This window comes from Oryx dammah, unplaced genomic scaffold (assembly GCF_014754425.2).
Source record: "Oryx dammah isolate SB20612 unplaced genomic scaffold, SCBI_Odam_1.1 HiC_scaffold_29, whole genome shotgun sequence".
In the NCBI taxonomy this organism is placed as follows: domain Eukaryota; kingdom Metazoa; phylum Chordata; class Mammalia; order Artiodactyla; family Bovidae; genus Oryx; species Oryx dammah.
The window spans coordinates 91,273,690-91,414,400 of record NW_024070213.1 but is presented as its reverse complement, the minus strand read 5'-3'; the positions used below and the strand labels follow the sequence as shown (position 1 = coordinate 91,414,400).

At 46.5% G+C, this 140,711-nt stretch overlaps 5 protein-coding genes and 1 long non-coding RNA gene across 31 annotated transcripts in view; 4 read left to right on the top strand and 2 right to left on the bottom strand.

Annotated features, from left to right (window-relative positions):
• LOC120858364 overlaps window positions 1-1,177 on the top strand; it is a 1,597-nt gene extending 420 nt beyond the window's left edge. Inside the window, exon 2 of the long non-coding RNA XR_005719846.1 lies at window positions 913-1,177. This is a non-coding gene — a long non-coding RNA (uncharacterized LOC120858364). The remainder of the gene's footprint in view (window positions 1-912) is intronic.
• The window catches only part of COPZ1 (COPI coat complex subunit zeta 1), a 20,109-nt gene extending 4,115 nt beyond the window's left edge, over window positions 1-15,994 (bottom strand). Inside the window, exons 1-6 of one of the 5 annotated variants that reach the window (XM_040234385.1) lie at window positions 15,926-15,967; window positions 13,259-13,315; window positions 4,208-4,276; window positions 2,867-2,985; window positions 2,139-2,230; window positions 935-990 (exon numbers count right to left, since the gene is read on the bottom strand). In XM_040234385.1, coding sequence (XP_040090319.1) covers window positions 935-990; window positions 2,139-2,230; window positions 2,867-2,985; window positions 4,208-4,233 — 293 coding nt within the window. In that variant the 5' untranslated portion in view covers window positions 4,234-4,276; window positions 13,259-13,315; window positions 15,926-15,967. Of the gene's footprint in view, window positions 1-934; window positions 991-2,138; window positions 2,231-2,866; window positions 2,986-4,207; window positions 4,277-13,258; window positions 13,316-15,925 lie in introns of all 5 variants that reach the window. The other 4 variants (XM_040234384.1, XM_040234383.1, XM_040234382.1 and 1 more) reach the window with 4 other exon arrangements.
• A 27,240-nt stretch (window positions 15,995-43,234) lies between these two features.
• On the top strand, window positions 43,235-50,460 carry NFE2 (nuclear factor, erythroid 2). 5 transcript variants are annotated; one of them, XM_040234344.1, is made up of 4 exons: window positions 43,235-43,463; window positions 46,445-47,365; window positions 47,780-47,948; window positions 49,174-50,460. In XM_040234344.1, exons 3-4 carry the CDS (start codon window positions 47,835-47,837, stop codon window positions 50,182-50,184), a joined length of 1,125 nt encoding a protein of 374 aa, XP_040090278.1. In that variant the 5' UTR covers window positions 43,235-43,463; window positions 46,445-47,365; window positions 47,780-47,834; the 3' UTR covers window positions 50,185-50,460. The 5 variants fall into 5 exon arrangements, with proteins under 5 accessions (XP_040090278.1, XP_040090276.1, XP_040090277.1 ...); XM_040234342.1 differs by having other exon boundaries at window positions 46,438-47,365; XM_040234343.1 differs by lacking the exon at window positions 46,445-47,365.
• Window positions 50,461-52,216: 1,756 nt separating this feature from the next.
• On the bottom strand, window positions 52,217-59,012 carry HNRNPA1 (heterogeneous nuclear ribonucleoprotein A1). 5 transcript variants are annotated; one of them, XR_005719826.1, is made up of 12 exons: window positions 58,488-59,012; window positions 57,820-57,936; window positions 57,408-57,554; window positions 57,062-57,272; window positions 56,875-56,967; window positions 56,697-56,789; window positions 56,388-56,462; window positions 56,035-56,193; window positions 55,330-55,485; window positions 55,018-55,083; window positions 52,569-54,785; window positions 52,217-52,356 (listed from the first exon to the last, which is right to left on the bottom strand). XR_005719826.1 is itself a non-coding variant. In XM_040234346.1 (10 exons), the coding sequence occupies exons 1-10, from the start codon at window positions 58,500-58,502 to the stop codon at window positions 55,028-55,030; spliced, it is 1,122 nt and encodes a 373-aa protein (XP_040090280.1). In that variant the 5' UTR covers window positions 58,503-59,012; the 3' UTR covers window positions 55,017-55,027. The 5 variants fall into 5 exon arrangements, 1 of the variants encoding a protein (XP_040090280.1); XR_005719827.1 differs by having other exon boundaries at window positions 52,569-52,644; XR_005719828.1 differs by lacking the exon at window positions 56,035-56,193.
• Window positions 59,013-59,132: 120 nt separating this feature from the next.
• On the top strand, window positions 59,133-93,756 carry CBX5 (chromobox 5). 9 transcript variants are annotated; one of them, XM_040234380.1, is made up of 6 exons: window positions 59,170-59,306; window positions 59,473-59,569; window positions 75,866-76,044; window positions 80,289-80,475; window positions 83,707-83,804; window positions 85,459-93,756. In XM_040234380.1, exons 3-6 carry the CDS (start codon window positions 75,908-75,910, stop codon window positions 85,607-85,609), a joined length of 573 nt encoding a protein of 190 aa, XP_040090314.1. In that variant the 5' UTR covers window positions 59,170-59,306; window positions 59,473-59,569; window positions 75,866-75,907; the 3' UTR covers window positions 85,610-93,756. The 9 variants fall into 9 exon arrangements, with proteins under 9 accessions (XP_040090307.1, XP_040090312.1, XP_040090314.1 ...); XM_040234375.1 differs by having other exon boundaries at window positions 59,171-59,306; window positions 83,704-83,804; XM_040234377.1 differs by lacking the exon at window positions 59,473-59,569 and adding an exon at window positions 71,282-71,435 and having other exon boundaries at window positions 59,198-59,306; window positions 83,704-83,804.
• Window positions 93,757-127,624: 33,868 nt separating this feature from the next.
• On the top strand, window positions 127,625-134,837 carry SMUG1 (single-strand-selective monofunctional uracil-DNA glycosylase 1). 6 transcript variants are annotated; one of them, XM_040234351.1, is made up of 3 exons: window positions 127,625-127,664; window positions 128,985-131,493; window positions 132,506-134,837. In XM_040234351.1, exons 2-3 carry the CDS (start codon window positions 131,203-131,205, stop codon window positions 133,031-133,033), a joined length of 819 nt encoding a protein of 272 aa, XP_040090285.1. In that variant the 5' UTR covers window positions 127,625-127,664; window positions 128,985-131,202; the 3' UTR covers window positions 133,034-134,837. The 6 variants fall into 6 exon arrangements, with proteins under 6 accessions (XP_040090285.1, XP_040090288.1, XP_040090290.1 ...); XM_040234354.1 differs by having other exon boundaries at window positions 127,631-127,664; window positions 131,192-131,493; XM_040234356.1 differs by having other exon boundaries at window positions 127,633-127,664; window positions 131,245-131,493.
• Window positions 134,838-140,711: the final 5,874 nt, after the last annotated feature.

Sequence of the window (140,711 nt, the reverse complement as noted above, 5' to 3'; positions counted from 1 at the left end):
GGGAGGTGAGGAGGGGCTGAGTGCAAACTCTATTTGCACTCAAGCTCTGACAAGCCTTCTAAGACTCTCCTTGCTTCCTCCCCTCCCCCAGCCTCCTTCCCCAGCTCTGCTCAGGCCTTGAAAAGGAGCCCAACTAGGGGGCTGGGAACCGCCAGGGCCCAGCACCCACCAGCCTCAGATCCGGTGGTTGGTGCACATGGCCAGTCACATCCGTCAGTTTGACTCTTTCACTAGATCACTGAAATGAAGCCTATTCATTCACCTGGCTGAGAAATAAATCATCCCCTTCCTGAGGAAATCTGAGCCATTCACCCTGCTGATTTTGTGGGGCTGAGAGCGCCTGCTGTTCTGCTCTGTCTGGATGGATGTCTGTACTGGGCTCACTGGGGAGCCCTGGATGCTTTCAGGAAAAGTATCTTATATCTCTTCTACGGCCCATCTACGTGGGGAGTAGAGGATGGCGGGGAGGTAGATGGGGAGGAGAGGGTAAAAGGCACATTCTTCCTGTTCTATAGAAGGAACAACTAAGGGCCACACATGAAAAATTAGGAGTGGTGCCTCCATTCCCAAGGTGCTGATGTCGTATCCGGGACACTTCCCGATGCATGCCCTTTCTCTATCTTGAATGTAAAGAATGAAGCCCAGGAGAACACTGTGAGGTGCTTGGAGCTCTGACAGAGCCATGGCAGGATGTGACAGCAGACAGAGGCAAAGATTCTGCTCTCTCCCAATCCTTTTTCTCAGGAGAATTATTCCACAGGAGTAACACACTCCCCCATCCAGTCCTCCCCATCAGTGTAAATTACTCTGAAATAATAAGCCCAATTTCTCAAGGTAAATCAACTCCTTGCAGCCTCTGTTGAGCCCCCACAAATCCCTGGGCCCGAAGAATAGTGACTCTCTCCCAAACAGATGTCAAGAATGGCCTGCTCACCTCAGCATCTGGCTCAATGAGTCGAAGAGGCAGTTCAGAACAGTCATGAGCATCAGCTATTTGGAGACAGAAGAAGCAGAAGGATAAAGTTCAAGGGCCCGAAAGCTGCTACCTGAAAACAAAACCCTCTAACTCATTAAGGATCAAAAGACACAAGCTTTCACAAAAGACCAACAGCATATGGTAGAAGTGAGAGTAAAACAGGAAGACGACAAAAATAAATTCTGCTTCATGATCTCGTAATTTGAGGTCTCTCTTTGACCAGACTGTTCAAACAGAACTTTCCTGTCAGTCTTTTGCATGTATTTCCCAACTGTATATGTGTTACCCTATGTCTTAGAAAAATCATTAACCAAGCAATAGCTGAAGGTGGTTGTCCAGACAGCACGGACTTTGGAGTCAGACAGATCTGGACTTAAATCCTCGCTGAAACATTTCTAGATGTGTGACCCTGGGAAAGTTATCAGGTTGAACCACATGAAACAGCCACTTCTGTAGTCCAACAGTGGTCAAATGTAAGTAATGTCATACAGTTCCTCAAGGTTTAGTTTAATCATCTATCAAACGAGGGCACTAGTGCCCAAAACTCATAGAAGTGCTACAAGGTTTAAATAACAATGCATTCTACAAAGCACTTACAGCAGTAAGAATTCAGTAAGAACTGGTTTTCTCAAACTGTGACTTTTGCCTCAAATTATGTGGAGGCTTATTTTTACTTATCTATTCTCCTTAAAGTTGTGACCTGAGGTAAATAGTTTTTCCTACATATGGCAAGCAGGTTAGGGCTATACCCAGTCTTCAAAGAGCCACTCAGACTATATGGCTTCAATATGACCCGGAGTATTGCCTAATTGGCCCAAACTCAGACAGGTGTGCCTCATTCACAGGTAAACCCTGGTCACAACTCAGAAATCCATCTTAAAAACACTATGCAGGGAAGGCCATTGATACTGTATGTTACTGTGTTATCAAAACATAGACGGTGTGTCCTACGCAGACACAGAGAGAAAGCTGGGAAAGCTTCCATTCCAGGTTGATTTAGTTGCTCGGCCATGTTTGTGAGGCTGACATGGATCTCGGACAACTTCATCAGCCAGTCAGAAGCCAAAGGCACACGGCAGTCCTTGGGCCCAGAACCAGTCACAAGGGCCTGCCAGCAGTTCAGGAGGTGAGAGCAGAGATGGCAGAGTGTGGGGATTCTCACCTCATTTTCATAGGAGCTGCCGATCACATAGAAATAGAGATCAATACTGCTTTTGTATACCACTGTCAGGCCTTCCAAGAGGGCAATTTCACCTGTGGGGATGGGTGGGGGGAACAAAGGTGGAAACAGTGGGTGCTCTGAGACTTAGAGGTAGGGTAGAGGGACTCACCGTGAATTAGTATTCAGCTACGTGGGGCTGACGGAAGGTGGGTCTTAATGGCCCCCAAAAAGACCGAAGTTGACCTGCCTTTTCTTTTCAGGTGATAACAGAAGGCAAGTATAAATGGGGGAGTCTAAGCATCTTCTTCTCTAACTGCTCCCCGCCCCTACTACCCTTATTTCCCTCCTTGCATATGAGACAGGATACTAGTCGATCCTTCGGAGGTGAAAATGCAGAGCGGTCACCTTTACAGACTTCCATTTACCTGCCCTAATGGATGCGGTACAATAAGCAGAGCTGCAGTTAAATTTGTCAAGTGAGGCTCATAAATCCAGGGACTAGACAGGTAGCTAACAGCCAACCTTCTAGCACGGTATTCCCGCGTGAGGTACACTCACCTCCCCATTACATTTCTAAAGAGTTTATTATATGAGGGGAGGAGGAAAAAAAGAGAAAAAGGAGGCAGAGTCATTTTATCCTTGCTCCACAGTCCCACTGCTGCCCCCTTCCCGCTGTGGCTCCCCCCTGGCCACCCACCACGGGGAGTAGTGAAAGGAAAACGACCTACTGTCAGTCCGATGGGTCTTGTTGAAAATGTTCTTCTCAAAGGCCTTTTGCTCCTTGACACTGGGGTAGGTGTCGTCATAGTACTGGTCAGAGGGAAGGAGATGGGTTGGGCTGTTAGAGCTAGAAGCCCAGGATGATTAGTGACTGTTTTGCCCTGGGTCTTGGATTTCTCCCCTTCAAGGGATGGGGTGAAGAGAAATACTGACAGGAAGAAGGGAGAACCATAGAGGTAGGGAATGAGCAGTGAGTAATCGGATAGAAATCAAACTTTTTAAGGACCCTGCTCTAAGCCACCCTACCTCATGGTTCCCAGGTTGGAAGGGCAAAAGGCCTAGAAGCCCTGTGAGGAGGCTCTGCCCCATCTGTACACCAGGGCAGCAGCCCTGAGGCCATCCCCAGGTACCAGGTCAGGGAGCACTGCTAGGGAACACAGAAGGCACCAGCCCTCACTCACTGAGCAAAGCTGAGGAATTGGGAAGGGCTGCAAAACTCTCCTCCATAGAAGGATAAGCTCTGCCTGGGCTCTCGGCTCTCTGCTATTTTAGCTTCCTTTCCAGCAAACTCAAAGAAGCGGGAGGCAAGCTAGCACACCATGGAGCCCACTCCCAAGCTCTCCCTGGCACGGGGGCGGAGATGCAGGCTGCTAAATCGCTCTGCTCTTTAGGGGCTAATCCGTCGCAGTCAGCTGAAGACCTATGACAGGTCTGGCATTTAGTAACTGGATAACTGTTTCAAAAGGTGTCCTGCATAGTTACATCCAATTACAGGGAGGAACAGCTGGTGAATTCTAAACTAATCTCTACCTGCTGATTGATTTATGCGATGCTTGCCCGGAGTTAATACACCAGGGACAGAAAAAATTTCTCTAGGAGGGGGAGAATATGGAGAGAGAGGAGAGGGGTGTCCTTCCTCTTCTCTTTCAATGGATCCAAAGTTAAAACATTGGACCGGGAAAGTCAGGAAGTAGCAAGCTTGGTGGTGACTGCGGATGTAGGGCTGGAACCGTGGAACTACACGAGAATTCCCTGGAAAAACTCAGGCAGGATGATGGGGTAGAAGGAAAAGGACAGGGGTGATAGGCCTAGGCAGGCTGCTGCTTACATCCATACACTTCTTTGTTCAGAAACCAAGCTTTTTTCTCTTCTGATGTTGATGACAAAGTATAAGGATGGGTGGATAGGGAAGCAGGGCAACTAACAGATAGGAGCAGTTTAGGTTTTATCTGGAGTAGTCAGATAGAAGAATTCTCAAAATTATTTGTGGATGAATAGGAGTGAATGGGGCCAGTCCCAAGATCCAAAACTCTGTCTTGCTTCTCAACTAATCTGAAAGGGAATCTCACCTTGGCAAAAAGTCGATCTCCATCATTGTCCAGAATCAGGATGGCTTTGACGGTATACAGGGAGGGTTCCTGAAGAGATACGAACACATCTTCAGTCCTGAAGGCTCTTGCCACCACTCACAAACCAGATACCTTCTCCTAATCCTACTGGGGCTGCAATGGGTTAGAGATGTCTCTGTATGTCCCCATCCCAACCTGGTTAGATTTTGACATTTGCCACTGAGAATGACTGAGAGACAAATGAACTGAATTGAGGGAGGGGACTTTTCAACAAAGGACCCAGAGCAGTGCCAGAAAAACAATTTCTATGAGCCAGACTCACAGAGGGCTTAATCAAAGTAGGTCATGCTGTTATTCCCAAATATTATGCTATAGTTATTTTCCAAATTACTCTCCCTCCTCCTTGGTCTCCCATGCACAGGTGGGTATAGAATGTGACCAGATTAATTAATAAGCACTGCACGGGGCTATAGGAAAACAGGGTTGAATGCCCTAGTGTACTTGGAAGTTGCTGCAGTGGCAATGCAGAGGCATAAAGCAAGCCTTCCCTAAACCACCCACTCACTGAGCAGAGGGGAAGGAGCAGGCATGCGCACATGTACACACTCACACACAGACACACCAGTTCTGAATGCAGCCCAGGGAGACATCCATCTTCTAAGACTTCTCCTAGGATCCCAACTCCTCTACTCTACCCTGACCACCACCACTTAACTAGCCAAGACAAAAAACAATCTGAATTTGGGGTCGTTAAGAAGCAGTAAGAAGAGGCTCCATCTAAGAGACACTGTGAAACCTGTAGATAAGGAGCAGGAGAGGAGTGGTCCTTCACCACCAAGAATCAACCTTTGAGGAAACTGGCTCTCATTAAGAAATCAGGGACTTCTCTGGTGGCCCAGTGGTTAAGACTCCATGCTTCCACTGTAGAGGGCACGGGTTTCTCTCGGGTTGGGAAACTAAGATTCTGCATGCCACACAGCATGGCCACAAAAAAAAAAAAAGAAAGAAAGAAATCAAGAATCTCAGCCTTAATGGTTACACTCAAACTCAAAGCATATCACTTTGTAAAAGCTCCTCCACTTCTGCAACTTCCAGGGAACCAACTAACACGAAAGGAAGAAGAAGGGAAGGGAGGTAGCGGTACATGTATGAAAGTGTTAGCAGGCACACAGTCCTTGACTATCAACATTACTTACCATGCATATCCTTTCCTGTGCTATGAGACAAGGCTGATGCTTTGCTACCTCCATTTCCTGATCCTACTTAGGAAAACCCACAGCTCTCACAGGGCCAAACATATTCTCTATTTTCCAAGCATACATTTAACAAAGACCCAAAGGTGAGGAGGAAAGAATCGCTGCCAAGGATCTGTAGCTTCTACCAAGGTAAACTATTCTATGAGGCTCCAGGAGGTTTATGGTTCCAAGCAAAGAACCAACCTGAGCTCAAGGAGTTAAGAAGGAGAGGAAAGGGAACCCAGTATTTTGAGAACAGAGTGATGAAGAATGTAAGCTTTCCCCACTTGGATTCTTGAGGACAGAAAATTTTGTTTCATTCATTGATTTATTACAAGTGTCCAGAATAATACGCATACTAAATTCTCAATATTTATTGAATGATTATGAGAATAAATGAAGTTTGAGAGTAAGGTAAAAATTTATTGATGCAATAAGCATCTAGGGGATTTCTCTTATAATTAGGCTTCTGCATACAGGTAGATTTTTTGGTGTGGCCCTTTTGGGTGACATTACTACCAATTCATCCTCCTCTGATGAACACTCCTTAGAAATGCCCATGCTATACACATTACTTTCTGGAATACTCTCTCAAACTAAGGGACTCTGTATAGCAAAAGGAAGTCCTCTAGAGTCTCATCTAAAAGGTCACAAATACAGCAGCTTTCCCAACTCCTAATTCCCCACAGAATGATCTTCCCATAAGCAGGCTCAATTCTGTAGCAACCTGGATCCTTGATTTACCAACAGGGAGACACTCAGGGGAATGAGTTTCCTTAATGAAGGAAAAGAAGTCCATCAGGAAGGGAATTCAGAAGAAATTTTTCCCACAGCCTCTTCCCTGGAAATCTTTGGCTCTGTTCAGGCTATCTGCAACCTTAGAGAGCTTCCCAATGGCTTAAACGGGCATTGATCTGGCACAGGTAACTCGTGCTTGCAGCCACAGAGTCTGGCATCTCTAGAAAGAACCGGATCCCAAAGCAGAGGAAAACGGTTACGGCCATCAGCCAAGTCAGAGAGCCAGACAATCCTCTGTGGCCAACAGGGAAAGAGAGTGCCTAAAACAACTGGCAAAGAGGGGACAGACGCCTGGGTCCTGCTCCCGGCTCTTTTCAGTGGCTTCCTAGAAGGCGCCATCAAGGAAACCCCAAAATAGAAACATGGATCTTCCTGGGAAGGATAAAAGACAGGGCAAAGGCAGGGGAAGGAGAAGACCAGATGTGACTGTAAATCTGAAAGGGGTAAGAAGGCACTAGAGAAAAGGCTGGTCATTTCAAACTTCCAAAGGAACGACCACTCTAAATAAAGCCAAGAACTTGGCCAGAGCTTCCATGCTGCTTTAGTTCTCCACTCGGCTAGAGCCAGACTGGCAGCTTCTCCTTTACTTCTCCTGCCACCTCCTGACTACAGCTGGTTCCACTTCAGCCTGGGGCCTTTACCTCTCAGGAGTGTGTGTGTGGGTGGGGAAGGGGTGGGCAGGGGAGGGCCTGAAGTTCCTCTCATATCATAAAACCAGCCTGTTTAAAGGGCCCAGAAGCCACTCAGTTCAGTTCAGTCGCTCAGTCGTGTCCAACTCTTTGAGATTACTGATAATGTAATTTCATTTTAAGTTTTTCTCAAAGGGCAAGTTTATAAACAACTCCCAGCTACTGAGAAGCAGCATTCCTGGACAATGGACTAGGCCTGACCTTGTTAACACATTAAATGCTAATTATTGAGAAAGACCCTACACGCTTAGGGACACGTTCAAAGGATTTTTAAAGGCCTGTTCTTCCCTCCCACTCCCAAATGGGCAGCTGCTAGAAAGCTTTCGAGACAAAGTTCTGTGATGCACTGACTTTCAGAGAGCCACAGCCTGAGTGTATAACAGAACTTCACCTCAAATGCTAATGGTGACTGGAAATGATATACAGGCAGATTGGTCTGTGGGAGGTTGGGTGGCTCAGATTTTCATGTCCCTTTTTATTATCAAGAAAACTAGACTGTACTCCTCAGGAGAGCTGAAACAACACCGACAAGCAAAGAGACTGCTACAAACAAGTCTTTGATCTCAATCAGAGGCTTCTGAAGCTTGGTGAAAAACATCAACATCTCCTGGTACCCCCTACCCCAGCACACAGAGGACTAGAAGGGAAGAGTCATTCCTAGTGCTGCCCCCTGTGGGTCTTCAGATGACCTGCAGCTTCTTCAGGACTATAATTATTAGCAAAAATATTCAAAAGGCAGCGCTGGAGAAAAGCTCTTATCTGTGTATCTTTTAAGTCAAACTAGAAGAAATGGGGGCCCTGAAAAAGCATGGAATTAAGTCTGTTCACAATGTACAGTAAAAGGATACTCTGGGATAAGATCATGATTATGCCACCAGAAGAGGACCAGGGTAGTGTTTAGAGCAGGCAGACAAGGTATTTGGGGGTTATGACTACTTTATTTGATCTTTGGTGGGGGCAGGGGGGGAAGGCAGAAGGGAGGGAGCCAAGAAGCCTTTGTGGAGTTAAGAGGATGAGATCCACAAAGATGAAAGGACACAAGTAAAAAAATCTGGTCGAGATTTCTAGAAAGTTCTTCATTCTCTACTTATAAAGAAATCTTTAAGGCCATGCCAGAAAGTAGTGCTCTGGCTTGACAATAGGTCTCAATCAACTAGAAACAAGATGCTCTTTCCTTAAATGTATTTTATAAAGTAAAACCAAGACTATAAAAAAACTAGGAGAAATTTCTAGATACCACTCCAGCTCCACATGGCTGAGCAGGTATTTTGCTCCCTGATTCTGTGCCAATTTCTAAAATGAAAAGCTCCTCTAGGTTTGAAGGCTCCAGTTTTCCAGCCACAAGCCTAGGGACTTCAGATGAGAACTAGCTAAAGGTTTAGCCAGAGAAAAACCGCTTTCACATCCTACCCAAGGGTTTACTTAGATGCAGACAACACAGCTCAGGAAAAAAGAGGAGCCGCAGGTACCACAGAACATTCCCCAGCCGATATGAGACCAAATGTTGGTTATTAAGAGGAAAGTGAACCCAAGTGTCAGGAAGGAAGAACTGATGGCAGGAAGAGCCACCCGGAAAGACGCCTCCAATCTGACACAGAAACAAAACATAAAAGCACGGTCACTGGAAGTCTGCCACTACAACAAAAAATGTCTCTAACTCCTAAAATCTTTTATTACAGTCTGCATCAGCCATTAACTCAAGTCCTACCTTTCTCTGGGAGTCAGCTTTCTCACAGGAGAAATGAGAGGCCTGAGTTAGATCAGTTAAGGTTAGTAACTTTTTTGAGTTACATTAGACCTCCTTCGATAAGCTGATGAAATCCATGGACCTTGTTACCAGGAAAACACACATTCACAAATTTTGATGATTTCAAGGAGTTCATAGACCTAGATTTAGAATTACATGAGATTCTCTCTGAAGACAAAAAGACGGTGTGGAGAGGGGAGAAAAAAAGGAGAAATGAGTGATACTTTTGTAAACCACCCCCTCGCCTCTGCCAGGCACCAAATAAACATGTGTGTGGCCTTCATAAATAAATGATTGAGAAAACTAACACAGCCAGCAGGGGGAGCTAAGGTCAGCACCACACCCCTCCCGCTTTCAGTGAGTAAATCCAGCAGCTCTGAGACAGGCAGGACAAAGATAATCAGGTCCCGAAACTCTTCAGGAATGCAGTTTCAGGTCCCTTCTTAAAAGTCTGAAAGCCCATCTGCCAGAGAATTTTTTGCACAGAGGTTACACAGTCCCTAATTCTTCAGCTATTCTGGAAATGAAAGAATTACAAAAATGAGAGTCAAAAGTGAGGAGTACTGCTATGAAGAGATGAACTGAACAAGCAGAAATCAGAGTACTCCTCAGGTGTGAAATATCTGAACCCTGAGAGCAACATTAGAACTTCCTGCTTGCCCCGCTGGATAATCCAAGAGCCCTCATTTAAATATCACACAGCAAAGGGAAAACTCAAATGGGGCTAGATCTATTTCTGATGAGTCCTTAGTCATGATTTGTATCGTGATTTATTCCCCCAACCCGTGTGCTCCTGAAAACAAAAAGGTAGTCTCTGAAAGACTGAACTGACAGCCTCTGTGTTCATCTTTCAAGCTACTTGCTCCCCCAAATCAACCCTGAGACAAAATTGCTATCTTCTCCCCTAGTTTCAGCCTCCCTCTAAAAACTACACAAATAATAGAAAAGAAGCTAGAGAAAATTGGTAGACAGAGCTATCCAGGCCAAATGGCTGTAGATGGGGATGCCTATCTTAATAGTGAGAAAATTTTAAAGCCAAATAAGGAGACCAAGGTTTCATCTGCAGCATGTAAGACTTAGATTACACAATAGGAAAGACTTCCTGAAGAGATGGGGGTGGTCAAACATCAGAAGAGGTGACAGGCTTGGGAGTCTAAGAACAGAACTCCCCTAATAATCTGATCTGAGAGAAAGCATAAACTGTATAGAATCAGCAGAGAGAGATGTAAGAGGCTCTGGCCAGTACGGGGATCTCATCATGCGCATGGACTCAACCTCCCAATCCATCTTCATCAAAGCTGTCCATGGGCACGCTGCCTTCCATCTTCCTAATTACTCTAGCATAAGTGGGAAGGTAGGCACTGATTCTTTATCCCTGTTCCATCCTTTATTTGCTTCTCGGTTTTCTTGTCAGTATCCTGACTCTAACCAAGTCACACTGACAGAGTAAAGCAAAAAAACAGTAGCAAGTATCTAGCTGAAAAAGAGACCCTAAATCTGCCACTAGGCTCCCTCAAATATCTGGATAATTGCATTCATCCTCCCAAGGAAGACCTGGCTTCTCAGGGGTCTGGCTTTCTTCACATGGAGGCCCCCTCCTCCTCCTCTGACCATGTGACAGCTCCCCTAGACCTCTGATATAATTTATACCTTGCCAGGGACCAACTCTTTCCCACCACTGTGAAGGAGAGGGAAAAAATATATATAAATACGTCGGAAATCTATAACGAGGTCTTCTTGGAGGGCAAGACATGGGGAGAGTTAGAAGCAGCGTCAATTGCTCTTTGGGGGTTTTAGTTCAAGCCGAGGTCTGCTTCCAGCAATCAACCATTAAAACAAGCTGGCCAGAGTAACAGCACAGTTTATTCTGATCATTTAATTTGAAGTGTCAATAAATTAAACTTCAATCAATTAAACTAGGTGTGCAATAACCCAGATGGACATCCCGACACCAACATAATCACAATAAAAATTTTTATGGCTGCCAGGGACCTCACCGGGGGCAGTGCTGGCACTGCTCACGCCCTAGCTGAGAAATATATCTCCACAGTGCAGGAATGAGGAGATTGCTTCTCCTAACGAAATGGACCAGCCAGGCACCGGCAAGGACGCAGCTGGGAGAGGGGCACAGGGGACTGCCAGGAATGAGATGGGAGTGCTTTGGGGGCTTAATGTAATTGATACCTTTGCCCAGAGCAGGGGAAGGGGGCATTTAGGCCAAGTACCTCTACTGTTAGTGCCAAAAGAATTTAACAAAAGCCCCATTAAGATGATTCAGGAAGCGAAGGCCACAGAGCAATATGAGCCTTTAAAAGTCATTGATGTATTCTGCATAGTTTCCTCCTCCAATATATATGCATACTCCTGTGTGCACTCTGGATTCCCTGATTACTGAATGAGGCTTCGAATTCAGGATCTGGTCATTGTTTTAGGATAGAAATTTACAAAAGGGAGAGAAAGAATAGAATTAAGAAGTGTAGTCCATAAAGCACTGGAAAAGCTCTCAGAAAGTGAATCCAGAGAGGATTAAGAAAAATGAAACCTATGAGGAAGATTTAAAAATCTGGACTGCTAGAGTAATTCAGTTTTGATGAAAAAAGGGTACAAGAGGGAAGGTGGAAGGGGATACGTCATTATCTTTTAAGATTCCAGAGGTTATTAATGGAGAATGGTGACCTGCAGAGATCCCTCTCCATTCACAACTAACAGAGAACCAGCAGAAAACAGCAGGAAAGAGAAAGCTGTGTCAAGGCCAGGAGCATTAATATCAAGCACTAGGAATGGAAGGAGATGAAACGGTCTCTTTCCTTAGAAAAGAACCTGAGAAAAATTAGACAAATCTGCTTGAAAGGTATGAATGGACCACTTAATTCAAGAAAGAAGCGTGGCCCATTGTCAAGTACATAAACGAAGGGAACCTATTAGCATCCCCAACTCAATGCACCTGCTGTTGTTGCTGCTGTTCAGCCCCTCAGTCGTCTCCAGCTCTTTGCAGTCCCACGGACTGCAGCATGCCAGGCTTGTGTGTCCTTCACTATCTTCCAGTGTTTGCTCAAGCTCTTGTCTATCGAGTCCGTAATGCCATCCAACCATCTCATCTACTGTCGTCCCCTTCTCCTCCTGCTTTCAATCTTTCCCAGCATCAGGGTCTTTCCAATGAGTTGGCTCTTCATATCAGGTGGCCAAAGTATTGGAGCTTCAGCGTCAGCATCAGTCCTTTCAGTGAATATTCAGGGTTGATTTCTTTTAGGATTGTCTGGTTTAATATCCTTGCTCTCCAAGGGACTCTCAAGAGTCTTCTCCAGCACTACAGTTCGAAGGCATCAATTCTTTGAAACTCAACCTTTTTCACTCTGCAGCTCTCACATCTGTATGTGACTACTGGAGAAACCATAGCTTTGACTATATAGACCTTTGTCGGCAAAGTAATGTCTCTGCTTTTTAATACACTGTCTAGGGTTTTCATAGCTTTTCTTCCAAGGGGTAAGCTTCTTTTAATTTCATGGATGCGGTCACCATCTGCAGTGATTTTGGAGCCCAAGAAAATAAAGTCTGTCACTGTTTCCATTGTTTCCCCATCTAATTGCCATGAAGTGATGGGACTAGATGCCATGACCTTTGTTTTTTGAATGTTGAGTTTTAAGCCAACGGACCTGAGTTTGAGGAAACTCCAGGAGATAGTGAAGGACAGTGAAGCCTGGTGTGCTGCAGTCCAAGGGGTCACAAAGAGGTGGACACAACTTAGCGACTGAACAACAACTGGTATTTAGAAAGCGCCATAATCAGATCAAATTTCAAATGATGGTCCTTTTTGACACCTCCCCCCACTCTACTTTCCCTTCTCCTCAGTATCCGATGGCTATGTGTCTTGTAAAGGTGAAGACTGAATATACTTTGATCAGATTTTCCCAGAGGGCCAGTCAAACCAGGAAACAGACATGTGAGAAGGAGAAGCCTAAAAGAACTTTAGAAGAGGTCTGCCTTCTCTAAGAAGTGGTTTGTTAAATACTGGTAGCTCAAACAGTAAAGAATATGCCTGCAATGCAAGAGACTTAGGTTCAATCCTTGGGTCAGGAAGATCCCCTGGAGATGGGTGTGGCAACCCACTTCAGTATTCTTGCCTGGAGAATTCCATGGACAGAGGAGCTTGGCAGCATACAGTCCAGAGGGTCACAAAGAGTCAGACACAACTGAGTGACTAATACTTTCACTTTCATCCAGATACAATCAACATTTTAGCTCAACAGGAAGCTCAGGTAAAAGTCCAGGGAACTCCTTATACTTTTCACAATGAAGATGGTGACCCAAGAATTAGAAGATGCCACTGAGCAGAGAAGGGGATGAGATAAAAAGGAACAGTGAGAAAGGGTGATTCTGAATCAGATGGAACTATATTTTGTAGATCAGAATGTGAGGGTAGTGAGAAGAGAAAAATTTAGGGAATACCACCTGATTCTCAACCATGGTTCCACAACTGAAACACTGAATACTGAAAATTATTTAATACTATTTTTTTACTCCTCCCAAAGATAGTATAAAACTAGTGACACTGTGTATACAGAGAAATTAATTCATTACATACAATGATGTCTTACGGCATTAGGGCTTAATTCTCCCCTGGAACTCCACTTGAGAAGGGCTGGAATGGAGAGAAAGATACATAAGTCCTTAATTGGGGGCCCAAAATATATTGAAGATAGTAAAGAGCACACACATACAAAAATGTTGGGAAGCACAGACAAAGAGGAAGGAAATTACTAATATGATATTCTAAGAACTCTGGTGACAAAAACTTGTATTGGTACTTTGAAAGTTGGTACTCTGTATCTAACTAACGTTTTATATAACTGATAGTTGAATGTGCAATTTGGCATACTGAAGAGGAGGAAAGCACACGATAATAAGAGAGAAATACTAGGTCTGGGAGGATTAGGAGTCAAAAACTAATCCTGGTTTTGACTGTGCTTACTCGAGGAAGCCCTTTTCCCTTAATCTTTGTTTCCCCTTACACATCACATAGGTTCCTCAGGACAAAGAATCAGTAAGGTTTCTAAAGCAAACTTCAGGGATACCTGATCAGGTCAGCAAGGATCTGTGAATGAAGCATCTTAGGTAAAGATTAAAATGGATATAAGGAAGAAGCAGGTCAAAACAAACTTCATTATGGAAGCAAAGATTAAGAACTGAAGTAAGAGAAAATGTGAGAGGGAGAGAGACTTTCACATATAACTCAGGTCACTCTACACACAGATCCCTTGTTAAAAGGGCTCCTGGAGTATCATCTTCCTCACTCCTTTACCTATAAGCAGGCTCCCTTCTAAACAGAACTAAGGGGCAGTCTAAAATTTTCTTAAAACTTCCAAAGAAACCAATTCCCTAGAATTCATCTCAGTCTGTTAACTAGTTAAGAACATTGGTTAACTGGTTGGTACAGAAAATATCTTTAGTAAGATTTCAAAGCTTTCTACCTAGACTTAAACAAACCATATTTTTGGAAGGAACTAGCAGAAAGTGAAGAGGAACTAAAAAGCCTCTTGATGAAGGTGAAACAGGAGAGTGAAAAAGTTGGCTTAAAGCTCAACATTCAGAAAATGAAGATCATGGCATCTGGTTCCATCACTTCATGGCAAATAGATGGGGAAACAGTGGAAACAGTGTCAGACTTTATTTTTTTGGACTCCAAAATCAGTGCAGATGGTGACTGCAGCCATGAAATTAAAAGACGCTTACTCCTTGGAAGAAAAGCTATGACCAACCTAGATAGCATATTCAAAAGCAGAGACATTACTTTGCCAACAAAGGTCCGTCTAGTTAAGACTTCGGTTTTTCCAGTGGTCATGTATGGATGTGAAAATTGGACTGTGAAGAAGCTGAGCGCTAAAGAATTGATACTTTTGAACTGTGGTGTTGGAGAAGACTCTTGAGAGTCCCTTGGAGTGCAAGGAGATCCAACCAGTCCATCCTAAAGGAGATCAGTCCTGGGTGTTCATTGAAAAGACTGATGCTGAAGCTGAAACTCCAATCCTTTGGCCACCTCATGCGAAGAGTTGACTCACTGGAAAAGACCCTGATGCTGGGAGGGATTGAGGGCAGGAGGAGAAGGGGAAGACAGAGGATGAGATGGCTGGATGGCATCACTGACTCGATGGACATGAGTTTGGGTAAACTCCGGGAGTTGGTGATGGACAGGGAGGCCTGGCATGCTGTGATTCATGGGGTTGCAAAGTCAGATACAATCGAGCGCCTGAACTGAACTGAATCCCTGTATTTGCCATCTTGAAAGAGGGATATTGAAACCTGTTATTCTCTTTAACCTGATGAGGATTTGGAGGTGTACATATGAAGAGCTGAAGAGGGGTAAAAAAGGAACCTAGAGTTCCTTAAGGAAGAAGCTGGGAGTTAAATTCCTACACATTACACATACATATATATGTTAACAACCCCACATTTGAAAGGGGTGGGGCACTTTTGAGAGAAATGCTCAGTTCTAAAGAAGAGGTAAGAGTATTTTATTTTTTTGAACAAGCAAAAAGGATTATATGGACAGGGGAGGTAACACACCTCTTTAGTCACCAAAATTCTTACATAACCAGAGAAGAGTTGGCATCCCAGATCCTACAGTAGTAAGAATTCCCAAAATTTAAATGAACCGGGAAAAGGAGAACAGAATAAGAAATCTGAAAAAAGATCCCACAATCCAACACTAACTCTTATCAGGTATTCCAGAACTCTAATGGAATACTGATTCCTTATGATGACAAAATCTACATAGTAGGAAATCGAAGAAGAAAATAGTTTTTTTTTAAGGTCTACGACAGGGAATTATCAACGGAGAGTTGCACTGTGACAAGTTTTCTGTGATGACCAACACCTGCACTCTATTCTTACAATTTGAGGCGAGTTTGGAGATTTGGGGGAACTCAAATCACAGTATCATCCACAATGCACATAATCAGAGAGAATCTGAAGGACCCCAATCCAGTACGCTTATGATCCTCCGTGTCCTAAGGCCTCCATGTGCTCCCTTCAACTTTCCACCAACTCTGCCCTATCCCCGGCACAGCTTCCTACTCTAAACCGAGGCTTTAGCTCCGGCACTAGGCCACAGGCCTATTCCAGGGACCTGCAAAACGTTCGGACCCCGAGGATTACCAGGAACTCCCCTTTCTACCCCCTCCCACTCAGGCTGAACCCCGACTCCCGGCCCCCCTGAACAGTGCAGCATCTCGGGTGCCCCTCCAGCTCCTACCAAAATCAGCGCCTCCATCTTGCCCCGCAGCTGGTGCCGACGTGGAACCACAGAGGCAACGCCGCCTCTGATTGGCCCTACGTCCTCATTAGATCCCGCCTAGGATGAAAGTTATTGGACGCCCAAATGTCATCTATTATTTTATTGGCCAATCAGTGTACTAGTTTGCTTAGCGGAAGCAAGATGTCCAGCCAGAAGGCGCAGGTATTTGATTGTCAGTTTAAACATTCAATAAAACGACAAAACCTCAAGGCTGAGTGGAGAGGGAAGGTCAGAGGGGCGGTGTTGTTTCCATGGGGAACAGAGGAAGCGATTGTTAATTTTCAATTGGCCTGGCGGAGGGCACATGATATCGTCAGCCGGATTTAGTAACTTTAATTCGCACTCCCTTTAGGGGGAGCTGTGTCCCTTTGGCCCTTAACACTGGCGGGTCTTGATGCAATCCCACCGGAATCTTCATTCCGGAGCCTCCATTGGGTCCCCCGATGTCCAAGGTAGCTTTGGCAAACACTACTAGCTCTTCCTTCAGATTCGCTCAGATCACTTCAGCATACACAAAGTCTGCACAGTCATAAAGTAAAGCCACAAGATGACAAGTGTGTTACTTTGATAAAAAGAAGGCCGCTAGAGGTTGATTGCTAACAATAACAATCTACCCTAGGTGGAGTCCCAGACTTTGCTTGATCCAGGGAAGGACAAGAAGCTAGTGAGTTTTCTAAAAGCAGATTTTCTTTGGCCCGCCGTGAAACGGGATTTGAGAGCTTTGGATACTGAGGGACACAGGAATAAAGGGTCCAGGATAAGGAACGATGTAGGGAACAGGGTATGCGGTTTTCCAGTAGGGACAAGCCCTTGCAAAATGAGAAAAGAGAGGTTTACTGAATGCAGAGATTTCACAATAGGAAGGGATTTTGATGAAGTTTAGCTTTCCTCACCCTTCAATTTCTTGGTCCCTGACGTTTCGTAGGTCAGGGACACCTTTATTTGCCTTATATGTGTGTTAGTTGCTAGTTGAGTCCAACTCTGCAACCCCATGGGCTGTAGCCCACCAGGCTCCTTTGTCCATGGTATTCTCCAGGCAACAATACTGGAGTGAGTAGCCATTCCCTTCTCTGAGGAATCTTCCTGGCCCAGGGATGGAACCTGGGTTTCCTGCATCGCACTTGAATTCTTTACCATCTGAGCCATCAGGGAACCCCTTATTGCCTTATATTGTCCTTCAAAGGTTTTTGTGGGTTTGGTTTTTTTTAATTCCATCTCTAACAGTTATGTCTTTAGTAGCTCTCCAAAAAGAGTATCCAAACCCAGGAGTTTTTCTAAAAATTTCAGAGCAGAGTCAGACTGCCTAAGAGAAAAGTATGCTGTTGCTGCTAAGTCGCTTCAGTCATGTCCGACTCTAGGGGACCCCATAGATGGCAGCCCACCAGGCTCCCCTGTTCCTTGGATTCTCCAGGCAAGAACACTGGAGTGGGTTGCCATTTCCTTCTCCAAGAGAAAGGTATAGAGCAATACAAAACAAACTACAGAGCTAACATATGCTATGAAAGAAGGTGTATGATTTTTCTGGTAATGTCCCAGGTGACAAGCCCCAAATCTGGGAGAAGCAAAGGTTTAGCCTTTGTCTATTCCTATGTGGAGTCATTCAAACATTTAGCATTGTGCCTGGAATCACAAGATAGTCTTTGGCTTGGCAGTTTAATGATATTACTAACATTTACTGACCAAGTACTATGTGCCAGGCACATCTACATCTTTAACTACGTTATTTAATATATTTTTAAGAAACTTATAAAGTAGCTGGTTACTACTCCCATTTTACAGATGAGAAAAGTGGAGCTCGGAGCAGTTAAGTAATTTGCTTAAGGCCATACAACTATTAATTGGTAGCCATACATTTGATCAGGGGCTTTTGATGGCTCAGTGGTACAGAATCTGCTTGCAAAGCAAGAGTAACAGGTTCAATCCCTAGGTCAGGAAGATCCCCTGGAGAAAGAAATGGCAACCTACTCCAGAATCCTTGCCTGGGACATCCCATGGACAGAGGAGGCTGGTGGGCTACAGTCCATGGGGTCACAAAGAGACGGACACAAATGAGTGACTAAACAACAGTGCATTCGAGCACAGGGGGTCTGGTTCTAAAACCGTGTTCTTACCCGCTATCCACTCCTCTGACCTGTAATACAGCCTTTCTTGTAGCCTAGTTCTACCTAAAGTAGCCTACACCAGTGCCAGATGTTCTCTAGGGACCAAGAGGAAAACTATGTGATGTGGTTGGTTTGTGGGAGGTGGCTGACTCCTCTTTCTCTGTGGAGTAACTGACAAATTTTAACAGTTAGCCATTGTTGCAGAAAATGGCTGATTCTTAGCTCTCTAGCCTCTTGATTAACTGTGCTGTGGAGGGAAGACACCTGGCTGGATGTGAGTCATTAGTTTTTGTCAGTGACTTTGTCTTAATAAAGTCCTTGTATCATCTCTGGACTATAGCTGCCACTTTGGAAAACGAGGAGGCTCAGACCAGAGCTTTTTAGGGTCCAACATAGCGGTAAAGTTCTATGCCCATAGGCCTTTGTGGTCATTCCTGTTCCTGCTTCCTCTCCTCTTCTTCACCTGGAAAACCTTCAAGAACGAATCAAATGGAAAATGCATGTTGCCTGCCCCCACACTCTCTATTTATAAGCATATAAAATCATGTATATATGGTTACAAACAGTTTATTTAAAATATGTGGAGGAAAGGACTGGAAGTAAATACACCAAAATGTAACCAGTGGCTCTTTTGAAGTGCTAGGACTTTTTTCAATGTTTCTGTGTTTTCCAGAGACATCAATGGCATTCTAGTGGTTAAGACTCTGGGCTCCCAATGCAGGAGACCCGAATTCTATCCCTGGTCAGGGAACTAAATTCCACACGCAGCAACTAAGAGTTTACATGCCAAAGCTAAGACCCGTCATAGCCAAATTAATTAATTAGTTAATTAAAATATTGGGGAGTGGGGGAAAGACTCCACTGCAAGGAGCCAGGGTGCCATCCCTGATCAGAGAACTACGATCGCCTAAGTCGAGTGGTGTGGTCAAAAAAAGAAGTTTCCATGTTTTCTGCTAAGTCGTTTCAGTCATGTCCGACTCTGTGTGACCCCATAGACGGCAGCCCATGAGGCTCCCCCGTCCCTGGGATTCTCCAGGCAAGAACACTGGAGTGGGTTGCCATTTCCTTCTCCAATGCATGAAAGTGAAAAGTGAAAGTGAAGTCGCTCAGTCGCATCCAACTCTTAGCAACCCCATGGACTGCAGCCTACCAGGCTCCTCCGTCCACGGGACTTCCCAGGCAACAGGACTGAAGTGGGTTCCCATTGCCTTCTCCAAGTTTTCTAGGTGTCCTAAAATGTGTGGGTGCTATTTTAAAAGGAGAAAAATGAGCTATTTTATGTTTTTAAAGGGCAAAATCAACATCCTCTCCCCACATAGCCTTGCATGATATCCCTAGGTGAAGTTGAACACTTCCTCCTTGCCGCCATCCTTGGCTCTGGTCATAGTCATGTTGTAATGCACGCGTGTGTCCGTGTGTGTGTGTGTTAGTCACTCAGTGAGTCCAACTCTTTGCGACCCATGGACTGTAGCCTGCCATGCCCCTTTGTCCATGGAATGAATTCTCTAGTCAAGAATAACTGGAGTGGTTTGACATTTCCTTCTTCAGGGGATTGTCCTGACCCAGGGATTGAACCTCGGTCTTTGGCATTGCAAGCAGATTCTTTACCGTCTGTGCCACCAGGGAAGCCCTCATGTTGTAATACATCAGTCCTACTCACCAGACTTGCCACCTGAGGCAGTGGTTTGTCCCATTCATTTTGTTTTCTTAGCATCTAGTCTTCAAATGGTAAATACTCAGTGTTTACCAAATAGAATGAATATTTGTGAAAATGCAAAAAACAAGGTTGAGTGAGCAAGGTCAAAGGGGAGTTTACAATTAAATGCTGCTGGTAGAAGCACAAGCTGGAATCAAGATTGCCAGGAGAAATATCAGTAACCTCAGATATGCAGATGACACCACCCTTATGGCAGAAATTGAAGAAAAACTAAAGAGCCTCTTGATGAAAGTGAAAGAAGAGAGTGAAAAAGTTGGCTTAAAGCTCAACATTCAGAAAACTAAGATCATGGCATCTGATCCCATCACTTCATGGCAAATAGATGGGGAAACAGTGGAAACAGTGACTGACTTTATATTTTGGGGCTCCAAAATCACTGCAGATGGTGACTGCAGGCATGAAATTAAAAGACGCTTACTCCTTGGAAGGAAAGCTATGACCAACCTATTCAGCATATTACAAAGCAGAGACATTACTTTGCCAACAAAAGTCCATCTAGTCAAGGCTATGGTTTTTCTAGTAGTCATGTATGGATGTGAGAGTTGGACTATAAAGAAAGCTAAGCGCCCAAGAATTGATGCTTTTAACTGTGGTGTTGGAGAAGACTCTTGAGAGTCCCTTGGACTGCAAAGAGATCCAACCAGTCCATCCTAAAGGAAATCAGTCCTGAATATTCATTGGAAGGACTGATGTTGAAGCTCAAACTCCAATCCTTTGGCCACCTGATGCTAAGAACTGACTCAATGAAAGATGCTGATGCTTGGAAAGATTGAAGGCAGGAGGAGAAGGGGACGACAGAGGATGAGATCACAGACTCAATGGACATGAGTTTGAGTAGGCTTCAGGAGTTGGTGATGGACAGGAAGGCCTGGCATGCTGCAGTCCATGGGGTCGCAAAGAGTTGGACATGGCTGAGGGACTGAACTGAACTGAAGGAGCACAAATATTGAGAAGGAAATGATCCCTGGGGATTTGGGATTGAGGTCTTCAGGAGAATTTCAGTGAGGTGTTCAGGATTTGGGGATGAGGTTTTCAGGTGAGAGTTCAGGAGAAAAGGAGCTGTTGAGTTAGGACTTGGTTCATTTATGCATTGATGGAGTGGTAAGTAGGGTTTAGTGTGAATAAAGGGATAGAGGCTAAAATGTGTAAGAAATATTTTTTTCACTTTTTGAATTTTTAAATTTTAAAATAAGGTACTTCTTTGGTGGTCCAGTGGTTAAGAATTCACCTTCCAGTGCAGGGGATATGGGTTCCATCTCTGGCTGGGGAAGTAAGATCTCACATGACGTGGAACAAAGAAGCCTGAGTGCAGCAGCTAAGACCCAGTGAAGCCAAATAAATTAATTATTTTTAAATTGTAAAATACATGAAAATAGTTTAATTTATTTTTATTCATAATGTAAAATTTGCCATTTTAACCATTTTTAAATGGTTCAAGTTCAGTGGCATTAAGTATATTCACACTGTTAAACAACCATCACCACTCTCCATCTCCAGAATTTTTGTTATCACAAACTGAAATTCCTTAGCCATAAACCAAGATTCTTCATTCTCTGTCATTCTCCCTCCCCAGCCTTTGGCAACCAGTGTTCTACTTTCTGTCTCTATGAATTTGACTATTCTAGTATCTTATATTGGAGAAGGCAATGGCACCCCACTCCAGTACTCTTGCCTGGAAAATCCCATGGATGGAGGAGCCTGGTGGGCTGCAGTCCATGGGGTCGCTGAGGGTCGGACATGACTGAGCGACTTCACTTTCACTTTTCACTTCCATGCACTGGAGAAGGAAATGGCAACCCACTCCAGTGTTCTTGCCTGGAGAATCCCAGGGACGGGGGAGCCTGGTGGGCTGCCGTCTGTGGGGTCGCACCGAGTCGGACACGACTGAAGTGACTTAGCAGCAGCAGCAGTATCTTATATAAGTGAAATCACATAATATTTGTCCTTGTGTGTGGTTTATTTCACTAATATAATGCCTTCATGGTTGTGTAAATCTTTGAGGGGTTGATTTCATGGGACAGAAGATTCTAATAAAGAAATAAGAGAGGTCGGGGATGAAACTGGAAAGGTGCTTTGTGGCCAGATTGTGAAATACCATGAATGCAAGCCTAGATAGCTGATGTAGTAGGAACAGATGATTGTGGGAGTTGGGACTGTTATGCTCTTTGGGAAGTATTAGGGCAATATCCTGTAAAATTAAGCTTGGACGCATCCTTTCCTAGACAACTAAAAACACTGCCAGCACACAATGATATATACATAAGAAGGCTTATTGCTAAATTGTTTATAATGGTGAAAAAATTATTCTGTCAATAGGGGAATAGCTGAACAAATTATTGTATACCAGGACTGTGGAATAATATGCAGTTCATAAAAATGTATGTTAGAGCTATTGCATTTACCTAGAGAAATGCCAATGGCATGTTAAAGGACAAACATAAGTTGTGGGACTGCCATGGTGGGCCAGTGGTTAAGACTCTGAGCTTCCTCTACAGGGGACTCAGATTCCATTTCTGGTCACGGATCTCACATGCTGCTCAGTGCTGCCAAAAGGGAAAAAAAAAATTGCAGAGGAATTTCTGCGGTATGATTCCATTTTGTTCACTAGAAAAGTAAGTCATGAATAGCTATGTTTGTAAATCTTTCTTCCTATTTATTCACTCATTCAGCAAACATTTATTGAATGCCATCCGTGGACCTGCCATTCATTCTGGGATACAGAAAAACAAGCATTCCTGCCCTCATGAAACCTGCATTCAAGTTGGGGAGGAGGAGCAGACAATAACCAAAGAAATAAGTAAAGTATATAGGAAGTTAGGTAGTGATAAGTGTCATAGAGAAAATTAAAACTGAAAAAGAGGCTGGAGACAATCCCACTATGGTGCATAATTTGGAGTAGTACCACTCACATTTTGGAGATGCACCCTCACTTTTTTAATAGCCATATGAGTGGGGGGCACACTGTGAGTCTTGTGGGATCTTAGTTCCCTCACCAGGGATTGAATCTGTACCTCTTGAAATGGAAGAGCGAAATCTTAACCACTGGACTGCCAGGGAAATCCATGAAGTGGTGTTTCACTGTGATTTTGACTTGCATTTTCCTAATGACTAAGGCTCTGAGCATCTTTTCATGTGCTTATTGGCCATTTGGATAATTTTATACAAATGTATTCTACATCCAAGGTAAGAAATAGTGACTGCGCTTTGCTGGAGCAGCCGTGAAGAGATACCCCACGTCCAAGGTAAGAGAAACCCCAGTAAGACCGTAAGCACTGAGAGGGGGCATCAGAGGGCAGACAGACTGAAACCACAGTCGCAGAAAACTAGCCAATCTGATCACACGGACCACAGCCTTGTCTAACTCAGTGAAACTAGGCCATGCTGTGTAGGGCCACCCAAGACGGGCGGGTCATGGTGGAGAGGTCTGACAAAATGTGGCCCACTGGAGAAGGGATGGCAAACCACTTCAGTATTCTTACCTTGAGAACCCCATAAACAGTATGAAAAGGCAAAAAGATAGGACACTGAAGGATGAACTCCCCAGGTCAGTAGGTGCCCAATATGCTGCTGGAGATCAGTGGAGAAGTAACTCCAGAAAGAATGAAGGGATGGAGCCAAAGCAAAAACCAACACCCAGTTGTGGATGTGACTGGTGATAGAAGCAAGGTCCAATGCTGTAAAGAGCAATATTGCATAGGAACCTGGAATGTTAGGTCCATGAATCAAGGCAAATTGGAAGTGGTCAAACAGATGGCAAGAGTGAACATTGACATTCTAGGAATCAGCGAACTAAAATGGACTGGAATGAGTGAATTTAACTCAGGTGATCATTACATCTACTACTGTGGGCAGGAATCCCTTAGAAGAAATGGAGTAGCCATCATGGTCAACAAGAGTCCAAAATGAAGTATTTGGATGCAATCTCAAAAACAATAGAATGTTCGTTTCCAAGGCAAACTATTCAATATCATGGTAATCCAAGTCTATACCCTGACCAGTAATGCTGAAGAAGCTGAAGTTGAATGGTTCTATGAAGACCTACAAGACCTTTTAGAACTAACACCCAAAAAAGATGTCCATTTCATTATAGGGGACTGGAATGCAAAAGCAGGAAGTCAAGAAACACCTAGAGTAACAGGCAAATTTGACCTTGGAGTACAGAATGAAGCAGGGCAAAGGTTAATAGAGTTTTGCCAAGAGAACGCAGTGGTCATAGTAAACACCTTCTTCCAACAACACAAGAGAAGGTTATACACACGGACATCATCAAATGGTCAATACCAAAAGCAGATTGATTATATTCTTTGCAGCCAAAGATGGAGAAGCTCTATACAGTCAGCAAAAACAAGACCAGGAGTTGACTGTGGCTCAGATCATGAACTCCTTATTGCCAAATTCAGACTTAAATTGAAGAAAGTAGGGAAAACCACTAGACCATTCACGTATGACCTAAATCAAATCCCTTATGATTACACAGTGGAAGTGAGAAATAGATTTAAGGGACTAGATCTGATAGACAGAGTGCCTGATGAACTATGGACGTAGGTTTGTGACATTGTACAGGAGATAGTGAGCAAAACCATCCCCAAGAAAAAGAAGTGCAAAAAAGCAAAATGGCTGTCTGAGGAGGCCTCAAAAATAGCTGAGAAAAGAAAAGAAGTGAAAAGGAAAGATATACCAGTTTGAATGCAGAGTTCCAAAGAACAGCAAAGAGAGATAAGAAAGGCTTCCTCAGTGATCAATGCAAAGAAATAGAGGGAAACAACAGAATGGGAAAGACTAGAGATCTCTTCAAGACAATTAGAGATACCAAGGGAACACGTCATGCAAAGATGGGCACAATAAAGGATAGAAATGGTATGGACCTAACAGAAACAGAAGGTATTAAGAAGAGGTGGCAAGAATACACAGAAGAACTGTACAAAAAAGTGCTTCATGACCCAGATAATCATGATGGTGTAATCACTCACCTAGAGCCAGACATCCTGGAATGTGAAGTCAAGTGGGCCTTAGGAAGCATCACTACAAACAAAGCTAGTGGAGGTGATGGAATTCCACTTGAGCTATTTCAAATCCTGAAAGATGATGCTGTGAAAGTGCTGCACTCAATATGCCAGCAAATTTGGAAAACTCAGCATTGGCCACAGGACTGGAAAAGGTCAGTTTCCATTCCAATCCCAAAGAAGGGCAATGCCAAAGAATGCTCAAACTACTGCACAATTGCACTCATCTCACATGTTAGTAAAGTAATGCTCAAAATTCTCCAAGCCAGGCTTCAACAGTATGTGAACAGTAAACTTCCAGATGTTCAAGCTGGTTTTAGAAAAGGCAGAGGAACCAGAGATCAAATTGCCAATATCTGTTGGATCATTGAAAAACCAAGAGAGTTCCACAAAAACATCTATTTCTGATTTACTGACTATGCCAAAGCCTTTGACTGTGTGGATCACAATAAACTCTGGAAAATTCTGAAGGAGATGGGAATACCAGACCTGCCTCTTGAGAAATCTGTGTGCAGGTCAGGAAGCAACAGTTAGAACTGGATATGGAACAACAGACTGGTTCCAAATAGGAAAAGGAGTACGTCAAGCCTGTATATTGTCACCCTGCTTATTTAAGTTCTATGCAGAGTACATCATGAGAAACGCTGGGCTGGAAGAAGCACAAGCTGGCCAATCAAGGTTGCCAATCAAGGTTATATCAATAACCTCAGATATGCAGATGACACCACCCTTATGGCAGAAAGTGAAGAGGAACTAAAGAGCCTCTTGATGAAAGTGAAAGAAGAGAGTGAAAAAGTTGGCTTAAAGCTCAACGTTCAGAAAACTAAGATCATGGCATCTGGTCCCATCACTTCATGGCCAATAGATGGGGAAACAATGGAAACAGTGGCTGACTTTATTTTCTTGGGCTCCAAAATCACTGCAGATGGTGACTGCAGCCATTAAATTTAAAGATGCTTGCTCCTTGGAAAGAAAGTTATGACCAACCTAGACAGCATATTAAAAAGCAGAGACACTACTTTGTCAACAAAGGTCCATCTAGTCAAGGCTATGGTTTTTCCAGTAGTCATGTGTGGATGTCAGAGTTGTACTATAAAGAAAGCTGAGCGCTGAAGAATTGATGCTTTTGAACTGTGGTGTTGGAGAAGACTCTTGAGAGTCCCTTGGAATGCAAGGAGATCCAACCAGTCCATCCTAAAGGAGATCAGTCCTGGGTGTTCATTGGAAGGACTGATGTTGAGGCTGAAAGTCCAATCCTTTGGCCACCTGATGTGAAGAACTGATTGATTTGAAAAGACCCTGATGCTAGAAAGATTGAAGGCAGGAGAAGAAAGGGAAGACAGAGGGTGAGATGGTTGGATGGCATCACCGACTCTATGGACATGAGTTTGAGTAGGCTCCGGGAGTTGGTGATGGACAGGGAGGCCTGGCATGCTGCAGTTCATGGGGTTGCAAAGATTCGGACATGACTGATTGAACTGAACTGAACTGATTTAAGACATTTACCCATTTTTTAATTGGATTGTTTGTCTTTTTGTTGGTGAGCTCTAAGAGTTCTTTATATACTCCTGATAATAGACGCTTATCAGATATATGAGTTGCAAGTATTTTCTACTATTTTGTAGGATGTTTGAAACAGATTTTAAGATAATTGATTTGACAACTGTGTGTACAGGAAAGATTGGAGGAGAAATGAAAGGCAGAAGGACCAACTAGGAAGCCATTGAATTTCTTCAAGTTGCAATAAACCTGCAAAATAGTAACAGTAGGATAATGCACTCAAAAGATTGTGTACCACAAGTGAAATAAGGAAAAGTCAAAGTGTAATGGATGCGATCAGCCTTATTAGAAGTAGCAAATAACCTGATGTAGTTTCAGGAAAGCATAATTCTATCAATATATCTAAAGCTCTAGCAGCCTAATCACTTAAAGTAAAATGGCTGAAGCCCTAACACAATCAAACTCTAACCCAATCAATTATAATAAAATGGCTGAAGCGAACAGAAACAGAATCAATTATATTAACTTGGCTGGAGCTGAAACCCAATCAGTTGAATTGCACCTTGTCTTCCTAGAAAGGGTAGATAGTCTGCAGAGAATTCCCTCTCTCCAACCAAAATTTTAAAAAGTAGTCACTATTTCTCCTGTGATGTTTAGGGAGGAACATTCCCTGTTTGGCCAAGAGAATATCATATATTTACAAAGGTGAGAGATGCAATTCTATTAGCCATCAAAATTATCCAGCTAATTTGAATCACTTGTTCACTAAACAACTTCTAATTATAACATTTGACTTCCAAAATTGTAAACTGTTTTCATCAGTCAATAGGATTGCCTAGGCTACTGTAAGTTCTATGTCAAACTATATAAATCTATGTAAAGTTTTCATTCCAATCCCAAAGAAAGGCAATGCCAAAGAATATTCAAACTACTGTACAACTGAACTCATTTTACACGCTAGCAAGATAATGCTCAAAATCCTCCAAGCTAGGTTTCAACAGAATGTGAACCAAGAACTTCCAGATGGATTTAGAAAAGGCAGAGGAACCAGTTAAACTGTCAACATCCACTGGATCATAGAAAAAGCAAGCGAATCCCAGAAAAACATCTACTTTGGCTTCATCAACTACACTAAAGCCTTTAACTGTGTGGATCACAACAAACTGTAGAAAATTCTTCAAAAGATGGGAATACCAGACCACCTTACCTGTCTCCTGAGAAACCTGTATGCAGGACAAGAAGCAACAATTAGAACTGGACATGGAACAATGAACTGATTCAAAATCGGGAAAGGAGTACGTCAAGGCTATATACTGTCACCCTGCTTATTTAACTTATATGCAGAATACATCATGCAAAATGCTGGGCTGAATGACTCACAAGCTGGAATGAAGATTGCTGGGAGAAATATCAACAACCTCAGATATGCAGATGATACCACTCTAGTGGCAGAAAGTGAAGAGGAACTAAAGAGCCTCTTAATGAGGGTGAAAGAAGAGAGTGAAAAAGTTGGCTTAAAACTCAACATTCAAATAACTAAGATCATGGCATCTGATCCCATCAGTTCAGTTCAGTTCAGTTCAGTCGCTCAGTCATGTCCAACTCTTTGCAACCCCATGGACTGCAGCACCCCAGGCTTCCCTGTCCATCACCAACTCCCAGAGCCTACTCAAACTCATGTCCATAGAGTCGGTGATGCCATCCAACCCTCTCATTCTGTCATCCCCTTCTCCTCCCACCTTCAATCTTTCCAGCATCAGGGTCTTTTCAAATCAATCAGTTCTTCACATCAGGTGGCCAAAGGATTGGAGTTTCAGCTCTAGCATCAGTTCTTCCAATGAATAATCAGTACTGATTTCCTTTAGGATGGACTGGTTGGATCTCTGCATTCCAAGGGACTCTCAAGAGTCTTCTCCAACACCACAGTTCAAAAGCATCAATTCTTGGACACTCAGCTTTCTTTATAATCCAATTCTCACATCCATACATGACTACTGGAAAAACCATAGCTTTGACTAGACAGACTTTTATTGGCAAAGTAATGTCTCTTCTTTTTAATATGCTATCTAGGTTGGTCATAGCTTTCCTTTTAAGGTGCAAGCGTCTTTTAATTTCATGGCTGCAGTCACCATCTGCAGTGATTTTGGAGCCCCCCAAAATAAAGTCTGTCACTCTTTCCATTGTTTCCCCATCTATTTGCCATGAAGGACCGGATGCCATGATTTTAGTTTTCTGAATGGCAAAGAGATGATGAAAAAGTGGAAACAGTGACAGATTTTATTCTCTTGGGCTCCAAAATCACTGTGGACGGTGACTGAAATTAAAAATCATGAAATTTAAAGATTCCTCTTTAGAAGAAAAGCTATGGAAAACCTAGGCGACGTATTAAAAAGCAGAAACATCACTTTGCTGACAAAGATCCATACAGTCAAAGCTATGATTTTTCCAGTAGTCATGGATGGATATTAGAGTTGGACCATAAAGAAGGCTGAGTGCTAAAGAACTGATGCTTTTGAATTGTGGTGCTAGAGAAGACTCTTGAGAGTCCCTTGGACTGCAGGGAGATCAAAACAGTCAATTCTAAGGAAATCAACCCTGAATATTCATTGGAAGGACTGATACTGAATCTGAGCTCCAATACTTTGGCCCCCTGATGCAAAGAGCCAGCTCTTTGAAAAAGACCCTGATGCTGGGAAAGATTGAAGGCAGGAGGAAAAGGCGACAACAGACGATGAGATGGTTGGATGGCATCATTGACTTAGTGGACATGAGTTTGAGCAATCTCCAGGAGATGGTGAACGATGGGAAAGCCTGGTGTGCTGCAGTTCATGGAGTTGCAAAGAGTCAGATGTGATCCAGCAACTGAACAATGAACAATGTAAATCAACTGTATGGCTTATGTATTATCCTCTATTAAGTTTAGTCAGCATGAATGGGCTCTCCCAACATGAATTAATTGACCAAAATCAACTCCTGGGCAAGGAAGCTGAGGTTTGGATCATCATAAAGAAGTCAACAATGTTTCTATCTCTTGTCACTCTAAGATCACTGTATTTCATGTACTCAGCGATATTGAGAGGGATTTTTTGTTGTGCTTTTACGTTCTTGGAACCAGAGACTCAGAAAACTGATTGGAGTTGCCTTAGACACAGTTCACCTAAACTGACTGAAGCTGAAACCCAATCATTTGAATTGTACTTTGTCTTCATGGGAGGAGACAGTCTGCACAGAACTCGCCTTCTCAACAACAACAAAAAGCTGTAAATATTTCTCCAGTGATGTTTAGGAAAGAAGATTCTCTGTTTGGTACATGAAAAGATGCTCAGCATTGCTAACTATTAGAGAAATGCAAATCAAAACTATCATGAGGTATCACTTCACACCAGTCAGAGTAACCATCATCAGAAAGTCTACAGATAATAAATGTGGGAGAGGGTTTGGAGAAAAGGGAACCCTTCTACATTGTTGGTGGGAATATAAATTGGTATATCTGCTATGGAAGACAGTATGGAGGTTCCTTAAAAAACTACAGTTGAGCTAGTTAGCACATATATTTCTGCAATCTCACTCCTGGGCAAATATCCAAAGAAAACTATAATTCAAAAAGATACTGCACCCCAGTGCTCATCACAGCACTGTTTACAATAGAAAAGCCAAGACATGGGAGCAACCTAAATGTTTATTGACAGATAAATGGATAAAGAAGATGTGGTACATAAATGCAATGGAATATTACTCAACCACAAAAAGAATGAAATAATGCCATTTGCAGCAACACGGATGAGAGATTATCATATTAAGTGAAGTAAATCAGACAGAGAAAGATAGTATCAGTTATGATATCACTTATATGTGGAATCTAAAAAAATGAGACAAATGAACTTATGTACAAAACAGAAATAGACCCACAAAGAAAAAAAACGTATGGTCATCAAAGGGAAAAGGAGGTGGGGGAAAGGATAAATTAAGAGTTTGGAATTAGCATGTACACATTACTATACATATTAATAAAACAGATAACTGACAAAGACCTACTGTATAGCACAGGGAACTATATTCTTAAAAATAAAGAAAAAAATTTAAAAATGAATAAGGGAATTCCCTGGTTGTCCAGTAATTAGCACTTTCACTGCTGTGGCCTGGGTTCAATCCCTGTTAGGGAACTAAGATCTCACAAGTCTCTTGAAGCCAAACACATACACACACACACACACACACACACAGAAAATGAATGTAATTCTATCAGCTGAGCACTTTAACTCCAAGCCCAGGGCTTGCTCTGCCTCTTGCTAAAGCAATCATAGACTGCTTCTACTGCAGCCACTGCAGAATGGGAAACAGTACAAACTGTGGTAATCACAGAGAGCAGTGTTGACAGCTCCAGCTGTTGGCTAGATATGTGGGCACATGCCCTCCACAGGGTGACTGGTGAGGACACGTCACTCAAGTCTTGGGTGCTCAGTGAAGCAGGTCTTAAGGAGACAACAGAAGAAGGTAGCATCTTTCTGACCTAATAACAGTCTGGCTTTGTCTCCGATGTATAGGAAGTGTCTCCCCAGCATACAGCTATGATGAAACGTAAGACCACAAAGATGAAGCTTCCTAGGGTTTCCTAGGGTTATATTGGAGAAGGCAATGGCAACCCACTCCAGTACTCTTGCCTGGAAAATCCCATGGACGGAGGAGCCTGGTAGGCTGCAGTCCATGGGGTCGCTAAGAGTCAGACACGACTGAGCGACTTCACTTTCACTTTTCACTTTCATGCATTGGAGAAGGAAATGGCAACCCACTCCAGCGTTCTTGCCTGGAGAATCCCAGGGACGGGGGAGCCTGGTGGGCTGCCGTCTATGGGGTTGCACAGGGTTAGACACAACTGAAGCGACTTAGCAGCAGTAGCAGCAGCAGGGTTATATAGCTGCTGCTTTCATCCAAGAGAATGGGTGAGGAGTTCTACCTGGATGAACTCTTAAGACTACCACCTTGTGATTCAGCCCTGCCTCTGAATTATTTTATCAGTCTTCTCAGGACTGAATCCCTACAGTTGGCTGCACTTTGCTATGGAACAGAATTGAATTTTGCTATGCACCCAGAGGAATCTAATTTTCTCATCTTTTCAGAGAACTGAGAGGGGATGGACTTACTTAGGAACAGGGGTACTTCTTTCATTTTAATGATGTAGAATGTCAAGCATGTAGGTAGATGCAAGTAAGCTGGAGGATTTCGTATTGGAAAAATAGGGAAGTCTCATCAGATTACATCTATTTTATCAATGAAATATAGGCAAGGTCAAAAGTGGAGGTGGTGTTAGAGATTTTAAAAGAGAGAAAGCTTGAAATAGTTATTAAACAGAGTAGAGTAGGAAAGAGAATTTACAACACACACACACAAAAAGAGGAATTTACCAGGTAAATATAGAATTAGTTGGCAACTAGTTGGAATTTGGAGGCATAAATTTGAATTAGTTGAGTTTTAGGGGCATAAATTTGAAATATACTACTTAATAAGATTCTGGAATTTCCTCCATCAATATATATTTTTAAAAATATGTATTATTTATTTGGCTGTGCTGAGTCTTAGTTGCAGCATAAGGGATCTTCAATCTTCATGGTGACATGCAGTATCTTTAGTTGAGGTATGTGGGATCTAGTTCCCCAACCAGGACCGGAACCCTGGCCCCCTGGCCCCCCCGCCCCTCCCCCCATCCCCACATTGGGAGCACAGAGTCTTAGCCACTGGACCACCCAGTAAGTCCCTCTTCCATCCATATTTAGCTGCCCAGGTATAGATGTAAAGAAGCTGAATCATTGGATTTAACCAAAAATGTTTTGTTTTGCAGGAAAGTTCAATGGAGAGTGAGAGGGGCAAGGAAGTTTACATTGAATGCAAGTTTATAGATCTGGATATGAAGGGAAGTGGACGGATTACTTTAGAAATAAAATTGAGGTACTTCCCTGGTGGTCGAGGGGTTAAGACTCCACATTTCCAATGCAGTCAGTGCAAGTTCGATCTCTGATTGGGGAACTAAGATTCCCCCACATGCCTCATGGCATAGCCAAAAAAAATAATTTATTTTTTAAATAAGTAAAGTTAAAATTAAAAGATAGTACTAATGGTTTATCGGTCCTTGAGGCAGGAGGCTATTAGGATGGGAGGAGGAGTGTTAGGGTCTGAGAAGGAAAGGCAGACGGTAAACAGAAGATGATTCTTTCCTTTTTTTTTTTTTTTTTTGGCTGCTCTGTGCAGCTTGAAGGATCTTAGTTCAAACCGAGGCCCTGAAAGTGAAAGTGCTGAGTCCTAACCACTGGACCACCAGGGAATAAGTACTTTCAATTTCAAAGGATTTTCTCTGCATTGAATTGCTCCAGCTCTATCTCTCTCTCCATTCTCAAAAAGGGAAGCTGATAGTTGGGGGATGATGGGGCCCATGAGCCCTCCACCTTCCTCCTCATGGACATCTCATTCTCTGGCAAGTGATCTCGTTGAGGGGAAAAAAAGAGACTGCAGACACCAGCCTATGGGCATGGTTTTAGCTGCAACCAGAAAGAACACAGACAATAACCAGGGAAAGTGGGAGGCCCTGGTGTGGAAACAGCCTTCATAGGAAGAGCTTTCAACACAAGAGAATTTGGGAAGTGATCCAGAGACAGTGGGGCTTCCCAAGTAGCAAAGTGGTAAAGAACCCACCTGTCAGTGCAGGAGACACAGGAGACTCGGGTTCCATCCCTGGGTCGGGAAGCTCCCCTGGAGGAGGAAATGGCACCCACCTCCAGTGTTCTAGCCTGGAGAATCCCATGGACAGAGGAGCCTGGTGGGCTACAGTCCAAGAGTCAGACATGACTGAGTGACTGAGCACAAAGCAGCAGACACTGAGCAAATTAGACAATGCTCATCCTAGTTCTCCAGGGGATATTCCTGACTCAAGGATCGAACCTGGGTCTCCTGCATTGCACACAGATTATTTAACGTCTGAGAGCTTGCCTGAAATATCAACAGGAAAAATAGGTAGGTTCCAAAGTATCACCAAAAGCTAGGGAATCCAAAACCTACTTTATTAATGCAAGACCACAATTTAATCCCCAGGCAGGAATTTAGCAATTTTTTCCCTTTAATTTAAGCAATGAAGTGAAGTGAAGTGAAGTCGCTTAGTCGTGTCCGACTCTGTGCGACCCCATAGACTGCAGCCTGCCAGGCTCCTCTGTCCATGGGATTTTCCAAGCAATAGTACTGGAGTGGGTTGCCATTTCCTTCTCCAGGGGATCTTCCCAACCCAGGGCTCAAACCCAGGTCTCCCACATTGTAGACAGACGCTTTAGCGTCTGAGCCACCAGGGAATAATTTCCCTCAAATGCCATTTTATTAGATGTCATGCATGCTTACTAAAAAGTTTCATCCTTAAGTATATATGTATGATCGCTTTTTACATATCTTAAGCTATTTAGGGAGAAGGCAATGGCACCCCACTCCAGTACTCTTGCCTGGGAAATCCCATGGATGGAGGAGCCTGGTGGGCTACAGTCCATGGAGTTGCTAAGAGTCGGACACGACTGAGCGACTTCACTTTCACTTTTCACTTTCATGCATTGGAGAAGGCGATGGCAACCCACTCGAGTGTTCTTGCCTGGAGAATCCCAGGGACAGAGGAGCCTGGTGGGCTTCCGTCTATGGGGTCACCCAGAGTTGGACACGACTGACGCGACTTAGCAGTTCTCCATTACCATACACAAGATACGGGGACTCAAAAGGACGACAGGGGAGGGAATCCCAGGCCACCCCCGTCCTGTCAGTTTTGGCCAGAATAGTCACTCCAAGAGACGAAGCAATTTGGGAAACACCCTTAGTGCTCTCAGGGGAGGTCAGCCAAACCTGCCCCAGGGTCCTTGGAGGGAGAGGACTATCCCGAGAACTTTGATAGGCAGCTAGACTCCTGGCAGGGAGGGGGCCCTGGGCTTGGTCACCACGACCTACCCTACTTTCCCAGGAAAGTTCAGGAAACTACCCCTCTACCCAGATCTCCTTTAAAAATACCCTTGGACTCCTAGACTCTGTAACTGATCAAAACTTTATAGACTTTTCCCCCACCACTGTGTATTTACACATCATGTTTCTTCTTCCCAGAATGCTGTCCCCTATTTTTCTCCCTAGAAAATTCATATTCTTCTGTTTCTCAAGACTAGTTGAAAGGTTACCTCCTCTCTGAGGCCTTTCCTCTGAGGCTGCTTTTCCTTTGCTCCCCCTGCCTGAAATGTAACTTTGCCATTCTTACTTCACATCACCGTTTATCTGCTTATATATGTGTCTCCTGAAGGCAAGGCTCATTCCTCAGTTATCTTGGTATCCTTCAAATGTAGCAATCTGTTAAATACTCTAAAAATATTTGTTGAGTGGGTGACAGTATGCTGTACTCAGAAATAGACACCTTGAGATATATGTATAAAAGACAAAACATGGGACTTCCTTGGCAGTCCAGTGGTTAAGACTCTGCCTTCCAGTGCAGGGGGCACAGGTTCAATCCTTGGTGGATTTCACATGCTGTGGAGGATGGTTTAAAAAAAAAAAAAAAAACATAAAATGCAACCCCTCACAAGAAGTTTACCTATTAGTTAACAATAATTTAATTTAATATATTTAATATTTATTTTATAATAATAGATGTACCATATATGTGCTATTTAATAGTGTTTATTATAGCCCAGGCATTGAATCACCAAATTAAACATACATACCCAGTTGTTAACTTCTCACAATAATATGTAAGATAAGTATTGTAATTATCCACAAATTACAGATGGATAAAATTAGGCTCAGAGAGATTAAAGAATTTGCTTGAGATCTCAAAGTGACTGTCAGACCCAAGGTTTGAATGAAGGCATTTCTGACTCTCAAACTTGTCTTCTTAACCATTATACTATGATGCTTGAGACAGGTTTTGTATAATACAGTTTTCAGGCATGCGTGCTAAGTTCCATTAGTCCCTTTGTGACTCTGTGGATTGCAGCTCACCAGGCTCCTCTGTCCATGGGATTCTCCAGGCAGAATACTGGAGTGGGTTGCCAGGCACTCTCTAGGGGATCTTCCTGACCCAGGGATCAAACCCACGTCTCTTATGTCCTCTGCATTGGCAGGTGGGTTCTTTACCACCAGCACCACCTGGGAAGCCCCCTAATATAGTTTATATTATCTCTATTACAGAATGATACAACAATGCACAAAATCATATGGTTCAAATGGAAAACATTTATATGAGATTATTAATTCTCTGGTACATAAAGTAATTGCAAAAGGAGTTAGACAAAAAAATATGGGTAAGGGTGAATAGCCCAAGAAAGTGGCGTGGAGACAGAACTTGAATGAAGCTGGGTCTTGGACAGTGGATCAGAGGAAGGGATCCAACATTAAAGTCTTTCTGTATAAGCACTATATGTACATTTTCTTATATCCCTCACAAGAAGCTCACTTCTCTCCACTTACCAAGGGGAAACCAAGGCTCAAGGAGGTTATATAATTTGCCCAAGTCTGAACTTCTAAATGTGAGCTGAAACTCAAACCCAGATCTCTCTTCCACTCTGTACTGCATCTGGTTGGTAGAAAGGTCCAAGGAGAGCTTTCTGGTGCAAGAGAGCAGGAGGAGCAGAGAGAAGAGGCTGGAATGAACAGGATGCCTGCTTGAAGGAGGAAATGAATAATCAGGCCTCAAGCCTTCCATCCTCTGAGGAGCAGAGGGTGGGACTTCCCAGGAAGCTCCGCCCACTGCAGAGGATTGCAACAGGGTGAGGTGAGGGGGAGGGTTCTGGGGTTCCTGGAAGGTGACTGAAGCACACAAGGCTGGCACTATGCCCATTGTGTGGCTAAAACTGGCCCCGCCCAATAGTGCTGGGGTGGGAAAGCCATGGCTCCAGAGCTGGTTCCTGAAAGTCTACCACCCAGCCCCCCAGACACTGCTGCATTCTAGTCCTGGTTCTCTCCCAGAACCAGACTGCCTCCTGGTTTCAGCTCTGTTCCAGGTATCTCGCCACCAGAGTCTGACTTCCAGATAAGTAGACTCTTCTCAATTCCCAAGCCTCTGAGACACTCTGGTTTCCAGGTTTCTAAGCTTCTGAAGAATACACATGCTAACGCAGGAGACACAAGAGATGTGGGTTCGATTCCCAGGTTGGAAAGATTCCCTGGAGGAGGACATGGCAACTCAGCCCAGTATTTTTGCCTGGAGAATCCCACGGACAGAGGAGCCTGGTGAGCTATTGTCCATAGAGCCACACAGAGTCAGACACAACTGAAGCTACCTAGCCTCGCCTGTCATTCCCCAGCCTCGCTTATTGATCTCCTTTAATCTTCCCCCATACTCCACTGAATAGGTATTATCATCCTTATCTCCATTTTCCCTTGTAAAGAAACAAGGCTCAGGAAGGTTGAGTTGCCCAAAGTCATGTAACCAGTGAATGCAGGGACTCAAGATCTGAACAAAAACAACAACATTCTACTTACTCTACACCACAAAAAGGTGCAGAAGTCAAAGATCAATACCGAAATCAGCTTGATTACATTCTTTGCAGCCAAAGATGGAGAAGCTCTATACAGTCAGCAAAAACAAGACCAGAAGCTGACTATGGCTCAGATCATGAACTCCTTATTGCCAAATTCAGACTTAAATTGAAGAAAGTAGGGAAAACCACTAGACCATTCAGGTATGACCTAAATCAAATCCCTTACAATTATACAATGGAAGTGACAAATAGATTCAAGGGATTAGATATGATAGACAAGAGTGCCTGAAGAACTATGGATGAAGGTTCGTGACATTGTACAAGAGGCAGTGATCAAGACCATCCCCAAGAAAAAAAAGGCAAAATGGTTGTCTGAGGAGGCTTTACAAATAACTGAGAAAAGAAGAGAAGCTAAAAACAAAGGAGAAAAGGAAAGATATACCAGTTTGAATGCAGAGTTCCAAAGAATAGCAAGGAGAGATAAGAAAGCCTTCCTCAGTGATCAATGCAAAGAAATAGAGGAAAATAATAGAATGGGAAAGACTAGAGATCTCTTCAAGAAAATTAGAGATACCAAGGGAACACGTCATGCAAAGATGGGCTCAATAAAGGACAGAAATGGTATGGACCTAACAGAAGCAGAAGATATTAAGAAGAGTTGGCAAGAATACACAGAAGAACTATACAAAGAAGATCTTCATGACCCAGATAACCACGATGGCATGATCACTCACCTAGAGCCAGACATCCTGGAATGTAAAGTCAAGTGGGCCTTAGGAAGCATCACTATGAACAAAGCTAGTGGAGGTGATGGAATTCCACTTGAACTATTTCAAATCCTAAAAGATGATGCTGTGAAAGTGCTGCACTCAATATGCCAGCATATTTGGAAAACTCAGCAGTGGCCACAGGACTGGAAAAGGTCAGTTTTCATTCCAATCCCAAGAAAGGCAATGCCAAAGAATGCTCAAACTACTGCACAATTGCACTCATCTCACACGCTAGCAAACTAATGCTCAAAATTCTCCAAGCCAGGCCTCAACAGTATTTGAACCGTGAACTTCCAGATGTTCAAGCTGGATTTAGAAAAGGCAGAGGAACCAGAGATCAAATTGCCAGTATCTGTCGGATCATTGAAAAACCAAGAGAGTTCCAGAAAAACATCTATTTCTGCTTTTTTGACTATGCCAAAGCCTTTGACTTTTTGGATCACAATAAACTGTGGAAAATTATTAAAGAGATGGAAATACCAGACCACCTGACTTGCCTCCTGAGAAATCTGTATGCGAGTCAAGAAGCAACAGTTAGAACTGGACATGGAACAACAAACTGGTTCCAAATCGGGAAAGGAGTACGTCAAGGCTATATATTGTCACCCTGCTTATTTAACTTCTATGCAGAGTACATCATGTGAAATGCCAGGCTGGATGAAGCACAAGCTGGAATCAAGATTTCTGGGAGAAATATCAATAACCTCAGATATGCAGGTGATACCACCTTAATGGCAGAAAGTGAAGAGGAATTAAAGAGCCTCTTGATGAAGGTGAAAGAAGAGAGTGAAAAAGCTGGCTTACAACTCAACATTAAAAAAACGAAGATCGTGGCATCCTGTTCAATCTTCACAGCAAATAGATGGGGAAACAATGGAAACAGTGACAGACTTTATTTTCTTGGGCTCCAAAATCACTGCAGATGGTGACTGCAGCCATGAAATTAAAAGATGCTTGCTCCTTCAAAGAAAAGCTATGACCAACCTAGACAGCATATTAAAAAACAGACGTTACTTTGCCAACAAAAGTCTGTCTAGTCAAAGCTATGGTTTTTCCAGTAGTCATGTATGGATATGAGAGTTGGACTATAAAGAAAGCTGAGCGCCCAAGAATTGATGCTTTTGAACTGTGGTGCTGGAGGAGACTCTTGAGAGTCCCTTGGAATGCAAAGAGATCCAACCAGTCCATCCTAAAGGAAATCAGTCCTGAATATTCATTGGAAGGACTGATGTTGAAGCTCAAACTCCAATCCTTTGGCCACCTGATGCTAAGAACTGACTCATTTGAAAAGACCCTAATGCTGGAAAGATTGAAGGCGGGAGGAGAAAGGGATGACAGAGGATGAGATGGTTGGATGGCATCACCGACTCGATGGACATGAGTTTGAGTAGGCTCTGGGAATTGGTGATGGACAGGGAAGCCTGGCATGCTGCAGTCTATGGGGTCGCAAAGAGTAGGACACGACTGAGTGACAAGTGAACTGAACACCACACAACATACTCCCCTCTCTAGATTTAGAATTAAGCTCCAGGGGTTATGCTGGACTATTCTGGACTCATCTATCAGCCTTCATGTGTCTTAGGTTAGGTGTAGGGCTCTGCTACCCGGGAATAACCCACAGATGCCAGGACTGGGAACCTCAGTCCTCTCCAACTCTCTGGACCCTTGAGAGCCACAAGCTCTTTAGACCTGATAGTGGGGCTCAGTGTCCTGACTCCTGAGTCAATCCTCTTAGAATTCTTTTATATGGAAAGGAACCTCTTCAGAGACCTTTTTTTTTTTTCATCCTATCCTCACCCAAACTGGAACACAAGGAAAAACCAGTGGATGGCTTAGGACATCTGGTTCCACCATCTGGTCCTCAGTTTATATCTCCCTTTCCTTACTTGAGTAAGAGGGGCCTCACTATTCCCTGGTCCCAGACCCCCTCCAACACCTCCCCCAGCCATCCGGGGTAACCGCCAGGCTCTGCAGCCTAGGATAACGCCCAGCCCTCCCTTGCACCCTGTGGCTGCCTCCCCTTTCCGTCTGTTGAGAGAGGAAGCCAGGGGGTGGCGGGTGCAATCCTGCAGGGCACTGATAAAAGGGCCAGCCCTGCCTCCGCCCCCTGGGGCCACTGCGGTCAGCCCAGCAGGCAAGCAGGCCAGGCAGCCAGCTCCCTCTGGGACCTGTGGCCCTCCCCTGGTTTCACCTCTACCCACCCCACCCTACTCGGGAAGCTGGTTGCATAACCCGGTAGGGTGTTTGGCAACACGGCTGTGGCTTGCCCTGATGCTGATGGTGGTGTGCACACGCACTGGGGTGAGGGTGGGGTGAATTGACCAGAGGTGACAATAAGACAGCCTTTTGTGGGTGCATGAGCAGCATGGATGAAGAACAGTATAACAGTAAAGATATGTGGCCATGTTTTTCTCCACTCTCTGTCTCTGCCACTTTGGCTGAAGCAGGAGGATCTTGGGGCTAGGAAAATCTTAGGTATTCTGCCTTGCCTAGCTGCAGGCACTGTCCAACCCATTCAGGCTCCTAATACCCTGTTAATCTTACATCAAGCAAAGGAGATTTAAGATAGAAGGAGGTTGACTCTAGACAGCAGGAATCTGAAAGGAGGGGACTAAAGGAACCATCCACACCCCTGGAGGGCTGTAAAGAGTGTTCTGGGACTGCCCTTGAGGTACAATAGATAGGAATCCGCCTGCCAATGTAGGGGACATGGGTTTGATCCCCGCTCTAGGAAGATCCCACATGCTGCGAAGCAACCAAGCCCATGTACCACAACTACTGAGCCTGCATTCAGAGCCCAAGAGCCACAACTACTGAAGCTCACATGCACCCAGGACCTGTGCTCTGCAATAAGAGAAGGCACTGTAATGAGAAGACCACACACCGCAGAGAGAGCAGCCCCCACTCTCTGCAACTAGAGGAAGTCCGTGTGCAGCAACAAAGACCCAGTGCAACCAAAAATAATAAATAAATACATTTTAAAAAAAAGAATGTTCTAGAAGCAGAACACAGCCTGCTAACCACAGTAACAGCCTCTTCCTACGGGAGGGGAATAGGGTGAGGTGGGAGAGATATCCTGGCCAGCCGCCTAAATGAAGGCTGTCTGTTGACTTAGCTCAGCCTGTACGACCATGTCTGTCCCCGAAAACAAGTAAACTGCTTCAAACATGTCTTTGACTAGCACATGGGATGAAACACAACCTCCCTAGTCTGACTTTTAAGACTTTTACATCTAGCCCCAGTCAATCTCCCCAAGCTTATTTTTCACTACTTCCTACCCCACACTCCACCCTAGGAAACCCTGAGTACTCTTCTCGGTCTGATGCCTCTGGGCTTTCACACCTCAGCTTGGAATACCCTTCTCCCCTCTTTTCCTGATGAACCCTGAATCATTCTCCACAGCCCAGCTCAATTGTCACCTCCTCTGTGAAGCCTGCTCTGGATTTCCCCAACAGCAGTTCAGCTCCATAGTACCCTTTTTTTTTTTTTTTTTTTATGTTGATAATTTTTGAAGTCTTTATTGAATTTGTTATATTGCTTCTGATGTTTATGTTCTGGTTTTCTGGCCACAAGGCATGTGAGGTCTTACCTCTCCAGCCAGGGATCAAACTCGTACCCCTGAACTGGGAGAAGTCTTAACTACTGGCCCTCCAGGGAAGTCCCTCCATAGCACCTTATATAGACCTTTATTACTGTATCTGACTCTTTGTGGCCCCATGGACTGTATTCCGCCAGGCTCGTCTGTCTATGGGATTTTCCAGGCAAAAATACAGGAGTGGGTTGCCATTTCTTTCTCCAGAGGCTCTTCCTAACCCAAAGACTGAACCCGCATCTCCTGAGTCTTCTTTGTTGGCAGGCAGATTCTTTACTACTAGCGCCGCCTGGAAAACCCCAAATTCCCTGCGTAGGCTGTTAATAAGGACACAGACTGTTCTTATTCATCTTTGTGTAGTTCTGGAGTGGGAAACATAGTAGACCCACAACAAATATTTGTTGAATGAATGAATGATAAGTAGACACTCCATAAATATCCATTCATTCATTGGATAACTTGTGTTATAGTTGTATGTGCGATGCCACAAATAGTGTCCTGAACAGGTAGCTTTCATTCAGCAAATGTTTGTTGACTATCTGATACCATTGACTATCTGACAACCTGATACCATTACTGAGTCAGACACAAGTATGACTATCACTACCTCTCATCCCCTCCAATGGGCCCAAATAAATACATAAACTACCTGAATACTCATGTTTGTGACCCAGATTCATACCCAGGTCATCAAGAGATTCTGAACCTGCATGTAACATGCAATGAAGCCATGAGTCACCTCCTGCCCCACACAGATCATGCATGCAAAATTATGATCTGCTGGGGTAGGGATTCAAATCACTGAACTATAGGTTTGGCATGGGTGTTGATCAAACCGACACACACAGGCTGCAGGTATCACATTGCCTCTTGAGTTGCTTGGTTGTGTTATTGGGTTGGGGGCATCCTGAGAGAGAACTGGGGTGGCTGACATAGTACTGTAATGATGGGAAACATTTGGAAGACTCCCAGAAGCTATTCTTTACCAAGTGGGACAGAAAGTTTTCATTATTTTAATAGTGAACACAAGCCTATCACAGAATGCTGGCTGAATGCCAGTCCTGTCTTAGGGTAGTACCTGACTACCTCCTCAGTCAATAACTGCTTCCAATTTAACTTAAACATCATAAGAAGAAAAAAAAAAAAAAAATAGAAAAAAGTGCAAGCTGCAGCTGTAAGGAGTGAAGCTAGACATAGGAAAGACTTTCCTTAGAGCTGAAAGCTACTAAAAGCTAGGAGGAAGCCAGACTTTTCTCCTAGTCTCTGGAGAAAAGATCTGTTTGGCCTGGAACTTGGGTTGTGGCTTGGAGACAAACGGATGAATGAGTGACTTCCAGGGGTACTTACTGGCCTGCCCCAGAGCTGCTGTGAATGCTGGGGTGGACCTGACACCCTACACACATGTCCTGTTCTGTCCAGAGTATGTGACTGCCCTGTGACTGGGGTGACTGCCTGGAAGAAGGACAGAGGGCATCTAGGGTCCCCTTTAAGGCGGGTGAATAATGTCCCTGCCAGGCGGCTCCCCCCCAACCCCAACTCCCCTCACACACTGACAACGAACCTGGCCCAAGAAAGAGGCCTTTGTCCTAGGACATCTGAGGCTGCAGGGGGAGGGGAGAAGGCTACAGGTGAAAGGACACATCAAAGCGGCTGGGCCCTCCTCCCCTGAAAGCTCCCCTACCCCTTTCCCAGAGCCCAGGCTTTCCTGAAAATAAAAGCAGTGTCCCGGAGGCCTACCTGCCTAACAACTGGGATGCTAGACATCTGGTCCTTTTCTCCAGCTGCTCTCCACCTTGCCAGGACTCAGTTTCCCTGACCTGAAGAGAGTCAAAGGGGCAAAGGGCAGGAGGTTACAACTTGTATGAAGTTTAGAGGTCGCTCTGCCGCTTGCTTAGATCATCAGGTTGGAATTCATCATACGCATGGGAGAAACGCAGAGCTGGCTGGACTCCTGGGCTCACACGGAGGGCTGGGAGCCATGTGTGCCCCACTCTGGCCGGGAGCAAGTTGGGGGCGGGGTGTGGGCAGAAACCACACCGGGCTCAAGTTTCCTCTCTTGGCCAGAAGGGGCAGGAGGAGAGGAGGGCCACGGGGAAAGGGGAGGGTTGGAGGAAGGACGGAGAACTCAGGCCGAGGGCTTCAGAAAAGAGGCTGGTGTGCCGGCCCCGGAGCTCCCCGCACTCCACACTGGGCGCTCAGCGATGGCCGGGGGGCGGGGCACGGCCCTCCGCGGCTCTCAGAGGTAGCAGGGATCCTCACCCAGGAGGTGTCAGCCCAGGCCGGCCTCATCTCTCTCATCGCTCTCCTCACCTCGCTGGGACCCTGCCACAGGTGCTTGCGGGGCGGGCGGGGAGGAGGACTGCAGCGGATCTGGGGACAGCCCGGGGAGGTGGAGGAGGCAAAGGGAGAGAAGAACCAACTCGCAGGGCGATCCTAGGAGGTCGCAGACCTTACCAGACTGCCCCTGGTTGAGGAATTTGACAGGTGTGGGAATTTCTCTGGGAGACCAGGGCAAAATGCTATGGATGGGGACCAGACAGTGGTCCCCAAGGGACGCCTCAGGGGCTGGGGAGTGAACCTGAGTAACCCTTGGGCAGACTGGCTGTCGCTGGACTCTCAGGTATGCAGTACCATCCTTTCCCCTGCTCCATCCCATCACGCTGCCCTGTCCAGCCATCTGGGGAGGTCTAGGGGAAGTTGAGGAATCTGAGACAGTGGACACCTGGATCGCTGAGAAGTGTGGTTGCACCAGGATGGGCTGCTAGAGCTTGGAGGTGCTGAGCTCTCTCCTCCCTGTGCGCCTTCTCTTCTCCGGGCCTGGGGCAGTAGGGATCAGCTGGAATTGGGAGGGAGAGGAAGGCATCCCACCGCTTCTGACTGGAAATCTTGGGAGCTGAGGAGACAGACGGCTGGGGACAGTGGCAGAGAGGTCACCTGTCACAGCTGCTGGAGCTGAGATTCTCTATCATTGGGCTTCCTAGGGACTGAAGTTGGGGTCTAGTGACTGGGTGATGGGACGGCAGAAGCTCATCCCTCTCTCCCTTGTTCCCATGCACCTGTTTGAGTCATGTGTGACCCCACATATCTTACTGTGCTCATATCTCTCTCTCCACACCCTCAACTCCCTCTCCCTCCCCATGGCTCCCTCCACCCGCCCCCTTTCCCCTCCATTCTGTTGCTTTCTCTCAATTCTGTGTGCCTCCCTCTCTTTGGAGGTTCTTTCTCATCTTTCTAAGCTGCAGGCTGCTCACCTATCACTCCACACCCCAGGTTTTACTGATCCCTCCCCATCCTTTCCCTGCTTCTGTTGACACCTGGAGGGGGGAGGGAAGTCTACTAAGCCTCAGAACAGAGTCCCAGAGGCGAGCCCTCTCTCTGGCTCTCCCCCTTGTCAAGGTCTTAGAGACCTGGGGCAGCAGATGGGGCCAAATACCTTCCTCTCCACAGCATCCCTCCCCAGATGGTCCTCAGTCTGTATCCTGAAACATAAAGCTCCATGTCATTCTGTGTGTACTCAGGGATTGTGATAAACTCTCTTTGGGTAAGCCAGAATGGTTTAGGATGAGAGTAAAGAGGGTGGATTATAGTCCCTGGAGATGGTGTCCATCCTACTTGATATGCAGTGTTGGGGAGCAAGATGGTGTGTGACCTCAAAGTGTGGGCTAAACTGGAAAGTGAGGACCATTTGCTGTGAAAGAAAAGGGACGCAGGGGGGCAGGCTGCACTTTCCCAGGACCTCTTCAGTTTCTGTACCCTCTGTGATGTTCTATTTGATCTGATTCCTTCTCCCTGAGCTATACCACTGGCTGCCAGCTCCCTGGCCTGTCTTCAGGAAGGTAGGCTCCTAAGACTCAGAGGGGCCTACAGCTGGTGTATAGACCACCACCCATCTCTGAGTGTCTAGAGACACTCACATTACTCCCTTTTGGCCTGGCACAGACTTGTACCAGAGAGCGGATTGGAGTTGATCCTGAGGTTCTCCTTAACTGCCTCTTTCCTAACTTCCTGTCTCCCCTAGTGACCCTTCTGGATTCTCATTTCCCTGTCCTAGGGTAAGGGGAGGATTAAATTCCTGGTCTTTATGAGAAGGGGCTGATATCGAGTTTCAGAGACCAGGGCAGCCTAGAACCCAGCCTTGCCTGGATCAAGGTTGTGAAACGAGAAGTCTGGAGATTACTTGCCAGACTTTCTGGCTTTGTGTTCTTTCAAGTAAATCCATATGGTTGGACTGGTTAACAGTTTTCAAAGTACAGTGGGCCTCTGGCACAGAAACACCCACCAGGCCACTTGTCAAAGTGCTGATTGCCAGGTACCTGTACCTATGAACTCAATTTTGATGGATCTGGGGCGGCTTTCAGAATTCTGTGTTTTCACAAGCACCCCAGGTGAATGCACCCACAATAAAGTCTGTGATTGCTTGAGCCAGATACAATCTACTGTAAGGAGGTTCTCCAGGTCCGTCTCCATTTAATGGCAGAGAATGAATAGGAAGCAATTTCCCCCAGATCATGCATGTGGAATGCCAGAGAACCTGGTCTCCTGCCTCCTAGGGCAGGATCTTTGTATTGCACCTAAGAGTCAGATCCGGGAAATTATACGGAGGGACAAAACGGGATGTGTGTGTGTGTGAGAAGGACTATGAGGCAAGAGTCATTGTCCCTGCCCCCTAAACCCCTTCTCCATTCACTTTGCCTTTGGGCAATTTCCGCCAGAACCTGGGTGGAGAAGGTGGGGTTCCGGTGTTGAAATGGCATCCTGGACAGACATAAACACCCCGCCCTCTGCCCACTGGCCAAGGGCCTGTGCCAACTCCCAGCTCTAGGGATGGCCATGTAACAAGGTGGGGCCAGGCAGGGACTTGGGGTGATCCTCCTTCGAAAGGACAATTTGCAGCTCTCATGAATTTTGTGGTGAGTCAGAGTGGATTCCATATTAAATACCTGTGATGGGCCATCCTTGTGGTGATCTAAGGTCATCCAACCCTATACTCTGTCCTTCTGTAAGTCTCCCCCACTCACCCAGTCTGCCTGCCTTTACTTCTACAGCAAACATAGGGTACAGTGCGTGGCCCTAAGAGATCAGGGGGCCCCTGCCAAATCTACTTGGAGTGTCTTACCAAAGGCAGGGAGAACAGATGAGGGTGAGATGGATGTCAGGGAATAGGGAGGTGGAGTGAGGAGAAAGGGTGACAGAAAGGAGAAGATGAAGGCAGGGCTGAGGGATTGCTGAGAATGTTGAACTGTCCAAGCAGAGAGGGAGGGACCTCCAAATTCAACTTGCCTCACTCCCTGGTTTTACAAATGAGGAAACAGAGGCTCAGAGAAAGGCGACGGCTTGCCCGACATCTTGCTGCTGCGCAGCTCTGCAACTCCAGCCCAGATCCAAAGCAAAGGGGCTGGAGGGGAGTGAGTATTCAAGTCTCTAAAGAAATATTCCCTAGAAGAGAAAAGAGGCCGAGATTCCACAGAAGGAGCTGACTGATGCTGACTGCCAGTAGAGTCTCGGCGTAGCAAGATGTGGGAGCAGGACTGGGAAGGCGCCTGGAAGGTGGGATGGCAGGAGAGTCAGCAACTCTAAGCACCAGACCTGACTCTGCTATTTAGCAGCTTGAGTCTCAGCTTCAGAATGGACCTTATAGGATCTTTGTGAAAATCAATCTCATAAATGAGTGCCTATAGACCCCCAGGCTCAGTTCTCAACAAATGCCAAGTAAGTCTTTGCTGTGGTTATTGTATGACCTGCTTTGTGGGGTAGGGTATAGCCAAGAGGACCCTGCAGGACACAGGGCAGAGGTCCAGTGTCTCCAGAGACCATTCCTCCTCTGCTGCCTGCCGCTGATAAACCTCTTATCTGGCCCAGGCAGGGGAGCCCAGGACCAGGATAGGAGGCGAGGGCAGGGCTGCTATCAGCCAGCAGGCCCGGGGCCTATCTTAGAGAAAGGGAGGGGCTGTCTGCTTGGCTCTTCCCACAACACGCTCCTTGGGGATCCCCAAGCACTCACTCTCAACTTGGAAGGAAAAGACTGAGATCCTAAAACTGAGGGCAGAGGAGGAGAGCAGGAGTGATCCCTGAGGCTGCTGCAGGAGACAGGAAAAACAAAACCACGACCCCTAGATGAGGTGGCTTCTGTCCTGGCCTGTGATACAGTCCTGAGGAGTTCAGCAGCAGGGGAAAGAGAAGCCATCTTATCTGAAAAGTAGAGCTCCCAGAGGAACTGCCTACAGCCATAGCAGGTGAGGTAGAGATAACACAGCAAAGAGGCTTTCTAGCTTAAGGAGTTGTTGATGAGTGCAGCATGAATGAGGGGATGAGGCGTCTCCCTCCCTCAGGTGAAGCTGGAGGGAGCCGCTCTGTGCATGCGTGCGTGTTCAGTTGCTCAGTCGTGTCAGACTCTTGGTGACCCCACGGACTGTAGCCCACCAGGCTCCTCTGTCCATGGGATTTTCCAGGCAAGAATACTGGAGTGGGTTGCCATTTACTCCTCCAGGGGATCTTCCCCACCCAGGGATCAAACCCAAGTCTCCTGCATTGGCAGGTGGATTCCTTACCACTGCGCCACCTAGGAAGCCCAGCTGCTCAATGAAGAAGGATAAAACTGCTGACCCGTGGCAGTAGAGGCCCTAACCCTTGTTTCTCCTTTGATACAGGTTGCTGGGACCATCTGGGCTCTCGGGACCTTGGACCAGGCCCTGGCCCAGTAGGATGTCCCCGTGTCCTCCACAGCAGAGCAGGAACAGGGTAACACAGCTACCCATTCCAGAGCCAGGTGAGATGGAACTGACTTGGCAGGAGATCATGTCCATCACTGAGCTTCAGGTAAGCCAGGTAGGGGGGAACAAGGTGGTGGGGGGAGGGAAAAGCAGCGAAACAGGGAGTCTGGCTGGGATTGAGGCCCTGGGTGTGCGTGGCAGGGGGTGGCGCTGGAGCAAGCAGAGCCCAGGGTCTCAAGATGGAGATTTTCTGGACACTAAAAAGAAGGGCTGGAGTCGGAAGAGATCTGGAGGGAAGGCCAGAGTGTTGAGGGGGAGGGGTGCGGATGAGCAGGAGATAGCAGTGGTGGGAAGGAAGGATCTGATTGGGGGTGCAAGCTCTCTGGGCAGCCACTCTGCTCATGTCTCTCTACCTCACCTCCTGCCCCGCCTTCCCTTCTTCCCTTCTTCACCTTCCTCTGTTCTGCCCTCTTCCAATCCTGCCTGTCTTCATCCCTCATTTCCTTCCCCTGTCCTCAGCAGCTGGGCCCCTTTCCCTCAGGTAGCAGAGCTGTAGTTCAGGGACCTCAGGAAGGTGGGGGGGGGAGGGGTCAGGCTATGCCGGGGTCCTTTCCTCCTGCTACTTGGACAAAGGGGTGTCTGTTGGTCTAACAATGATGCCTTTGTCCCCAGCTGGGCTGGAGCAGGATGGCTCCCTGATGTGGGTTGGGGGCCCTGTTCTCCTTGGCATGTTCTCTCCTCCTCTCTGCACCTGGGCAGGGACAGAGGGACTGGAGGGGAAAGGGCAGAGCTCACGGTGGCTCCCCGAAGTAACTCTCTGCCCCAGACCTGGCACTGTGCCCACGCCAGCCTGGGCCCTCAGGATCTGCCCTAAGCTCTCTTCCCACACAGCAGCTCCCTCTGCTGGGCACCCGGGGCATGGCCAAGGTCTGAACTTGACCCTTTGACCCTAGATAATGGCAGCAGGAAAAGGGTTCCAAGGGTCATCGTGGAGTGACTCCTTGTCTTCCTGAAGGAAATAAAGGGACAAGAGACATCTCAAGCCAGTAAGAACTTCTCCTGAAGAGGAGGGGATTCCACAACTGTTGCGGCGTTAGGTAGTCCTTTCTGAAGTCTTACTTCAGCGAGTGCCCTTCCTGTTTAAGCCACTTTCTTCATGAACTTGCTCTGTCACAACTTTGCCAGAAGCTTTTAATGATTATTAGCAACTTTCTGTTCCCTTGTGATTATCTCACTGGTTCTTTCAGTGGGACTCAGATTGGTTCTGAGAGAGAGATGGTTTCTTCTCTTCCTCAGCCCGTCTACAAACCTCTTCGTGTCTTTTCTTGCAGGGTCTGAATGCTCCAAGTGAGCCATCGTTCGAGCCCCCAGCCCCTGTCCCATATCCAGGGCCCCCGCCACCTCCAAGTTACTGCCCCTGCTCTATCCACTCGGATCCTGGCTTTCCCCTTCCTACACCACCTTATGAGCTCCCGGCACCCACGTCTCATGTCCCAGACCCTCCGTACTCCTATGGCAGCAACATGACTGTACCAGTCTCCAAGCCACTGACCCTCTCGGGCCTGCTCAGTGACCCCCTCCCAGACCCCTTGGCCCTCCTGGACATTGGGTTGTCAGCGGGGCCATCCAAGCCCCAAGAAGACCCAGAATCTGACTCAGGATTATCCCTCAACTATAGTGACGCTGAATCGCTTGAGTTGGAGGGGACAGAAGCTGGCCGGCGTCGCAGCGAGTATGTAGAGATGTACCCAGTGGAGTACCCCTACTCACTAATGCCCAACTCCTTGACCCACCCCAACTATGCCTTGCCACCTGCCGAGACCCCCTTAGCCTTAGAACCCTCCTCGGGCCCTGTGCGGGCCAAGCCCACTGCACGCGGGGAGGCGGGGAGTCGGGATGAGCGGCGGGCCCTGGCCATGAAGATCCCCTTCCCTACGGACAAGATTGTCAACCTGCCAGTAGACGACTTCAACGAGCTGCTGGCGCGGTACCCGCTGACAGAGAGCCAGCTGGCCCTGGTCCGGGACATCCGAAGGCGGGGCAAGAACAAGGTGGCCGCCCAGAACTGTCGCAAGAGAAAGCTGGAGACCATCGTGCAGCTGGAGCGGGAACTGGAGCGGCTGGGCAGCGAGCGGGAGCGGCTTCTCCGGGCCCGAGGCGAGGCCGACCGGACCCTGGAGGTCATGCGCCAACAGCTGACGGACCTGTACCGTGACATTTTCCAGCACTTGCGGGATGAAGCAGGCAACAGCTACTCCCCTGAAGAGTATGCGCTACACCAGGCTGCTGATGGGGCCATCTTCCTGGTGCCCCGGGGGACCAAGATGGAGGCCACAGACTGACCTGGCTGGAGGGGGTGGGACTGGTGATGGGGGGTTTCCTTCATTCTCTTCTGATAAAGGTCCTCCCCATCCATGAGGCCCAGGGGGAGCTGAGTTCTGTAGACCAGGAGGGGACCACAGTGGGAAACCTGGCATTTGGAAGGTCCGAGGTGTGTTCAGTGAGGCTTGCCTGGAGGCAAGGATGTGAGGGGAGGGCTGGAATCTCTCTTCAGTGGTTCAGTTTTCTAGGTCTCCAGTCTGGATTGAGCTTTGGTATATAAAGCACTCTATAGAAAATAGCCTTGTGCTGTGTCTTCTCTCTCCAGGGAGGGTGATGAACTGCGGAGCTCCTCAGAGCTCACTGCCTGGGGGTGGTGGGGAGGGTGTTGTGCTGAGCTTGCTTCTCTCTCTCCCGACTGTAGGAAGACAGGACACGCAACAGTTGGGCCTGAGCAGTGTCATCTACCACTTTCAACCCCCTTCTGAGAGCCAGAGGCCATGATTTGAGAAACCCCATCTTCTTGGGTGACCCCCTATTTATAAAGCTAGGATTGCTGCTGGAGCTGGCTAGACCCTCTGTAACAGGTTCCTGAGTGTTAGGACTGAAAAGCGTGGAATGCCCACGGGACAGGCCTTTCTTGGTTGAAACAAGAGAATTGGATTGGAACCCAACTTTCAACCTAATATTGGGAAAGACAGTATCTTAAGTTGGCAACAGAGGATGAGGTGGTTAGATGGCATCACTGGCTCAAATTCCAGGGGTGGACAGGGAAGCCTGGGGTGCTGCAGTTCACAGGGTCTGAGTTGAACACCACCGAGTGAACAAGTTTTAGAGGATTTCACACCCAGGACTGGGTAAAATTTGCTCCACAGCAACACACCATGTGCACTGTGGTTAAATCATCCATCTCCCTGGTTAGATGTTACCCAATTCTTGTTTTCATGTGCTGCACTTCCCCCACCCCCTACTTCCCCTTCTAGATCCTTGAAGATCTAGGGCCTTTTGCTAGTAAGTTTTTTAGTACACAATGAAGTTTCAAACTCCCTCCACACCACCCCTTTGTCCTGTTGCTTGGATTTGGGGCAGTTCCCAATCTTCCTGATCACTAGATTACATAAATTACCTCTTTGGAGTATTTTGCTTCTATTTAATACATCTATTCCATTTCACTAGAGAAACCTTACTTCCAAGTTCTTGATACTCAGTTTTAAGACAAAAAATCAGCAGTGATTGAAATAATAATGCCTACAGATTCAAGAAAAGTTGGTTTCCAGGGAATGAAAACTTCCTAATGGATCTGAAGAAGTCCAACTTGTCAACTTTCTTAAAAACTTAGAAAATGTGGGGTCAGGTAGTTTGAGATAGCAGAATGAAGATTTTTTTCATCCAATTCAAACCCACAAAAATGGTAATTCAAGCTAATTTAGACATTTATTCAACAAACTATTTAATAGGCACCTAATAAGCTCAAGGTATTGTTCTAGGCACTGGAGATACAGTCAACAGGAGACACCTCTTGTGGAGGTACACTGTGGTGGGAAAGATTCTGACACATGTATTCATCAGTACTTCAGGTGAAAGATGGAAGGGTGGGTCACAAGAATTGGTTACTTCATGTAAAAGAATGGGAAATTTCCTTACTCATAATTCTGGTTAATAATGGACCCGATGGATTCACAAGCTTTCTTTTACCAAGGATGGAAACAGGATAGAGAAAAATACAAGCACTTGCTGAAAGAGTTAAACTACTGCTTTCAAACACATTTTTAGGCTTATTACCTTTGCAAAGGTGAAGTACCTCCTTTAGTCTTGTGGCTTTTTTTGAAGCTGGAAATAACTGACCGGTAAAAACTTGTTCATTCCTAGAGGAGGTCCACTATGCTCAAGAACACTAACAAAGAATGAGGGTACAATTCTGGTGTACCAGACACCTGGCTATCATTAACTCCTCTATTTCCCATTCTCAAGCTTCATCTGGTAAAGAACAACCAGCAGCATCAAGTTACTTACCATAAATATCATGAAGGGAGACAAAGAAAACAAGGCACAAAACCAAGTTAAATGCATTTTATTTTTTTTAAGTTCATTCACAAAATTGAATGATTGATTCAAGCTGCACAGCAGGTAGTAAATAACTGCATGGCAGTGACAAGCACCAAGAGGCTCGGATAAAGGTCCTCATAAGGATGTTTCTGCAAAAAGGAAAAAGAGAAGTACATTAAGCAGATGAAAGAGTCTACAATCATCCATTCTCTTCACTGAGAATCCAATTGTTTTAATAGTGTTTGCTGGCTAGTCTATTAGGCACATAACAGATGAAGCTATGAGACCTTTCTAGTCTATGAGGGACAGCTTGTCATTTTTCTTTGGGAATATTAAGCATTGCTACTTTATAAAAGCTTACCTTTTTATCCATGAGCTTGGACTGAAGGTTCTGGATTTTTTAAAGAGTTGGTATGCCTGTGGTAGCAGAGTCCTCCCTAGAAAAGTAAACAGCCTTTAGAACTAGCTTTTTTTCAGACAAGTTCCATCTCAGGCTAACCCCCCACCTCCCACTAACGGCCCACCCAACCTCCCACAAGCATTTGGGGGAAGATTCTAATATTACTTTGAGCCATTGTTTTATGAAAATAGGTCAAAGGAAGGTAAGAAATATAGAAATTAAAGGGTAAATATATATATCACAGTAGAGGTAATTTTTAAAAAGTGCTCACTTCCTTCATTTGGGAGCCACCAAGAGTAGGGTGTCAATTTAAAGCAACTCAGTTCCAGAAAAACCAAGTTCAGCTTAACTGGACTAGTTTTGGCTCAATATATTAAGGAAAATGAGAAGGCTGGATTTTAGAGAGCTATATGGATGTAAGTAAAATCTGTTCTTACCTATCAGCATAGCAATAAAACCTTTTCTCCTGGTTCTGACTGCTAGTCCTAAGAGTCAGGTGTGCCTTACTCTTGTCTGCCTCCTTCCTTGCGATGGTCACTGAAACTTCACTCTCCTAGCTTTCATGGAGTGCCGTGGCCTGCCCCTGGCTTATCTGTACTCCACATACCACAAGTGTCTACTCTCAGCTGTAGAGTGTCTGGGCTCGGAGCCATTCGCGCTATACTTGCTAGCAGTTCCTAGTAGCTGAACATCTCTCCTGGATCTTTAAAGGCATTGTCACGAATCCTGAGGTATCTGCAAACTCCCTCAATAGTTAAGGTTCCACCTGCCATTGCAAACTCAGCCAATATCAAGCCCATGGAACTATTACCCATGCTTTCCCACCCACCTCCACCTCCCACCCAATCCCACCCCAACCCTCCCCAAACTTCCAGGTAACACACCCATGGGATGGAGTACACAATCCTAGTGGTAAACAAATATCTATACTACTAGGTACAATGGCACTGAAATTGAGGGCTCAAAGGAAGCTAGGTACAAATAACAATGATTGGATAATAACGTTATAAAGGTTTTAAAAGTCATTTTCTATACAAGCAACATTTTAGGATGGTTGTGTGATCTTGTGCTGTATTTAAAGGAAAACTGCAGTTAGCACATATTTAAGTAGACAGTACAGTTTCTCACATGAAATTTTAATCTCCATATAGTTAAGTGGTCAATCCATAAACCTCTAAAGACCCACCCCAACCAGGACAGAAACTGCAGTTTTCCTTTAATGTAAGCCTGTTTTTGTGTTGAATAAAATTCTTAATGGCACTAGTCAGTTTTAAAAAAGGTCTTCCCCCAAACTTCTAATTTGTGGATTTATGAGGTGGCATTAGCCAGCAGCTGGTTTCTATTCTCTGGCAGAGTTTTGAACTCGAATTGATAGAAGCATTCAACATCAGGGGTAGAGGGTAGGGAAGGTCCAAAACTCTGCCAGTCCCGAATCCATACAGTTGTCATTCCATTCAAGAGGGTATTAAATCTTTTATTGATTACACATGATAATGGATGATACACAAGCTTCATTCCCATCTATAACTTTATCTGGTACCATAATTCAATTTAGATATATTGCATAGGGTGTGCCAACAATCATTAATAACCAAAAATAAAAAATAAAAAAAAACTCCATGACTTTGCATGGGTGACCCTTTTAATGGTGAACTCCAGGTCACAACACAGTAACTGTCAGTTCAACTACACCAAGGTTCTGAAGACAATAGCTTCTCCACCAAGCAGGTTGTAAATAAATTTCAAATGAACCTGGCATCACCCTGAAGGAATTCTAACTTCACACTGTTGGGGTAGTTTACCAAAATGGCTTCAGAGTAGACTAACTTTACACAGCACATTAAAAAAAAAAAAAAAGACATTTATTCAGCGTCATGATCAGACTATTACATTTAGCAATCAACAGCATGGGTGCAAAAAAAAAAATCTACATTAAAACCCTTTGTTGGAATGCTTTACACTTTCCACAGAACAGAAACTAAAATAACCTGTTATACAATTAGTCACAAGTACAGTCCTCGAGTTTTTTGCCCATACACATGAGTATTGTCTAAAACATGTCTTCTTTGTAGCAGCTAGGCCCTGCCACCACTGTGCTTGGCTGAGTTCACAAATCTGTTGTAACCTGTAGCTTCCCTGTCACTTCTCTGGCTCTCCTCTCCTGCTAAGCTTTGTTTCCTGTTGAACAATATGGAATAAAGTTGTTAATCTAAACATATTAAGACTCAAGGCTACAATCCAATAGCAAGTTGTTTCCCACAAATTTTGCTGATCTGAATATTAACTTAATATCCACAATTTTACTGTAATTATAATGTTAACTATGTTGCACTGCTCAGCTATATTAGGGTTACTGGGTTCATTATAAATTACAATTAAGAGAGAACAACAAAAAAAGGTGTTCACTTACCTGGCAGTAATTAAAACCTTCTGCCACTGCCATAGCTACTGCTGCTGCTGGAGCCACCATAGCCACCTAAGAACGAAATTGATTCTCTTCAACTTTAGAGGTACGAACAGTAACGATGTTTTTTTATAGTTGGGGCTTAACCTATTTATATTGCATAAGTTGACAATCACAGGTTGCGGCTCACGTGATTTTCCCAACTCAAACTATTTTAACTCAGTCATTTTCCTCAACGTTTTAAATTGTCAGCGTTTTGGTTTCTACATTTCCTAAACAGTATTAGTTTAGCCCTCCAATACCACATATATACCATACCTTGGTTTCGTGGTTTGGCAAAGTATTGGCCTCCACCACCATAGGGGCCAGAACTTCTTCCTCCAAAGTTTCCTCCTTTCATGGGTCCAAAATTTGAAGACTGATTGTTGTAATTGCCAAAATCATTGTAGCTTCCGCCACCTCCAAAATTGCTTCCTAAGAATGGAAAAGAGGACCTTTATATGTTATTCAGGGAAAATGAGAAATCCTAGTGTTCAGAGTAAAAAAGTTGCTTGATCTGCCTTGCTCCCAAACTTCTGTGGCTCCAATTTCAATTATCTTTGTATTTCATGTGCAAGGCATTCAGTTGAATAATCCAGTAACTAAAACTTCACCCAACTCACCATGGCATAACAAAAGGTATACATTCTCTTGCCTTTTAAAGCTTTTACCCAGCCAGGGGCACAGCAAACACATGCTGGATACATCAACTAAGCGCCTAAGACCCCAAGAGTTAACACTAAATCCTGCTAGAAGCTAATCTAATTCCAATTGAAGACACCACTATCCACTTAACCATCTATCTATTTGGGAGTGAGGCGGCCCCAGCTTAAAGCTAGGAGGAGGTAGCATTGCAAGCCCATTAACAAAAAGTACCATGCAGCACAACACACAATGCTTTAAGACCATCAAATCCTCCTAAGGATAAACTCTAAAAGGCTAATCTAGCTATTGCACCAAGTACTTGGATCACTGGATACCTACCACTACCACCGCCAAAGCCGCCTCCGCCTCCACCGTTGTTATAGCTGTCATAGCTGCCACTCCCGCCATAGCCACTGCCCTGGTTTCCATAACCCTGTCCACCACTTCCATAGCCTCTGCTTCCTCCAGAGTAACCAGGGCCGCCTCCTCCATAACCACCTACAAGAATACAAGTCTTCTCAATAAGACAAAAGTATTCAGCAGTCAAATTCTGTGCAAGCATGGCTAAAAGCCTGCTCACAACATGCTATTAGATCATAGTTGAGCTTATCATGCACTAGGGTTTTAGTCTCTACTAACCTATTCTAAAGGTTGCCAAAAATTTTTACCTGTGGTTCTTTAACAAAACTTACCGTCATTACCAAATCCATTATATCCATCCCCACTGCCACCATATCCGCCACCACCACGGCTGCCACCAAAGCCACCTAGAAGAAAGTGAAATTTAAAAACCAGGTCTAAAGTACGTGGATTGCATACAAGTTACCTTATATTAAGGATAAATTTAAGGAAGCATTCAGTTAGAACTATTCCCATATGTAACAGTTACTGGTTAGAGAGAAGCCAGGACTATATTTGGATTAAAATGTAACTTTCAACAAGTGATCAGGGGGTCAGTACTATTTTACCATTAACTATCAGTAAATTATAGCCAAACATACCTCGACCACTGAAGTTTCCTCCACGACCAAAGTTGTCATTCCCACCAAAACCACCTCCACGACCGCCACCAAAGTTTCCAGAACCACTTCGACCTGAAGAATCAAGATGAAGTGTTAGGCTGTACAGAGTATAATTATTCAAAATTATGTTTACAGTTTAGTTAAGTAGCAAACTCACCTCTCTGGCTGGATGAAGCACTAGCCATCTCTTGCTTAGACAGGGCTTTTCTCACTTCACAGTTGTGGCCATTCACAGTGTGGTATTTCTGAACTAAACGATTTTGAAAATAAACAGATCATCTCAGAATTCAGTATACAGCATAGATTTCAGAACCCTTAACAAATGCCAGCCACCTGATACTTACTGACAATCTTGTCTACGGAGTCATGGTCATCAAAGGTTACAAAAGCAAAGCCTCTCTTTTTGCCACTGCCTCGGTCAGTCATGATTTCAATTACTTCAATTTTCCCATACTGTTCAAAATAATCTCTCAGGTGATGTTCTTCAGTGTCTTCTTTAATGCCACCAACAAAAATCTTTTTCACAGTTAAGTGGGCACCAGGTCTTTGAGAATCCTGATGTAAGAAAAATTAACGTTGTATTATTGAAACCTATTTAAGTGAGGAATATTAAATCTATTATACCCCCACATGTAAAGTCCCCCTAGTGGAAATCCTCCAAATGACTAATGCGAGGAAAAAGGTACTTACTTCTCTTGAGACGGCCCTCTTTGGTTCCACAACTCTTCCGTCCACCTTGTGTGGCCTCGCATTCATGGCCGCATCCACCTCCTCCACCGTGGCGTATGTGACAAACCCGAAGCCTCTGGAGCGCTTGGTGTTTGGATCCCTCATTACCTTAAAATGTTTAATAAGTGTTAAGACCCCCGAAATGGTTGATTTTCTACCTAAGGTTAACAAGAAACTTTATTACCAACCTTTTATCTCAAGTGCTTCCACTTCCCACTAACCATCTGCAGTAAATTAGTTGGGTGCTTTTTTACTCAGTTAAAGGCACTCCATACTTACAGCTACCATCCTATTCGCATTCAAACAGTAACTGCAGCAACTTAAGCCAAGGAAACCAACTAGTTCTACAGCCCTCTGTCTCTTCGAGTCTTACCACACAGTCTGTGAGCGTTCCCCATTGCTCAAAATGGCTCCTCAGACTCTCATCGGTTGTTTCAAAGCTCAATCCTCCGATGAAGAGCTTCCGCAGCTGTTCGGGCTCTTTGGGAGACTAGGAGTGGAGGAGGGCAAGAAATAAGTAGGGCTATAACGCAAATCATCTTTCAGTTGCAAAAAACAAGATAGCAACGTACGAAGCACTTATTGTTCCTTTGGGGCGCAACAAACCACGTGCTTCTCCCCTCTGGGGGGGGGGGCAGTATGTTGGGGGCTGGGTGGGCTCGGAGGCCCCGAGCGCATGCGTCCCTTACTCTCCCTCCGACGCACGCGCAACAAAAGGACGAGGAAAGAGAACTACATGGCCCACATTCGTCTGTAGCTACTCTTTTAAAAAGCAACTCAGTGGGACAAGGTAAAAAACAGACTAAATGTGCCTAAGTGTTTTGCAAGGGGCACCGAGCAGGAGTGATTGCTAAGGGTCGCAAGACAGCAGCCTCATGGCGACGAGGACAAAATGGCGACCTCAACTCAGGAGGGGGAGGCCCGGGCAGCGATCGAAGAACCGTCGACAGGACTGGGGCAAACAGCCAAACAAACTGCACCCTGCTAAACTCAGGAAAGGAAGAGTAAAGGCTATTCAGCTGGAGAGAGCGTCTTACCCACCTCTGATTTAGACATGACGGCAGTGGAGGCGGGGAAGACTTCAAAGATGCTCTCTCGGCGGCGTCCACGGGCAGAAAGGAGTAACCTCAAGAACGTATCTGCCAGCCTACCTTCGGCCTCCCATTTTTATCCCGCCTCCGCGCTTTCGGCATTGGTAGACTCCGCCCCCGAATAGCTCTGATTGGATATTTGAAACAGCTTTCCCCTACCATTGGTCTCTGGTGCTGCATTGCTGTGTTACGTCATCCATTTGGGCGTCCTACGCAGTCTCCACCCCTCGGGGTCTATTGGCTCTCAAGTAATATTATTCTTAACTAGAGTGATTGGCTAGTAATTCAATCATTCATGTTTGAATGTACTTAAGTTATTTAAAGAAACTTTTTAATCCTCTACGGCCTTAATTTTATATTCAGTTTACCTGGCAAACCATGATTAATACTATGCCTCAGAAAAGCAGTTAGCAAGTTACAATATTTTCTTTTTTTGACAACGACTGCCTGCTGAGCGCATGTGTAGGAAAATGGCGAGTTTACGCAGGCGCGTAAGAAGTTCCGTTTGGCGCTAGGAACACGTGAAATGGCGGGCAGAAGACGGCGGCCAACCTAAGGCGCCTGCGTAGTGGCGGGAGTTGGGCCCCTTTTGCGCAGGCGTAATGGGCGGGGAAAGGGTCCGGTCTCAGGATTGGTCGCGCAGGCGCAGGGAAGGATCCGTTTTGGCGGGCGGTTGGCGTTGCGCAGAAGGCGGCAGCGGCGGTGGCTTGTGGTCTCGCCACAGAAGAACAGGGGAGACGTTAGCGTGAGTGATCGGTCTCGATCCCGGGTAAGTGGCGGACAGTCTTGCCTACGCGTACGAGGTCTTGAACCGACTCCAATCGGTCCCGTTATTGTGTGTAATGAATGGACCGCGGGGTGGGGGATCGTGAAGGGGGAGCGGTGGGTCCACCCAACCAATGGAAGAACAGGGGCGGGATGTTTTATCCCCGTAGGTTCTGTGGAGCTTTGCAGCCGAAGAGTTTGACTGGCGAGTGTATAGGCCAATTGGGTCTGCCTTTAGCTGCCGACTGACCGGTCCTTGGGCCATCGGTATGTAGGAGGAGGGCTTGCTCCTCCTGAGCAGCGGCTCACTGAGCCAATGAGCACGAAGCGCGCGGTAGGTTGGGCTCCTCCGAGAGGCAGCGGTTTGACTCCAATGGGGGATGCGAGAGTCGAGCGCTTAAATGGATAGACCAAATCTGGAGCCAGTAGGCACACAGCCTATTGAAAGCGCTCGGGCTGACTGCCCAATCAGCGCTCCAGCAGAGGGAGGTCTTAGATTTGGGGATGCGAGGATGAGGAGTCACTGCCTGCGATGGCGCGTGGGGGTGGGTATTTTATCCGCAATGATTTGAACGAAGCCTTTGAGCTTCCAGGCCACACACTTATCTGGTAGGGAAGCTGTAAGTTTGGTCCTGAATGCTTGAATTTTGGCCCCACATCGCTACATCCCACAATCTCACATTTTTAGGTTGGGGGTGGGGTGGGGACAAGAAATGTTTTTTGACTTTGAGAACTTCTTTACGAAGACTGACTTGAAATATTAGAAAGTGTAGGATAAATCTTTGTACTGTTGCGGAGAGGTACCCAGGAAAAGTCAGCATAATAGTAATAATGCATATTTCCACGGACAAAGATTTGTAAATCCATAGAAAAAGTTTTGGCAAGCTAACATAACAAAGGGTGTTAACCTCCCGGGTTACAGTGGGATGGAGACAGGTTGGATCTCCAGTGTTTAAATCTTTGCAGGGGTAATAATTTGTGATTAAAGTTAAATTTTAAAGCCAATTGTTTTTGTGTTTTTTAGTTACAAGCAAGTACTTCTCACCACCTCCTTACACCTCAAAAAAAGTGCTGTTTTTCTGTTAAGAACTAAGGTGACCCTCGATTTTAAAATGCAAATTTGAAAAGGTGACTCAGTACTTGCTAGGCATCCTGCTAAATGTTTTACAAGCATTGCCCGTGTCCCCAAAGTCTTAAGTTCTCTGAGGATCTTTTCTCTGCATCTGTATCTCTCTCTTTAAGCCATTACAGATCTCCTAAGCCTTTTCTGCTGTTCCTTTAAGGATATCTGGATTTAGATAAAAAAAACAAGTTACTTAAGGAGGCTAATACTTAGGATGTTGGAGATAGGACTCATTCATCACCTGGGTGGGTTTTTTTTTGATTTTATTTCCTTCAAAGTATTTTATAAGTAGTCCATATCATGTTGGAAATGGCCATTCTACTCTCCCCAGTATATTTTAGTAAAACATTTATTTAAATTACATATTGACTGTATCAGAGTCTATACTGCTCTATTATTTACTGATTTATTGTCAAAGAGAAAATCTTTAAATATTGTAATAAATTCAGATACACATGAAGTACTGCTATGAGTAGAGACTTTTGTGATATACAAAAGGAAGATGATTTTAACTGAGCTTATTGTGAACAGAGGAAAGATTTTCCTGTTTGGCACTTGCAAAAGGAAAACCTATTTTGTACTTGCTTGTAAGCTGTTAGTAGGTATTGTGATAATGTAACTACTTCATTTATAACATTTATAAGAACTAAAGTGATACAGATTAAGGGTGAAAAAAAAGTGAAAGCTTTGGTTGGTCAGTCCTGTCTGACTCTTGCGACCCCATAGACTGTAGCCTGCCAGACTCCTCTGTCCATGGAATCGTCCAGGCAAGAATACTGAGAGTGGGTAGCTATTCCTTTCTCCAGGGGATCTTCCCAAACCAGGGATCGAACTCGGGTCGCCTGCATTACAGGCAGACTACCATCTGAGCCACCAGGGAAGCCCCATCTGTCCCTGATTTATTTAGGTTTGAAAGGAATACAGTCTTGATCTACTACAGAGTTTTTCAGTCTCAGTGATATTGACATTTTGAGCCTGATAAACGCATCTCACCTCCCCCACACCTCTTCTTGTGACAATCAGAATGTCACCAAATGTCCTTTGAGGGAAGGGTGCAAAATCTCCACTTGAAAACTATTGATCTGAAATGACAGATGGTAGAATCGATCATCTTGTCAAAATCTTTTATTTGACCAGTTGGAATTTAGAAGATGGGTGAAGTGTTCAGGAGGTGTTCTTTAGTGAATGGATCACTAAGTCCTTATGATCATCTCTTCACATGTAGAGCATCACTGTTTGATTGGATAAAAAGAAAGCTACATTAACATTTTTACCATTTGCATTTAAACACTGATTGCATCTTGTGTCTGGCTTCCTAAAATAATGGCAAATAAGTGTTTGGAGAGGTAGACTTTGCTTCAGATGCTTCTTACATTCTCATCTGACTTAATCCTCTTTCCTTTAAAGTTTCACTATACAAATAGATACGCAAAGCATTCTGACATTTTCTCATTTATAGTACTCTTTCATTTTTTTAAAAACACAGGTTGATTTCTGCTGAACTGATTTTTCAGCTGTTTAGAGACCCATACTTTGGGGGAAAAGAAATACTGACTTGAAGAACAGGTAATCCAAAACACGCCTGCCTAGGTTACTCTGAGTAGATTCCTTTCATCTCTAGCCCTGCCTACTTTGGTCTATAAACAAATTAATCAGTGATCCTTTATTTGATGTTTTTTAATAGTATATTTTTATTTGAAAATTTTCAGAATTTGTACCTAGACTTTTTGGTTTACTATGATGTGTGAATAGAAGTTGCTTGTTCTATTGTAAGTTCTCTTACACTGTCATAGTTAATAGGTCTGATAAACATTTCTCTCTGGTGGGGAAATTTTGGTGAGTAGTTTTTAATTGAAATCTGAGACTATCATATTGAAAATCGTAAGTTTAGACTTTTATTTCTTGCTTTTGGAGAACTTGGTTTGATTGTTAACTTGTACACTCTGTTAACAATACGAAATGCTGAGTCTGTGTTAAAAAAATTTCAGACACTTGTGCTTAGAACTTACAGGCATATCCTGTTGCATCCAAACATAAAATGATTGTTATCTAAAAGGAAAATGAAATCCAATAGGTAGAAAGTTTCTTTCAGATAGGCAGTGAGCAGGATGATAACTGAGGAAAGACAAAGACAGAGCATACCTTTGAATTGACTGGATTTTTATATATCTAGGAAAGTTCTGGTGATTTTCAGAGCCCTTGACAATATTTCTGGAAAAGAGAGAACGGTATCCAGGATACAGAGGTTTCTGAGGAAGACTAGTATTTTTTGCTTTTACCGTTTATTTAACCACATAGCATAATTTTTATATCTTATTGAAATAGCTTATATCACATCTCCTGGTAAAGCATTTTTTTCTTGTCCTTTTACTTGGTCTGTTTTTATTTCCATTCACCTAACATGAAATTGGGCCTAAATGCCCTGGATGTTGACTTTAAAAGCAATAAATTAATAGTGCTAGATATAATTTATAACTGACTCAGTGTGGCTGATATTTACACATTGTTATTGATGACCTTAGACTTTGGGCAGTTGTCTTTTTTTCTCTGACATAAATTGATTTCCCTTCCCTCCTTGTAGAGGATGGCTTTAACTGATCATTGTACTAATGGGAAGGAGTCCAGGTCATCCTGAAAAGAGTTGGCTTGTGCAGAGTCCAGGACGCAGATTTGTTGGATTTCTGTAAGCCACTTGAAGCCACATATTCATTTCTGATGACAACTTTGCACTTGTGTTGGCAGAACACCCACAGTGGCAACTGTTGCCTGTGTTTAGTCTGCCCGGGAGCTCTACCAGCTAGCATGTTTGGGGGAAAACCTGCACCGTTCTTGTTGGCAGCTATGTAAATATTCGACCTTTCTGAGTTTGTCTTCTCAGATCTGCCATCCTTTTAGATAAATTGCATCCTCTGATTGCTTCAGTTTACCTTTAAAATGAAAGATTAAAGGATTTAGGCATTCTTTGGGTCATTTAAAGCACAGTTCTTTTTGCATCAGTAATTAGTTTTATAAATGTTTGGTTTATTATTTTTAAAATTTTATTTCCCCTGTGTCTTAGTTTCTTGTGGCTGCAATTACCACAAACCTGGTGGCTTCAAACAACAAGAGTTTATTCTTTCACAATTCTGAAGGCCTGAAGTCTGCAATCAAGGTGTTGAGCCGGTTCTGGAGGCCCTAGGGGAGAATCCCTTCCTTGCCTTTCTAGCTTCTGGTGGTTGTCAGTTTTCCTTGCCGCCTCACTCCCTGCTCAGTCTCCACTTTGCTTTCTCTGTATGTCTCTCTCAGAACTCCTGCCTCTCTTAAACAGATATGTGTGATTGCATTTAAGGCTCACCTCATAATCTGGGATAAATTTCTCCTTTCACTTCTTTAAAGCACATCTTTTGCCATAGAAAGTAATAGTCACAACTTTGAGGGATTAGGTCATGGATATCTTTGCCGGGGGAGCGGGGGGCCATCATTCAAACTACTGTACCCTGCTTCTTTAATCCCTATCCAAATAAATAATTACCTAATTCAGAAAAGAAAAGGTTATTTTTTAAAATGAGGAGCACGTGGTGAGGAGAGTAGGCAAAGGCTCAGGAAACTAAAAGTGAGCCATTTCTTTGGTCCTTAGTTTCTTATGGAAGGAATTGGCTAGGTGATAACTAATAGTTCTCTAGCCCTAAAATTTTTTATGAAGTGACTCCTACATTGTCTTGGGAGTTTATTTTTGAAGTCAATTTTAAATGCAAATCAAGAACTCGTTCTTATATTTTGGGCTAATATAGTCCAACTGGTTTTCTCTAGAACTTGAGAGACAGAAAACTGAGTTGTTGACTGGTTGTCAATTTCTCGGGGTATTAACACGTGATAACAAACCTGTACTTGTGTGTGTTTTTCTAAAACGAGTGTAATAGACTAGCTGAACCACTTTTCAGTCATTCTAATGAGGCTGAGGACTGGTGTAGTTTGAATTTCCTATCCAGGAAGAATAGTTCATCAAACTTAAACACTTAGAATCAATTTTACCTCATTTAAGATAAATTTTTTTTTTAAAGAGAGGGGAGTAAGCAGAATTTTAAGGAAAAAAAGGGACAGATTTTTCTACCTGAAACTAGGTCATGGACCTAGATTTTAATTTTTCACTTGCAGTCTTTTTTTTCTTTTGGCTGTGCGGCATGCTGGATCTTAGTTCCCTGCAGTGGAAGCTCTTAACCATTGAACCTTCAGGGAAGTTCCAATGTGCAGTCTTACTCTTCAGACTTACGGAGTGCCTGTTCCCATCGTGTTTCACTGCTAGGAAGCACACCAGAAAGCATGGGATTGCGATGGTGTCATTGAAAGGACTGCTTCAAGATTGAGTTTTATAACACACTCATTATTTATTTCTTCCGTGGAGTGGAGGAACCAAATTGAATTCAAGTGTTTCTCTGATTGTAATCTACAATTCTTAGAATAAAACAAGTTCATATCTGAGCCAATGGGCATAATTATGTCGGAATAAAATGCCCTCTACAAAGAGGTCAACCCGACAGGCTGGGAAATCTGTCTTTGGTTTCTGAGGCACATCCTTGAACTCCATGTGCCTCGTTTCGCATCCCTAAATCAGTAAGACTCGCTCACCTCACAGGGAGTTGTGGAGGGTAATATACTGCTAATTTGTTCAGTATTTCACAACAATAAATTATATCTAGTAATCTGATAAACAGAGGCAAGTCTCATTTATGCGTGTAGTTGGAGACAAGGATAGATAAAACTTAGAGATAGTTCAGAAAATTCATTAAAGTTAATTTTAACTACTTCTGTTATCAAACATTTTATCCTTTGTTTCCTGTGTACTTTCCAAAGTGTTTTCTTGTTCTTTTTCCATAACAGACATGAGGTAAGTAGGGCAAAGAGTTAACACTAATGTAGATGATGAAGGGATCAATTCATCAAGAGGATACAATAATTCTAAAATTTACACAACTAATAATAAGCATCAAAATACAAGAACGAAAACAATAGAACTAAATAATACACGCTTGCAATTATATTGGCAACTTCAACACCTTCTTTTAATTTAAAAAAAAAACTGAAATAATGTGTGCTCTGGGGTCAGTCATGTCTGACTCTGCAACCCCATGGACTTAGCCTGCTAGGCTTCTCTGCCCATGGCATTTTCCAGGCAAGAATACTGGAATGGGTTGCCATTTCTTACTCCAGGGGATCTTCCCAACCCAGGGATCAAACAGAGTCTCCTGCATTGGCAGGCAGATTCTTTACCACTGTGCCACCTGAGAAGCCCATTAATAGAACAGGTAGACAGCAAAGCAGTAAAGACGTGAACAGTACTGTCAGTGAGCCTGATACGTAGACATTTATAGGATATTCCACCCAACAGTAGCAGAATATACATTTTTTTCAAGTGCATAGCAATATTTAACAAGTCAGACCATCTGTCATAAATCTCAAAAGGATTTGATTATACAAAGTATGTTTTCTGACTGTAATGGAATTAGAAATCAGTAACTGTAAGACACCTGGAAAACACCCCAAATAATTGAGACTAAACAATATACTTCTGAGTAACCCATGGATCAAAGAAAAGATCACACACAAAATTGGAAAATATTTTTAACTGAATAAAAATGATGACATAACAAAATGTGTGGGATATAGCCAAGGCAGTGCTTAGAGGAAAATTTATAGTATTAAATGCTTTAATTAGAAAGTTTGAGATCGACATGGACACACTGCTATGTTTAAAACGGATAAACAAGGTCCTACCATAAACCACAGGGAGTGCTGATAGATGTTACCTGGCGGCCTAGGTGGGAGGGGGTTTGAGGGGAGAAGGGCCACATGTAGATGAAGGGTTGAGTCCCTTAGCTGTTTACCTGAACCTATCACAACATTGTTAATCTGCTATACCCCAATACAAATAAAAGGTTTTTTTAAAAAGGTGGAAAGATCTAGAGTCTTTCTATCTTAACCCAGAAAAAGGGACAAGAGTGATGATGTTTAAGGGTACAAAGTTGTAATAAGTAGTAAACTCTGAAGACTTAATGCAGGACTTCCCTGGTGACACAGTGGATGAGAATCCGCCTGCCAATGCAGGGGACGTGAATTCGATCTCTGGTCTGGGAAGGTTCCACATGATGCCCCACGACCTCTGAGCCCATGCTCTAGAGCCTGCAAGCTGCAACTACTGAAGCAAGTGTACCCGAAGCCTGTGCTCTGCAAAAAGAGAAGCTCGTGCACCGTGGTGAAGAGCAACCCCTGCTCTCCAAAACTCGGGAAAGCCCCCACACAGCAGTGAAGACCCAGTGCAGCCAAAAATAAAATTATTTTTAAAAAATAAAACAGACCTAATGCATGGTATCATGAATGTGGATAATACTGTACTGAAATTATATACTGTGACAAATATCACTGAGCTTTCTACCATATTACAATATATGAGTATCAGAGATACACATGCTGTATACCTTAAACTTACAATATTACATGACATTCATTCAATTTAAAAAAATCAAGCCCACAGTGAGCAGAAGAAAGGAAATGGTGAAAGTGAAAGCAGTGACTAGTTGGTGAAGTATAAAAACCAGTAGAGAAAAAAATGAAACTGAAAGTTGTTTTTTTGGGAGAAGATAATGTAGTGAGCAAGTTTGATCAGTGGAAAAAAGACACAAATTACATCAGGAATAAGAGAAGGGATATCACTACTAAGCCTATAGACACTGTAAGAGTTATAAGGGAGAATTATGAACAATTATGCCAGTGCATTTAATGTCTAGGATAAAATGAATGGCTTCCTTGAAAGATTACCAAAGCCCACTTCAGAAGAAATTAACCTCACTATCTCTGTGTATTAAGGAAATGGAATTTGTAGTTAAAAGCCTTCCCACAGAGAGAAACTCTTGGTCCAAATGGCTTCACAGGTGAATTTTCCCAACTTCTATGGAAGAAATAACATCAATTCTACACAAACTCTTCCAGAAGATAGAAGTGTATTTTTAATTTCATTTACTATCGGACATTTAACTTCTCTGCTGTATGTATTTAAAAGTGTTTTCTAATTTTTTTATTCCCCTACAGCAGACCTGTGAGATAAGCAGGGCAAAGTGCTAACACCTTAGGTTAAGTGACCTGTCTAGTTCAACTTTTCAGTGATCTAGTTGGGATTGGACTCCTATTTTATTCCTAGTTTTGATACTGCGACTGTTAACTAGTTGCCCTTTTAGTAGCTTTTTTTTTTACAACAGCCTTTGGGATGGTGCTAGCCATTTCTGACTGAACCAGGGAGAGACTTGGTGATAACTTCAACTTAGTTCATACGTTGAAGACGGGCTTAAACTCAGTGCTCATGCAACATTTGACACTTACTGGCTCTCAATAAATATATAACCAACCAGACAATTTTAGAGCAAGGGTCAGTATTACTGTATCATCCTTTTGGCATAGGCTCTGAGTTGGGATGATGGTTGGAAGCTGGACAAAAACATCTTATTTGGCTTAAGCAATGTGTCAGAATGCTCAGTGGAAGAGCTGGGTGGTCTGAGATTGGCCATCCCTTAAGCCATTTATCTGATGGTGGCCTTTCTTTGCATTTAACTATCAATATATCTAAAGTGTAGAGCACACATTTATGATATTGTAGCGTAGTAACTCACACTTATATGTCAATAGAGACACTTGCAAAGATGTACAAGGTTCAATAATTTCTGGTGTGGGTTTGTTTCTCCTGTCATCACCCATTATGTATTTTTTTACAGCTTTTAAATTGCCACAGAGAGAAATTGGTCAGGATCTTAATAGATGGCCAAGGAGCTGCCAAGTATGAGATGGGAAAAAGTTCAATACTGGGTTGATTTTATTTATCTAAATTGTAGGCTGTGACTTCAATATAATTCATGTTGCTAATACACCAAGGTAATGGCAGAGCACAAAACTATGCCATATGTTGAAGGAATGCTCTCTTTTACTCCTGGAAGTTTTACAGTCTGAGATATCTTTCTTATTCCAATTATATAAAAACTTCTTGTCCGGATGTGTTAATCAGATTTTAGCATACTGATTTAAAGTCTAATACCATCTCAATAGTTACATTAGAGATTTTAGTTTATGGTTATGCAAATTAATTTTTATGACTCTTGAATGTCTTTGCTAAACTAAGACTGTGGTAGCATGTAAATTGTTAGGCATGGTAGAAGCTCTTTCTTCAAATAGAGGATATGTTGAAATGACCTGAAGAAGCCATTGTAACTCTTAAGCTGCTGATAACCAAAATCTGTACAAGCTAGATAAGTGTGAATCTTAAGTTTACGACTATTTGAGAAATGCTTTATGACTGTAATTTAATTGAGGATGGGCACTTCAGTTCTCTTTTAACCCCTCCATATTTTGTGAACATGATTTGCCAAAGTGGTATGTAAAAATCTGAGGTTTGCAGTCATCTACTCAAATGGTACTCTTATCCATTTTTCTTAAAATTTATGGAGAAATTGCCAGGTTCCTCATGAAAGGTGACAAGCTCTACTAGTTCATGCCTCATCATATTTAATTAATAGGAGTGGGTGTGAGATTAACACTCACCAGAAACTATGGTGCTTTGAGAAATTGAGTACATTCCAAGGATAGAGGTGTTCAGAGGCACCATCTGGAAGACATTTCCCCTTAGTGGTACCAAATTCTACTTTCTCTTGAATCGAGAAACAGTTGAATAGCTAACCTCTTGCCCATGATGGCTTTAGTTGTGCCCTAACTAAATTTAGAGAAAGCAGACACTTGAGAGACGAAACACAGTAGATTTGAATATAGGAAAAAAACAAATCCCATGTAAGATTGTTTTGTGGGATTGTGATCTGGTAATGAGATATCAAGAATTTGTGTGTTACTGCTAAATATACCAATGAACCAAACATAAAACTGAGTTGTTCTGAGAACTGCTGTAGTACACATTCATTTATATTGTTTAATGGGGTCAGAGCTTAGAGGACAATACAATGAAATGTATAGGGTAGCCTTTATCTCCATTTATAATGTATATGTTTTAATCTAAAAGAAGAAAAGACTCTACTCCCTTGCTTGCTGGTACAGGAGGGTTAGATAATCAGCAAATAGGATACTTTGCCCCAGAATAATTCTGTGACTGGTGGAAGCAGTGCCTTGGCCTGATTTTTAAAGGATGGAGAACTGGAACTCTGCTGGCCAAAGGAGAAGCATTTCCTCTTTCCATACTCCTCTCTATTAATAAAGTTTGTGTTGCTGAGATGTGGCTTGTTAATGATAGGGGTGTTAACGACCACAGTTAATCTTCCTCCTCAACTCTTTCCTAATCCAGTCTCTTAAATAGACTTTTAAAAAGCTTTTAACTCCTCTTGAATTGGGTGCTCATGGGCTTTTGGTGGAGGTGGAGTGATAGTTATCAGCCCATTTAACAAAACCTGAGACAGCCTGGACAGCTGCAATGTGCATCTCTATGCTGTGTTTTTGTTAAGATGCCACATGGCTAATGCTTTGGAAATCATAAATCTAGTGGAAGAAAACATCTTTATAGAGGGTATTTTAGTTTTATGCTGTATGTGTGGCAAACCTAAAACCATTGGTACTTCTAGATCTATAAAGAGCAAAGAATACAGACCAGATTAAAAAGGTTCTGTAAATTTGGTTTCTTTTCATCTGTTTTATTTGCTACCATAGGCTATAAAGAGGACGCCTTGAAGACAGCGCTGTAGCTGACAGTTTAATCTTCACATAAGCCAACAGCTTTCCCCAAGGGCCTTAGGGGAGACCTGGGAGTTTCTCAAGCCTGGACCAACGGAAGCTGCCCATCAGTGGCATATTTAATTAATACATGTGAGAGGGACCTTTGCATATGCCCTTGCCCTTTTCTGCTCTTTAGAATGACTTTTTTTAATAGAAGATTTGCGTTCCTAGTGTGCTTATAAAATTTATATTAAAATTGTATAAAAGAGCTCATTGATTAATGCATTCTGACACTTGATTTGACTACCACTGCCAGATAGTTCAGCAGGTAGTTCAGTGAGGCAACTTAGCAATTGCTCTTGTTACTTTTTAAACAATACAAAGAAAGCTTAGAGAAAGACTTAGAATTATTATATATGTTTATGTGTGTGTGTTTTGGCTGCCCTGGGTCTTCACTGCTGCACACAGGCTTCTCTGGTTGTGGTCAGTGGGGGCTTCTCTTCATCGTGGTTCATGGCCTTCTCATTGCAGTGGTTTCTCTTGTGGAGGAGCACAGACTCTAGGTGTACAGGCTCAGTAGTTGTTATTTGTGGCTTCCGGGCTTTAAAATGTGGGCTCAGTGCTATGGTGTGTGGGTGTAGTTGCTCTGCAGCCTGTGGAATCTTCCTGGACCAGGGATCCAACCTGTGTCCCCTACATTAGCAGGTGGATTCTTACCCACTGCACCACCAGGGAAGTCCTAGTTTATATATATATACATATATACACACACACACATATATATACATATATACTGTGTGTATACATTTATGTATACACACATATGTGTATGTGTGTGTGTGTATATGCTTTTGCTTGTAAGTCGTGAAAATGCAAAAGCCATCAGGACAACTGACATTGAAAAGTAGTGAGTGGAAGGATTGGGCAGAGTACACAAACCAACGATCTCATGTGAGTGATTCTCTGCTTCCAGTATTGATCTGTTAATGCAAACAGTTAATCATGACATCTGTTGTTCTTCTGGGTTGCCCCAGCTTTCTGTGATGCCCTCTCTAATTTCTGGGGACTGGCAGTTTTTACCTTTTTTTGAAATCTTTTACCCTTAAAATGTGTGGGATTTTGGGGTCCCGCTCTGCTTCACCTCCTCACCTCTTCCCATTTTCTCTTTTTTTTTTTTCTGGAAGATTTCATCTGTTAAAGAAGTTTCCTGTCATCGACTTGGAATGTGCATTCTGACTGCCTGACCGCAAAGGTCTTTGATGTTTGTCCAAGGCTGAATTCTCACCAGATTCCCTGGCTTAGGTGTTTTCCCCCAGCACACAGGGGCCTGCCTGTAAGGTGAATTTGCCTTGTGTCATTGATATGAAGGGTTGGTGGGGCCTGCTCTCTCTCATGATCTGATGGGCAGTTAAATTGCTGGACTCTGTCAGTAGTTGTTGATGCCTTTACCAGAGAGTTCCTATGTGTGTTCAAGAAAAGGCTGAGATCTGCTATGTCTGAAAGACGGGACTTGAGAAGCTCACCGCTTCCCATGGAGATTTCCATAAGGATAATCAGGTTGTGCTCAAGAGGCTCGGCCTCTCTTCCTCCGGCATGGTATCAGGATTCCACCTTAATCTCTCCATCATCCTGCCAGCCATGTCTCATTTCTCACACTGGAACACTCCCTCCTCCCAAGCTCAGCATGAACCACCAGTCTAGATGCTTTATCTGGTCCAGGCTCTGGCCCTTAAATTGTCCGTCTGGCTTTGTGTTTCATTTGACCCTAATACACTGGGTCGCACTGTCTAAAAGAGAATTATGTCCCCTCCGATGTCTGAGTGCATTTCTCATTTCTTACTGCTGCTCCTGAGCAGATCTGTAACTTCAAGGTTAAGATAAGACACATTCCATCAGAACTATGTCGTCATCCTTGCCAGCTTCTGATCTGTGACTGTCCAGGAGATTTACAAGACAATTGCATGCCATTCTTTACAGAATATTATGGTTGGACTCTGACTCCTGGCATCAGGCCCAATTTGATTTGTCAGCTGTTGCAAAACCCATTTCCCAAAGAGAAAACGATCTTAGCCATGTGCCTTTTAGCCAGTTCTTAAGAGTGAGACAGAGGGAATTGATCTGGTTCTTTATTTCCTGATGTTTTAAGGAGAAAGATGGGACACCAGAATGTTTTTGTCCCTTTTCTCGTTGGATTCCCTTGTTTTCCCTGAAAGGTTTCACTAAAATCTTAGTATTGCTGTTATTCTTTCCTGCCCCTTTTCCCTTCACGGAACTGCTGTTTTTTCATTCTGCAGTCTCTAATGTTTTCCTGAGTTTTAAGGAGTAAGAATTTTGCCCTTGAGAGAAAAGGTTACCTGCCTTTTCTCTGAAAGTTTATTGGTTTACTAGCAGCAGGTTAACAAAGACAAGGTTCCTCCTTTCTTGCTCTCTAACATGTGGAACTGCAGGAGTTACTGCATGTAATATGGCTTAATGGCTTAGGAATTTGGAAGGTCACGTATTTCCTGCTGCTGTTGTATTAGGCCCTGTAATATTTTATAAAGCTTCTCTTGGGGGACTTAACAGCCTCTGGTTTCAACATAAACTCACCCTTTCCCTTGGAGGTAGGCCGTGGGGATTTATTTGGCCCCCTTTAGTGATTCTGAGGTTAGACCTAAAATTTATTTACTCAGGCTCACACATGGCAAGTTAATCACAGAATCACAACTCTGATCTAATTCCTTTGGCATTGTTATCATATCCCTTAACTACAAAAAGTTTTTAAAAGTTACGAAGAGTTGAGAAAGGCAGATTTTACTCAGATTTCCTGATGAGTCTATTCAAAGTTGAAGAAATTCTTGTAGTTGAAAACTGCCCATTGTGCTCTCATACCCTACAGTTTCTTCTGTTTGATAGGCAGAATAATCACCATTCTTTTTTTTTTTCCCCCTCAGTCGGGTTCTTTGCTTTTGATTGTCCCTTTTTCATACTCTCTTGTGGCAGCAGCCTTTGTCTCTAAAAGACTCATATCTGTAAAGAAGAGAGCAGAGTTGTGGAGCTCTCTAAAATGTTCTTTAAGGCCAGCAGAAAGGAACATTCACAGGACTGCAAGTCTCTTAAGTCTCTTTTCTTTATCTTGGTCCTCTTTTTCTCAAGTATTAGGAATTTTTAATACACGAGGTTTTAATTATTGTATAATTAATGTTCCAAGTGGGTAATTATTTTTAAATTTGTCCTATAATATTACAAAAACAACTAATGAGAAGTGGTTTTCAATTAACAGTAATGGTTGTGACTGGACTGTTCCTTCCCCTTTTTAAAACTACTGGAGAATTAAATTGTTTTCTATCTATAATTTCAGTTGAGAGAGTCTTCGGTAGTGCTTCAAGTCTCTAGATTCTGTTTCTGAATCTAGTAATCCCCCAAGAAGGAAAGTTGTATAGTATCTTTGAAATACTTCTCTTCTCCCTTTCCTGTTACTCCCTGCACCTCCCCCACCTCCCAATTTTAATTAACTGTTCAGTGACAGATGGTAGAAAAGGCCTCCCTAAAGTGTTCCTGGTGGGCTGGATTAGGGGGTGGTAGTTTGTCCTGATCTTGTTGTAGAAGGATCTAGCCTTTCCCCGCCCCCGCTTCCAGTTGAGCGATAATCCTGTTAGATCTTAAAATACTATTGATTAAATTGCCAGTGCTCTTAGAGAAATAAGCACAAGTTCTGGATTTTAAAACCCAAGAGCCAATTCCCTGGAGCTCTGAATGCCTTAGACTTGAGGCCAAGGGAGGTACCTTCCAACTTCTCCACCCAGCCTTCACTGAAAAGGAAAGTTAAGCCTTTTAACTTTTCCGTTTGCTTCTCTCCCCCTCTTAGTCTAGTAAGGCTGCCAGTTGCCATGGCAACGGACTGGGACAGCTGCGCAGTGGCGCCTAGGCAGCTGGGTGGGGGCGGGGGAGCTGCCAGCCCGCCAAGCCCCAGACCTGGGAGGGGAGGCCCCTCCTGTTAGCCCAGAGGGAAAGAAAGAACTGGGGCGATCCGGTAGGTAAAGGAGGGAACCCCCATTCATCTTCTACCTTTGGGGCTCCTCTTCTGCATGAAGGTATAAAGGGAGATTGTCCTCTTTCCTCCCTGAAACTGAAGAACACATATGTAAATCCTTGTTTTTCCTCGTGAGGCAGGGGAGGCCATAGTCACAATGCTTAACTGCATGCATCTAACCCGGGGCTGGTTTTAACCCTGGCGCTCTGACCTAAACTGCTCAGCTCCCGGAAATTCCAAGGTGAGTGGGGGTGGGGTGGGGTATTCTCCCTGGAATATGACATTTCCTGTCTCTGGTGAGGTTGGAGGCTGCTTTTATTTTAAATAAATCAGATTTTTTTTCCTTGAAGCTAAAGGACTCCCGTCTGAATTCGTGGAAAAATTATTTTGAAACTCCTTACCTTACGTTCCCCACACTCCCACTCCCTCATCCAAATGAAGTATTTTGATAAAAACATACAGACAGTTTTTTGGGTGGGCAGACCTATTGCTAGTAAGTTCTGGAGGTATGATTTACAACTATATATTCTTGGAATAATTCCCTAAATTTTGCTAGTTTGAAGTAAATTGATTAATGCAACTTTTTATGGTACTCAAAGACAGAATTCTGAGATAAGTAGTGACCTTTCCTATTCCTGGGGTGGTCATCTGATCAGAAAGAAAATGTTTTTAGAATGCTGAAAAAAAAAGCTTTAAGGTTTACAGCAAAATAAAATGGAGTTCAGCTAAGAAAACAATCCCTGCTACTCTATAATCCAGACTCTAGGCATCATTTAACATGGTTAAGGAAGAATTCTTAAAAATGATTGTGGTGACAACAAGGAGGGAATTTAAAACACTAGAGTCTCTGCTGCGAACCCCCGGTTGTGCATATTTCTGAGCTTAACTCAATTTCCATTTGTGTTGCCTTGCTTCAGCTTTCCTTGGGCCTATGAATGGTTCTTCTGTGTTTGGAGGCTTTATGTTGCTGTGAGTCTGGGACCAGACCTCTTGTTTTCCTCCTCCTCTTCCTTTGGCCCAAAGTCAGCTCCAGTTAAGAGGAGGGGGTACCTCCTTAATATTTGGATTAGTTGAGCCTTAAGAATTACTGAACAGCCCAATGACTAGTTTTGATTTTTAGGACTAAAAAATATTTTTCTCTTCCATTCCTCCCTCCTATCCCCAAATGAAAGATGAGGCTTAATATATTTGAGCTGTCAGCCTTGCTTTTGTGAGCTGATGGGTGCTCTGAAGGGACAAGCTCAGTTTGTTGAAGGGAAATGTACCGAGTCACTGAAAATGTGGTGAAACATGCCTGAGCAGGCCTTTTTTTGTCCTGCTAAGAGACTGTTCAGGATGCTCAGAGCAGAGGAAAGTTAGATTTTGGTGGCTTTCCTTTTTTTTTCTCATTTTTATAGAAAATCTTATTTAAATGGAAGGTTTCCATGTTTCTCTTCCAGTTTATGACTTGTAGACAGTCGTAGAGGAACCAGGAGTAAAATACCACCCTACTTGTTTTATAGACTCTGAAATTAGAGTTAGATAATTGTGCCCATCTAATAATTTTGATCTTGTGAGCCGAAGAGGAAGTTGTAATTAAGAAAGTGGGGACCTGCCCATCTTTGGTTACATTCTTAGGACTCATCTGTAGAATGTTTCAAGACCCAAGAGAAAGGTACATGGCAGCTTTGTGTTATACCTGCTGCATCCCATCGAGAGACTGAACATTTTAACTGCTCACATGGATTCTGACCATTTTTGTCCTTCCCATTTGTAGGAACCCGGTGGCCTTAGTCCTTCAGGTGAATCAGCGTGAGACATGGGAAAGAAAACCAAGCGGACAGCTGACAGTTCTTCTTCAGAAGATGAGGAGGAGTACGTTGTGGAGAAGGTGCTAGACAGGCGTGTGGTTAAGGGACAAGTGGAATATCTGCTTAAGTGGAAAGGCTTTTCTGAGTAAGTACTTTCTCTCATGCTTTGGGACTCAGGGAGGTAGACAGCTTTGGTTCATTTCTCTGTGAACCATCACCATCTTTGTCTTATTCTTTCCTCGCCTGCACTCCTTTCTAAGAGTCGAAAGACACAGCAGTGAACTAAGCAAAGTCTCCCCTTCTTGGAGCTGATGTTCTAATGAGACTGCTTTTGAGAGGCAGTGTAATGAACTGGTTAGAAGCATAGATTAGGGGCCAGATTGCCTGCGTCCAGATTCTTGCTCCCACCACTTACAGTTATGAGCTGGGTGACCTTGCTGAAGTTCCTTAATCTTCTTTCTTCCTCAATAAAATAGGGATAAGAAATAGTATATATCGTAGAGATGTTGGGGAAATGTATAGAGTCAGACACATAAGGTCAGTGTAAGTGTAAACTGTTATTATTCTTTTGGATGTAACTAAACTAAAATACATATATTTAAGTAGAAGTTGTAGTTGATCCCATAGCTCTCCATAATGACCCTTGGCCCTCAAAAGTGTCCTAGGATGAAACACTCATCTTTGTTATTTTTTTTAACACTCATCCTAATAAGAGACTTAAATCTGAGACCCAATATTTATTTTTTAAAATGTAAAATATATATATAACTGATGAAAAAGAAATTGAGTGAACACTCAAATACATACCACCTCATTTCTACAATAACACTTTAATATAATCTTTATTCCTCAATCTATCTTTTACTATTAAAGACCTTAAAACCCCTCTTTTACGTCAGTGAGCTTTAAGAATGATACTGAAGTGTTGAGTATTCAGAGTTAGGCAGTAACTGGCTTTAAGTGCAGAAGTAAATATACACATACTGAAGCATAGAAGAGGTAGCTTGAAAAGTGAATTGCATGAAGCTGTGTAATCATTAGGCATTTTGCCTTAATTTCTCATTAATTCTCTTCCCAGGATGCCTGATAACAAAGAATAAATTTCTCTGAACACCAGTGAGCTGATAGGAACTGGTTTAGGCTCCTAGGAGTGTTCAATAGGAATGGAATGCAAGCCAGATGTAATTTTAAATTTTATGGTGACTACATTAAGGAAAAGTGGAATTAATTTTAATAATATGTTTTATTAGACACTCGCACCAAAATGCTATTTCAAAATTAATACAAAAGTTATTAATGAAATTTTATATTTTCATGCTAAGAATTTAAAATCTGTTGTATATTTTTCATTTTATAGCACATCTCAGTTCATACTAGCCACATTTCAAATGTTCGTTTACCATATGTGGCTAGTAGTTACCGTATTGAACATCGCAACTTTAAAGTGTGAGACTTTAATAAAAGATTGAATGCTTTGTCAGTCCCTTTGGACAAAGGTATGATCAGGAGCCTTTGGAGTATAGTTAAGGTTATTATTGGAGAGGGCAATGGCAATCCACTCCAACACTCTTTCTTGCCTGGAAAATCCCATGGACGGAGGAGCCTGATAGGCTACAGTCCATGGGGTCGCAAAGAGTCAGACACGACTGAGCAACTTCACTTCACTAAGGTTATTATGGGAATCAAGTTTCTCATCTGGAGCATTGTTGGTGTTTTAGTTGGGACAGTTCATGCACTGCAGGATATCCGCTTATCATCTGTAGCACAAAGAGAACTAAATGTGGGTAGCACAGCAGTCAGAATGTGCCCTCCATGTTTCTAAAGAAGCGTGGTATCGCGGCATCCTCTAGAGTTGAGCACTACGGATTTGAGAGGTCTAGAGCATCATGAGATAGGAATTAAAATACACCTTCAGGAAGGGGGCTTCCCTGGTGGTCCAGGGGTTGAGAACCTGCCTTGCAGTGGAGGGGACACTGGTGTGATCCCTGGTCCAGAAAGATCCCACATGCTTCGGAGCAGCTAAGCCCTGTGTACCACAACTACTGAGCCAGCGCTCTACAGCCTGTGCTCCGCAGCAGGAGAAGCCAATGCAGCGAGAAACCTGCAGACCACAACAAAGAGTAGCCCCTGCTTGCTGCAACTAGAGAGAGCCTGAGTATAACAGAGAAGATCCACCACAGCCAAAAAATAAATAAATCTTTAAAAAACAAAAGTACACCTGAAGACTTTAAGGATGTTTATTTGACCCATTGAATCATCACTGGAAATTGTTGGGTGTTTTGAAGAATTTGAAGACTGTGTAGTTGAGCTATTGATACCTTACATAGATAAAAGAGGTAAAGAAACGATTTAGGGTAGATGGATTAACATTTGTCCTGAGTTTTTCAAAAGTATCCAGAGTTTCATTAAAGACTGAGACAGATTGTGCCCCTTCAACACTGTCCACAACTGAGTACCTACTGTTTACTAGGCAGTGGTTATATCCTACCTCATGTGTTCTCTGTAATTCTCATAACAGCCTTTAGAGGTATTTTCAGTTTACAGATGAGGAAATTAATTGTTTACTAGAGATAACATACCTGATACATGCTAAAACAAGGATCCAGCATCACATTTCTTCAGTGCTAAAATGCAGATTCTTTGTAAGTTATACCATGTTATCTTTTGGGTGAAAACTGATTGATGTAGAAACAATACTAACCTGGTGGGGAAAGCAATAATCCCCTTAGAAGACTGGCTTTCCTTGGTGGCAACAGAGATTCTTCTCCTACCTCTGCATCTTAGCTTGCTTACTGTACTACAGTGTTGGCATGCCTCTTGGTTTTGGTGCCTTAATTTCTCCTGGGATAGTAAACTATATATAATCTGTGAATTTGGGAGAAACTTATTGTATGAGGATTTTTTTTTTTTTTGGCTGAAAGATGAGCTGTGAGGGAGAGGCTTTCCAGTTTTAGCTCAAATGATTTAGAAATAAACTTTGTTTCATTCTTAAGCTCTTTTTGCAGAAAGCTGAAGTCTAGAGTAAATATGTCAGATTTTTCCATCATTATTAAGTTATAGCATGTGTTCAAACCATTCTTATTTAAAGATACTACATTGTTTTTGTTTTTTAATAAAGTATCTAAAATAAATAGTGCATAAATGTAAAAAATATTTCCTAAGTCAGTGAAGGGATTATAGAAACTGTGTCTGTGATATATGTACAGATATATCTTAATGTAGCTAGTTCTTAATGAAAGAACCTCGGCCACTGGCTAGGAGTGAAGAGGATACCTGGTCTGGTTTTTCCCAAAGAAGATAAAGTTCTTGCTTTTATTACATAACCTGCTATTGGTATTGGTGATTTGCACTTCTAAAATCCATGCTGGGAATACAGAGAACAAGTTTGTGAATGCAAACTTTCTTTTCCTCATAGAAGGACTCCCCTTGATCCAAGTTTAATTAGACACAGTTATTTAACTTGAATTATTTTTGCTTATTAATATAGAAATACATTTTGATTACCTAGTGACAGTAGACTTGAATCCAGAGCAATGAATGAATGGGCTCCAAATCCCAATTTTGAGTCTTTTCCTTTTTATGGTTCGCTTATATTCTAATGATTTAACCCCTTACTGCCTTTTTTTCTAATTAAGCACTTAAGTCTTCCATCAATTTGTTGGCATTTCTTGGAAATATAAGTAACATAATTAAGACAGTGTAAACTGGAATGCATTTAGAATTAGATTGTCCTCTCTTCAGCATTTGCATAGATGATGTATGAAATCACATTTGCCACTTACAGAGCAGAACTTATATTTGAGTGTTTAACAGGTTTATTGAGCCATAGTTTACATACCATAAAATTCATTTATTGAAAGTACACAATTCAGTGATTTGTGGTAAATTTTTAGAGTTGTGCCGCCTTCAGCATAGTCCAGTTTCAGAACATTTCTGTAACCTCCCCAAACTCCCTTGAACATTTTTGTATTTAATTGCAAGCCCCAGCCACAAGAACGACTGATCAGCATCTGTTCAGTTTTAGCTCAGCACAGTCTTGAAGTTCTTCCATGTTGTAGCATATATTAGTATTATGTTTCTTTTTTGTTGCTGAATAGTATTTCATTGTATGGATATACCATGTTATGTTTATCTGTTCGCCTGTTGGCAGGCATTTGAATTGTTTTCTGTCTTTGACTCCTAAAATGCTGCTATAATTGTGTGCAAGTTTTTTTGTGTGTGTGTATCTCAATATATTGGATAGATTTCTAGAATCAAATTGATTATCTCCTTTAAGCATAGGAATTCTATTCCCTTTTTGCCTACTTGTCTTCTGTAAAGTAAGGTATTGGATTCCCTCCTACCCCAAAACTTCTTCATTTCTTTCCTTTTCTCTCCATTCTTGCCCAGGGAGCACAATACTTGGGAACCTGAGAAAAACTTGGATTGCCCTGAGCTAATTTCTGAGTTTATGAAAAAGTATAAGAAGATGAAGGAGGGTGAAAATAACAAACCCAGGGAGAAATCAGAAAGTAACAAGAGGAAATCCAATTTCTCAAACAGTGCTGATGATATCAAATCCAAAAAAAAGAGAGAGGTAAGCTTTATTTCTCCTCTCCTCCCCCCCTCACCCCCCACTCTTCTGCTTCCTGTGCTTCCTCCTCGCTCCACCCAAAAAAGGGGGGCACTGTTTTGGTTGTTCTTATTCTAGGGATAGCCTGTAAGGTAAATTGTTGAACACAAGAGCTCCCCAGGGAGTTCTGTTGATCCACTACAGCGCCCCCTCCTGGCTGAGTAAGAAATGTAATATGTGTCCACTGAATTGTGTTAAGGTGGCAAAATTAAATCCCTGTAAAACGTGCAGCCACTCTGTGCCTTTTTTGTGAATAGGTGGCTGAGTTGTCTTATGGAGAGTCCTCAGTGAATTTTTTAGGGATAGAAAGAAGCTTTAAAATATCTTACTTCACTTTTTTCTTTTATTCTAAAGAGAGCACTTAACTTTAACCCTTTATATTCTTTCTTTTTTAACTAAGGTGAAATCACATAACATACAACGAACATTTTCTTTTATTTTTAAATGATCTAGTTATGGCCACACCAACACATGTAGGATCGTAATTCCCTGACCAGAACCAAACCCATGCCGCTGCATGGGAAGCGCATAGTCTTCCCCGCTGGACCGTCAGGGAAGTCCCCAGTTAACCATTTTAAAGTGAACAGTTTAGTGGCATGTATAGTCTCGCTTGATCCTATTGTATTTTTACATACTTCAAATAAATTACTTTTCATCTTCCTTATGAATATTTTTATTGTTCAGTTTTTGAAAATGTGTTTATGAAATTTTGGTTTGATTCAGTTATTTTAATCCTTCTGATATATAGCTGTTAAGTAACTAGCCATAAGCACTGTTCCTGTCTTTTTTTTTCTTGTCTATATGTTTTCCATCTGTGCACATGTGTCTCCATCACCCCCCACAGCTTCCATTCCTTTCATTAATTTCAGGGTTGTGAAGTCTTTTGTGGTGAAGGATATATCATACCCTTAAAGTTTAATAAAATAAAAGTGTAAGTCTGCTTCTGAATCTTCTAGCATCCCTGCCATAAGCATCCATATTTATCTTCATTTTCCTTGGATACCCATCTTGCTAGAGCATTAGTTCTCAGCCCTGGCTGCATATTAGGCTCATGGCAAGGGGGACAGGCGGGTGTTTCAAAAGCCTCCGGTATTGCTTTGGAAAAAAGAAGCCTCCAGTGCCCAAGATGCACTCCAGACCAATAAAATTCAAATTTCTGTGGGTTGGACCTATGCACTAGTATTTTCTAGAGACTTACACAGGTGATTCCTGGTCTCCAGAGGAGAGAAAATGGGAGAACAACTTTCCAAAAAGAATTGAAATAAGAATGAAAGATTGGAGGCTGTCAGTGAAAGTGGATGCTAGTATTTCGTTTGTTTCCCTGATTAATTTTATTTTTTGCAATCTTATTTTTTAAAACTGCCCTATTCTGGTGAGGTGTGTATATCATGATATAGCATACTAGTAGATAATTTGAAAATGCCTTCCCTTCTCTGAGGAGCTAAGACATGGGTCTGTCTTTCTTTTTACTTTTTTATTAGTCCTTTGTATTCTGGTTCTTGTCATTTGATGCATTTTCCAGCTAAGTAAAGAGACCAAGAAACAACACAGCATGACTTCTATAGCCATTTTTGACATTCAGTGTGTATTTCCTCAACCTAACGTTTCTGTCCTTTTAAAAAGGAGCAGTCTGGGGGCGGGGGCAAAAAAAAAGGAGCAATCTGACTTTGAGACACTGGCCAGTGCAGAGTTTGGTTCCTAGGCCAGGTTTTGATGCTGCTGACCTTGAAAACCACCCCTCCACACACATGTCCCTTACGTTGTAATGTTCATCTGGGGCCCCTGGCAGCATTCTCAGCAGTGCTGATGGCTGTCATGTAGGCAGCTGGGAAGATAGGTGATTGTATATTTTAAAGGTGCAGGAGGGGATTTCGTTTCTTTCTTTAGACCACTGCAGAAGAAATTTGTTAGTCGGCATTATGCCTGATTTAAGATTACTGCCTGTGTGATGATTTTAGCATTTTCCTCGCCTCGGCTCCTTTTCAGCTGCTTGAACATTTTTCTTCTTTTCCCTCCCTATGTGGCAAACTGTTTTCAGCCGCCAGCTATGATTTACGACTTGGTTGCTGTGCCAGCATTCCAGCTGTGAGCAGCTGTGTGCACATCTGGGACCCTCCTCCCTTTAAGCGCCCCCAAAAGAGGCTATGCTTTTGAGCCTGTATGTCCCCTGATTCATGCATGGGGTTTCCTGCTCAGTGCGGGTCCTGGTATCTTTGGGACCACCTGGATGCTGAAGGCTTTGTATCTCTCAGAAGAAAGCAAGGTGAACGGCAGATCAGAGATTTTAGCATGAAAATCAGACATTGGCGATTTAGTTCATTTGGGCAGTCTTTCTAAGTCTTTTTTGTGTTACCATTAGATAAGCTGGCATTATCTTCCATAGTAAGGTTGTTTAAATTACCTGGTTTGTATAAAATTTCACCATTTTGCTTTCACCAGTGCCATCGCATCTCAATCAAATCCTATGCTCCTTATCTAGATTGCATGATTGCAATTTGACCAAGTTTGAATAATCCCCTATAGAATTTTTTTTTAATCCCTCTCCAGTTTACTCTATAAAGCTAATGACCTATCTCCATCAGGAGGGGACAGGCACAGATCAGGACCTCTTCCCCAGTTCATATCGTATGTGATCTCTGAAAGAAATTTGCTATTTTATGGTAGTTCTTTGAATCCCTTCTTAATCTTAATCATTGTTCATTTGTAAGTACAGATGGCTATGTGAAAAGAAGTATTAAAAATACTGGTCAGTGTTAGGTGAACTGAAAGTCCAGAGAATAAACTCCAGATTGAGAGGTGGTATACTTGAAGTTTATAAAATGAAAAAGGATTTAGTTTGCCTAGACTTATCATCTGAGAAGCAAGTTTAAGGATATTAGATTAGGGGATGAGAGGAGTTCCTAGATGATGACTCCAGAATATTTAAGGGATATTAGCAGTTTTAGGGGCCACTCCCAGGCCTTTGACGGAATACTAAAAGGACAGCTGCATCTTCCTGCAAAATAGCTCTTAGCATCTCTGTTGCTGGCTGACCCAGTATTGTATTTCTGCAGTTCTAAGAACTTTATGAATTGAGTGACAAAAATGGTATCCAGTAATATTAACTTAGGTTGTGTTTTGTTGAGCTGAGAAACAGGGAGGTTTTTTACTCTTACCTCCAAGCTATAACCTTTCTTCATCTTCTATTTATAGCAGAGCAATGATATCGCTCGGGGCTTTGAGAGAGGACTGGAACCAGAAAAGATCATTGGGGCAACAGATTCCTGTGGCGACTTAATGTTCCTAATGAAATGGTGAGAGTGATTGGGCCTCCCTCTGCAATTGTGTTTCTTTGCAGTGACTTGAATTCATATGGAAGATAGGGAGGGAAGACTGAGTATTCCCCAGCTAAGAATTTTGATTGTCAGGGATCTAAATTTTTAACTGATACCAGCTGTCAGTATTAAATGGGAATTATAGTTCAGAGTGGATTTAAGATTGTAAAACTTTGGTATTAAGCCAAATTACATTAGCCCACATACCAGAAAATGGTAGAATTGAGGTAGGAAACATACAAACATGACCTAACCATTTATTTACACAGTTCTGAATCATTTACCATTACACCATGAGCCTGTGGCCATGGGGTAGAAATTGAGTGAGGCTTTCTGCCACCACTGAAGACCAAGACCGCTGAATAATGTCTAAAAGAGAAAAGTAATCTTAACAGAAAGCATTAAGGATAATACTAGCCAAAGCACAAGTTATTTCATCCGGTAGAGGGAATAGCTCTTAGAGGAAAGTGTAGTTGCTTCCCCTCAGCTTGGTTTCTTAAAGTCAGAGTGATTTATGGTGCAGCCCCCCTGCCTTTGTGTTTCCAAGTGTTCTGGCTTGTGATTTAAGTTGGATCTCTAAATAGAGGGTTCCTGCTACAGTGCCAGTAAGGAAGCTAATTACCTTAAAAGTTGGATAGTCAGGAGGTTTAACATTTTATTTGATCGAAATTTTGCTGGTAAATTACCCAGAAGCCTGTATTTGAAGAATCACTATAATCTGTCCAAAGTCAGGAGCTGTATTGCCTGCTCTTCCCACTTAGCCATATGTGGAACTTAACGATTTACATTCACATATTAACTAGCTTTTTCCACCACAGTCCAAATTTGGGTAGCTGCTATAAGCTGTATATGTTTCCCCCTCCTCTTCCTATCCATAATGCTAACCTCCATGAGTTCAGCATCTCCATTTTCTAGAAAAGGAGTTAGGTGGAGGGGGGAAAAAAAGAAGTTAGTTGTCTTTTCCCACATCTCAGTGGAATGTTAATTTAAAAAGATTTTTTTTTCTTGATTTGGAATCTTGGTTAAGGAACTTGCTAGATTTTTGTTGTTTTTGTTACACTGGATAGTAAAAAGTGTAACTCGAGTAATTGAAATTTGCAGCTAATTCCTGCATTTCATTTTAGTGACTAGGTTTTACATTCTTTGCTGACTTAAGTTTCTATTTTCTTATTGTTCCAACCTACAGTTCTGACCAAAGGGGGGATGAGTGTTTAAAAGGCCAGAAGATGAGGAGGGTTAGGACCCTTTCATGATCCAGATGATCCAGAAACTGGATTGAGCAGTTTATGCGTAATCAATAGGGCTGAATGTAGCTTTGATTGTGTGTTCACTCACATGCTCATACCCACAAATAAAACTTATGAAAGCAGAATTTATATAGTAGTTTAATTTTCAGTCTTTTAATTAAACCCGCTATGTGTTCCAGCTATTCTAGCTGAAGACTTCTATTTTCTTCCTGATGTAGTGGTTAAATGATGTTTACTAACAATTGATTCATTGGAGCCGTTAGGATCCTTTTCCTTTTGATGGAGAGGAAATCAAGTCAGCTAATTCATAATTTAGTAACACAAACCAGTGTTTGGACAGACTCTCATTCTTCCTCCCTTCTAAGTCTCATATTCTTTCTCTCCAGGAAAGACACAGATGAAGCAGACCTGGTTCTTGCAAAAGAAGCTAATGTTAAATGTCCACAAATTGTGATAGCATTTTATGAAGAGAGACTGACGTGGCATGCATATCCTGAGGATGCGGAAAACAAAGAGAAAGAAACAGCAAAGAGCTAAAGGAGGGGGTGGTCTCTGTCATTTCTCTTTGTACATAATACATTCAGCTCCCTGCCTCCTCTCCTTTCTACCCACCCCCTTCTATCCTAAACACATCCATAAAAAATGTGCTTATCACTGTGCTCCACAGGAGAAATGTTGGTATTGGTTCTCTTGTAACATAACTGATGGTCTGATTCATGATAAGTGTCTCTCTGTGAAGACCAGGCATTTACATACTGTGTGTAATTCCCACCATTTTTTCCTTTGCCCTGCTCTCTCCCTTCTGCTCCCCTGTGACCTCAAGATGAGTTTTAACTTTTTAGTCACCTTAGAGTCTTGATCTTTTCAGGGTTGGTTGCTTTTTAGGTGGGGGATTTTGGTATAATGATGTTGAATTTTGGTTTCTTGCTTTGGCTCTTAGAACATGTTGATGACCAGCTAGCCTTTGTTTTGAGATGTTGGGATGGAAAAGATGTTGCCCGTCTTTTAAAAAAGCCAATAGCAACTGCCTACCTGTTGGGGCTTTCCCAACCTCATTCAGCTCTACCCAGGAGAATACAGGGTTCCTGATGTGGTCTTCTGGGCCACCCTCTGTTGGTCATCCTCACCATCCTCCCAGAAGAGTGGCATCCTTAGGAGGGCTTGAAATTTTACATTCAGATTTGTCAAGGCACTCCTTCTAGCCCTAGGACTTTTGGCCTTATTTCTTAGCAGTCCCTGATTCGGCTTCTGCAGGTTGGTAAAGTCTGTTATAAAATGACAAGATTATTAACTGTGGAAATTTGTAGCTATTAGTACATGAGGGTGATGGGGTAGGATACAACTGTCTTTATTATCACATTTGGTATGTATGTATTATTTCCTTCCATCTCTCTCATTTGGATTACATATTTATGTAGGTGTGAGTGACTGCCTGGTGCTTGTGCCAAGGTGCTAGGCACCCTCCAACCCTGCCAACTTTTGTGGCCTCCCAAAGCAGTCGTGTTACCAAAGAGGCTTCAGACTTCTCAGTGGACCCCACTTTCCCCTCCATGCCATTATTTTCAGTGGGGAATTCTTGGAGGGGAGCCACTGGCCACAGTATCAATTTTAAATATTCATAACATTTATAATCGTAGATTCCTTGCTTTGTTGACTTATGGATTTGCCACCGAGAGTCCCCAAAGTGTTAATGCCCTTCCTTTTTTCCACCCTCAAACTCTTCAGTTGTTGGATCTTATTTTTTCTTTTTAATTAATTTCTATGGAAGACTATCAACCTTCGAGAATGACATGCCCCAGCATTAGCATGTTGACACAGCCTCTCCCCAACTCAGCAAAGTATTTCCTTTTTGGCTTCTTCCTGCTTTGCCAGTATGTTGAGAGGTTATTTTTCTGATTATAGCCTTCAGTCTTTGTTCCCCAAGAAACACCCTACTTCTCTTTTCCCTTTTTTTCTTGTAGTTAAACGGGGCTAGAGAATCAAGACTAAAAGTAAGGAAATAGCAGGGTTTTGAGCATCCTTGTCCCAGCCTGAAGCTGAGGAAATAAGAATAAATGCTTGAAATAGCCTTAACTCTAGAGTTCACCAGCCATTGAGGTTGTTTTTGTGGTTGCTTTTGATTTTTAAAACATAGCTGTCTGGCCAAGAGCATTCAACCATCTCTAGATTTTTTCAGAGTAATGAGGGGAATGGAGAGATTGCTCCAGTTCACAGATGAGCCAAATAATATGCAAATCATATACCCATTCATAGCATTTGTTAACATTGCTTCCCTGCTCAGCTGCTGATTGAATTCTGTGTGCTTGTATAAATTATGTCAAAGATTATACTGCACAGTTGAGAAGACAGCTGTTGCAGTGACATGACAGACTGGAACAATGAAGCTTTTGGTTTTAGCCATCCAGGAAAATCCTTCTGAATATGTGATTGGGTGAGAACTCATAACCCATGCCTCAAATGGGTAGGAGTTTAATCTCCGTCTTCCTTAACTGAAGGAATTAAAGGCCTTGATCAAGTGCTGGATAATTGACAGGTGTTAGTACTTAATCTCATGGGCATGTGAACGGAAGGCCGGTCAGAAAAGAGGTCTTTCCTGTGAGTGACTAAGGACATCAGTTAGGGTGTGCTAGAACAGGGCAGGAGTAGGCCAGAGCTGCTGAGGAGACCATCTGGGTCTCTCCATGTGCAGGTGGAGAGAATGACAGCTCATCCACGTAGCTAGTGTGTGTCTCCCAGGAGGAGTGGGCGCGTAAACAGTACAGTGGCCGTGTTTTTAGAGCGCAAATCTAGGCCATGGACGAAAACCAGCCGGCTTGCTTGGTACTGAGATTGGTCTTGAGGAAGCTGGGACACATGGTTGCCAGGGTTAGGGGTAATGTTTAATTAAGACAGTCATCAAAATCTGGTTTCTTTCAACAAAAAAAACCCAGTATTGTCTGCTATTTATCACTGCTTTAATACTTTAGTTTTCACTCCATTCATCTTTTTCTGTCCACAGTTATTGAAATCAAGGTCTTATACTGTGTGCTGCCCAAACAACTTGTTCTCTCCCTGCTTAACCGCAGCCAGTTCTGTAGGAACAGGGGGAGCCAGCCGCCAGCCTATGCCGCTGGCATTTGATGGTGTCAAGTAGCTGTCCAGGCCCTTGGAGAATTGCAGCCTCGAACAGAAACCTGCTTTCCTGGGGCTTTCTCCTCTCAGAAAAGTTAGTAGCCCTGGGCTAAGCACTCTTAAATACCTAGGTCTCAAGTGCTTAAAGTGTGTTTTTCCTGTGTTAGTCCTCTTTCAAAACATCTTCCTAATGCTGGGTTTCTTCTTGTAATCAGCATTCAAGGATTTCTCCTTCCACAGAATTTAGGAGAGCTGTGAGCAGCAGAGTCTACCAAGTCAGCATAGCTGCTTCTCTGAGCCCTGGGCTGGACAGACGCCCTCACGTTAAGATCAGCTGTTAGAGAATGTCAGCCCTGATGGAAGCACCCGTTTTTAACCTGGAGAGGGCCATATCATTTTTCCTTCTGCAGTCCAGTTTTCCTCTGCTCAAGAGAACCTTTGGACCTGCGGTGTTCTAACACTCGAAAGTCTAGATGGTTCTTGGCAGTCCATCAGCCATATATCTGTACTACTTTTTGTTGAAGAAAAGCTGGTCTTGTTCTTGGGCGGTTTTCAGCTATTCTTAACTCTCTGTTCCTGTGCTGTAGCCTCCCTACAGTTCAATTTCCTTATCTTTAGGCCAAATCCTGGGGCCTGGGGGAAAATGTGTGATTTTCATCTTGTGATTTGGTTGGATCTATGTTTAGCCCAGCTTACCTAAAGGTGGAGAGGGGTCAGAGGGATCCAGCAAGTGACTGTCTTTGCCCCTAGGGTTTGGATTCTGGGGCCTAAAATAAGTTCATGGTGACACAAGAACCTCAGGAAGGGTTATGTCATTAGACTGGAGATGTGGAAATGGCTTCTCACAAACGAGGTCAAAGGAAAAGCTCATTTGGCACCCATATCCATCCTTTTGGTTTAGTTTTTTAGAGTGAAGGTTAAGTGCTGAGATGTGTACTATTGTAATCGGACCACCAAGCAAGCATACCTGTCAGAGCAGAGAGAGGAAAGGTCTGAACCCATTGTATTTATTTTTTCCATTTTGGCTCTACCACTAATCATAAAAGTTAGGTTTTTCAAAAATTGAGGTGTTACCTGGCTTGCCCCTAAGAGCATATGCTCAGAATTGGGGCCCCCACCCGCCCAGTTAGTCACAGTGGATTTGTATTGAGCTGTCCAGTTCCTGTCACATTAGTGTACATCAGCATTTACTTCATTCATTGGACATTTTTTGGCCTTGGGGATACAAAGTTCAAAAAGATGCAGTCCCTGACCTCAGAGAAGCTTCATACTGCTGCATAGTGTAATAAATGTTACAGGTGGGCACATATTTTATATTTGGGGACAGAGACCACTGGTTGGTGTAGTTTGTGGATCTATACTAGAGTGATGGTTAGGTTCGTGTGGAGAAAAGATCAGTGACCTTGGATGAACCAAGGTAACTGGCCATAGATGAATGCAAGGGCTTGTTTTAGCCCAGAAAGTAATGAGAACAGGTTTAGTTAGAAATGCTACTCCTGAGAGAACAACAGGTTAAGTGGGGGTTGAGAACCCCTGGCTTTGGTCCCTAGGTTCTCTGCCAAAGTATTTAATAGTGTAGTTAATCCTTGCTTGTGGAAAGCATCAGCTGTGATGCACAGCCAGTTTTGTGTTGTTACTTAATCGTAGATCCTGTAAAATGTATTCCTTGCAGATCGAGAGTTGCTCACACCCTTTTCAGTTTCTCACGCTTTTTGAAGGAATTAACATGAGGCTGACTTGGAGCCTAAAACAGGGACGTACTTTCCAATGTGCTGAAAAGAAGGCTTGGGCCCATCTGGTGACACTCTGTTCCGGACAGTGTAGTTTTATTTCATGCTGCAAAATGGTGATTTCTAAGCAAATATTGTGTCAATTGTGCGGAAACCTCCCAGAAACACATGTGACCTGGAGTTTTGGACTTAATCCGTCTGGGGAGGTCCAGGGTGAGGCCAATCCATGCTAAGAGAGCCGTGCTAAGAAACAGTCTGACCTTAAGAAATGTCCTAGTTCTGACCATGTGACCACAGGAAAAATGATACTTTTCTCTGCTTGCATAATTGAGAGTTGGATAATTGAAAGTTGACTTAAAGGTGAAGGTTCTTTGGATAGCTTCATAAAAATTCTAGTTTCTTTTTGCTTGTGCTGAGTTTCTTGAATTTTAAACTACCTCATCTTGTCTCTTTTTAGAGTTTCTTCAGCTTGTCGTTTGCCACTTTAACATCGTGCTTTACTCTGACTGTTTTCTCAGATGGAGTATTTCCTCTTTGTTGAGAGCATGTTTTCTAGCCTTTCGTTCTGATCCTCATTTCACCCAACATCTCATGTTGCTCCTCTATCAGAGAAATGTTTTAAGATAGTTTAAAATCTTGGTTCATTGGAATAAAGTGATCCTCCTATTTGTCTCTGAGGTCAGTAGGAGAAGGAGTTAAAACAAGGTGGTAGGAGGGGACAGACCCTGCACTGGAGGCAGCCAACAAGGGAAGAGCCATTAATTAAGACAATTTCAAAGTCAACTGATTGTGATCATTAATGTCACAATAGATCAAAACCTAATTATCACAGCCTAGGTAAGAGCCATCAGTATTAATCAGAAAATCTAATAGGAAACTATTATCAAGAAATTAGGCCAAATTGAACGCAATGAACTTTTTATCTTGTCATTCTCTCCTCTCCTTTTTCTCTTTTTTCTTTTTCAATTTGGTATGTCCCCTGGCATTGGTGAGTGTGACCCTCACAGCTGACCCAGGCCCCAGTGGCCAGCTTGTCATGCTTTTTGAGGAATTCTAATGCAGACTGACCCTGAACTGTCACTGCTGCTTTAATCAGTCTTGAACTTGCGCATCACCTGGACTTTCCCAGTGTGATCAGCAATCAATGAGAAATAGGTCTTGCAGTGGTTGGTCCTTCCTGGAACTAGAGTATCCCTGGTGAACAGTGGCTGTGTGTATTAACTCACTGTTGGAGCTTCTGATCCGCGTAGGATCCTGTTGCTCTGGCTACTGCAAGTGGGTATGGAGGAAAAGGGGCGCTTCCTGCCTGGAGAGTCTTCAAAAAGACCTTGGAAGAGGTCGAGTGTCATCATATCACGGCACTTTTAAAGGTTCAAGTCAGTGTTTTGCAGTTTCCAGTAGCTTACGATTTGATCTAAACCAGGACTGGCTGTGGGTTTAGTTTAGTTTATCCCCTAGTTTTAGGGTAACAGTCATAGTGATTTCTATCAGAATCCAGTATAAATCCAAAGGGGGTGGGGATATGTTTTTCTTTTGCCTTTTGTTAAAGATTTAGGCCTCTGGCAGGAGGTAGGAATATTACAAGAGTCTCTGACTAGTTAATAGAGATCACTTCATACCACTTCATACCCTCTCCCTAAATGGAAAAATGAGTGTCACCATCTCTCTCCTTCATCAAACTGATGTGAAGATACCACAACTCCTGAGGTTGAGCTGAGGCAGAAAGGGTGGAAAGCTGCCACCCCTGGGGGTCATGGGGGAAGGACGAGTGGCAGCAGCGGGTTGGTGCCGGGGTTCCCAGGGGAGCCTGTAGAGAAGGTTGCCACTGCTGTTGCTGGCTTTTCCCCGCCAGCATGGAGCTCAGAGCACTCCCCACCACCACTGAGGAAGTGGTTCTTAGCTTTCTGCTTGAGCGTGGTCTTGCTTCATTCTGAATTTCAGGATTTGGGTTACTCAGTATAGAACTTTTGAGAAATCGGTGTGACTTAGTCCTTCACGTCTTATGGTAAACTGAGTATATATTTCTTTATAAAAGAATTCATGCTCTTAATGTTTAAAATGTAACTTTATTTTCAAAACGCCCATTAACGCATGAGTTTCAGAAGTAGTTTGTTTCTTCTCCAAGACTCCTTGGGTTACGCTGGATGAATAATAGGCCATCAGTTAATACTTGTGGGTTGATTGGGTTCATCTGGTTGCAGAGTGAGATCTACCTACCGACTTCTGCTCTCAGGTGCGCTCTGAGGGAAAAAATGCTCCAGGGTGTGGAATAAGAATTGAGTGGATGCTGACTGTGTGCCAAGCTCCTCCACTGACTTATAACGGCTGACCTTGGGCAAGTCACTCCTTTCAATGCCTCAGTTCCCCATCTGTCAAATGGGGGTAATAATACTGACCTACCTCACAGGGGTGTTGTGAGGCATTGTAAATCATAGTTGACAGAATCCTTTAGGGTCCTCAATGGAGGATGCCTTGAGCCGAAGTCTAGGTTTTTGTCCTCACTGAGTTGTCCCAAGGTTGGAACTACTTAGTGCCCTCGGCAAGTTCTCTGGCCCCCACCCCTCATCAAAGCTGCTAGTTCAGATGTTGACAGTGTTTTCATGAATCTTGGAGTCAATAGTCCAGACTTACTTAGGATGTTACGGGGGAACGGCACTCAGTATTTTCTGTCTTGCATCCACAAAAAGAGGCTGTTTTGAGACTGAGAGCATTGGATTAAGGAGTCAGGGGTGCTACTGCTTGTTTCCCTGCAGGTTGGGAGTTAAGGCTTGGAAGGTACTGGAGCTGTCTCAGGAGCAAAGTACACACCATGGGCGTGATTTATGTTTCTCACTCCCTGAACTGATCCCAGAACGGCTGGGTCACTTCACTTCTTCTAGGTATCTGTCCTTGAGCCTCCGCCTCCCCATAGGAACCAGCTGGTTGAATAAACATAACTGCTTCCTCCATCCCCCACCAAAAAAGCCACGGTGGAAATTTTTTTTTTCTAGGGACGTGATTAACACTCAGAATTGGGCCTTGATACTCCTGAGAGCTTCATCCAGTTCACCCTTTTCAGCATCTGTCATCTCTCAGTGTCCACAGTCTGAACCTGACTTTGACCCTTTTTCCCTCTGGTTTGGGAAAACTTTCGGACACTAGTTGCCCAGGTGTGGGCTCAAGAGCCTTCCTCTCCATCTCAGTTTAGGGGCTCAGCCGGCTCCTCTTCTTCTCTTTCTCTCCCTCTCCTTGGCCCTAGATGTGTAACCCACGAAAAAGCACAAGATCCTGGCCCCTTGCTGCAGTCACATTCCAGTTCTTGGTGTTTTGTGGACTCCTGTTCGCAGCACCGGCAGCACCAGGCGGTTCTGGGGAGGCATGGAGGGTGGAGAGAGCATGTCTGCCATCCTGCCAGGTAGTCAGGAGCTGGTTCGCCCGCAGCCCACCGGCCTCCCCACCCCTTCCCACAGGGTGGGCTCTGAGAGACTCCAGGAGCTGGGTTTCTTTCAGCACTCAGTACCATCGTGAGCAGCAAAACAAATCACACTTTGTAGCCAGATTTCTGAATGGAAAAATGGGAAATTGAATTCTCTACGGACCTTTTTGATTTGTGGGGGAGTTTTGGTTGTGTTTCTTGGTTATATTTCAGCCAAACATGTCTGCTTTTGATTTTTTTTTTTTTTTTAGGATAAGTGATATATATATATGTTCTCCTTTTAAATGTAAATGTTTCAAAGTAGGCAATTTACGTGTTTCCATACCTGACATCTGATGCAGACCTCATTCTCTCCCCCCTTCCACCCACCCCCTTTCCCTCTTTTCATACTCTTGTATTGGTTCTAATAAATGGTTGCTTTTCAAGTACGGATCCTGAGTGGTGATTTGAAGATGTGGGTCTTACCCTCCTTCCTTAATTTGGACTCAAGCCTCGGCCAGTAGCAGCACATGGGTTTCTGAAAGAGCTGGGAGAACAAGGGCTTTTTTCTAAGCACTCCTGGTCTCTGACTTTCTGCAAATAGCCACGGGGTGGCGCAAGCCTGAGGGAATAAGAGAAAGTGCACCCTACTCCCTGCTCCTTCCCTTAACCCCTTCAAATTCTGTGCCTGCCTGATCCCCAAGTAGAGCTCCTGTCTGCTCCAAATGGCTGGAAGAATAAACAACCTTTGGGGACCCCTAGAAACGTCAGCTTGTAGTTACTGAATTTGTGGAAAACCACATAGACAAACATTTAAAAATCCCAATACATGTGAATTTATAAATAATGACTGATCTTTTTGATTTGCTTCACAAACACCAAAGGAATTGAACATCTAATGATTGTGGGGCATGGTGGGGGCAGGGAACAATTGGAAGTTGGATTAGAAAGAAAAGGTAGATAATTAAGCATTTGCTGGGTAACATAAGCCTGTCACAGTTCTGAATCTCATAGGAACGTGGGCAGAACCTCAGGGAGTGAGCAGTGAAGACGGAGGGATGCCAGAACCCAGACCCGCTGAGAGGTGCCTCCTCCTTTTCCACCATCTCTCATCTGCAATTCCCCCTCCTGTTTTCCCTTCTTGCTGCTGAGTTATAGGGTCTCCCCAGTCTAATCTCGTAAAGTCTCATGAAGACATCTGTAGGTTGGCTGGTTTAATGGTCCATGACCTCATAAACATGGGACAGGAGAGCCATTTGGTCCACTTCAGAGCCAGACCCTTCTGGACATTATTTATTTCCTACCTCTGAAGCTGGGGACTGCTTGCTCCCTTCCCTTTCCATCTCTTTCTAGTTCTCTCACCATCACGCACTTTATCTCTGCCTTGGGCCCATCAGAAAGCACGACTCTGGAGTTTTGACACTCGCTCCCACGCCTAAACAGCCGTGTCTTGGTTTTGTTTCCCTCCGGTGTGTCAGGGTATGCTTGCCCGGCACTCAGCTAAGCTCTTCGCCGCTCATCACTCTTCTCCCGGGAACCCTGACCCTCAGCGTGCCAGCAGACGAGGCCGGCCAGTCGTGCCTGCCCCTTTGTCTCCACTGCGGAGCTTGCAAAATCAATGCAGCCCTGACAGCCTGGGGAAGATGGAGGGCCGCCGCGTGGGAGTCTGTGCTTAGCTGGATGACTGAGTGCATAGCTTGAAATCGCCCTGTTAAGAGAAAGCAGCCCCCCAGGCAGCCTCCTGCTTTTGGAAGGAAGTGGGAGAGGAGCCCCAGAGCCCCCGTGCTGGGAGCTGCTGTGGAACGCAGCCCATTATCACAACCTGTGGATAGGCCAAGAGGCTCTCCAGGCCCGGGGTGTGCCCTGTGGTGGTGGGTGGGGGACAGATAAGGCAAAGCCTGGCCAACTGGTGTGTGGCACGCCACATGGGCACAGTGTGGAGAGTAAAGGGGGAGGGAGAGCCCACACAGACTAGACACGGATGCAAGGGCCTGGTTGTTTCCTCCGCCCAGGGTCCTCTCCCTCCCCCAACCCCCTCCGCAGCTGTAACATCTTGCTTTCCAGGTGCCAGCTCCCTCCTCTCGCAGCTTCTGTCTTTATTTGTGCCTGGTTTCTCCCTTTTGTCTACTCCATCGTGTGTGTTTTTCTTGTCGAGAGCCGCGTTAGGCATTACTGACAAAATGGAGGCACGGTCCCCGGCCCCCTCTCCTCATTCCGCAGGCACGGATCCCGGGATGAAGGAGTTAGGCCTTGTAATTCTGACTTGTCTTTTCCTCTCCTCAGCTGAGTTGACTGAAAGGAATATTCAGGTGCTTATTGTTCTTGGGCATGAGAAGGCACAAAGCCTTCTGCAGCATTGCTCAGAAAATAATTCATAAAGTTAATCATTGAGATTTGTTTAAGGACTTTTACAGAAAAGTGTTCCAGGATGAGCACATAGGCCGCAGCTTGAGGCCATGGGAGGGATTGATATCTGAAGCCTATTTGTGAGGAGAATGTTTATGGCAAAGGAGTTTACTGAATTTAGGGTTTAGAAATAATTTAAACAGAAGTTAAAGAGTTAAGGAATGTTGTAAAGTTAGCATATTTTACTATAGCTTATACAAGTTAGGAATTTTTAGAGACACTATAGCTAGAAGCCTTTTTAAGAGATAGTGAGCTCAGGGGCAAACAGGACTTAGGAAGATTAGTAAACTGAGGAATATAGCATGAGTTACAATGTAATCACAAGTTAACTATAGGACACATTAGAGGAGGTAGATAATAGATGATAAGGGTGATTCCCAGAGAAATCACTGAAGCAGGAACTCTGAAGAGCAACAATGATTTATGGAGATAATAAATCTGGGAGAGGGGGAACTGAAAATGTCAAACCTCTGGCCTAATGTTTTTGTAAAAGTATAAAAGAGAATCTTAAACTTGGAATAAATAGGCAGTCCATAGAAAAATGAGAGGCTGTCTCATTCGCTGACACCGTTCAGCTCTTCAGGTTGAATCCCTGGCTGCTGGAGCTGGAGTCTGGCATTCTGTCTTTCTTTTTCTTCTCATTCTGGTCTCTGCCCTCCATGTTCTCTCCACCCCCTTCAAAGTCCATAAGCAGCCTCAGTTTGGACATTTAATTTCAACCCCATCAAATTATTATCTTTCTTGCAACAACCTGGGACTCTTTATGAGCTCTTTCTACCGCACGCCACCGCTGGAAACAGGTGCATCTCTTTCTCCGTATAATGTGGTGCCTCCCACTCCCTCCCACCCCCCAGACTGGGAGAGGCGATGCCGGCTCAGCGGCCTAATGCTTCCTCTCAGCAAAGCCTTGTGCGATCATTTGGTTATGAGCCAAGGAGAGAGAAAGAGCTGCTGAGAATTAGGCTTGCTGATAAATATGGAGGCTGCTGAGATGAAAAGGTTTGGGGTTATTATTGCACCCTTTCCACTCTCCCCCTCCACCCCTTCCTCCTGCTGCTGCTCTCTTCTGGGGAGGGAAGCTGGTGAGGAGTGGAGGCTCTGGCCACAGCTGCTGCAGCTTATGAAATTCTGCTCCTACATCTGCAGCAAGGGCGGGAGCGGGGCAGGTGAGCTCTGCTGGGAGAGGGAGCGGGGCAGGGATGCTGAACCCCCTGCCTGGGCTTTGCAGGAATGTGATGGACCACTCCTGCTACATCCAAGACCATGCTGCACCTCTCCATGCAGCCTGTTTCTGCCTTACTTCTCAGCCCCGACTGTAACCTGCTGCTGCTTCCCATTTCAACTCTCCTGGCAAGAACCAGGAGAGTCAGCTCCCAGAGACCGGAGCTGACCGGGCTCTGGCCTCTGCCACAGCCCCCCTGCCTCTAATCCCTGTCTCACTTCTCCACTCCAGTCTGCACCTGGAGCTGGGAGGTGGAGGGCATGGAACTGCCGCTTTGATCCTGGGCGAGAGCAGGGGCTGTCTGTTCCTCAAAGGTGTTGTTGGGGAGAATGCAGGCACGTCCACTCCTAGACTAGGACACCAGATCTCTCCATGTGTTCTCCACCCTTCCTGCCTCTCCGCCACCACCTGCCCCTCTGACGTTTTCTCCTGTTCGTCGACCTGTCAGTTTCTGTTTTTCCCTTTTAAAATCATTTAAAAATATTTTTTCCCTTTTTTTCTCTCCCTGTTCTTTTATTTTCATGTTACTAAGAGTAGACAGTAAGAGGGCTTGAGGGAAGAGATTGAGAGGAAATGAAAAGTACATTTTTCCCCCCATTTCTCCTTTAGAGGAATGGGGAAGAGTGTCACCCATTTTCCTTTTTCTGGGATTGGAGCATCTCTACCCGCAGCCCTTCTGATTTTCTCAGCAATGATGTCTAAAACAGGGATTTTCTTAACCTTGAAAAACCATTTCTATTTTTATTGGTTTCTTTATGATTTTGTAGGGGAGAGAAAACCTTGCCATCCCCACAAAGTCAGTTCACTGTGTGATATTTTTCCATGAGAATTTTTAAGATAATCACTTGTGAGAACTTCATAACCCTCCTTGAGATGACTGGAGTCTTGAGTGTTGTAACAAGGCTGGAAAACACTGATCTTTAGTGTCCAGCTAAGCCAATTGGATACTTAGTTCTGTATGAATTTGTTGCAGCCTTTCATCATGGGAGTAAAAACTTTCTTCATGGGGAACTCCTGTTGCCCCATTTGTCAGTTTAGGGGATTAAGGGCAAGTCAAAACAGTTCTCAGACTCCCGCCCTCACCCCATAAGGCCGGCCCAGCCCGCCTTGTAGAGGGAGGTGAGGGACAGCGATCTGATCTCTCATCCCCTCCCTTTATTTCACTCCACGCTTTTTTCACTCATTGCAGATTTGAGGGTTTGGATCAGAGAAGAAGGTTTCTGGTTTGGATTAAGGAGCTGGTTAGGCAGGACTGGGGAAGAACTTGCAAGCTCGGATTGGAGGAGGTGGAGCAGGGGAGGGAGAGAAAAGGGGGTACAAGGATATCCCTGCGAAAGACTGGGAGACCAGAATTAAACGAGGAAGGATGGGAGAGAGGAGGCTTGGAAAACCATTATGTGCTGGGGGCCTGTGCGCAAGCGTGCGCGCGCTACCGCAGATAGGAGGAACGAGGACGCTCACCGCGGAGCCTGCAAGGCCCTTCAAGACTGCATCCTCTGCGTCCAGGCATAATATATTCTCCTTCACCCGACGCAGCGGGCTGGAGCTTCACTTCTGAAGAGCTCTGGGCAGTGACTCAATGTAGTGTTTACCCTCATGTGTCCTGAGTTAGAATCATCTTTGCTGTGGACTGGATGACCACCCAGAAAATCTAGAAACTGTGTTAAATTTGGAACGCCCTTCTGCATCCTGAATGACTTCAATTTCCACCCTGGTGTAGGAGGTGGAGTGCCTGGAATCCTGATATTTCTTCCTTCAATCCCCAATTTTGCTTCCAGCATCCCAGGAAAGGTCTGAGAAGAGAGGGTGTTGCCTGCGGTGGAGTGGCTGTACAGGGGTCCCATTGACTGAAGGCAAGGGTGTGTTAATGTGCATTAGAGATTTCTCAGAACAAAATAGTTGTTGCTCTCCCCCCAAAATGGATGAGGCAAACGGCTCCCCTTTTGCCACCAAGGAAATGGCAGGTCTGTGTGTGTATCAGAGTTGAAGGGGTGTGTTAATTTGAGTATAATCAATCCTGAATATTCATTGGAAGGACTGATGTTGAAGCTGAAGCCCCAATACTTTGGTCACCTGATGCGAAGAACTGACTCATTGGAAGAGACCCTGATGCTGGGGAAGATTGAAGGCAGGAGGAGAAGGGGACGACAGAGGATGAGATGGTTGGATGGCATCACAGACTCAGTGGACATGAGTTTGAGCAGACTCCGGGAGGTGGTGATGGACAGGGAAGCCTGGTGTGCTGCCGTCCATGGGATCACAAAGAGTCAGACACGACTGAGTGACAGAACAATTCTGAATGTATATTTTTGCTCATTTGACTATGTTAAATTCCATGGAGTCCAAGTTGAGTCACTCTGATGGAGGGAATGCAGTAGCCTAGGTAATTCAGGGAGAAGATCATCCCCAAACCCTTTATGAATATGGTTGAGAGGTGCTTCGAACTGTGCTCAGGACAGGCTCTGGAAGATGCCTTATGGGCCAAGGGGAGAAAGTCATTGATGGTGGCAAAGGAAAGCTGCTCATAGCTCTGTACCAGGACAGCCATACAGATCAGAAGCAGAAAATTGCAGGCACTGTGTTTATTCAGGTGGAAAGGCAGAGAGGCCAGAAAGGGCCTCAGGGGCAGCCTGCTACTGCAAGGCTAGCAAGCATGTGGGAAGGTCAAGGGCACAAAGAGTGGCAGGATAAAGTGTGGTTTGAGAGAAATTAGGAAAGAATAGACGCTCACAACTGACCTTGCTCCAGAATTAGCCAAAGCACCAGCCCAGAACAGCCCAGGAAACTGGGAAAAAAATCATCAGATGAGAATTCAAGTCAGGTTTTGTCATTCATAGGCTGTATGATATTGGTTAAATTAATTTCCCGTGCTAGCTGTCAGTTTCCTGAGGGGAGTCAGCTCAAATGTTGAATAATTATTTCATTTTCCACAAAATAGTTTATCTTTTATTATAATCATAACAAAAAGTTGATAAAAGGAAAAAGTGGAAAACACATAATCCTATCATATTAATACATAATAGTTATTTTTATATTTATGTGCTTGATCAGATTTTTGCCCATGGGAGACAAATTCATATTTTTACATTGTGTGCTGTTGGCGCAGTGATAAAGAATCTTCCTGCAGATGCAGGAGACACAAGAGATGTGGGTTCGATCCCTGGGTCAGGAAAAGCCCCTGGAGGAGGAAATGGCAACCCACTCCAGTATTCTTGCCTGGGAAATCCCATGGACAGAAGAGCCTGGTGGGCTACAGTCCATGGGGTCTTAAAAATAGGACATGACTGAGCGAGCACTCAGCACTCACCATTTTGTATGTTTTTGCTTCTCATAAAATAGTTCCATAGCACTATATATTCTTTTTCTTTTTAACCCCAGGTGAAACACAAATAGCAGTATATATTCTTAACAATTATTGCTTAAAATTAATATGAATGTACTACATATGGATTCTACCAGGACCTGCGGCCTGGAAGGCCCTCTTCTACCTCTCTGGCTGTTTCAACTCAGCCTCATACCTTTGAACTAGTGATGGTTCCAGTGTTCCACTCTCAGCTCTGGTTCTTACCCTTGGGGTCCCTCCTCCTGAGATAGCTCAACCGCTCTCGTCATTTCAGCCACCACGTATGATGAAGCTCATGAGTCCCAGACCTGTAACTCTGGGCCTCAACTGTTTGTCTTCTCTGTATCCACGTGCCTTCTGCTGTCCCCTCCCGAGCCTCCTGGAGGCTTCTCCAAGCAAAGAGCTTTATGGATGGAGTTATATCTTGTTTCTTCCTTCTGAGCTCACAGTCTAGGACATAGTTGGTGCTGGGGGATGGTCATTATAGACTTTCTGAGAGATGGACAGTGAACAAGGATGTGAACATAATTTAAAGAATGACATCCACTGCTGTGGTCCGGGTTTAGTCCCTGGTTGGGGAAATAAGATCCCATAAACCATGCTTCATGGCCTAAAAAAAAAAAAAAGAAAAAAAAAAATGATATCCAGGGAGGTTGGATTTGTCTCGCTCATTACCTTCTCCAGAGGATCTCTGCACTGCAGGCAGATTCTTTACCACCTGAGCTATCAGGGAAGCCCTCCCTTGTTACCAGCAAGTGTGAAACTCACCAAGAACACTACCGTGGTTGGCAAGACCTTCCCTGCCCAAACACTGTGGCCTCAGCTCCAGGCCTCCCCCACCGCCCTCCTCCTTTCTGCATGACACTGTCTGGGTCTCAACACCCTTATCAGTGAGGCTGGCCCTTGAAGCACCAGAAGATGTTCGATGGGTATTGAAAGGAGATGCTGGAGAGCTCTGCTAGGAGAGCAGGGCAGACATCTAAGATGGAGAGAGAATAGGGTTTCTAGAGGATGAGGGGATGGGAAGAAACCAAGGCTCAGAAGAAAGAGGAGAGAGGAAACAGAAATGGTGGGTGCATAAAAGGAGAGAAAAAGAAAAGAGAGTCAAAGGACAGGTGAGAAGGATGAGGTATGGTGGAGAGTGAAGGAAGAAGCATCACGGCAGGGAAGGGCAGCTGAGTTGTGTCCAGGTAACTCCTGGTCACCATCTCCATGAAAGAAAGGTGAGGAGAGTCTTTACAGGGACAATTTTATCCAGCCTCCTGCCTGTGAGATGGGGCAGCAGAGGACTGTGTATCCAGGAATGTCTCAGTGGGTGGATGGGTCTTGTCACCAGCTCAGAGAGGTGGAGACCAGACCGGAAATAGGGCTGGTGTGGGGGAGGCTCTGGCCTGAGCAGGGGTAGGGTGAACCTTGGGTAGAGGCAGAGGGATCAACACTGAGCCAGATGCACAGGGCAAAGCAGAGCTGGCCGTGCAGCGAATGCACCGACACCTCACAACTCTGAGAGAGACCAAGCCCTTCGGGGTCAGCCTGAGATGCCACGGTTGCTTGGTGAGAGAGTCGGGGCTGGAACCCAGGGTCTGTCCTCCCCAGAACTTTTGCTGTGTGCTGCTCCCAGAGGCTTTAACTGTACCCTCCTCAATCCTGGGGTGCCTGCTTAGAGCAAGACTGGTCATGACCAAGGGGAGGCTGGGCATTGAGGAGGCCAAGGGAACACAAAACCAGCAGAAAAAGCAGGAGGCATTGGGCGAGGGGTGGGGGGTGGGGGAGTCACCAAGACCCGCCTGGGAGGGGATGGTAGAAATAGACTAGGGAGTCAGGGACCAGGACTGTCCTGAGAAGGGCCCAGAAGGTACCTGCCACTAGTGGTCAGGCAGCCTGAGGTGATTTGGGGGTTTGCTGCCCCCTGGTGGCCGTTAGGGGAACAGCAGTGAGGACTGTCCGCGGACAGGCAGGTGTGGCCTCCTCCACCCTGGGTCTTGCTATCCCATGCGTTCCTGTAGAATGCAGACTGCTGAAATTGGAGGCCCTGGAAACCTCAGGCCCTTAAGCGTCTTGGCTTGGACTGTTAGTGGAGATGCTCTCTTGCCCAGGAGGCGGGGGGCAAGATGGATCCTCACGTCGTCTGCCTGGAATCTCAAGAAATCCAACACTTTTTGATATGGAGCAGGCATACACGAGGGCTTCCCCCATGACTCAGTGGTAAAGAACCTACCTGCAGCGCATTAGATGCAGGAGACACTGGTTCGATCCCTGGGTCGGGAAGATCCCCTGGAGGAAGGCATGGCAACCCACTGCAGTATTCTTGCCTGGAGAATCCCATGGACAGAGGACCCTGGCGGGCTATAGTCCATAGGGTTGCAAAGAATTGGACACGACTGAAGTGACTGAGCAGGCACTCTGGCATTTCATGAACTATTTCATTCAATCATTATGAAGTCCCTATTATGTGGTCAATACTCTTCCCATTATTCCCAGTTGAGGAAACAGCCTCAGTGGTAGGAAGTAACTTTTCTGAGGTGATGGAGCCCTAGGCCTCATGACTCTGAGTCTCTCTACTCATAATTCCGATTTCTCACTCCTCACATCTTTCCAGTGGAGAGGTGCTTGGACCAAAAGGAAATGGGGTCAGGGTAGGAACTCTTCTGTGGCCTCACAAATGTCTTGTAAAGGATGCTTGGAGCTAGAATAATGTCTCAGATGTGTGTTCTACTCTGGGTGCCTAGGGGAACTGCAACTCCATTCATTCAGTATTTCTGAACATCTCCTGGTGGGAGAGCCAGGACACAGCAACAGTCCCTGTCTTAACAATTTGGTGGGTGCAACTGACCAAACGTTTATACTGTGAGTGTTAACAGATGTCATTACAGATTGCCAGGGGTAAGAGAAATTAGGGTGGGAACAAATTTCTCCCAGAGGAGGAAACGTTTTAGCATGGATTTAAGGATGTGTTGGGCCGGCAGACAAAAGGGAGGGGCAGTCTAGGTGGAAACAAGGAGCAGATAAAGGTCAGGCAGAGGGAGAGGGCTCAGGGAGTTAAATACCCTCCCGCAGTTTTGTGTTACTGAAGCACATGCTGTTATGTGCCTGGGTCTGGCTGTGATACAAGAGACAAGGCTAAAGATAAAGAAGAGAGATGCTGGCGAAATGTGAGGGGCTTTCCTTGGTGAGAGTGAACAATACACGGTTTATTCTGCAAGCCTGGCGAGTCCATGGAATTTCAAACGCTGACCATGATTAGACCTGTGTTTTGGCAAGGGGCTTCCGGAGGCAGGGCTACCACCTAGAAGGCTACGCATTAGTCCTGGCAGGAAAATCTGCCCTGAAATCCCTGGCCTGAAGCGTCAGAGCAAAACGAATACGTCGCTTGACCCAGAGAGACGAAGAACGGGGATCTGGGCTTTTAGGCCTGGCCTGGGGCTGGCCGAGGCAGACAGACGCTTGGAAGGTGGCGCGAACCGGAGGAGGCGGCTCGGGGAGGCCTGAGACCCCGCTAGCGCCCGAGGCGTGAACAGACCCGGCAGAGACGCGCGGAGAGAGGGCTCCCGCCGCGCGGGCCCCGCTGGCCAGGAGCCACCCGCCACGAATTTATGGTCCAAAACCGGATGCAGCTGTGCGCAGCTGGCGATGCAAATGTATGCAAATTCACACTGCCCGGACAGGGCTCGGTCGCCGGCAGCGTCAAAGGGGGATGGGGTGGGAAGTGGCGCAGCCTAGTGAGTACTCTTCCGCTCAGAGTTCAGGCAGGGTGTGCGGGGTGCATCATCCCTGCCCTTACGGTCCCCTCGCAGCCCTGTGACAGTCTACCGTGGCTAACATGGAGTCCCCTTCCTGTTCCCGATGACCCTGTGCACCCCACCCCTCACCCCTCACCCCTAGGATGCGGGCTGAGGGACGGCCCCGGCTCCTGCGCTCTCTGAGCATCCCGGCTGGTGAGAGCTTCCTTCTCCGAGCGGAGGCAGCCGTACCGCAGGGGCTGATAATCCCACACTCGCCTCAGCCTCAGGAACGAATCTCTCCTCACCGCCTGGGGAGGGTCGGAAGGCCCGTTTCTTTTCATCCTTTCATTGCAATGAGTTGAGTCCTCCCAACCGCTTCTAGAAAAGTCCTTCCAGATGTCTAACCACAGTCACACGTGCTACTGCTTCAGGCATTTCCCCTGTGATTTGGTAAGAACACTATTCGAGAAGTGCCGGTGGTTGGGTTTTGAGGGTGTGGAAGTGGGATGAAGGATTGCCGGGCACGGCTAGCCACTGAGCACCCCCTCGCCTCCCCCACCCACCCCCCCGTCAGGCAAGACCTAGAAGGGAGTCTGGCTGTCCTCTCCCGGCTGTTGCCCTTTTCTTGCCTGCTCTTCCCACAACGGCCACAAGGGGTCTTCCTTGCGCTAAGAATGGGAAATCCTTGCGCCAGGTCAGAGCGCCGGGAGGCTCCGGCGCCTGGTGCAGTGTCCTCTGTGCGGTCCCCAAGCATTCAGACCCGCAGGCGTCCGGCTAGCCCCGCCCTACCTTCGTGGTTTCACCCGGTTGCAGATGACCTTCAGCTCTCTTGACTCTAGCTCCGGACTGGAGATCGGCACTCTTGGATCTCTTGCTCCTTCCTCCAAGCTTTGAAAGCAGCAGAAGGCTAAGAGTGAGTCGAGGGGAGGAACTCAGGCCGGACACATAGTAGGCGCTCAATAAATATTTTTGAGAGGAATGAAAGAACGTGGCGGTGTCGTGTTCAGAAGCTGGGGGAGGGGACCTCAAAAAACCAGAGGGCACCATAGAGGCAGCGCACTCAGCGCCCTACTGGGGAAACTGAGGCCGTCTGTGGATCATGGCAAGTCGGACTTGGACATCAGCACAGGCGGGGAGGTCCGGTACAGAGAAGGGATATTGGAAGGGAGAGGACAACCAATCAGAAAACACTTTGGGTTATCTTGACCAGGAAAGGTAAGAGAAACGAAGATCACGAGGATCCCTAAAAAGAGGCCTTGTCAGAATGGGGAAATAGGATGTGGAAAAGGTGCTGGAGGCTTGGATTCTTTAGCTAAAAGGAGGAAAGTTAAAGCACCCACTTTCTCCCATGAGGACAGAACTTGTTAAGTTTAGCTGCAGCAGGCAGAATGGTGGTCAGACACCAGGAAGGACTTCCCCATTTGGAGTCAGACCTGCGGTGTATAGTGTAAGGGGGTAATGATTCCCTGTACTCAGGAGCTGGAGGCGAGTTACGCGAAACCACGGAAGTCCGTCAAGGGTGGTTGGAGGTGGGAAAGGTAATATAGTTTCAGAGTTAGACACAGTTGGCAGAAGCCTAGGTGGAGACGGCAACCCTTCCCCCACGGAAGCGGCTGCAGGACCCAAGGGGTTGGTGGTATCTGACCAGGTGCGCTCACTCTGACCGCCCACCGGCAGAGACTCTGGGTGGCCCTGCGACGCGCCCCCCCTGGAGCTTGCTGGGAGCCCTTCCCCAGCCGGGAGGGGCGATCTGTCTCTGGATGAGAACAGGCTTCGAGTCTCGGACCTCACGCTGGCGGCACAGATCTCCACGAAGGTCTGCACAGTGGCTCTTGCTGCACCTCGGCCTCCCGCGCCCCGCCCTTTGGTGCGCTCAGAGCACTTCCTTAAGTGGCCTCTCTGTACCCCTGGGAAAGGGGAGCTTGCCCTGCGCGAGCCAGCAGGACTAATTTTCCTCTTGGCCTTCTAGTTTGTTTCCCTGGGTGATCCTTCATCTGTGAACAGTGACCACACGTTGACTAGCACATAGTAGGGACATGAATGGAAAAGGAAATGGCAACCCACTCCAGTATTCTTGCCTGGAAAATCCTATGGACAGCGGAGCCTGGCGGGCTACAGCCCGTGGAGTCGCAGAAGTCAGACACTACTTAGCGACTAAACCACCACCACCACCAGGAACATCAAATATAGCCTTGGGGTGGAGGCCTGGATTTAAGATGGCTGGGTGGCATCACTGACTTGATGGACGAGAGTCTGAGTGAACTCCGGGAGTTGGTGATGGACAGGGAGGCCTGGCGTGCTGCGATTCATGGGGTTGCAAAGAGTCGAACACGACTGAGCGACTGAACTGAACTGAACTGAATTTACTAACCATGTGACTTCAGTTTGAAGCCTCCATCTCCCCATCTGTGAAATGGGGATGTACCCCTGTCTTGTTCACTTTCCAGACGGCTGGAAAGAATGGATGAGAAAGTATTATTTTACGTAAATTGTGAGCTATGGAGGTTCAACCCAGAACTGGCTGTCTCAGACCTAAGATCCATTATTCCAGGGCGAGACCCCAGGTTCCTGTGGAATTCTGGGTGTAGCCCAGCGGGAGAGATGGAAGACGACCCCACTGTTGCAGCCGTGGGTCCGAGTCTCCAGGATCGGCCCACAGCAGAGGGCGCCCGGGCCCGCGAGGCCAATTCAGTACGGCTAACTCCAGATCGGGCCTGCCTCCTGCGCGCCCTCTGCTGGCAACAGGGAAAACTGCCGCGCGGCCCCTCCCCTGTGCCCACCCAATGGGCTTGTCTCCGGTCTCCTGTTCACGCCCCCTGCTGAAGCCTTGCTGAACCCAGACATCTGACCCTCCAGCCAGGCCTGGCTCAAAATTCCCCTGTTCCTCAGCTCTGTGGAGGAGGGTCTGGCTCTTCCCACCCTTCAAAACTGTGGGAGGATCAAAGTCCCAGTCCCAGGTTTCCTGCCCTTCTCTATACCCTCACTGGTGGGATGGCTGTGCGTGGTGAGGAAAATCATTGCAGCCTGAGGCTTAGAGTCTCTATTCTCAGACTCATGGAGGCTTGAAATCTAAACTGCCTGCTCCCAACTTCCAGACCACTGCCTGGTCCTGACTTGTCAGACCTTCAGGATCTCTCAGTGGGGACATGCTTCATTCACCCTTCTAACTGGACCCTCTGCTATCGTCTCTCTTCTGCGCCTTCCATATTCTCTTTCCAAAGGGCAGGTCACTATCCTACTTAAACCTCTCCTAGCTCGTCACTGCCTGCAAGAAAAGGTTTGGACTCCTGTTCAGGCCACTTCCGTCCTTGATAACTCTCCAAGCACCTCTCGCTCTTCCATGTCTCTGCACTACTTTCATCCACACTTGGGGAGAGTAGGAACTCTCCCCTCAAGGCGGAGTTCAGATGTCCCTCTTTGGATTGTTTTTCTCTGACACCTCCAGGCAGGATGGTTCTGTGCTCCTGTGGATTTTATATACTTTTTTTTTTAATGGCACTACGGCAGAGGGAATTATCTATTTACAAGTCTGTTTTCCCCCACAGGAACTTGAGTGCCTCCAGGGCAAGGTTTGGTTATTTGTCCTTGCACATACTGGCAGCCTACCACAGGTCTGAACTTACAGTGAATGGCTGGCTGACAGGTAGCTCAGCCTCAGACATCAGAGAATCGGTGTCTTGTGTATGCCCCTCTGCCTGGAATGTGGCAGATAGCTCTGCCTGTTTAAAGACTGGCTGGATATGCCAATCATCATCCTCCCTGGGGCCAGATTCTGCCTCCCTTCCCAGCCCCCAGGAGATCAGCTGTCCCTATTTTCTCCCTATTCTTTGCTCCCATCCCTATTGGGAGGGGGGTGGTCCAGACTCTGTAGGTTCTAGAAACTCAATTCTAAGTACTGTGCAGAGCTTTGTTTCTCAAGAGCCCAGAAATAGATGATAGAGGGAGACTTCTCCCCTCTGCAGAGTCCTGGAGACACCCCACAGATTCTTGGACCTCACCCCAAGTCAGCCCCCTCCCTACCCCAGGACTCACCAGATCCTTGCTTGTCTAGCCTGGGGCTTGGGGGCAACATCATAAATTTGGGAGACAAGAGGCGAGATAAAGATCATTTGTTGAAAATGGTGTCATCCATCATGTGCTGGAAAGAATACATCCAAGAATTCCCCAAACCTGGGTGTTTGGTTCCCCACCCCCAACTCCCTGTTATGGTCTCCTCTCCTCCCCCTCAAAAAGTGTCCTCCCCGCTCTCCCACAGCTGACCTCCCTAGTCAGCTCCTTCCAGGGCTTGAGGTTGCCTGGTCAGTTTGGTGCAGCCCTTCCCATCTGCACTCAGGCTGTCTCTTCTCCTACCTTGGGAGGATCTCAGGATGAAGAGGTCCCATCCCCCCATCCTTCCTTACTCGCATTAATGATCACATTTCTGAAAGAGCCTGGAGGGGAGATTCCCAAACTCCTAGTTGCAGAGTTTCAGGTTGAGGATGAACAGATAAATAATGACTTGCCAAATTAATTAATTATTTTATTAGCCTGAGTAATTATTAATCAGGTCATTAATCACCCAGCTGTGCACTATGAATAGTAATTGTGTGGCGGGGGGGTGGGGGCGCAAGCAGCGGTGGAGCAGGTTATGGCTTTAAGGGCTGATGATGTCTGGACCTTCTCCTGGTCCTTGGAAGATTTGGGGAGATTTATAGGCCCCATCATTCCCCACCCCAGCCCCCATTCATGCTTACAGATTGGGAGTTGAACGGGATCTACCTGGATTCCTTTTTCGGCAAGGGCAGGTGCCAACTTCATCCTTCTCTTCCTGATTTCCAGAGTTCAGATGGATGCAGGACATGGCAGCCCAGGACGTGCACACAGAGATGAAAGGAAAATGAAGAGAACGCGCACTTATGAGGGCGTGTGAGTGTGAGTGTGTGTGTGGACAGGGTGAAAATGCGGAGAGACCTGGTAGGGAGATGGAGACAGGAAGACAGACAAGTCCTGAATGTGCTGGGAGTCCCTGCAGTCTCAGCCTGCTGTGTCCGCTGATACAGAAGGGTGATGCTGGGGTTGACGCCGAGTTTTGGAAAGATGCTTTGGAATGGGGTGGATGCCGTCTGAGAGGAGGGGAACTAGAGGAGGTAGAGAGGAGAGGAGGGAGAGAGGGGAGGTGAGGCAGGAAGGAGAATGGGGGCGGAAGGAAGGGAGGGTGCAGAGGGCTGGCTCTCCACCTTTGAATTTGGAGCCCCGATGACTCCACTATTTCATATTTTTTTCTTGCTGAGAGGATTCCTTCTGTGCCGTCTTTTCCATACCACCCACTCTACTCAGGTGCTTCGCTCTCCTGAGGTTTGGAGTGGGCCTCAGCTTCTGGATCTTCCCCCTTGGCTATTTCCTGGGATTCTACCCACTGCCCTGTGGGGCTGGAGGGAGGGGAGATGTGAGGATCAACAGAAAAGGCAAAGAGGTGGTAGAGGACACTTGCCCTTGACACCAGGAAGTCATTCTGTGAGTTTCACATCCGTCTTTCTTGCTCCATCAACTCACATCCATGCTAGTGCCCATCAGTTAGCAGCCAGCTCTTGTCCCTTGTGCTGTCCCTTTCCCAGGCCTCCTTCTCCCTGGCCCTAGGCGCTCCCAGGGCCCCTTCCCTTCATGGCTCACTTGGGAAGGGGTCAGTGATCATGTTTCTAACTACCCCAGGTCCCTCTGTCATAGTCCATTTCACTTTCTGTTTATGGTGGATTTCACTCTTTATTTCCTGTAGGCCAGCTTTGTTTATGACCTGCTTAGGGTCAGTTTCAGCTCTGTAGCTCCAGTTTCTCTTCCATGCCCTGTGTTTATTCCTGCGCTTGACATCCTCTTTGCAGGCCCTTCCTCAAGACGCTACTCTGAAAGGGGTAGGGAGGGGGCCCTCACAGGCTCAGCTCCACCTGTCTGGGGCTCAGGCTGCTCTGAGGATATGGAACCCACACTCCCGAGGCCCTGGCCTGTGGGCATCCCTGCTCAGTATATCCTCCCAGCAGAGCTCTGGGGGTGGGCAGGGGGTCAGGCACAGGGGCAGCTTCTGACAAGACAGAGCCTGTCATGAGATAAACACAAACACGGGGCCTGGAACCCAGCCTCTTGTTTGGAATTCTTGACAGTTGGGTTGGTGGTGGGATAGGGAGGGGGTAGTTGGTGGGAAAGGAATTGAAAGAGGGGAGAGCAGAACTCCTGGAGTGTCTGGAGACTCAGAAAAAGGGGACTGTGGCCCCACAGCCCTTGACATTGCTCAAGGACTCCTTGCTGATGACTTTGAGGAAAGGCCTAGCATCCAGAGTCCCTGGAGGTTGAGTTCCCTTCTTAGGAAATTGCCCAGTGGTGGGCATGGGCCAGTGAGCCAGAGGAGGGGGGAATCCATAAATGTTCAGTGCCTGGGGGCCAGGAAGGGTAATGCTGTGCAACCTTAGCTGTGGTTGCAAGTTCTTCCTCTGGCCCGACTTCTGTAAGGGACTGGGGGAGTGGACAGGAGGGAGGGAGAGTGGAGGAGGCTGGGTTCCTGGGCCTCCCCTCCCGATCTCCCTGGGAGTTGTTCATCTTCAGCCAGGTTCTGAGAGTTATATGGAAGACACTCCAGGGAACCAGCTCCAGCTCCGCGAGAGTCTTTATCTCGCCTGCAGACAGACTCAATTAACCTCTTCCCATCCTTGGAGTGTGCGAGAGGGCATCCTTCTCCCATCCCTAGAGCCCCCTTTCCGTGTGTCTCTGGAGGTATGTGGTCCCCTGGTCCTCCCTCTCTTTGTCGGGTGGCCCGTCTCTGGAAAGGAGCTGTCTTACACTTTCCCTTGCTCCCTTCCCCTCAACTCTCCCTGCATCACTGGGAAGCCCTTCTAGGAAGCCTTCCTTCATCCCTCCTCGTCCATTCAGTTTCATCCGCCCAAACTTTTCCCTAGAATACAGACGTTCTAGTCCTTGACTCCTGCTCCGAGCCCTCTCTGGGTCCTATCGCCCTTGGTCTTTTTCTGGGTTCCATAGAGGTTGTCCCTGTGTTTGCTGCACCAGGAACAGCCTCTCCACCTTCCTTCCTGGTGGCTCTTTCCTCCCAAAGCCTCTGGTTTCTAGGCCCCAGGTTGGGGGAGGAGACTGCAGTTCTGCCCACACTGCCAGCAGAGGGCATCACACCCCAGCCCAGGCAGAGGGTGTGGAGGCTGAAGGGCCTGGGATGGGGCCCAACCTGCTGAGCGGTGGGAGCTAGTAGCAGAGGGACTGGCTTGAGAGCACTGAATGGGGTGGGACTCTCTAGTTCTTGGCCTCATTTACAAATTCTGTGATAGCTAATAATATCGGCTACCGTTTGGAGGAGATGCTTTATTTATAATATGTCAAGTTCTCAAAATTACCGTGAGGTACTATTATTTTCACTTTACATAATGGTGAACTGAGGCTGGGGAAGGTTAAATCATGGGAAATCATGTGTCCAAGGAATTGGCAGAGCTGGGCCTTGGTCCTAGTGGGGTGGCCCAGGCCCGGGAGACTGCTTCCTCCCCGCAGACATGCAGTAAGGAGCCTGGAAGGGGCCTGGAAGGGGCCCTTGTGGCGCCCACCCAGCCCCCTCCTTCCGGCGCCCAGCAGGGTTCAAAGGAGGGGTTGGGAGGCTGGGCGGGGGACCCCCGCCCTCACAAGCCTCCCTCAGCCTGGCCAGATGCCTCTGGGGCCTGGAGACAAGGGCTGGAGAATGGGGCTGCCATAAACAGTGTCCAGCAGCCGAGAGGCTGTAAAACCAGCCCAGCAGAGGCTGGAATGTGGAGGGATCCAGGAAGGATTTTCCGGCGGGTCTGGCCTGATAGCATCTTTGGGGCCCTGGGGTCAAAGGGGAGCCCGCCCTCCACCCCTCCCTCTCCCGGCCATCCTGCTGCTCTTTCCTTTCCCCCTCCTCACCCCCTCCTCGCCCACGTTTCTGTAGCTGCGTCCCCGAGTCTGAGTCTCTCCCTCTACTTGGTCCTTCTCAGCTCCTTCCTCTGAGGGGTGGGTCAGCCTCTATGTGAGCCCATTGGCTATGTAATGAGGTGACTTTGCCTTGTTCCCCAACTGTGAAGTGGGGGGTCATGCTAGATGGGGTTATATGTGTAAAGCGCTTAAGACCCTGCCAGGCTCATATGAAGTGTCATCTATCTGTCTGCTAATATAATAAATATTAGTGTGTCTGGTATTTATTTCTGTTTCCTGTCTCTATTCCTCATCTAGGGGTCCGAATTATCCAGTGGGTTTTCTTGTCCTCATTTTTTTCTCAAGCTTTCATCTGGATCCTGGAAGAGAAGCAACTGAAGGGGAGTTGACTCTAAGGACAGGGTTCCTGCTGGACCTCCACCTCCCAACCCCTGCAGGGCCTCAGTCTGGCTCCGCAGGCCAGGCAGCCATCCTTCTTTGGCCAGGAGGGGGCAGCAGACACTTGACTGTGCTGCCTGGGAAGGGGTGTGCCCCAGCTCACCTGGCCCTGTGGAGGGAAGGGGCAGGAGGGGCCTTGAGAAGAGCCCAGGGTCTGCGGCAAGGGTAGGCTGATTCCAGAGTGCCTCCATCTGGCCTCTGGTCCTGTGTGTTTGTGTGTGTGTGTGAGGGTGAGGTGGGGAGGGGCGTGTGCTGGCTGCCCTGTGGTTACCCATGTTGCAATGTGTACGGGGCGGGGGGGGGGGGGGCAGGTATGTGTTTTTCAATGTACCAGAACCACGGAATCAGAATGTTACAAGTGATTGTTTAATGGTCCGATCCTCTTTAGATGAGGAGGCTGAGGGCACAGAGAAGGCAAGCTACTTGTTAAGGCTCGCACAGCAAGTTTGTGGCAAAGCTTTCAGACTCTTGCATGCTAAGTCGCTTCAGTCGTGTCTGACTCTTTCTGAGCCTGTGGACAGTAGCCCTCCCAGGCAAGAATACTGGAGTGGGTTGCCATGCCCTCCTCTGGTGAATCTTCCTGACCCAGGGACTAAATCAGCGACTCCTGCTTTGTAAGTGGACTCTATCCGTGAACCACCAGGGAAGCCCCTTGAGACTCTTACCCTGCTGCTATTACTAGTGGGTGTTTGTGCACATACAGTCTCATTCAGAAACGGGGCTTTGGAGCGAGTGCCTGCTCCGCTGGGCCTGAGATGTAGCATTTCTGTAAGCTCCTTACTGCAGTGTTGAGGCTGCTGATGCACGATCACATGTCAATCACTAAGGGTCTGTGGGTCCTTGACGTCCTGGCACTATGGGCTCGCTCTGGGCTTCAGTGTCCCCATCTGAGAAGAAGAGGCACGTATGCATCTGGACTCGCAGTGCCGGCTCTTTCCCTTCCCCACCACTGCCTTATGCCATCTCTATGCACTTGGCATCTCCATCTCTTGGAGTGGAGGTGAAGGTGATCTTCAAGTCCTCCCGGTGTGCCCCCTCTGCTTTAACAGGTGGGAAAACTAGGGCCCTAGCAAGGGTAGGTCCTTTCTGACAATTACAAAGCACATTCATGGCAGATCCGGAACAAGAACCCACATGCCTGCCTTTGTAGGTACCCTGTACTCCTCCTGCAGGGGGTCCTCGGTGCTCTGAGAATCTGCAGGGAGGCTCAGCCGCCGGGCTGTGTGATGAGTGATGAGTCCGTATAATGGGCAACAGTGTCAAAGGGGAAACTGAGGCAGATGGAGGCAAGTTGCCCTCCTTGCATGGGTGCCATTGTGTATGTTTTGCTCTCTTTCCTTCTCTCATCTCTCCCCCTCTCTGTCCCTTGCTGTCTTTGCTGTCATTGAGCCCTGGGGGTTCCTACGCTCACCCCAGCTCTAGTTGACTGTCTCCAGTCTATCACTAGCCTGCCAGCGCATGACTGCAGAGCAACAGTGGATGGTGCTGACTCGCTTGCTTGGACCACCCTACTGTCCACTCCTGCTCAGCTGGATCTTTCCACTGTCTGTGTCCACCTGGCCTTCTGCAGCAGGAGACCTTCAGGGTGGACAGACCCCCTGAGGTGGACCACGTGGGACTTGCCTTCAAGTTACACCACTGGCATTCAGGTTGGTCTCTCTCTTGGCCTTTGGCTGGGGAGTAGGGGTGGAGCACCCATAACCCTTGGTCTTTTCATACCACCAGCCCTGCCTGGTCTCCTGAGGGGGCTCCTGACCTCACGTGTTTACCTGGAGGAAGCAAGCCCCAGAAGCAGAGCTGGGTCCTGCCACTCTCCTGGCCCTGGTTGGGGCTGGCTCCAAGTGGGGCTGGCTCTGGAAGACTGGGGGCAAGGGAGCTGGTCGCTTCTCCCTCTAAGACCCAGGCTGGAGGGAACAAGAGCCAGCAGATTACTTCCTGGCCTCTTCCCAGGGACTCCGAGGAAGTTCCTGCCCCAAGGGTGGAGGTTAGGAAGGACTGACTAATGGAGTTGTTCATTTTACAAAATGTCTATTGAACACTTCTTGTATGTTAGGTGCTGGGATGGACATCAGAGTCTCGGACCCAGCTCAGGTCCTAGTGAAGCCAGAGCCCCTGGACACAGGTCAGAGAGGGGACAGAGGCCCCTGTGAGTCAGCACGGAGAGGCAAGGCCAGGAAGACCTTTCCTGGAGTCTGCAGCCAGAAAGAAAAGAGAAGCTCTCCCTGACTGCACGTGTGGGGACCGTATAGGTGTGCAGATGGCAACCTGGGCAGGTTGCCTGGCCTCTCAGAGCCTCATTTCCCTCCCCTGAAAAATGACAGTGTGAGGTAAGTCAGCAGTTCTCAGATGTTGACTCAGAATGACCTGCGGGCTGGTTAGAATTCACACTTGGGTCCCTCTGATCCACAGGCTCTGGGGTCAGCACCTACCTTGTTCCCCTAAGGCCATAATGATTTGATGCCTGGACAGGTGATGGGGGGGCTTCCCTGGCGGCTCAGGGGTAAAGAATCCACCTGCCTATGCAGGAGACGCAAGAGACGTGGGTTTGATACCCGGGTCAGGAAGATCCCCCTGGAGTAGGAAGTGGCAACCCATTCCAGTATTCTTGCCTGGGAAATCAGTCCCATGGACAGAGGACCCTGGTGGGCTACAGTCCATGGGGTCCAAGGGTTGGACATGACTTAGTGACTCAACAACAACAACAGGTGATGGGAGTGGAGCCGGAAGGCTGTGGGGTCTCCCAGGGCCCCTCCTGCCTTTTGCTCTGATTCAGGGACCAGTTGGCACCTGGGAGGAAGCCACTGTGCCAGGCACTGGGCTGCATTCACTGGGAGTCCAGGCAGGTGCTGTCACTGTGTCTTGGTGAACAGAGCAGCTAAGATCGACAATCGCAGGTCCTCACCGCGGCAGGTCTGCGGCCCTTGTCTCCACTCTCCATTTTTCTTCTTTTTCACGGATAAGATGTTTCCCTTTTCCATTTCCTGACCTTTTCTCTTGCTCTGCCTTTCCTCTCTCTCCCTATCGTCTGCAGTTTGTAATAATCTAAAATATTTTGAGACTCATCAGTCTTTCTCTGGAAAGTCCTCCCTGTCTTCTGCCCCAAGTGCCTCCTTCAAAGGGAGTTCATAATCTCCATTCCTTCCTCAGGGATGGGGAGGAGAGTCATAAGCCCCACCTTCCTGATGGCCACCTGTCCCACCTACCTCCCCCTTGCCTGAGGTGCCCTCCCTCTCATTCATTACCAACCCCCTTCCCCACCTGCACTTCCTCCTGAGGTTTCAGAAGTGTTTGTTTGGTTCATAACAGAGGCAAGAAGCCAGAGTTATCCCTAGGGAGAAATCTTCTCTGATCCCAGCAGGAAGGATCGAGGTTAGATGCTCGGAAGGACTTCCAACTAGCTAAAGAGAGCAGACCTGAAAGAAGGCTGTGGACCCAGGGGTAAGTCTGGTCTCCATCTGGGCTTATGACGCTGTCTCTCTCTCTCCCCACTCCCCCGTCTTCACCCCCCACCCCCAGTCCCTGTTAGGTTGAGTCTGTACCCATCCTCTGACCTCTTCATTGACACTGGTGTGGGGGTGGTAGTGGTCTTGGGCTCCTCAGGGTCCCACTGATGATGAGGGATGGGCCAGGGCACCCTCCCAACCTGGCCCTGGCCATCGTCCTTGCTCTGGACCTACGCCCTCAGCACCTGCTCCAGTCGCCCTCTCTTTCTCAGGACAGGGGCAGCAGAGAGTCTGCGGGGGCCACCTCTTGGGAGACCCCCGTGTGTGCTGTTACACCTGTACAGGAGTGTGCATGCCTGCCTGTACTCAGGAGGTTTTGTGTCAGCCCTTGGCACAGGGCTGCAGAGACACTTTGGTCTCTGTCCACACCTTGTCCCTGGGGCTGACTGGGGGGTGTGATGAGCTCAGGGCTGCAGAGTGGGTCTGTCTCCAGAGATGGGGCACTGGGAGCTGCCTCCCTGAGCCAGGCCTCCAGGGTCTCCCACCCCGCCATCCCTAGGGGCAGCGGCAGGCAGAGCTGCCTGTCCTGCCTGCGTGTGGCCACAAGGGGGCTCTGGGATCAGGTTTTTCCCCTTTCCGGCGGAGCCGCAGGGATTCCCAGCAGCGTCGGCGCACTGAGCTTTTCTAGAAGTGCCAACCTTTCTCCTGCAGCTGCTGCTAAGGGGTCTCTGCCAGGCTGGGAGGCCACTGAAGGGGCACACTGCCTTTGCCCTTCATCATCCAATTCTGTCAGGAAGTCTTCAGCCGTCTACCCTCCATTCCTCTTGCTTTGAGGCGTAGAGATGGAGCTGAGTGAGTGAGCCCCATCTTTCCTTTTTTTTTTTTTGTATTACCACTCCTCCTTTCGCAGGCTTAAAGTGAAGAACTTCCTTTGCTCCTCATCCTCTGACCATTAGAGCGCAGACTGCTCTGTCACAGCTGAGCACTGGACAGACAGCAGCAGCAAAGATGTAAGCTAGACACCAGGAGGGACTTCCTGACTAAGAAAGGCACAAGCCACTGGGCTGGATATCTGAGGGAGGCTAGACACAGGGAAGTTGCCTGTTCGTCTGGGAGGAGGCTCTGGTTCTGTGGGAAAGGGGGATGTCCTCTGTGACCCCACGCTACTATCTCTACTTCCCCAGTGAGGCTTAGAGAGGAGGGCTGGGTACCAGTGCCTGCCCCTGGGCAGAGAACCACAAAAGTTGCTGGATCCTTGGACTTCAGGGGTGGGGAAGAGCCCTGTGCGGGGTTGTTCAGAGGAAAGCACCTGAGCTGGTCTCTCCACTGCCGTGAGCACTGATGGGGGAAGGAAAAAATGACAGCAGATTAAACATCATCGACCTGCTAGGCAGACTTCACTGATGCAAGGTGGTGAGGGGGTGCCCTTCCTGCAGTGGGAGATGGCCCTGCACGTCAAGCTCCTCCATGGCGTGTGGAGGTGACTGCTAGCCCCCATCCTCGCACCTCGGCTTTCCAAGTGGGGCGTGAAATGTCATCTGCCCCTCTTTCTTGTGTGTCTTCAATGCCGAGAGGGCCCCGGGCTTGTGGAGAGAGCAGAGTTTTGGGGTTCGACCCCAGAGCATGAAGGCAAATGGGGTACCTCTCTGCTTCAGTAGCCCCATCTGTAGGATGGGGATGACAACTCCTGCAGCTCAGGGGAGCTTCCTGAGACAAGGTGTGTGAAGGGGCCTGAGGGCACAGGCACAGCAGGCGCTTCTGTCCGCCCCTGGCCCCCTCCCACCAGCCTCACTGGTTCTTGGGCAGGAGAGATGTTCCTGGCTGGGAAAAAGGGACCAAACATGATACTAGGGCCACAGGCGGGGTCTGTGTTGGACATGCTTGAGGATCAAAGGCTTGGCCTCCCCGCTTCTCCTCCCTGCTCTTGTCCCCTTGGCCCCCTCACCCCACCTCTTTTCTTTCTGTTCCCGTTATCCCCTTAGCTCTATTTCTCTCTTCCTCCACCTTCCTCTCTCCTTGAGGCATTAAGCTAGGTGAAAGGGGTTGTTTAGAAAACGATGAAACGCACATCCCGTACTCCTGGACCGTCTCCTGGGACTTCTCCTCTTGCGTGTGGTTCCAACTTCCTGGTCTTTTCTGTTGACCTCCCCAAGAGGTTGATGCTTCTGTTCATAGGCCTGGGCTGGGGAAGGAAGGCAGTGGTGAAATCTGGTCCAATTAAACACTGTGTGCTCTGGGGAAAGAGCTGAAGAGGATGTGGTGACCCCTGCCCTTGAAGGACTCTCAGTTAAGGAGGGAGGCTGGGATGTCAGCATGAGTATGTCAAGTACCGCCTCGTTGGCTTCAATATGGTGTTTGAGAGCCATGGAGGAAAATCAGGGAAGGCTTCTCTGAGGAGGTGATTAGTTGAGCTGGGTTTTGAGGGAGGAGCTGGAGTTTTCCTACTTCATAAAGGGGTGGGAAGAAAGCCAGACCTTTCAGAGGGACTCAACATGGGCAAAGACATATTGTTAGGAAAGGGCATGGAGGATTCAGGGAACTGCAGTAGTTCTCTGTGGTGGAACCCTGGAAGATTTTGGGAGACTAAAATCCCAATCTAGGAGAAGTTAAGCAATAAGATCCAATGGTTTGCTCACTGGCCAGAAAAGAAGGTTCCCAGAACATGGCATTGCTCCCAGGTAAATGAATGACAAAGAGAGAGTAGGACAAGGGACAGTGAGAGAGTGTCCTGGGCTCAAACTCCCTCCCTGCTTGCTGCCTATGCTGCCTGTACTGGGAAACTTAATTGATTCTGGGTCTCAGTTGATAAAATGGGGATAGTGATGCATTGTCTACCTGAAAACCAGTAAGACAAACCATGGGCTTTCTTGAAGTGCCTTCCAGTACTGAGAAATGTAATTTTATGATCCTTCTGGGCTATGTGATCAGGGAGGTCTTCATGGAAGAGGAAGGCTTAATGATTGGCCTTGACGGATGCTAATGTGGAGTTAAACACAGAGGGGTGGGGAAGGCTGGGGGGCATGTGGGGACAAAGGTCAGAGGCAGGACAGTGAAAGTCATGTCTGGAAGACAATGTGTGGCTGGCAAATGGGGTTGAGAGGGTAGCTCTAAAGTAGGAGGGGAACTGCCCATTGGCTGGGCAGAAATGTGGCTTGTGCTGGCAGGAGGTGTGGGAGGGAAGACTGGCAGGCACCAGTGTGTGAGGCCCACCCTCTCTCCGCCCCCAGCCCTCCTAGGGACTGATTGAGCTGGAGAGAGCCTGCAATTGGAGAGACAGGGTGTGTGGGATAAGTGGGAACCGGGACATGCAAACGAGATGCAAACGATATGTAAATCAGCCACTCCCCCCCAGGCCCACTGCCTAAGGTCTGTTTTGTCTGAGGTTAAGGGGGAAGGGAGAAGGTCCTTTCCGGCCTCGTTGGCTAAGCATGGCCAGACGTGGGGACACAGGCCATGCTGCACTTTCCCTTCTGCAGGCGTGGGAGCTGTCCCCCGAGCTGGAGCCCTGCCTGTCCTGTCTATCCCTAGAGGACTGGCCAGGTTCCTATGGGAACCTCCCAAAGCCCACAGGAAGTGTCTGAGTCTCCCTGAGATGGCCAGTGAAGGGCAGGTCAGAAAGATGACCTGGGAGAGAAGGAGTGACAGGGATGGGGCATGGCTGGGGAGGCTGAAGGCTAAGGGACAAGGCGGGGAAAGGCCCGAGGAGAACGCACCCTCCCGGGAAAGTGGATAGCTGTGGACCCAGTGGGCGACAAGCCGGAGACCCTGACTATAGAGACAGACGAAGAGAGCCCTTCCCATGTGCCCAGCCTGGGCCACGCCGCACCAGCGCCTCTGTTGGCTTCCTCCCGCCTGTCTGCCTGTCCCGGGCTGATGGTCCCTTTGTCTGTCTAGCTCTTTGTTTGTTTGTTTCTTGTTTGCCTGTCTCTCTCCCGGCTCCTCCTTTCTCCCCCTCTGCTGTCTGTCGGTTGGTCTAGACCTCACTATCTGCTGCTGCCCTCTGCCTTGTCCATCACTCTGTGGAGAGAAGACTGCTCAATGGGACTGTGGGATCGTTGAGTCCTTGTCTCTCAGTCTCAGACAGGTTCTCGCCTTTCCTCTTCCTAAATTTGGATCTCAGTTTCCTCTTGTCTAGGGTGGGTCCCATGGGTCCCATCTTCTGCCTCTTATTGCTTCTATAAGACTCAGGGATGTGGGCTGGTGACTGTGTTTATGTTTGTTCGGACACTGGAACAAAAGGTTTACTTCACTTGAGAGGTAACATTGCTTTTCAGCCTTCTAAGGACAAAGCAAGAAGAAAATAATGACTGCAGCATGAGGAACACGGGTTAGATATTCAGAGGGACTTCCCAATAGATAGGTATGGGAAATACTAGTATAGGTCAGCTGAAAGAGGTTAAGCAACGACCTTCATAATCTCCTATGGAGGAGCCCCTGTGGAGGAAGGAGGAGTGTTGGGCCACATGGATTGACCTAGTCCGTGCAGTCTAAGGAAAGGTCTTTCGATGTTGTGACATAGCAGGGACTCACAGGAGGAGGCTAGGTTACCAACCTGCACAACCTCCCAGGTGGCCGGAGAGAGGGCCCAAGGGGAAAGGGGTGGAGAGGAAGTGCCGTCTATCTCCCCAACTCTCCCTGTTTCCCCACATCTACCCAAGCTCAGGACCACTCCGCCCCCCCCCACCACAATCCATGAGAGATGGCTGCTGGGGACGGAGTGATGTATGCAATGTAGATAAAATGTCAGCAATTCTAAATGGGTCCGGAGATGCAGCCGTGGGGGGTGGGGAGGGAGAGAGGGCGGAGCAGTGGGGAGAGAGGAAGGGAAAATGAGATGTGGTTCCTCACCACGATGGAGGCAGGGGCAGACACCCCCCGCTCCCTGCAAAGGCCAGAGGAGGGGTGGGCCCAGGCGGCAAGAACCCAAATGAGATTTTGAAGAGGGAGCTGGAGGGTGGGGGGTGGAGGAGAGGAGGCGGCGGGCGGGGGCAGTGGGGCCGGAGCTGCTGATGTATAGCGGTTTCATAACTTCCTCAGTATTAAAGGCAGGTTCATGGGGAGGGCAGCGCCATTAATCACCAGGCTGAATGGGGCTGGGATTTGCTGAGAGCCGCGCTTGCTGTCTGCTGTGCCCGCCCGGCTCAGGGCGGGAGGGGGCAGGCAGGGATGTCCCTCCTGAACTGAGGAGTAAGACTCCAGGAGTCTATTTTGGATGTGGGGCAAGTGGGTCCTAGCGGGTAAGGAAGGGGCCGGGCTGGGGACCCTGGCAGGAAGGAGGAAAAGGATGAGGTGGGTTGTGGCAGGGGTCAGGGGAAGAAGGACAGGGCCTGGGGGGATGATGGGGGCAGTGGCTGAGGGGACCCTGGGGGAGAAAAACTGGGGCGGGGGGATTGTGCATTTGAACATGAAATTGATCACATGTAAATATAATGCAAATGACATGCAAACGAGCACAGGATTTCTCTGAGTCCCTAACTCAGACATTCTCTTCCTTGGGCTGAGAATTGGGGCCAATTTGCATCCAGTTCCATGCCCAGTGCCTTGTTTCTTTATTATTAATATTTTCAGAGGGAAACACAAGGTCTCACTTGTTAAGGGGGAGAGGGAGCGAAGGTGAGCCTGGTCCACCGGGTTCCCTGGGAGATGGTGAGACCATCTACCCTCTCTCTAGGGAATGACAGCGTCAGGAAAATCGACATGCCTGAGTGACATGAAGGGAGATGTGGTAGGACTCCTGGGCTATGGGCCTGAACTGATGGGGGCCTGAGAGGCAGAGGCTCAGTGGTGAGGCAGAAAGATGGAGAGAGACAGACAGATCCCCACAGCTCAGAGACAGATATGCAAATAAGACGAGGATGCCTCACCTGTCCTGCGAGGTGGGCATTGTCATCCTGCCTTCTAGGTGAAGAATGAAATGCCTAGCCCAAGGTCCAGAGAGGAGGTGATGACTTCCTAAGGTCACACTGCTGGTAAGTGCCAAACCCTCAACTCTGCGATTCCTTGAAGGTTTAGTGATCCTTTCAACCCACCATAAAAGCATCTCCAAATGAGATAAAAACAGAGAACAGACATTCATATTTTCAACAGATATTTATTGAGCACCTACTAGGTACAAGGCAGAGAAGGAACTGGCAACCCACTCCAGTATTCTTGCCTGGAGAATCCCTATGGACAGAGGATCCTGGCAGGGTACAGTCCATGGGGTCACAAAGAGTTGGACACTACTGAGTGACTTAGCATGGTACTAGGTACAAGGCAGTGGGCCTGTGCTCAGGAGAGAAAATTTAAGTGTCTATCTCTAGCAGGGTTCATGAGACATTTAGCAATAAGTGAAACTGAACAGTTGGTGACAAGGGTCACCAGAGAGCTACAGCTAAGGGAGTTTCAGGGAATGCTTGCAGGGGGAGGTAGCATTTGATATGAGCCTTGGGGAGCAGGTAGAATGTTTTCAGTGGGAGAAATGGGGAGGGAAGAATGTTCCAGGCAAGGCGGGGCAGGATGGGCCATTGGGGAAAGGCAAGAGCAGGTGAGCGGGTCAGGCTGTCTGATGTGTGGGAGCACAGAGTGTATGGAGAGGTGTGAGGGAACTCCAGCTGTGATGGGGATGGGAGGAGGGTCAGGACAGGAGTGAGCTGGGACAGGGATGGAACCCGGCTGGAGGTCAGCCCGAAGTAGAGGAGAGGGTGAATCATTCATTCAATCATGACTTCAGTAAACAGACATTGACTGTACGTGAGCCACACACCAGAGCTGTCCTGGTACCTTGGGATGCCAAGACCAGGTGTGGTCCCTCCTTCAGGAAGTTGAGTCAGCAGCAGTGTCCTCATCAGCACACGGGGACGTGAGAGCATGTCCCTCATGGTTGTAGCGTGAGGATTAGATGGGAGAATCCACATCAAGTTCTTAGGGTGCTGTCTTGTCTAGAAGGGGCACTCAGTAAAGGCGGCTTCTTGCTGTCATCCTCATCACTGCTCTGGAAGGTATGGGACGGAGGACAGAGTCAGGGAGAGGGCTCAACAGTCCCCTGCAAAACTTGGGGAGAGATGGAGTGGCGCGGCAGGGTGGTTAGGAAGGAGGGGGCAGATAGAAGGCTGTGGGACCAGAGAGAGCAAGTGACAAAGGGAGCCAGAGCCAGAGGCAAAGGGAGGGAAAGTGATCTGGGAGCACTGTAGGGAGAGGAGCTGGGCTGGAAGACTCGGTCAAGTCCCTGCCCTGTGGCTGGTATCCTGGGAGGGCAAGGCAGGACAGGGTGTGGGTCGGGGGTAGGTTGGAAGCTGGGGTTCTTGGGTCCTCTTCTCACTTGGCTACTTGGTCCCTCTCCCAGACTCTTCTTGACCTCTCTTCTCAGTTGCTCAATTTGGCTGAATCTGTGGGAGACATACCTCCCACTTTGCCCGAAGTGTGACTTCCATCTCTTGTTGCAGGGCGCTGCGATGGGACGAGTCACCTTGGCTGTCTGTCTGTCTGTCTGATATCTGTGTGGTTGCCTCACAATTGCTCTGGACAACTCTCACACCACTCAGACAGATTGTCCAGCCTCCTGGCCCCGACATCTCCCACCACTGCATCAAGCCAAATTACTCAGCCACCCTCACCCCCACCCCTGCCAGCCCCAGGCTCTGGTGAAATCCGATTAGTGAGGAGAGCACTGCGCTGAGCTGACAGCTCCTCCGATAATTGCTTTCCAAGTAAGCCATGCAAATCAACCCATCCAGCCAGTCCCTTCTCCTCTCCTGGGGACCCAGGCATCCAGGCCCCAGGAGAGGGAGAGCACCTGAGTTGGAGAGACTTTGGAAGCTGTCACCTGCCTCCAGCGAAGGGCCATCAATCCATAAAGCTGGTTTGTGCTGCCTTGGGGCTGAGGAGGGGGTGATGGAGTGGTGAGCCTGGACTAGGGACCCCCCTGGCTCTGTGTTTCTGTCTTAACTGAGAGGGTATCATTCTGCCCCTCTTTCTTGCCCCTTGGAAAAGAATTCTATGTACCCATTTCCCAGTAAGGTAGATGAAGGCAGAGATACAGAAGACACAGAGACAGGGAGATGACTAAATCTGTTAAGAAACAAATGGATGGATTCACAGCCAAGCTCCCCCTGGTTCTTCAGGTCCAGGAATGAGGTGGGAGCAGAACCCGCGGGACCTGCAGATGGCTTTCTCCATTTGTGAGTCCCCTCCCCCACCCCACCAGCCTGGGGGAGAAACATCAAGCGCTAAGTCCCTGCAAGCTCTGGGATGTGGCAGTGATATGATGTCTCTTTGGAGGCGTGGGGAGCCTGATCAAACCCTGAGACTGCAGCCTGTACCAAGGAGGACAGGTCTTTGTGGTGCAGTGGTCCTTGCTCACCCCATGCATCAGAGACTCCTCGAAAGTGTCAGTGAAAGTGTTAGTCACTCAGTCATGCTTGACTCTTTGTGACCCGGACCCCATGCACTGTAGCCTGCCAGACTCAAAGAGTCCATGGGATTCTCCAGGCAAGAATACTGGAATGGGTAGCCATTTTCTTCTCCAAGGGATCTTCCTTACCTAGGGATTGAACCTGAGTCTCCCACTTGTGGGCAGATTCTTTACCATTTGAGCCACCAGGGAAGCCGAGACTCCTTGCCACCTCTCTAAATCAAGGTCCTTTAAAGGACTTGTTCATGCCTCTTCTTTAATGCCTTTCCTTCTTCCAGCTTCCCCTCATCCCATCTCCTGTTGACTTTGGTGACCTGAAACCACTTTCCTCGCAATCCTGAACTTCCATCCCCCAAATCTAGCTCATTTCTTTGTGGGTATATCCAGGGATGAGTTGCCTAGTCTTGTCCTCATGTCTGTGTGTCTGATGTGGCTCTGTGGCCTGGATCTGGGGTCCTCAGACTAGCATCTGCCTGAGATCCTGGCATATAGCCACAATAAAGCAACAACTATGGATCTTTATGGATCTCCAATCCTGTACTACCCCCTGTACTAAGCACCTTACGTAATTAAGTCATTTCATATCACAAAAGAAGACATGGATTACAGTGATCATCCCATTTTACAGTTGTGCTAACTGAGGCAGAAAGAAATTAAGCCACTTGCCCCAAGTCACCACTAGTAAGTGGCAGAGCTGAGATTCAAATACAGGCAGTCTGAGTCCAGAGACCACACTCTAAAGTCCTCTGCTACATCACCTCTCCACTCCAATGCCTTTAAATGTTTATTGGGCAACTGAGACAGCCCCCAGTGCATTGAGGCAGAGGGTCATGGCTACACTGAAAGTCAAACACCTGAAGCTTTTGGGGTTCCCAAGGACACAGGTGGCAGGAGCTAACAGGGTGATACCTGGTGCTTGGGGAGGGGGAAACACGGCCCTCACCTTCTCCAATCCCCATAGCTATTTTTTGCACTGGAGCCCTGCAACTAGACAGCTCCCTGCTCCTCCCCTAGGAGCCTGGAGATAGCAGGGAAAGGGCTGAAAGATCAGCCTAGAAGCCCAAGTGAGCTGGGTGTCAGAGCTAGGACCTCCAGAGGCCGATAGATGGCGCTCGTGGCCCAATACAACCCAGACAGCCCAAGAAAACCAAGGGAAAACAAGCCAGCAGGTTAACCCCTTACCACCTGGGTTCCAGCTCCAGAAGCAGGCTGGTGGGCAGCTGAGGACCCTGTCCCAAACCCGGCTGGCCCCCAGAGAGTGACCCAACTCTCTAGGCTCTGCCCAAGCCACAGCTTGGGTCTGCTTCTGCTCCTTCCCCACAAGCTCTATCCATGGATGCCAGCCAGCCCCTTGGAGTCTTCCCAGAGGGCCAGGAGACTGACATGGACAAGGCAGGGTGGGAGGCCCCACCCCAGCCCAGGTGTCATCTCTCAGGCTCCATCTCTTAAAAATCTATGGATCTCTGTCTCTAATCACCCCCACTTTGGGAGAGCTCCTCATGTCCATCTTTCCTGAGAAGGACTCACCAGGTGGGGAGGAGTAGCGTGGACCCGAGACACAGAAGGCCCTCAGGCCCCTCTAGGATCAGCTACAGGGACTGCAGGTTGCCGAAGACTTAGTTTCTCCCCATGTCGGACTCCCTATCTTTGGGTTCCCAGGGATGAATGGGCTTACAGGGACAGAAACAGTAATGTAGCCCGTCCAGGAAGATGGAATCGTGGGCCGGGCTCCTGGGGATCTCTGCTTGCCTGTCAGTCACTTCACTCATTACTGTCCTGCCAGCTGACCTGGAGTGTGGAGAGGCTCTATAATGGCAACCTGGTGGTGCTTGGCAGCAAGGGGTGAAGGGTGGGGCGGCAGGAAGATTGTCAAAGGGATGGTGAGGTTCCTAGATGTTTTAAAAAAAATTTTGGCCAAGCCGTGCAGTTTGTGGGATCTTAGTTTCCTGACCAGGGGCTGAATCTGGGACCACAACACGAAAGCACTGAGTCATAACCACTGGGCCATCAGGGAATTCCCTCCTAGAACTCTTAGGCAATAAGATCATGCCACCAGCATGGTTCCCCTCTCTGCCTAATTTTTGTTTAGAAACACAGAAACACATAGATCTACTGAGATAGAGACGCCTGAGTGAAGAGCCAGTCAGAAGGTCAGGATACTCTTATTTCACTCATTCCAGAGAAAAAAGCAGAGACAGGGAGACAGATGTACACAGAAGGAGAGAGAGACTATACAAGAGACTAGGGATAGAGATACATATACATAGGCAGAGAGAGTCAAAGACACAGAGAGGGAGAGAATCCGGCACAAATGAAACCTCAGGAAATAATGGACTTTGTTGAAGGGGATGATTAATTCAGCTTCCGAAGTCTTACAAGGGTAGGGGTGGTTTCTCATCTGTGGTTCAGAGGGTCACTACTCACAGTTCCTGAAGCTCCTGCTGCACCCTTTAAGTTTTTGTCTGTTGGTAGGAGAGCAGGGGAGACTAGAGAAGGGGGTCGCATCCTTGTTCTCCCACCTCTTCCTCTTCTGAGATTCACTGGTCTCCACCTGCAGGGAGACTGCTTTCCTCTGGTCTCAGTCATACCTGTGCTGGGGTATTCAGGAGGTGGGGATGAGAAGAATCTACCAGATAACTGACCTTATGGGGTTTCCAGTCTAATGACAATATTATAGTCAGGACACAGACACAGATCCAGCCACAGGACAAGAACAAAGCTAGGAGTGGGACAGCTTTGGACATTAGTATTGGGTTGGGAAAGTGGGAGTGAATGAACTGTTAGATGCAGCCATAGAATCTGTCAAGAAAGGTGTCCTGGACAGAGTATTCCAGAGGTAGGACTGGGAAGGATGGAAGGTAATAGGGCTGGGGAGACAGCAGGGCCGAGGAGGGAGAGAAGAGAAATGGTAAAGCTGTGGAGACGGGCTTGGACAGTAATGTGAGATGGGAGAGTCTCAGAGTTATTACTAAGGAGTTTAGCTAGAGATGCCAGAAGTGCTTTCGTGGGTGTTCTACATACAGTCCTTGGAGGGCTGCATTGGAGAGGTCTCATATCTGGAGCAGCAGGAGGGCTAGAAATAGTCTGTAGCCATTGTTAATGCCCTCAGGTGAGTAAGAGATTGCAGATCGTTGAAGCTCCTTGATTCACAATCCCTTTGAGGAAAGTGTATGAACTTTTGGAAAGGTGATGCCTTTTACAGCTAAAGCCCAGGATCTTCAAGGTCCTTCCAGAGCTTAGCTTCTCACTTCTCAAGTCGTCTGGATTTAGCCCTGGTGTAAAGAATAAACTACAACCCCCAGAGTTACTTAGTGCCAATTTAGCACACTTTCCGGGAATTTGAGTATTTCCGGCGGAAGTGGCCGCAGCTATGCCAATCTCTTTCCCTAAACAAAGTGGACTACAACTCCCACGGTCCTCCGCGCCCGGCGGGGGGGTGGGAAAAGGAACCGGAAACCGGATGGGGCGCTGGACCAGGTGAGGAAGTAGGAGTCTGGGAACCTGGGGCGCTGGGGGGCGGGCTAGGGGCTCCCCGGGCTAGCCGGAGGTGACAGGCGGGGAGTGGAAATGTCTGTGTTTCGGGCCCCCTCTCTCCGTCAGGGGCTCGCCCGGCGCAGAGAAAGCCGAGCCCATGGAACCGCCTCGGAGACCTGCTGAGACGAGGCTTTCCCGTCGGGCGGAGCCCGCGGGCGGACGTGGAGGTTTCTTGTGGATCCTTACTTGTCAGCCCCCTCGAACTAGGAGGGGAGATGAAGTGTTGGGAACTTCTGAGTCCATGCTCTATTAGTATTATTGTTACCGTTATTGGTTTTAAGGATTTGCTGATTGTTCACGTGGATTCCTAAAGTGCCCCCAAGGGACACGGGAGTGGACAGTGTTTTGGATTCCTTCTGCCCTTACTGAGTTTAGTGCCAGAGAGCCTAGGTGGCCAGACTTATCGGTGGATCACCCTCCACTTGTGCTTAATGTGACACTGTAATTTATCAGTGATTTCAGAAACAGACATTTCTTGATCTCTGTCCGTGGGTGACTTTACATAGAAGTTCCTGGTTTCTCCTTTGGGCTTCCAAGGTGTTTTGTTCAGGACATTAAAACTGGAATCACAGTATGTCACAGTGTATTACAGTTGTTTATCTGCCATGTCACAGTCGTTTGTGAGTTGTTTATACATTTTGGATTTCTTCCCCACCAAAAGACTACCACAATGCCTATCATGTAAGAGACTCATAAATATTGGGGGGAAAAAAAAAGTTAACAGCTGGTGGTAGGTTGGATGGGAATTTTGATTTTCATCTCATAGAGAAGACAGTTAAATGACTTGCTTAGGAGAACCTTAGAGATGAAACCGGGACTAGAATTATAGTCAGTTGACACATAGCCTGTAGCTCTTGCCTTCTGATCAGGCTTTGAAATTCTAGAACATTGAAAATAAGGCCTTGTCACTCTTCTGTGTATCCCTGGCCTTGCTGTCTTCAGGGTGGGTCCCTAAAGATCAAAGGTAGGCTCAACCTTAAGACCTGAGAGAGATGCCAGACTTGGAGCAGGCAGTCTGCTAATGTGGGCACTGTATGGGGAGATGCAGAGGAAGAGCCCCGGAACTGAGTTGTCCACAGCACCCTTCTCAGCCTTTGTTTGAGTCCAGCTGGCTCGGGTAGCCACCCGGACAGATGAATTAATTAGAGTTCTGAGAGCAGTCTAGGGAAGGATTTCCTAAGTTTAGCCCTGACTTTTTAAATTTTTATATTACATTGGAGCATAGTTAAGATTTTTTTTCTCTCTCTTTCCCACTTTCCCAAGGCTAGGGTCAGAGAACAGGTTGATGGATCAAGCTGTTGTGTCAACCTTGTGGTCCCATCTGGGGGAAGAGGTTACTCTTGACCTGCATATGGGGTTGAGAGGGAGAAGAACCATGATCCCTGCCCTGTGGGAGGCCCAGATGTGATGGAAATGTGCTCAGAGACTGGCAAGCTCTCAGAAGCAAGCAGAGTGCAAAACGTGCAGCTGGGCCTTGAGTCAACTCTGGGTGTAGAAGTGGAGAGGAGTCTGTCAGGAAAGGCTCTTTGGTAGAAGGTAGTTTTGTTTTTACTTATTTATATTGGCTGTGCCGTGTGGCTTGCAAGATCTCAGTTCCCTAATCAGGGATTGAACCCAGTCCACAGCAGGAATCCTAACCACTAGGCCACCAGGGAACTCCCAGAAGGTAGTTTTAAACAGCATTGAAAAAAGATGAGATGGACACAGTTAACTGTCAGATAAAAGCTGGGACCTTGGAGATATGGAGGAAAATGAAACAGGGCTTCCTCTCTGATCTGCCTCAAGTCTAGTTTAGGAGGCAGGGTGTGAATTCATGGAGATGCCACTAACCATGGTGACATGCAGTGGTTCTCAGCCATCACTAACCGTCGGAATCTCTCGAGGAAGCTTGTTTAAATAGATTCCCAAGCCCCACTCCAGACCTGCTTGGGTTGGGTAGGGCTGGGAAGCTATAGCAAATGCTGTGGTGTCCTGAAGAGGGACAGCTTTCCCAGAGGGAGAATTTGAGCTTCATCTGGAAGGGCAGGTATGACTCAAAAGTGTGTGTGTGGGGGTGGGGCAGTCAGTCCTGCTTTAGTCAAGGAGTCTATGAATTTGTGGAAATAGCATGTGTTAGGTTTTGGGAGTTTGGATAGGAAAGGCATTTTGAAAGCGTGAATGGAATGATCAGTTTGGGCCTCTGGGTTCACATGGGAATGATGAGAAGGAAGATTGGAAGGAGTGGCCTTTGTGGGTTACAAAGCTAGCTGGGGTGCTCCCTCTGCCTCTTCCCCATTCCCTCTTTATTGTCCTCTTCCGTTTCCCACTTTGCTCCCCCGACCACCATTTACACATCTTATTTCATTTGTTATAATAATAGTTTTAAGTGTTGCTGTTTAGTCGCCCAGTCGTGTCCAACTCTTGTGACCCCACGGTCTGTAGCCCCCAGGCTCCTCTGTCCATGGGATTCTCCAGGCAAGAATACTGGAGTGGGTTGCCATTTCCTCTTCCAAGGGATATTCCCGACTCAGGGGTTGAAACCATGTCTCCTGCATTGCAGGCAGATTCTTTACCACTGAGCCACATGGGTCTCCAGTATTTTTAAGTGGATATTATTTTTCTTAGTATCTGGATAAGGAAACCTGAAGCTCTGGCCGTAGATACATAGCTTGTAGGAGTCTAGTCTGAGTCTGCTAATTATCTCACTCACCACTGAGGATTCTTGAACGTGGGCAAAAAGCTGGGTTGGGGTTGGGGGGGCCTCTAGAATTAGCAGGGTGGCTGATCAAACCATCTCAAGCAAGATGGGTGTGGGTGGTGAAAAGCAAAGCCTTGTGTCAGATGGTTTGGTTCAGCTGCATTACTTGCTGAGTGAGTGACCCTCAGCGAGTTGCTTCATCTTGCTAAGCCTCAGTTTTCTCATCTGTAACATGGGAGCAGTAATGCCCACCTCACACGGTTGTTATATGCGTCATTGAGGGGTACCTGGCACAGAGCGATTGCTCAACACCTGGAATCTATTGAAGTCAGCTCTGTAATTAGTCTCTGCGCTGTGGCTGTGCACCTGCAGCCCATCCTTCAGCATGTTGGTTTCCAGAACACAGCCCATCCTGGATGGGCTTGTTTTATTAAGGTGACAGTAACAGTGCTGAAAGTTTGCCATCTAAATATTCATTGAAAACCTTGGCATGGCCTAGGAGCTAGTGACCCTAAACCTATGCCTGGCGGAAACGGGTTTGGAGTGGGGGATGACTGGTGGTTACGGGCTATGCTTACTGGGTGATTTATGAAGAGGAAGAGTACTTGAATCCAGGAGAGGAAAGGCCCTTCATTACCAGGAACTGGGATGAGTAAAGACCTGCCTAGAGGTTGAGGGCTAACTGACACAGTCTCTTCTGAGCCCAGGAAATGGTAGTAAGGGCCCTGGTCAGCCTGGACCCCTCCCACTCGACAGCTGGGGCTGTTGGGGCCTCTGGCCATCTGTTTTCCAGGTGACAGTGGCATGGCTGTGCCCCAGCCTTTCCCATCGGGGCCCCACCTCCAGCCTGCAGGTGCCCTGATGGAGCCCCAGCCCTCCCCTCGAAGCCTAGCCGAGGGCTTCCTGCAGGAAGAGCTTCGGCTTAATGATGAGCTGAGGCAACTGCAGTTTTCCGAGCTCGTGGGCATCGTCTACAACCCTGTGGAATACGCGTGGGAGCCACATCGCAGCTACGTGACCCGCTACTGCCAGGGCCCCAAGCAAGTGCTCTTCTTGGGCATGAACCCAGGACCCTTTGGCATGGCCCAGACGGGGGTAAAGAGCTTGGTTCCCCTGCAGGGTGGAGTGGGAGGGTCCAGGGTGGACGCTTGGCTGCATGTGCTGTGGGGGAGTATGTGCATGACAGTGGACACGTGTGGGTGTGCCCCTCACCCCCATCCTCATACCCTGGCTCCTGTGGTCTCAGACACTCTCCCGGCCTCGCTGGCTGTAGTTAACCAAGCCCATTAATGGTAGTTCCGTTTCCCTAGTGAGCGGTCCACTAATTGCCTCTGAGAGCCCTTCCTTCCGCCAGCCCCATCCTTACCTTGCGTTGCCGGATCTCCCCTCTCCCTAGAGTGTTGGGGTCAGGAGAGGGACCAGGGCTCCTCAGGGGAGACTGGTTGACAGGGGTGGTCAGGGAAGAGAGGCAGGGCATTCTGGCAGCCCTGGTTCTGTTTCTTAGCCAAGGAGAGGTTGGAACAGAGCAGGCCGCAGGGCCTGCCTGCTTCCCTCTCAGACGTCCGGATGAGTGACTGCCCCTCCGTGGGGGTGCTCGGCAGATGGGGGAGGGGAAGAGGCTTCAGGGCAGGAGGCTCAATCGCTTTTATTGACCCCAACTAGGGGCTGAAAGGTGATCAATGATGACCAATGGAAATGACAGCCCGAGGCTTGGGGCTGAGAGGGCACCCAGGCAGCAGCGGTCAGCCCTGTCCTTGTGTCTCCTCTCACCCTGGCCGCCTTTCTGTCCCAGGCCATCTGTCTGTCCCCCTATTACCCATCACTCCCTGTGTCGGGCCAGAGATCCCCTCGTGTTTATTGTGCCTGGTCCCAAAGGCTAGTCGGGGTAGAGCAAACAAATAGATTCTTCTGGACCATGGACCACAGGAAAACTGGAGAAACACGGACAGGCTCAGACAAGGGCCAAGAATCCTAGTTTCCGGCCTTGGGGTGGGGGTGGGGGCAGTGGGAGACAGATCCTTCTGGAAGGTGGAATGGGGTTGCTTGGTCCAGACCCCAGGCATCAGGTCTCCAGTTGAAAGCCCTCGTATGTCTCTCCTCCTCACAGGTGCCCTTTGGGGAAGTGAGTGTAGTCCGGGACTGGTTGGGCCTTGGGGGGCCTGTGCGGAGCCCTCCCCAGGAGCACCCCAAGCGACCAGTGCTGGGACTGGAGTGCCCTCAGTCCGAGGTGAGCGGTGCCCGGTTCTGGGGCTTTTTCCGGAACCTCTGTGGACAGCCCGAGGTCTTCTTCCGTCACTGTTTCGTCCACAACCTGTGTCCACTGCTCCTTCTGGCTCCCAGCGGGCGCAACATTACCCCCGCCGAGCTGCCGGCAAGGCAGCGCGAGCAGCTCCTGGGGGCGTGTGACACGGCCCTGTGCAGGCAGGTGCAGCTGCTGGGGGTGCGGCTGGTGGTGGGCGTGGGCCGCCTGGCTGAGCAGCGGGCAAGGCGGGCTCTGGCCGGTTTGATGCCCGAGGTCCAGGTGGAGGGGCTCCTGCACCCCTCCCCTCGCAGCCCACAGGCCAACAAGGGCTGGGAGGCGGTGGCCAAGGAGAGACTGAACGAGCTGGGCCTCCTGCCGCTGTTGACCAGTTGAGCACCCCTGCGGCTGGCACAGGACATGTTCAAGGCCTCTGGGTCCTTCTGGGCCAGCGGATGACCACACACCTCTTGGACTGGAGCCACAAGGTCCCCTTGGGCTCCCCAGTTTGGGGGACCTCCCATTTTGACATTGCTCCTGCTTGCCTTCCTGATTCCTGCTCACTTCACCTTCCTTCTGTCTGTGGTACCCAACTCCACAGAGAGCCAACGTCTGTGAGCTGGTCTACCTCACTGCTTCCCTGGAGCCTCTCTTCTGCAGAGAGAGACCCCAACAGTGACTTCTGAGGTCCTATTTGCTGTTTTAGAGAAAAGATCCCACCAGGATCCCCACCTATCCTCCTAGAACGGCTTCCTGCAGCTCACCCGTCTCCCCACAGGCACTGGGACAAAGTGTGGGTCGTGGCTGCTAAAAGTGAGCCTCTGATGAGAGGCTGAGGGTGGGTCACGGGGAGTTCAGTGTGGCAGCGTGGGAAAGGCCAGAAGACCTGGATTTCCATCCCAGCCCTGAGACTTGTGAACTTTGTGATTTTGGACAAGCGGATTGACTTCTCCAAGCCTCAGGATCCTTCCTCACCTATAAAATGGGGTCCCTGCCTCACTGGGCTGGTATGGGGATTAACTGAGATAACAGTTAAAAGTGCCTTGCATAGTGCCTGGCACGTGCGTGCTCACTACACCTTTTCTGGGTTTTGCGCCTCCTGGTTGGGGACGCGCTACACTACACTACACAGGAAGCCCCTCTGCCCTGAAGACCAGGGTGAGGGGAAGGGTGGGAGTCTGGGCCTCTACCCGTATCCTGCGTGACGGGCAAGGTCTTGCCCCAGAGATGGACCAGTGACTTTATGGAAAACCCAGCCTGTGATTTTTCAGGCTAAGCATTAAAAGCTCCTAAACCCTTTCGTGTTGGCCCTTTTTCCCCTCCTGCACGTCAGGGGTGGAAGGTGGTAGTTTATATTTTCCCTTTTACCTCTTCCTGTTTGCAAAAGGTTCTCTTGGGTGGCTGGGTAATGGTATGAAGTCTCTCATTACCTTGCCAGAGCTGCAGGATCTCTGTTAGAGGCCTGTCGAGTGGTTTGTTTGCTATTTGGGGCACTTTGATGGGTGGATGGGAGCCTGGTATCTCCAGCTAACTCATTTCTTACCTTTGCCACATGTCTGCCCCTGTAGTAAGAGCTTAGAAGTGAATCCAGTCAGGAGCAGAGACTGCCTTAATAAGGAACACATGATTGGACTCTAGCTCCTGGTATAGACCATCTCCAGATCTCAAAATAACATTTTTAATATGTGTCCTCCCCATTATATAATAAATTGAGTGGCCTCCATTCTTGGTTGTTGAGAGGGAGCCTCTAGGTCCTTGTCATTTCCCAAGCACCAGGAGTTTTGTCTCTCATGGTGGGACCCTTAGACTACACATGAGCTTTTGCTGAAATTTGACTCAGGAGGGCTGACCATGCCCAAAAGACCAACCATGTGATCCGAGGGTGGGGACTTTGAGACAGGTGATATCAGCCTGACCCCCAGGGAGGGGAGGCGGGGCTGAAGACTGAATTCAACCACGTGGTTAAGATTTCAATCAGTTCTGTCTTCATAATGAAACCCTATAAAGACTCTGGACAGGGAGACTGGAGAACTTCCTGACTGGTGAACACATAGCTATGTCAGGAGAGTGGTGTGTCCTGATTCCAGGGGAGAAGGGACATGAAATCACTTTGGGACCCTCCCAGATCTTGCATTATGTGTCTTCATTTGGCTCATCCTGATTTGTATCCTTTATAATAAAAACTGTAATAATATGTGGACTGCTTTCCTGAGTTCTGTGTCATTTTAGCAAATTATTGAACCTGAGGGGAGTGTAGGAACCCCTGAATTCATAGCCAGTCAGCAGTGCAGGTGACCTGATGACCCCTGGGCCTGAAGTTGGCATCTGCGGCGAGGCAGTCTTGTTGGGCATTTTGCCCAGTCTTCTTGGGTGCTTTGCCCTTAAACCTGAGGGGTCTCGGCTAACTGCAGGTGGCTGGCATCAGAATTACAAGAGGTCTCAGTTTCAATCCCTGGTCAGGGGACTAGATCCCACATGCTGCAACTAAGACCCAGCACAGCCATATTAATATTTTAAAAAATAATTACAATTTTGCACCCCCACGTGCCTTAGACTCCTTTCCTCTTTGTTGGCAGTGCAGTGGTGCTACGTGGTTCTTGCCCCATGTTGCAGAGCACTGGATCAGGCACTGAAGTAATTGTGTGGAGATTGAAGCCATTGTTCCCTTATATATTTAGCTAAGGTAGTCAGGGAGAGCTCTCTGGAGGAGGTGGCATTTCAGGTGGCTTAGGGACTGAGACAATTTTGGAGAGCTTAGAGAAGAGCACTCTTAGGTTCATGGGCTGGCAAATAGATTCATATTGACTTGGCCCAGCTGGGAGAACTAGGAGAAGAGTAAGCTGGGGCCAGCTTATGAAAGGTCTTGAATGCTAGACTAATCTTTGAGAATTTGCAGTCCAGTGAAGTGAGAGGAGGGGCCGGCCAGTATAGGAGGCGGTGTAGGTGCCTGGGGTCAGGAATGGGGAGGGAGGGAATTCATTTGTAGGGAAGATGTCTGGGGGCGATAGAGTTGGTAAGTGTGAAAGCCTAGCATTGGGGTGGGAATCAGGAGGGGGTAGGGGTAGGGTTGGGCAGTGTGTAAAGGCCCTTGAATGGTAGTGACCAAGATGATGGCTTGAAGACAGGTGTGGCAGTCACTGCTGGGTGTGGCTTCTAGTGGAGGTGTTGCCCTCAATTCTTGGGGAGCATCTTTTTAGGGAGGGGCTGAATAGGTCCCTTGGCCTGAAAAAGTCCTGGGCCTCCCTTTCCCCAAGGGCACCATGTTAGTCTGCTAAGGCTGCCATAACAAAATACCGCAGACTGGGGGCCTTAATTTATTTTCTTACAGTGTTGGAGCCTGGAAGTCTAAGATGCAGATGTCGGCAGATTTGGTTGCTCCTGAGGCCTCCCTCCTGGGCATGCCTCCCCGCTGTGTCCTCCTATGATCTTTTCTCTGTCGCACTTCCCTCGTATCTCTCTTCTTAGAAGGGACACCTGTCACGTTGGATGAAGGTCCCACCCACCCTTATGACCTCACTTAATTGCCTCTTTAAGGCTCTTATCTCCAGATATCTCTCCAAGTCACCTGGGGATTAGGACTTCAACGTAGGAATTGGAGTCACAATTTACTCCGTAATAGACACCTGAAACGTCACTGCTTTTTCTTCCCCAACTCATGTCAACCACTAACAAATGGGTGCTCATTGCCTTTCCTCCACTCTGGGGACGGAGGCTGGTGTGGTGGTTCAGCTGGCCGATGGGCCTTAACCCACCAGACTGGCCCCTACTCCCCATCCATTCTAGAGCAGGTTCTTCAGTACAAATGAGAGTGTCCTTGTTCGGGGGTGGGGGGGGAATCTCATTATTTTCTCCTGGGCCAAAGGGAATGGTGATGTCAGCTGCTACAAAACAATATTGTGGGGGAGTTCCCTGATAGTCCAGTGGTTAGTACTTGGCGTTTTCACTGCTGGGGCCTGGATTTGATTCCTGGTCAGGGAACTAAGATCCTACAAACTGCATGGTGCAGCCAAAAATAAAAAACCAATGTTGTGGAAAGTATTTTAAAGCCAAATTGAAGTGATGTGAGATCATCAAGAGTTTTGCAGTCCGATATGCTGGCCACTAGCCATGCATGGCTGTTTAATTAAAATGAAGCGAAGTGAAAAATTCACTCTTCAGTCACTTGCCATATTGCAGGTGCTTGAGAACCACACATGGCTAGAAGCTACTGACTGGATGATGCAGACACAGAACTTTCCATCATCGTGGAAAGTTCTGTTGGATAGAACTGTGGAGTCAGTTCACATGCAGAGGTGTTAAAAAAGGAAAGTGTCCCAGCTCCACTTTAAGAGATGTTGGATAGGGAGGTCTGAAGTACAGCCTCGTATCTGTTTTTCTCTTTGTGCTGTGGACATGCAGCCAAGGTGAAGACAGGATTGCACTCGGTGTCCTGGAGGCGAGAAGAGTGTCTCATGTTCCTTTCGTCATATATAACCCTACACCTGGCACACGGTAGGTGTCCAGGATGAATGTACAAGCCGTGCTCAAATCTGGGTTTGGGGATCTACCCCAGAGTGTCCATCCATTAACATGAGTATTCCGAGTTTGTTGTTTTTTGCCCAGTGATGGTGATCCAGTTCTGGTTCAGAAGAGGAATGGGTCTTCTAAGTCCCACCCCGACATGTATCATGTGCACACGCATGCGCACAAGTACACACATTCCACTGGATAGACACCAAATTGGGCTTCGGGGTAGGGGTGCTTCTGAGACTCTGCAGGATGGAGTGTGTTGGGAGGAAAGAGACTTTTCCTCTTTTTTTTTTTCCCTTACTGAAACAGGATGGCTTAAAGGAAGATTGAGTTGTGTCTGACTGCTGTGTGGTCCTTCACTTTCCCAATTTGACAAACGTTTATTGATGTCCGCTGTGTGCCTTTCCCTACACTAGGTACCACAGGGGGTGACAGAGGTGAATTAGATGGCTCTTTGCCCTCACATTGCTCACTGTCGGACACTAGGAGATACAAGCATATAATTATAGTATAAATCAAGCAGAAAAGGTGTTGTGAGCAAGTTCTAAACACAGCACCCCGGGCACATGGACTGAGGAAGGGATCAGCTCTCCATGTGGGCAAGAGGTTGTGTGCCAGTGGGACAGGGTGGTGACTGGGGAGTTCTTCTCTCATCATCTGCCGGGTTTTGCCACCTCCATGGAGTGGGTGTTTGAAAAAGGGGACCATGGTCTCAGATTGCCCCAAGAATTCCCGGCCCCACCTGCAAGGATGAACTCTGGGCCAGGATTGGCTGGAACCAGGGGTTGGGCTTGGCTCTATGGGAGATGGGAAAGGGGGCTTCCTTTTTCATCTCTTGTTCCATGAATCTCTAGGATGGAAAACAGCAGTAGTTGTTTTAGGGGGTGTCCAGGTGCTAAAACAAAAAAGGTCAGAAATAGCCTGGGCATACACTGGACAAAGATGAGTGGAATGGAGGGGAGGAATAGAGACTAAGGCCCAGCCCAGACTAGGTCTTAATTCTCTGAATATACTTCTTTAGGAGGATGTAGACCAGCAGTTTTCTATTTTTTCCTAATGCCCCAAAGAAGGAAATAATTTCAATTGGAGCATGAGACATTGACGTTAGACACATGGATAAACTTCCCAGGTATGACCATCAGTTGATACAGAAATAAATTGCTTTGGGGGAGGCTAAATTGCTTTCTTCTTCAGAGGTCTTAATGCCAAGCCTGGCTCCAGCCCAAGCTTACCGGTCAAGGTTGAATTATAAAGTATTTAATGTATTTGGGGAAACTTTCTCTCCCCTTTTTTCTCTCTCCTTATCTTGGTCCTCATTCTGTCAAAAACAACTGCAATGGGATTTTCCTGTACATCTTCTTGCCTGTTCTTCTACCCCTAATTCCTTCTTGAGGATCTCAGTCTGATGTCAGTCTCTAGGCCTGGTTGGCAGAGGGAGTGGCTGAGAGCCCAGAATAGTCCTCCATGGTGGCCTGCGCCAAGGCAGCTTGTCATTTCCATTTTCATTAATTGAAGCAACTTGACCCGGATCATTTCAGGCCAGCAATTTCCGGGGAGTGTGTGGGGGACATGCCTCAGCGGGTCATTCTGTCCTTCCATCTACCTTGATAGTGCTGACTCCTAGTCCTGGCTGCAGAATGCGTCTCTTATTGCAGTTGACTGGGGAGAAGCCCAGTCTCACCGCTTGGGATCTTGAACTTTCTGTCTTCTGAGGAAGGCCCTTCCAGTGTTCACCTGTTGTGATTTTGATTCAGTTTTGTTTGTTCAGTTTTAAGAAACTTGATGACTGATGCAGTTGCCTCTCAGAACCTCATCTGATAATGCTTTCTGCTGTGAACTGGGAGAGGAACAGGATGTCTTTGAAGGAAAGGTTTGCCTTCCAGCACCAGAAAGGCATCACCAATGAGCGAGCTATTGGGGTGTGATGGCTGCTCTGAAAGTGAATGTGTTTTACTCCTTACCTGGCTTTGTTGTGTTCAGTAGCTAAGTCATGTTGGGCTCTTTGTGACCCCATGGACTGCAGCACACCAGGCTTCCTTGTCCTTCATTATCTCCCAGAGTTTGCTCAAATTCATGTCCATTGAGTCGGTGATGCCATCCAACCATCTCATCCTCTGTCGCTCTCTTCTCGTCCTGCCCTCAGTCTTTCCCAGCATCAGAGTCTTTTCCAGTGAGTCAGCTCTTTGCATCAGGTGGTCAAAGTATTGGAGCTTCAGCTTCAGCATCAGTCCTTCCAATGAATATTCAGGCTTTAGGAAGGTCCATGAGAGTTCACACTGAGCATGATCTTGCCGCTTATATGGTGGTGTCACATTGTCACAACCATTCCAAGGGGTAGGGTGATGTGTTCCCTGTAGAGTGTGGGTCTCAGGTTTATTACATGGATTTGTGTACTTTTGTGATCCATGGGGATCTTTTTTGTCTCTGCATTTTGAAAAATCTCCCAGATGGACACTCGTGTCATTCACTGTGACCCATTTTTGCTGGCGGTAGGTCCCTGTGCATCTGGAGTATTTCTGTGTAGCCCCTGCGTTTTCACGCATCTTCAGAGGACTTGTGTCTTTCTGAGTGTCCTCTGGCTCCATTTGGGAGGAGGGAACAGAAGAAGGAGCCCAGACGCGGAGGGGAGTCGTCGGGGTGGTGGAGCGGGTAGGGAGGGGGTGCGCTGCAATCTGTGACTCGGAAAACAGATTTGTGGAGGAGGCAGCCGCCCGAGCGCGCGGCGCGTGCGGGGAGGGGGCGGGGGCCGCTCTGGCCCCCAGCTCCTCCGCAATCCAATTAAATAACATTTAAATGCATAACCAGCCCGCGCGGCGATGAGGCTGGAGATTGGAGCGGGCGCGGCGGCGGGCCGCGCGGGCGGCGTTTTGTGGAGCTCAGCGATTCTGGCGGCAATTTCCCCGCTCGGCGCGGCTTTTACGAGCCGGCTCCCGGCGCCCGCGCCCGCTCCGCTGCGCCCGCCCCGCGCCCGCCGCTTCCCGCCACTCCCGCCTCCGCTCTTTTTTGTCCCTCGCCTTCTTTGCAGCCGTCTGGTCTGTCCGTGCCTCCCTCCATCTCTTTGGGTAGTCTCGGCCGCCGTCCCTCGCTCCCGGGCGGGCTTGGTCTCTCAGTCTCTTTCCTCTGGTGTGTCTCTCTGTCCGTTCGTGAGACTGTGAGACTGTCTCTCACACTCCCTGTCTCCAGCTCCTGCCATCTGTCAGCTCTCACTTCTCTCCTCTTTTCTGCCCCGGAGTGTGGCCCCCGTTTTCAGGCCAATGCTCTCTTGGTTCCCTCTGGATCACCATCTCAGCACCGCTTCTGTATCGCTTGTCTCCTTGCCTCTCTGGTGGCCCCCCACACCCAAAGCCTTCCCCCCACCACTCCGAGGCCCCCCACACTGGAGGCAGGCTGAGGAACACCAGCCTTCACTCCTCAGCCTGCCTCCAGTGTGTGCCATGGGGGTCCTGATGCTTGGGAGCAGCAAGGCAGGGCTGAGGAGGAAAAGAAAGCCCAGAGTGAGAAGCGGGGAAGGGTGATGGACTTCACCCGCTCAGGCCCCGCTGGACAGTGGTGAAGATGAGGTTCC

Bases quoted from the DNA above. Each gene is read 5' to 3' on its own strand.
- NFE2 (XM_040234343.1), top strand. From the start codon at position 47,835: ATGTCCCCGTGTCCTCCACAGCAGAGCAGGAACAGGGTAACACAGCTA. The intron at 47,949-49,173 runs GTAAGCCAGGTA...CTTTTCTTGCAG, and splicing joins TGTCCATCACTGAGCTTCAG to GGTCTGAATGCTCCAAGTGA.
- SMUG1 (XM_040234351.1), top strand. From the start codon at position 131,203: ATGGCTGTGCCCCAGCCTTTCCCATCGGGGCCCCACCTCCAGCCTGCA. The intron at 131,494-132,505 runs GTAAAGAGCTTG...TCCTCCTCACAG, and splicing joins TTGGCATGGCCCAGACGGGG to GTGCCCTTTGGGGAAGTGAG.
- HNRNPA1 (XM_040234346.1), bottom strand. The intron at 56,790-56,874 runs GTGAGTTTGCTA...TTGATTCTTCAG, and splicing joins TGCTTCATCCAGCCAGAGAG to GTCGAAGTGGTTCTGGAAAC. The intron at 55,084-55,329 runs GTATGGTATATA...TTTCGTTCTTAG, and splicing joins TGCCAAACCACGAAACCAAG to GTGGCTATGGTGGCTCCAGC.
- CBX5 (XM_040234373.1), top strand. From the start codon at position 75,908: ATGGGAAAGAAAACCAAGCGGACAGCTGACAGTTCTTCTTCAGAAGAT. The intron at 76,045-80,288 runs GTAAGTACTTTC...ATTCTTGCCCAG, and splicing joins AAGTGGAAAGGCTTTTCTGA to GGAGCACAATACTTGGGAAC. The intron at 83,805-85,458 runs GTGAGAGTGATT...CTTTCTCTCCAG, and splicing joins TTAATGTTCCTAATGAAATG to GAAAGACACAGATGAAGCAG.